A 137735-nucleotide genomic window follows, 5' to 3' on the forward strand; every position below is an offset into this window, starting at 1 on the left:
GAGATTATGAGGCGTGCACTTTTGGATTTTCCAAATTTTACTTATAATATACAGATAAACACGCAGATACTGAAAAACGTTCATGTTCATCAAACAAACATTTTCCAGTTGTAGGAATCGAACCCACGGCCACGACTCAGAAAGCAGGTTCGCCAGTCGGCCGTCAATTATGAAACGATGTAATAACATCTGTCGTCACCACGGCAGATCAGAATACAGTTTGTGCATAGAGGGTATACACATTTCTCATGTTCTGTTACGCATCATAAGTGCCATATATGGGCCTACTTGAATAAAGACATATTTGACTTTGACTTTGACTTTAGTTGAGCATAAATCATTAATTTTAGACTTCATCCTTCAGACCGTCATCCCATTTCATGAAACCTTTGGACTTCAGTAAATCGCTACCTTCAGTTTACAAGGAAAGACATTATATCAGTTATAAAAAGTCTACCCTCAAGTATTTAGAACTCATACTGGATATTTTCTCCATTTTATATCATCTGCATACTCTGTGCATACCCTCTATGCACGCCACTGACCACCAGGTGAGATCGCAATCAAGGGCTAACTTGTATTGGATTTAAAAAAAAATCGTAGTTACCGACGTTCTCATGGAATTGTTAAGATGAAGTAGCAATTTACTGCGGTCCCAAAGTTGCATCAAGTGGGCTTACGGTCAAGCCCTAAAATTAATTATTTGTGTTTAACTAAAGTCAAAGTCAAAGTCAAAAATATCTTTATTCAAATAGGCCCATAGATGGCACTTATGATGCGTAACAGAGCATGAGAAATGTGTACATGGTAGTGGGATGATGGTAATGTGAGTAGACATAAAATTAAAGCTACGAGGGTTGCAAACGCGCCCTGGTCTAAGAAAAGCCGACAACAAACTTAGCCGGGTAACTAGGCTGAATCACCCTCAAACTTTATGGGTCAGGTCATTTTATTATTATAGATACTTATTATACGGTTATAAAGCTACCTGTACTAAGAGAAGGTATTTGATGGCCGGGTCTCCATTATCGAGAGATATTGCCTCGTCAGCAACTCATGCGAAGGCTTGTAAAAGGTGAGCCATAAACGTGTCTGGGTCTTTGACCTTTCGATAACTTTGTCGAAACTATAATAGTAGGCTCGGAATTAAGATAATACAGAATCCTCCTTCAGTTATTATTTTATGCAGTGCATTGTGTCAAAAAACAATGCAAACGCCCCGCGCACGTCTCACTTTACACCCGCGCTATGTTGCTACAAACTTATTCTCATTTTCCCATTTTATGGTAAACGTTTAGAACATTAGAGGTATAATAATTGCTTTCAACTGCTAAATGGTATGAAGTGACAAACAATTTGTTCGAGAAACAACTCTAAAGTGGAGTTGTTTTTGATGCTTTAATATATTCGTGTACACGGTTCCTGTATGATCTTAATTCTGTGATAGTCAGTAGTTAATCTTAGTTTTAAATTAGTTTTTTGTTCAAAAACCACATAATAGTCTGATAAGGGGTTTATGTACCAATGCTGCACTTTTTTAAGAGGCAGATTATAGAACATATCCATACCCACCACGCTGATCCAAAGAGAGTTGTTGGGTTTATTTGTATTTTATTATGACCTAACTGATATAATTACCGGATGTGACAGCTTTTGCTTATTTGCAGGCTGGTATTGAGAAATTATGGCAGAAAACACAATACTCAACAAATTGCGAAGGCCGAAGCTGACCTATTGATGGACTTCTCAGGCATTTCGGAGAACCCTCTAAAATGTCGAATTTCCTCACGATGCTTCACTTCACCGTTAAAGCACGTTACGAGTATAGGTATATTTAATTTCTAGAAATTAAAAAATCAAAAAAGTCCCGACACAGTATCACAGTACCCATATTGGAAGTCTGATTTGTAATTTAGCATAGTGTATAGTATTCTACTAGTCAAGGTCTTTCATTTGATACTCATAGTGAAGGAGCTGTGAAAAAATATGCAATGGAATTTTGTCAAAAATAGCTAACTTTTAAACGAAGCAAAAACAAAATCAAAATCGGGAACTGCGATGACACAGACAGACACGCACACACATAATCGCCTCGTCATCTTCGTCATCTCGTCAAACTTATATCACCCCGGCGTTTTTGCTTGGACACAAACTTATGTGTGTGACATACGTTTGTGTGCCCGGGATCGAACTCTGCGCCCCATAAAGGATATCATCGCATAAAACAGCAGGCAGTGTATTTGCACTTACCTAACTCAAGATTCTCTCATCAAAAGTTTTTAATTGAATCTCCAAATACTTGGGGACGTTGAACGTGACAGCTTACAGAACACATGCGTGTTGGCGAAAAGTAATTTGTTGGGTTATAAAGAAACAAATGTCGTTCGCTCCGTGTTAAATTACTTATTTTATTACTCTTCTACTACTCTTCCTACGCATTATGAGATTGAAAAGAGAAACCACCAGTTTATTTGTGTAAAAATTGTAAGAAATTTGGAAAATCCAAAAGGACCCCATAAAGAAATATTTCAATGATTTATTTAATTAGTAATTATATTTTTATATACATTTATATTTAAATTATTTGTTTTTAAATTGCAAAATGCAATTAAATACAATATATATTAATTTGAATAAAGTAATATTATCGTAGTCTTTATTTTCTTATCTTATCTTAACAGTATATTTTAATATTTTCTCACATTATTGACGACCGAATGGCGCATTAGGCAGCGACCATGCTTTCTGAGTCCAAGGCCGTGGATTCGATTACCACAACTGGAAAATGTTTGTGTGATGAACAGGAATGTTTTTCAGTGTCTGGGTGTGTATATGTGTTTTATTAGTATTTATCATATCATCTTAGTACCCATAACACAATCTACGCTTACTTTAGAGCTGGATGGCGAGGTGTGTATTGTCGTAGTAAATTTATTTATTTATTCAAGTCCTACCTGCTTACTAATTACTTTTTAATTTTTTCTCGAAACTAAAAAACAAATTTTCAAAAAAAAACTCTTATAAAAGTTTATTATACACTTTCACTCCCTCAAACTGAATTGTTTTTCTCCAAATTTTTTAGTTCTTGTATTAGCTACTTGTGTGATCTAGTTTTTAACGATTCGAGTGTTTATAGATTGAGAGAGTATTTTTCTAACTTCTAGTAATGGCCTAACTTCTGGCCATTACCAATACCTATTAATAGGTTAAAGTTTATACGTGATACCTACCTACACTTGGAGAAAAATAAGTGTAAATTAGTAATTTAAAAAAAATTAACAATCAAAATACTAAGTTTTACAGCGCGTAAGTACCACTGCACCAAGGAGGTAGTCAAAAAAGGACAAAATTTAAACCATGTTTATTTAAAACAAAGACAACCCGCATTCGGCACCCGACTGAACCAACAAAGAAAATGAAAAAATATATTTTCATTGGGGAAATATAACAGCCTCCAGCCATTATTTCCCATCGCGGTCTATCAGAGAAACATCAAACGATCCCAGTTAAGATATCCCTTTGTAAACGTAGATAAAGTTGCTGTGATATTAAGGTTTCGCTTCTTCTACTTAAAAATCCCTTCTGTTTATTCATACATTCTATGATCCCTTATTTTAGTCACATATTCTAGACAGCAAAACGTTACCAGTGAAAAATAATATCTAAATATATTACTACGTTATTCTGGGAGAGCCTATCCCGTCAACAAACTGTTCTACAGTTTGACGGAATTTTTGTAAAATATCTTACCGTAGTAATTGTAACTGAAAATAGAAATAAAAATAATAAATAAATGCTATTATATATGTTAATTTCATTCAAAAACTAGCTCCGTCTTGAGCACAGAATCAAGAACATACAGAACCGTGTACACGACTTATATTGAAGCTTCAAAAACCTTTCCATTTTAGAATGGTTTTTCGAACAAACGGTTAGTCACTGCAAACCATTTAGCAGTTGACAGTAATTATTTTACTGCATACGGTAATGACTGAATGAGGATTCTGTAAGTTCTATGTTCAATTGTATTGAGATTGCAGCCCGCGTTAGGTTCCTAAAATTCACAAATTCCCAAATACTAGTTATATACAAATCAATCAAGTTTAGCTTTTACATTTTTGTTGTAACTAGTAGTAGTAATTTTTGTGTTTTTTTTGCCTTTTTATTACGTAACTTAAGTTATTAAGGGCCTTTTTCAACACCTTCTGGAAAGTATCGGAAGTGTCGGAAAGCCTTAACGTCAGTTTGACACTTTCTTACTTGATGTCAAAGACAAAACATGTGAATAAGCTATCCGGTGCTCTCTATCCGCTTATCAAAAGGTAGTGAAACAAAGGCTTGAACTATCGAAGTATTTCATCAATATCATCATATAAACCCAGTATCGTCTCAGTCCGGTTTGGTGGACTCCACACACCTTGGAGAATATTATGGAGAACTCTCAGTCATTAACAGATTCCCTCACGATTTTATCCTTCACCGTTGAAGCAAGCTATACTTTAACTGCTTAAAACGCACAGAACTTAGTGAGTGGTGCTTGCTGTGATTCGAACTCGGTCCCCCGAAAGTGACTTCAAAGTTCTGCCCACTGGGCTATCAACATTCGAAGTATTTATTCCGTTAATATATTAACAGCAGTGACACTCTTAATTATATCAGACGAAGTCGCAAGCATATTATACATTGATTTTATTTAGTTATGTCGTAGCATTTTGAATTATCACAATTAATATGTTTAAATATTTTTTCAAGTTATCAGTTAAACAGTTTACATTTGCACTCAACATTATCGGACGGTAAATAATAAGGATTATAAACAATACATTATTTATTTTTATAGCAAATCAAACCACATTCATGTGGCATCTCTACCTAATTTATAGCGTATTCGAAAAGGGTTCCTTTTTGCTATATCTGTAGGTATAATGGATGTATTGTTTGAACATTTCGAAGATTACCTACCGGTTTCTACGCGACATCGTATTGCTAAATCGCTTAGCGGAAGGTCTTTGTCGGTAAGGTGGGATCTAGTCACGGCTGAAGCTTCTAGCCAGATAAAGAATATGTAGTGGGCAGACTCGCTGACTGACAGGACAACGACTGGGTCCGTTGGGTGGTAGGCCGCATGGCTTTGCTTGCGCTGCAGTACTCTCAATGAGTATACAAAGTAATAGACTTACCAACTACCCATATGGTGATACTATGTAAATCTGGTAAAGAAGCTTGTAAATGGAGAAGCTCTCTTTAAAGCTCAAACTAAGCTTTTTGCAAAATCGTGCCCAGAGCCTCAAGAGTTTGATTTTTCTTTGCATAAATTCCTATCTCTTTTATGTTGTAATCAGGTGGAGACAAATCAGAATACAGTTGGCACTATCTTTATCTTCTCTTTCTTTCCCTCGACGAAAAGAAGAAAGCGACGAAGGAAGTAAGTATATAACAAAAAGAGGCCTTTAGTCTAGCAGTGTCCCGTTACAGGCTAAGATGACCATCTCTTGCAATCGAGCCAAAATATTATAGTATTCTCTGAAACCTGGATACTATCCTCATGTTAATTTAAGCTAGGCATGATCTAAATAATACTTTGAAAGGGTATTATTTTTTTTTTTTTTTTACGATAGGCCAGCTTTAGAATCATGCCCGTTAGAAAGCAATGATGCGGTCTAGGTTGGAGCACGCTTGCCTAGAAAAAGTTTATTCACTCTAGCCTTGAAGGTACAAATTATACGTGGCAGGAAACACAGTTGCCGGGAGGGCGTTCCACATCTTAGCGGCACGTATCAGAAACGTGGATAAAAAACGTTTCGTGCGTGTTGATGGAATATCAACCACATAAGGATGCCACCTTTTTTTTATTTTTATTTTTTTTTTATTTTTTTTATTTTTTTTTTTTTTATTTTTATTTTTATTTTATTTAAGGATGCCACCGCTCACGGTGTCTCGCTGTTCTGTGGTAGAACGGGGAAGGAGAAACAAGATTGTGAAGTTCCTGAGCACACTCACCGAAGTATATCCGGTAAAAAACCGAGTTAGTTAACAAAACATCGCTTTGATGAATTATTTAAGAATACTACAAAAAGTCATCGTCCCGTATAATCGATACTGATACACTGATTTAATATAGGTACGTTGTAGATGAATAGATGAATAACAATGAGCTCTATTATTTCAAATTACATCTGCGGGTATGTTGGAGGTCACATAGTAATCACTCAGGGATTATTATATAATTAAACGCTTGCACTATGTAAAAATTCACCACCTCGTATATCTATATTTTATTGAGTACATTGCAATACTTAAAACTTACTTCAGAAATCGATTTTATTTTAGTATTATATCGTAAGCATCTTGCTTATTTTGGAAAAGTTTACCTTTTGTTTAATGTAGTTAAAACCAAGAAGGCATATTATAGCATTGAATCAATGGTTATAACAAGAAAAAAATTTAATTCATTCTCTACCGGATAAAAATTTTCATGCAAATCGGCTAAAAAAGGTTTCACCGAAATCGTTTTACGTTGAATAAATGCACAGCATTGAAAATCTACGCCTTACAATAATAATACTAATGATACTAGGAGACTTCGCGCGCATATAACTTCTGATTAATTTGTCCACCGAACTTTAAAATTCATTTATTTTAAGTAGGTCTAGTTTATAAGCACTTTTCATTCTGCGACGCGTTGCTCAACTCCTTTAGGTTGTAGCGTGATGTTAAGTAGCCTATAAAATTTCATAAGAATTTGGAAAAAAGTCAAATAAAAGTCAAATCCGACTAATAATATCGGAGATTTAACGTGCAAAGACAAACTTTTTTTTGATACTTTAACTTTATTATTGGTTTATATTACATACATCATACACAATACATAAACATGATCATATTAATCCAATTTATCAGTCCACTATTTATGGGGCACGGGTCTAAAATTTCTTCAGAATTGGGAAAAAAGTGTAAATAAAAATCAAATCCGACTAATAAAATCGGAGATTTAACGTGTAACAACGAACTTTTTTAATACTTTAGCTTTATTGTAGGTATATATTACATACAACAGTAAACATTATCATAACAACCCATTACCAGTTCACTATTTGTTGGGCACGGTCTCCTCCCACAATGAGAAGGCCACCACGCAGGCCCAGTGCAAATTGACTCTGGTCCAGTTCGAATTGATATATTACATTACTGACATTTTATTGCCTTCGGTGGATTTCAGGCCTTAACAAATACACACCATTAGGTACATATTTCAAGTATCTGAACAATTTTATCAATGTTTACCACAGCTAATAAATGAGGCAGTAAACCTAACCATTTAATAGTACGTTTCTTATAGTATAACTGGAAATATGCTGTTACAAAAAAATAAATTAATATGCCTACTCCTTTGTGTACATATTGCACTAACAGCCGGAGCGAAGAAATATAAGGATTATAAGAATTTTAAATATTACGATGTAAAAGGAAGTGAGGAAGGATTGGAGAATCTCAAAAATATTCTCCAAGAAGATGGTGTAAGTATGATTAAAAAAATATATATTGCAATTTGCACGCCTAAAAGCGAAACGTTGAGTTGGGTATTACTGTCAGTTTACGCACACCGAGTGATCCTCCAACTTAAAATGTCACTTTTTTTATTCTTTATTGCTTTTATAAGTGAATATAAATAGACGACACGATAGAAATGTTGAGAAAAAACACTATTTTTAACACTGATGATATTTTTATACCGTAAAAAACACACATCGCCGTCCAGCCCAAAAGTAAGCGTAGCTTGTGTTATGGGTACTGAGATGACTGATGAATATTATTGTGAATAATATACATAAATACTTATAATATACAGATAAACACCCAGACACTGAAAAACATTCATGCTCATCACACAAACATTTTTCCAGTAGTGGGAATCGAACCCACGGCCTTGGACTCAGAAAGCAGGGTCGCTGCCCACTGCGCCAATTGGCCGTCATATTACTTCAAATTATATTATTACGTAGGTGTTTTTTACTGAAAAATTAATAGTTTTTTTTAACTTTCAGGACAAACTTTTATACGTTACGAGTAGAAGGTCAACAGAAGTGGTGGTGGCACCTGAATTAAACATGAAATTTCGAGAAATCGCCGCTTTAGAGAAATTAAACGCGACGCTTCTTTATAATGACATTTCAAAGTAAGTCTGCGTGCCCGACTATTACAGAAAGAGTTACGTGGACCTATTAAAGAAGAAAGAGTTACGTGGAATAGGTATTTGTACAATAAAAACCAAAGCATTGTTTGAATCCCTTTTTTAAAATGTTAATTTTGAAGATCGGGTTTTCAAACAGCCAATTATGTGCTAGCAAATATTTTTTGGTGCTTTCCTTCCTGAGACGCTATCAGCATTTACTACATTTACATGTGGGATCATCTCAAACTGGTTTCTTTAATATAACCTTCAGCGTTCTGCTGCAAGCTGCTGGAATAATGTAGACGACATAGTGTATGTAATCCAGCTATGGAATGAACTTACTAGGACAATGTGAACTAGGCGTTACAAAAATATCTTTATTTTTAAGGGTTATTCAATTGGAAAAGGCATCGCCTCTGCGAAAAAGCAAAAAATGCATAACTTGGGACGCGTACTATGATGTCGATGATGTGAGTAGTTTTTTAAACGATTCCGTTCATGATTACTATCTATATAATAATATGTGTATAATAGCAATAATTAGCGATTTTTTTTTTTTTTTTAATTCATAAAGAATAACAAAACAGAATCAAAAGTACTTAAACATAACACATAACATATATACAAATTTTGTTTTAATTTGCACAGATAAAAAGTGTACCTGTTCTCCGAACTAGTTGAGACTGTGTCTCCGAAAACAGGGCTAACCCGCTCGATGACATAGCTTAATACTAGAAATTAAGATCACTTGTATGCCCAAGTACTCGTGGTTGTGTTTGTACGTGTCCTAAATGTCCATGTCAGAATTATGTGTGTGTCAGTGCGTGTGTGTGTGAGTGTGTGTATTTGTGTGAGCTTGCGAGTGTATTTGTGTGTGTATGTGTACGTGTGTGCGTGTGTGTGTGTGTTTAAAATATAAATATAACCTAAAATAAACTATTTAAAACTAAATAAAATCTAAAACGTCCTCGTAATCACCGCAGCGACGTACAGTTCCTAAGATGCTGGCAGCATTGCCCCTTTGGATGGCCAAACTAATTCGTTGGCCAAGGTAACGGCCCGCTCTAGGATCACCGGTAGACTCGATAACCCTTTTCGATAATTCTTTGAAAAGGGCTCTTGCCTCCGGACCCCACTGTCCCAAAGTCTCTACTCCAAAAGGCACAAAAATTAAGCTGCTATCCAGGTTTTCATATTTATATGTGTATTGTATATATGTTTTTTTTTATACATTTTTAATAGTGTTCTATATATTTTTTAAGCATTGTTAAGAATTAAAAAAAAAAAAGAATAAATGATAATATATAATAATTGTGTATAAAATATTAGTTCGCTCTTGGCACTCAGCACTCTAGCTCAGCATGTAAGTTCTATTCACAAAGGTTGTAGCAATAAGGCCACCTTTGCATGCCTCAGTGGCGTGCAAAGAGGGTATGCACAGGGTATGCAGACGATATGAAATGAAGAAAATCTCCAGTACGAGTTATAAATACTTAAGAGCAGGCTTTTTATAACTCTTACAATGGCTATCCTTAAATATTTTAAAACTCGTACTGGAGATTTTCTTCATTTTATATTATCTGCATACCCTGTGCATACCCGTTATGCACGCCACTGGCATGCCTACAATATTCTTCTGTCTTTTATCTGTATTATTGTCTTTATTATTTTATGTTTAGTGTGCAACAAAGTACTTCTTCTTCTTCTAATGACGCCCCAAATTTTTTTATTCAAAACAAAAGCAAATCTAAATTGTTTCAACAATGTTCTACGCAATAATTACTCGTAGGTACATCATGGTTACTAAGCAATTAATAAATTTCATAATGATGACCCCCCGTGGCGCAACAGTGAGCGCTGTGAATTCAATTAGGAGGTCCCGGGTACGATTCCCGGTAAGCCAATTTTGAAATTTATTATTTCTGAATTTTCTCTGGTCTGGTCTGGTGAAAGGCTTTGGCCGTGGCTGGTTACCACCCTACAGACAAAGACGTGACGCGAAATCGCGTAGAAACCGATTAGAGGCATGACTACCGTAGTCCCTAACAGGTTAGCCCGCTAGCATCTTAGAATGCATCATCACTTACCATCAGGTGAGATTGCAGTCAAGAGCTAACTTGTAGTGGTAGAAAGAGAAAAAGTGACTTGGTTGCTCCGAGCAGTTCTCTCCCCTTTCATCTCTCAAGAGAAACAATAAATATTTTTAAATTCATAAATGTTGTGGTTGGATTAGAGTAACTGCTGCTTTTCTTGCCGGCTATTTTTTTGTTTGGAACTGCCACTCGAACTGATGGCAGAGTCACTACAAACAGATATACCTACTTGATGTTAAACATGTGCTTATGATGTGCGTACACTAACCACTGGAACTTTTGCATTAATTAAAACGATTGCATTAATTAAATTGTTTAATGTAACTAACAAAACGAGGGCCCGATAATTGCAACACAATTTTTACTAATAAATTTATCACGCTTTATTTTTATATATATACCTGAATTATATATATACTGTACTGTTATATACATATACTGTACTGAATGTATACTGTTCCAAAGAAATAATTAATGTCCGTTATAAGTAAATAAAAATATCACTTCTTCGACGGTGATGGAAACGTCGTGAGGAAACCTGCATACCTGAGAGTGCTACACAATGTTCTCTAAGGTATGTGGAGTCCACCAAACCGCACTAGGCCAGCGTGGTGGACTACGGTCTTAACTTTTCTCATTGTGGAGGAGACCCGTGCCCTATTGAGGACCGGTAACGGGTCGATATGATGATGATGGTGATATTTAGTAGTTTTTCATTACTTTTATCGGTTTTTTACCTGATATACTTCGGTGAGTGTGCTCAGGAACTTCACAATCTTGTTCCCTCTTCCCCGTTTTACCACAGAACAGCGAGACACCGAGAGCGGTGGCATCCTTATGTGGTTGATATCCCATCAACACGCACGAAACGTTTTTTATCCACGTTTCTGATACGTGCCGCTAAGATGTGGAACGCCCTCCCGGTAACTGTGTTTCCTGCCACGTATAATTTAAGTACCTTCAAGGCTAGAGTGAATAGGCTTTTTCTGGGCAAGCGTGCTCCAACCTAGACCTCATCATTGCTTTCTAACGGGCATGATTGTCGTCAAACGCTGGCCTATCGTTAATAATAAAAAAAAAAAAAAAAAAATTAATATTATAAGGTTTCTATTTTGAAAACATAATAGGCAGCAGGTTATTTTTCATGTTTCAGATTTACAGATATCTCACAAAAATGAGTAAGACATATTCCAAATTTACGGAACCGATTGTGGGCGGGAAAAGTTACGAAGGCAGACCGATTCGAGGTCTGAGAATTAACACGCCAACTCGTAACGGTGAAACCAAGCCAGTATTTTTCATCGAATCAGGTACTTGCTCCATGCTAAGCAATGTTCAATGGGATCTGTTCCATGACGGGTGGAAAGTATTGTTCCGTGAATTTTTGAGGTACTCTGAGAATATTTAATGACCTGTACTTCAATATTTGCGGAGTATCACTATAGTACACTATATTAATATCCCGTCTGTTATAATGTTTAATGTTTGACGGCCGATTTGCGCAGTGGACAGCGACCCTGCTTTCTGAGTTTAAGGCCGTGGGTTCGATTCCCACGACTGGACAATATTTGAGTGATGAACATGAAAGTTTTTCTATATATATTAAGTATTTATGTATATTATTCATCAGTTATCTTAGTACCCATAACACAAGCTACACTGACTTTGGGACTAGATGGTGATGTGTGTTTTGTCGTAGTATATTTATTATTATTATTATAATGTCATCTTCATTCATTTGTCTTTTAGTTATCCATAAATTATGTAGTTCATGCTAGTTAGGCTAAGTGGCTCTTCAGTACTAATAAGATAAAAAATAAATAAATAAATGAAACAACTAGTCCTAAAAGATAAAACATTAGATATCTGTACAATCATGTCTTATAAATGTGAGGTCAATGGTCCGATTTCCGGGCCGGAGCAGTGCAGGAAAACTTATAGGCAGTATATTGCTTATTTGTAGTGACATCAAAAAATGTAGAGATAACAAGTAGTTTAGCATTGAATTATGTAAATACATATGTATGCTATATAGTTATTTGTATAAATAGTTTTAGAATTCTTCCCATGTTTTATATTCATTTAATATTAACTAATAGTAGATAGTTTATGTGGTAATTGCCGCACCATCCCGTACTGTCGGATTTCCTATTGCCAAAAGTTGTTTAGGAGAGATCGCTTTAGCGCTAAGTCCGCCTTTGCACGCAAATTGTTTATTTTACTTTATTTTTTACTGTTATTATGTTTCTCTTTATGTGTTATTAAATATATTTGCAATAAATTTTAACAAACAAACAAGTAGATAGAGAAAATTTTGAAGTCGGCAATACAAAGTTATTTCGTCCGCCTGGTGCACTTTATAGTTTAGCAACCATTTTGTTTTTCAATGATGCAGGAGTCCACACGCAGTTACCGTTATTTATTTATCGACGACTAACAGCCCCTTTAATCTGACCGATCTACAGAAACAAAGCAATAATCAAAATAATTAAAGTTTTTATGACAAATAAAAAAAAATTAAATTTGGAAGCAACTGACCAAAATTAAATGCCTATTTGAATGTTTCGTTTCATCTGCATGAATCCTTTGCTATTGATTAAAACGCTACCGCCTCCGCTCCGCGCCGCTGACAGTTCATATAGAATGCTAAGAAGCATATACCCTAACTATTTTTTTAGGACATATTAACTGGGTCACTGTCGACAAAAAAGTCACTGTGTACAATGAGGCCATGGGTTTTAGGTATCCACGCCCGAGAGTGGATAGCGCCGGCCACAACAACGTACTTCATCAATCAATTGCTCACGAGCGCCGATCCTAATGTAACGAGATTGAGGGATCAATTCGACTGGAGGATCTTCCCAACTGTTAATCCTGATGGATACCATTACAGCCACACATTCGTGAGTGACGTCATATTAATCATATTATAGTAATACTTTTGACACGTGACTAATACATACACGTTTCGCGAGACTTTCTTTTTAACTCCCGACGGGTGTTATAAGTTTGACGTTTTTTGCGGGTATGTGTGTCTGTGTTTGAGTGGCTGTGTGTGTGTGTGTGTGTCTGTCAGACTGTGGCATCGTATTTGCCGAACAGAAGTTGTTTTAAAGGTCGAAAGTGTTCTTAATTCTTAGCTATGTTTGATGAAAATAGTTCCAAGATGGCCGCCGCCACAAAATGGCGGTTTAACTATTTTTTCACAACTCCCTCAATATGGGTCCCTCAAATTATAGTGCTCGACCTGTAGAGTAATGTACATTATATAAAAAAAATGGAGGGGTTTTAAAAAGTCTCTCTTGTTAATTTCAATGAATCTTTTAGTTTTTATTACTTTTGACTAAGCAGTGAACGTACCTTAATATTTAAAGAATAAAAAGCCTCAATAACTCCCAACAATTATTTTATCGTATAATATAACTTCCGCTTCTATGGAGCATATTTTATTACGAATTCAATAAATGTATTGCATCATTTCATTTTTTCAGGACAGGATGTGGCGCAAAACGCGTTCAATATCATCTAACGGCTGTATAGGAGCTGACCCAAATCGCAACTGGGACTATAATTGGGGAAGTGAGTAATCACTGGCATACCAAATCTCCGTGCATTGAATTTGACCGATTGTATCATTGAAGAGATAGTGTCATACAAAAAATACTAGGTCAACGGTTGTGTCCTTACTTTTATTGCTACGAAAAACGTCGGGGTGTTATATGTTTAACGTGTTTGTCCGTGGCATCTCAGCTCCTGAACGGATGTATCCATTTTTATTTTGCTTTTTTTGTTTGAAAAGTGAATTAGCCGGGAGTGTTCTTAGCTATGTTTGATGAAAATCGGTCCAAGATGGCCGTCCTTACAAAGTGGTGGATTACATATTTCGTCACAACTCATTCAATATAAATAACAATGAAGAAATCAAAAGATTGTTAAAATGATGTTAAAAAAGAGAAATCTGCTGAGTTTCCTGCCGGCTCTCCTCTGTAGAATCTGTCTTCCGGACAAGTGGTGGAGTCACAGTACAGTCAGAAGACAAACAGTATGGCTTGACGAACTAAGGCCTAGTTTATAAGTACTTTTGAAACGTCAAGCCACACTGATTGTCTACTTGAAATGAATGAATTTTGAATTTGAAGGGCTCGACTAGTAGAATACTATTCAATAGCGGAGTACACATTACTTCACTGGAAGACGGAGGAAGATGCACCTTTCACTTTTATTAAAGGAAGAACAAAAAATTGATCATCATAACTAAAATCGTAGTAGCGGTAGTAGAACTATTAGTGCAGAGGTCGTCCGGGGAAGACTATCACAATGTGTATTTCTGCCGCTTAGCAACATTGTTGCAATTCTATGTCCCGGTGTGAAGTGTAATAACAGGCATATGAGGATTAACACCTACGTGTCAGGTGAATGGACACGGGGCAGTACTTTGCAGGATTCTTTGCCCTGCAAAGCGTTGCGTTGCAAAGGTAGGCCATCTGCTTGATCCGTCCATTATTACATTTAAAAAAAATCAATGGTTAAAATAATTACTAGCGACAAAACAGCGAACAGCAGGTGACTGCAATCTATCTCGCTCGGAACTAAGTTAACCCAATCAAGCCTTTCACCCCCGAGTGTCACGGTTCAGCCCAACTAACGACAGTGTAAAATCTGTGTGCGGTGTGCAAAAAGAAGTTATCTTAAAATTAAGTTAAAATGCATATAAAAATTTTCGGAAGCGACAGGATTTGAACCTGCGACTCTCGGGCTCTCCTACCGTCGATGCCGAAATTAGTATATGCCTTTCACATCTACAGGTATAGTAGGAAACGTTGCAGTTTCGATTTACTTTTTCAAAGGTCCATATTACAATGAGACACGTTTGAAACAAGAGATGACACATTGCTTTTTATATTTTTAAAATTTTTATTAGTGTTTTTTTAGTGGTGAAAACACTAATAAAAATTATAAAAAAGAAGTTATCACTTCAAAAAAAAAGTTTTGTTTCAGAGGAATCAACGTCACATGATCCCTGCCACTACCAACTGTACTGCGGATCGCAACCATTTTCCGAAGTGGAGACGCGTACGTTGTCGTCCTACATCTCCAAGATAGACAACTTGTTGTTCTACGTATCATTCCACTCAGCTGCGGCCATACTCCTGCTGCCACTATCCGATTCAACAGAACACGTCGATAATTATGACGACCTGGTACTTATATGTTTATTACTTTGATACACACATGACAATAAAAAGGTCTACGATGGCCAAGTGACGATTGGTAGACTTCACACGCCCTCGAAAAAATTATGGAGGACTCTCGGCCATACTGGTTTCCTCACGATGTTTTCCTTCACTGTAAAAGCAAGTGATATTTAAATTGCTTAAATTAGAGTCCCCTTGAAAGAGAAGCCGTATCCTAACCACTAGGCACCACTTGATATTTATGTCGACCTGGTACTCTTAGGTTTATTACTTTGATAGATCATCAATAATAATGAGCCAAATTAATAAACGTAGTTTTAAGATTTTTGTATACTTACATTAATAACATCGATAGGTCCCATAAAACTCAAACAAATAACAATATACGTAAAGATCAGATTCTATCTAATGGTTATAATTAGACGGCCTGTGTTTGACGGATTGTTTTTACCTGGAACTAAAATTTTAATGTAAAGTAACAAACTATTATTCGATGATAGATAGATAGATAGATATTAGTAGCAAATTGCAGATTTTAGTGCCTGTGCATATACATTTATAAGGTACTAAGTTTTAGACTTATGTTATGGCCTTACATAGTAATAAATAATTTCCTGAATTATGCCATTCATGACATATGTTGTCCTTAAAATACTAAAACAACAAACAGTTTTAGATAATTAACACCTTAGGTAATCGTTGCAGATAGGCACCGAGGACAAACCTCTGCCGTTTTTTAGGTGCTTTTATACTAACCATTTTATTGTACTTGCTTTATTTGATAAATAAGAAAAAAAAAAAGATATGACTCGGTAATAGATATATATTAATATCAAATTGCAGATTTTAGTTACTGTGCAAAAACTTTTATTAGGTACTAAGTTTAAGACTTACGTTATGGCCTTACGAATACGGCTCTGACTAAGAAAAACTAAAAAAATACTGTAAAAGTGGCCTTAAATAGTAATTAGTAATTCCCAGCATATTGCCAGTCATGTCATTATTTTGTCGCTAAAATACAAAAAAAAATTACAGATTCAAATTGGCAATGCTTCTTTAGAATACGGATCTAAAGTAAACAACGTCCGATACGATAGCATTGGTACTGCTGCCGAGATATTATGTGAGTACACACCCATTACGTATCTTCATTCAGCGTCTGTCCGTTTCGTTGCGGGCCGACCAACACTGCGTTTACCGGTGCAGAGTCGCCATTCCACACCTTTGTATCCCAACGTCCATCAATTATTTTTGACCACGCACAGATGTTCCTATCGTAGCTTTCTCCATTATTGAAGAAAATTTTGAATAAATAAATATACTACGACAATACCCACATCGCCATCTAGCCCCGAAGTAAGCGTAGCTTGTGTCATGGCTACTAAAACGACTGATGAATTTTTTATGAATAATTTACATAAATACTTTTGAATAATATGCATATAAACACCTGGGCAACATTCAAGTTCATCACAGATACATTTTCCAGTTGTGGGAATCGAACCAATGGCCTTGGACTTAATAGATAGTTTTCCTAGTTTTCATTTTTTAACCTTATAACTTCTCAGATCCAGCGTCGGGAGGTAGTATGGACTGGGTGCGCCACACCTTTGAAACACCCCTCGCGTACACATACGAGCTTCGAGGCAGTTCCTTCCACTGGCCACCCCGCAGGATCCCTGAACAGGGAAATGAAGTCGTCCAGATGATACTCGGACTAGCGACGGAGGCCAAGAAATTAAAATACTACTAAGTGAAAGCTAAACCATTGTGAACTTCCGGAGGCAAAGAGCCTGGCAAACTTTTAAGCTATTTAGTTCAATAATAAATGGAGTTAGCATTCTTGGTATCTACCTATCGGTAAATTTTATTTTTAGACACTTATTTAAAGTTAGTCGTCAAAGATGGACGGTAAAATCAACAATTGTCAAAAAAAAACAAATGAAATCCGTAATTTGTTAAAGCTATAACTATGCTACACAAAAAAAAGATTTAAAAAATCAAAACTTTTAGAAACGTAAGGTATCTTAAATGAAATAGCGAATATCTTACATAACTCGCTATGAATTTTTAAAATGTCGTTTTTAATTAAAAGCGCCGTTAAATAATTTTCATTCTTCACATACCTCTATTTCTTGTGGAGTTATGGAATTGTCTATTACAATTTATTACTATAATATTGAACTGAATTTCATTTAGGTAGTGCCGTGCACAGGGTTCCGACCATTGTAGCCATTTTGTTTTTTATTATTCTACTACTATTTAATCCTTAAATGCAATCACACCTGCCGCCGCAGTGGCGGTACTACAATAGAAGCCGAAAAGCCAGACTAATATTATCTATCGAAATTTTTAATGATAATTCGCTTGTGGACCATAATCATAGAGTCTTTCAAAGAAGAGTTGATGTTCGTCATTAGGCACAAAAAGCACTGCCTTATATTGGTCATATGATGAGTCAAATTTGTCCTATATGTAACTGGGCTTGCTCTGATTGAAGACCCTAGGAACGCCAGTGCCTGCCGGTAAATGGTTAAACCCGTAGCTACGCCAAATCTAAATTGCCCCTGCCAGCAAACGAACCCGGGGCCTCAAGGAAGTATCCCCTATACTTGCTTGGTCCGTCAATTTATTACTATTTAAATAAAAAGACAAAAACAATGTTTTATGCGCGTATGAAGTGCATACCACTGCAATTATGGCATGTTAGATTAATCCCCTATTTTAAATAATATAAAAATACACTGTATTATATGGCTTAGCTTATCTAATTAGTGCTATTGTGCAAAGGCGGCCTTATCACGTGATCTTTTAAAGGCAACCTTAGCTCTTTACGTAGGTCGGACTGAAAAGTCAACCTTTAGTCGTTTGCGTCGCCGCACTAGGTTGCTGCGTTAACAAAACCTACTTGCATACAAGTAAATTTTGCTGACGTAGCTCTGCGGTCAGGCTTGCGTCGGAGCCAGAGCGATCTAGACGGAACAATCTGGTGACGTGATGACGTCATCTTAACAAAGTTATGTAGCGAACGGTTAAATTAACTTGCACTCCAACAACTCCACTATTACGAGCATGCTAATCTTTTGACTCTCCGTACACGTCAATATTGTTGACAATGTAAATATTGACAATATTTTTTCTCAATTCTTACTACTTCAATTCTTCTTTAATTAAATATTATTGACAATATTCAGATTATTGTCAATAAGGTAGACGTGTTTGCGGGCAGCCTATAAGACGACATAATCTTATTAAAAAAAATATCAAGTTTGGGGTCTCATTATAACCTGGATTATATAGAAGTCAACCTCGGAGTTAAAAGATTCAGCATTTACAGAAATAATTTCGCCGTACGAACTGACGTTGAACAACGCTCTTGTGAATAAAACTCTGAGTTTTAAGGGTACATTTTAATTTCCTACTACAGAGCATTATACAGAATAGCAAGACGACGTAATCGGTGGCATGGATTCAATCAACACGCACGAAACGTTTTTTATCACTGTTTCTAATACGTACCGCTAAGATGTGGATCACCCTCCCGGCAACTGTGTTTGCTGCCATGTATAATTTGAGTACCTTCAAGGCAAGAGTGACTAGGCATTTTTTAGGCAAGCGCGCTCCAACCTAGACCTCATCATTGCTTCCTAAGATTGATTGCCTTCAAGCGCCTCGTTAATAAGATAAAAATATATATATACCTAATTTTAATAAAAAAGGTAAACACCCAGTTATTAACAATTCAAGATTTTAACCGTTTCTTAAATCTTAGGTAAGCATTACACTTGAAACGGTTAAAATTATGATGTTTAGGTATAGGTATGGAAAATTAAAAAAAAAAATTATTATTCAAAGTTAAGTACTAGTAAAGACAATTTCTTTTGCAGGTTAGAAATAGCACAACAGAGTGGTGCGGATAGTTCTTAAAATTGTATACATATAAGAGTTAATAGTGAATATTTAATAGAATAGAAAATTGAAAAACTTTATTGCAACACAACACAATAGGGGAGAAACAAGGAAAGCAGTGATAGTACTTAGTGCTAGTAATTTTCAAATAAAGCCAAAAGGCCCCTTTTTCCCAGTTATTGACTGAGTTAGATTGGTGATAAATTTCGGAACAGATTTCAATTTAACTATTTTAGGTTCTCACAGCTATTTTATTTAATTACAAATTATTTTGTGCCACAAAGTATTAAATATGTATTATAGGTCTTAATAATTGGTGGGGAGACGATAATTAGTATGCTTATCTTATTTAGGCTTAATCCGACCCGCTGCTAGAATTACTACGTTCTTGCTTAGCCGTTGGAACATTTTTTCTTTGGGTGACACCGACGACGCCAGGCGGGTTCTGTAAAAACGTGAAATAAATAAAATTGCTATAAAAGCTATTACTTAATGAAATTAGTAATTCATTCAAGGGAAATTGTATATTATATTAAAACAATTTCCCAGATGGGCAGAACAGAGGCAGGTGTTACTTTGCGGATATCCATGATACAAAATTTATTAAACTTAATTTAGTTTAATATTCATTGTATAACAAATTACTGGATGAAATCTTTTGGTTGTATCTCAATGAACGCCTGGTGGGAGGCTTTGGCCGGGGTACTTCTGGCATAGCATTATCCATCGCCCGCTGAGGTACTGTGAGCCTTCTTATTAGGCCCATATTAAGCGACCACGTTTCAGATCCGTAAGTCATCACTGGCAACACCCACTGTTCAAAGACTTTAGTCTTCGAACTACTTATTCGATTATCCAATCAAATCCAACTCCTCGTTTTAATTCAGTTTGAACAATAAATATCCTTAGCCATACTACATACAATTTCGTTTTCGCTGGCATTTGCTGCTAAGCCGCCATCTTCGTCTAACTGCTCAGGATTTGGTTCCACTATGACCTGGGGATCGCAACCGATAGTGGGACCGCGACGCTAGAAAGAAAAAAAAATAGCTGTATTAAGTCCTACCTGGCACAGCGGGTGGCACTGTGGATAAGAGTTCAATCCAGGATCCAGGGTTCAATCCCCGGTTTGAGCGGTAAATTTAGAGAATTTGAAATTTTTGACTTTACCAATGTGAGATTGTCCATTGGTTCTCCGAGCTATGTGCCCGCCCATTGCCACTTCAGCTTCGCGACTCGTTGGGTTATATCGGTAAAGCTAGTTTTTCTACGAATCTAATCATTTCTAATTTGATCACTTAGAGATACTCCTAACGTAGCTCTTTTCCTCGCTCGCAAGTAGCTCTGCGCCTTCTTATGATATAGATAAAAATATGCACACATTAGTGTAATAAAATAACAATGAAGGACTTACAATACTCTGCTTCCGTATCTCATGCTTCAGCATATCAAGTTTCTGTTTCTCTGCCCTCTTGAAAAACCCGCCCTGAAACAACGGATGCTTAAATTCTCTTCTCACTTAGTTTCAGCAAACAACCGGCAAGACAGTCGACAGTAATTTTAAATGGAGAGTCTACGAGTTCGTTTACAATCGCAGAAAAACGCGATTGGTCGAGTAATTTTTGTACAGATCAAAATTAAGAAGTACAAAATGTATTTTGCTGATGTATGCCACGCGGTCCAAAACACGGATTTTGTGTGCCGAGGTATCATAAAGATCTTATTACCATCATTATGAAGTATCAACCTATTTACCAGGTATGTTCTCAAAATGAGAACAGTTAAAGCCTCATAGGATGTTCTCATAGGCGTGTAGAAAGAAGGATAAGGCATGAAGGTTTCTTCACTATTTATTCGTTCACCATTAAAGTGACACCGTGTGGTGACGGCAGATCAGAATACAGTTGCCACCAGCCCTCCTCTTCCCGCGGGTGTCGTACGAGGCGACTAAGGAATATTACGGAGAACGGGCTACAGCATCCTCTGTTATACTACTTCTATCTACTGCGATTACCAAACCGTGTGCCCAGCGTGGGCATAAACTTAGAACGTAAGTACCTAGTAGGTATCGGTCGCAATCAGTTATTGTATCCGAAAGCCATGGTTCATAGTAATTTAGGACTTACTGTTACTTTATTGGACGGCCGAATGGCGCAGTGGGCAGCGACCCTGCTTTCTGAATCCAAGGCGGTGGGTTCGATGCCCACAACTGGAAAACGTTTGTTTGATGAACATGAATGTTTTTCAGTGTGTGGGTGTTTATACGTGTATTATAATTATTTATGTATATTATTCATAAAATTATTCATCAGTTCTCTTAGTGCCCATAACACAAGCTACGCTTACTTTGGGGACAAGATGGCGATGTGTGTATTGTCGTAGTATATATTTATTTATTTATATTTATTATTTACTTACCCCACCTAATATAATCTGTATTAATACCAGCCGAATTAAATGTGACATTCGAATCGTTAAAGCTTTTAACTGCACTAGTGGAAATCACAAATGTAACAAATCGTTTGAACTAAGAACAATGAATAAAAAAGTTTCTAATGTCAGAGTTAGTGTCAGTGTTCAAGTCGCACGTCTGCGTTGAACTTTTTAAGACGCAACTTTCTAGAATGCATCAGCGTTAAACTGAAAACAACGCGTGAAAATGGATCTTTAAGGCGAGTTTTTAGAACCTGCTGCGCTACGTAGTCACGTAACAAAATGGTTTTTTTGTATATTTTTTTTTCGAAGTAGCTAAGCTGAAAGTTTTAAAACCCCTATAAAACTGGCTTTACAAAATGTAGCGCGCAAGAATTTAACTTACGTACTGTCCAAGTTTTGATAGGCCTATACGAGTCTCGAGAATTTTCGGTATGGTCAGCACGTTAAGCCAAAACAAGTTGCGTCAAACAAATTTTGTGAAGCAAAGAAAAGCGCTTTTAAAATATCACAAAAAAAATATTTCTACATAATTAAAAAAATTATAAACATAATTAAATTTGGAATACTAATAGACTCATTATAGGTCAGCTAAGTCACACAACATTAAAATTTGAGATTTTTGTACAATTGAATCAATTATATCACCGGAATGAGCCCGCAGACTTTGACAATTGAAATTGTACACTGTCAAACCTTATAGCTAACTTCAGTATGTCGGTTATTTGTGACAGTGTGCGCGCGCATCGTTAAAATTTAGGTACTCTCATCATTTTTCCCTAACGCGCCAAAAGAAGTAAGACTTCAAAAAATTAACTGGAGCAAAAAAAAAGGGTTATTAATCTATTGGTTAGAGCTTTAGGCTCCCTTTCGAAGGGACCGAGTTAGATCTCTGGCACACACTCCTAACTTTGTAATATGCATTTTTAATGTGAAGCATGTAAAATATCGATGAAGGAAAACATAACGAGGAACCCGCGAGCTGGATAGTGAACAATAGTGTTCTTAAAGGCGTGTGAAATCTACCAATTCACACTTGGCCAGCGTGGCGGCCGAAAGCCCTTTTAGGTAGAGTTGCAGTTAGGAACGGCAGATATAAATAAATAAATAAATATACTATGACAATACACACGTCGCCATCGAGCCCCAAAGTAAGCGTAGCTTGTGTTATGGGTACTAAGATAGCTGATGAATATTTTTTTATGAATATAATACACATAAATACTTACAATATACAGATAAACACCCAGACACTGAAAAACATTCATGCTCATCACACAAACGTTTTCCAGTAGTGGGAATCGAACTCACGGCCTTGGACTCAGAAAGCAGGGTCGCTGCAAACTGCGCCAATCGGCCGTCAAACTTACTCTAGTATTTTATTGAAAGAAAGAAACCTTACCTTAGACAGGAAGATGGCAATGATAGCCATAACGAAGATACCCACCAAAATGGATATAGCAAGAACTATGTACATATTATTTTCCAGGCCAATGGTTTTCTCGTACAAAATTTCTGTCATGTACCTGCAAGTGACCAGCGGAAACGTCATGAAGTTATATGTCTTGTCTTCGAGCTAGAATGCGTATTGTGCTGACCGACTCGATATCCTGATTGTTAGCGTGATCACGAAATTCTGGGTTCGTTTCAAAATGGATGTGTCTGTCATAAAATTCTCAGTTCCAATAAAGTATCTGTGTTATGACGACCAGCATATGTTAATTAATAGTCGTAATCTACATTGAAGAAGCACGGTAGATCTTAACTCGTCGCCAAATCTCTATCTCTCATAATATGAAAGAGGCAGCCATAATCTTTCAGATGGCAGATTGACGACCTCTCTGGCGCAGCGGTAAGCGCTGTGTTTTTAATTGGATGGTTCCAAGGTACAATTCAATTTTCTTTTTGAAGGCAATTTCCGAATTTTCTCTGGTCTGGTCTGGTTTGCGGCTTTGGCTGTGGCTAGTTACCAACTGACAAAGACTTGCCGCAAAGCGATTTAGCGTTCTGGTACGATGTCGCGTATAAATTGATTGTGGCTTAATCTAATATATAAACAGACGGCGAGTGGCGCAGTGCGCAGCGACCCTGCTTTCTAAGTCGTGGGTTCGATTCCCACAACTGGAAAATATTTGTGTGATGAACATGAATGTTTTTCAGTGTCTGGGTGTTTATCTGTATATTATAAATATTTATGTGTATTATATTCATAAAAAAAATATTCATCAGCTATCTTAGTACCCATAACACAAGCTACGCTTACTTTAGGGCTAGATGGCGATGTGTGTATTGCCGTGGTATATCTATTTATTTATTTATTTATTGATTTATATCTGCCGTTCCTAACTGGTTATCCCGTTACCGTCTTAGACTGCATCATAACTTACCAGCTGTTGAGATTTTAGTCAAGAGCTAACTTGACGGAAGTTGACTAAAAAAGAAATATTTTTTTTTTTAAATAAATTTGGAACAGGATTAACACAATGATAATCCTCTGCCATCTGATTTTGGATTAGATTAATTATAATTATTAATATAATAATATTAATATGTGGTAACGATGACAGCCCATTGGGTAAGACTTCGTCTTCACTTTCAGGGGACCGAGTACGAATCCCAGCATGCACCTCTAACTATTATAAGTTATGTGCGTTGAAAGCAATAAAAACATTACGAGTACTTGCTTATATACTGTGAAGGAAAACATCGTGAGGAAACCTGCATACCTTAGAGTTATCCATAATGTACTCAAAGGCCTGTGGAGTACACCAATCTGCACTGGGCCGGCGTGGTCCACTACGGCCTTATCGTTTAATGCGTAACAAAGCAGCCTCTCTCCTACAGCGTTTACGTAATAGCGGCAACGGCATTCTAAAGGTAATTGTTGCCAGATTCGACTGCCCTATACTGTGCCACTGTGTGAGAGTAGCAATCGGGCGAGTGCAATGTTGTTTATTTTTTATTTTTTTTTATTATTTAAACTATTCAATACTAACTTTAAAAATTGTTACTAATATACTAACAATCTATGGATGGAAACGTCTGAATTAAATGATTATTATTTTTATTAATTTTTCATCTATCATTTATTCTTTTTCATTTTTTTTTTAAATTCTTAATAATGCATAAAATACTTGGACGTTGCTCACGAGATTACCGCCATGTGGAATGTTGAGTCGAGCGTTATTGTTCCGATCGTTGTTTCAGTCAATGGTCTTCTCGCGAAAAGCTTCGACCAACATCTTAAGAAGCTTTCGCTTGGTTGTTGGATCAAGCGTTTGCGTCCTTGAAACGGCGCGTATTGTGAGGAGGTTCCTCACTGTGGAGTCCTGACCCCCGGTTGCTTGGGCATTCAAAAGCCCCGCAAGCGGAGGGTGGATGTTTTTTTTATACGTTTTTATTATTATTATTATTATTATCCCCTACGCGTTGTGGGAGGAGAACCGTGCCCTGTACTACTACGGGTAATAATTATTACCGGTAACGGTAACGGGTTGGTATGGTAATAATTATTTATTAGATAGATTTATTATAAAATGTAATGGAAACTAACAGTAAAGCCCAAAATTAAAAAATATTAGTTTTTTACTGTTAGTTTCTTCTTACATTTTAGATAATGAGATAACTCTTTCCATCTATGACCATGGTTCGAATATTTAAATTGAAATTGAATATTCATTTATTTCAGGTGGATCTACTTTATATGCTCTTTTGAAACGACAAGTCATTCTGTTAGTAGTGACTCTATAATCGAATTATCAGGCAGAATTTACCGACGAAGCCGGCAAGAATTTTTGCTCCCTTCCAACATTCATATTTTAAATATTTTTTTTTTTGTGCCCATTTTAATTAATCTGGAGCGGAGCCGATTGCTATTCGTATTTATTTTAACCTCGCTTATTTAGTTTCTTGTTTAGACTAACGCTACTTAACCCTAGCAATATAAATAAATAAATAAATATATTACGACAATACACACATCGTCATCTAGCCCAAAGAAGCGTATCTTGCTTGTGTTATGGGTACTTAGATGACTGATGAATATTTTTTTTGAATAATATTCATAAATACTTATAATATACGTATACCCAGACTCCACAGACTACTGAAAAACGTATATGTTCATCACACAAACATTTTCCAGTTGTGGGAATCGGGCCTTGGGCTCAGAAAGCCGGGTCGCTGCCCACTGCGCCAATCGGCCGTCGATGAATAAAATATAACTGTTCCTCATTACAGGTCCATGGACTTGGTCCAGGACAAAGGAAGGCACTTTGAAGAACGTCTTCCTTGCAAGCCCTGCGAATGCAGCTCTTTATTGACGATGTATTAGCCATCAGGTCAGCCATCTACTTGGTACGTGAATATAATATTATGTATATACCCCAAGTCCGTATAAATACAGGGTTAAATAAAAACTACTAAAAATTCCTCGGCCTGTAGTTGTTTACATTAAAACTAACAACTTTTGTTCTAAGACTTCTTTTAACGCGCTAATTCGTGAAATATTTAATATTTTACATAGATACTCTGCTTGTTACTACTCTGTAATGTGACATCGAAAACAGAGCGCGTACCACGACGATAGATCGTACGGTCACAGTGTACTGTCACTATACAGAAATAACGTGGCTTATTACTTTTTTTGTTTCAAATAGATTTATCAAAACATAAGCTTTAAAAATCAACTCGTACTAATTTAATTAAATAGACCCAAAAGCTGTCGTAACAAAAAGACTTACACTTAGTACTTATATTATGTCCTAAACTTAATGAATTAAAAAGCTCTTACATATTTTCCAGTGTCTTCAAACTCGGTACCATGTCCATTTTTAAGTGAGAAACTATTTTTAATGTGTCGTTTTTTAAGCTGTCCACTGAAAAATAAAAAATTATCATTGTGAAAGGTTTAGAGTCAAACTTGTTAGCAAATTCGCAGTTGTTAATTGCGTCTACATGCAAGAAGGCATTAACCTAAGATGTATATTATTGTGTATTTATATTTATTATTGTTCCTAATAGGTAATAACAATTCTAAGCGAATGACAAATGTACTGCGTGTTTGTTAGGGTAGTTCACATTAAAACGTTTAGCGACGAATGTTGCTTCAGTGAGCTGTGATAGCCAAACGGATTACTAGATGCTTTGCCGATCGATTCTACCCGAATACATTATGTTTTATTTTATTACTGCTGAAACCCCAAGCCTCGCCAAAGCTTTCAGTCGCGAGCCTTTCTCATCCAATCCGGTCCACACCTCTGATGGAAAATATCTCGCCACCTCTTTCTTTGGCGCGTATATATAAAAATGGGCATGCCAGGAATACGTCCTGTAACGTGCCGCTCTGTGCCCATCAATGTGAGGCCTAATCAGACTGTAATTACACCATGAAATGCAATCTCTGCCAGCTGTTTACTTACTAATATTGTGTTTAAACATGATTACAGTGCTCTTAACTGTCATTGTGGAATCTGGTTTAAGGTCCACGGTACAGTTATATTTAAGGTTAAGTTCGCCCTTTTGACAGTCTCCTGAGTCAACTTGTATCTGAAAATCAAAATCATGATGTGTACATGCATTTTTCAAGCAGATAAAACAGCCGATGTTAAGGGGAAAACCATCGTCTATAAACAGCAGTGGCGTGCATACAGGGTATGCACAAGGTATGCACTAAGTGCGTAGATGATATAACATTTAAAAAATTACAGTAGAAGTATGAAAAACTTTAGAATTGGCATTGTAGGAGTTCTATAAAGCCTATCCTTAAGTATTTATAACTAGTATTGAAGATTTTCTTCATTTTGTATCATCTGCATACCCTGTGCATAGCGTCTATGCACGCCACTGATAAACAGAGCAACACTTCGGAGGGCTTTGCTTCTTCTTTTCTGATCCACACCGCCTGGAATGCCCTTCCATCTTCCATCTTCCCCGATACCTATAATTTGGGTAACTTCAACCTACCAACCTACCCTGTAGGATCTCCTTATAACCCTAGTTTGCCATCAGATAGAAGATCAGTGCCTTTTGTGACAAGCTGCTGCCAAAGACCGGAATAAGGCCTGAAATTTTAAATTCTAATTTTGCTCCTGCCATGCCTTGGAATCAAACTTTGGGTATATCAATAACATAACACTGCGGATAATTGCAGACTCGCAGTTCGATGGTAACAAGGTGAACATGCTTCATATATCCTGAGCACACTATAAAGGTTTTTTTTTTTCAGTGCGGATATTTTAATGTGTCACACGTGAACCAAATTTATGAACATATATATATATTTTTTATGTTTTACTTTACGATACAGAAATTAACGGTTACAAAAGATTAGTCCCCGGAAAAGATAATTATATTTATGCAGCCTAAGTATTTAGCTATTATATATTTAGGTAGATACCTATCACGAGTAGGTATGATTTGCTTATTTTAAGCACGGAAAAAGAAAAAAAAACAAATTGTGGAAATATCTTCTATTATCGACACCGAACCACCAATAAAAAAAACCGCAGTGGTTTTAAATTATCCTGTATATCTTAGAACAACACGGGGACTTATAGGTGTTATAATTAAATGTTTATAAAGAAAAGTGTATCCAAAGAAGCTATAATAGCGCAGTGGATAGCAGCTCGACTTGATTTTCGGGAGGCCGAGTTCGAATCCCAGCCTCTAACTTTTCTATGTTATGTGCGTTTTAATGTGTGCGATTTAAAGGAAACCTGCATGCCCGAGAGTTCTATATCATGTTCTCAAAGGCATGTGAATTCCACCAATCTGCACTGGGCCAGCGTGGTGGACTACGGCCTTAACCCCTTCTCATTGTGGGAGAAGACCCATGCCCAGTAGTGGGCTGGTAATGGGTCGATATGATGATGATGAAATATGATTTAGAAGACAGAAATTGAAAACTCCTTGTTTTGAAACCGAAAATAATCACTTACTAAGAAGTCTGCGATGAAAGGTTCCGCTTCTAAATAAATATCCAGTGGTAATGAACTCCATGACATATTAGCTGTGTTTGTAATCTGAAAATTAATTATTATTGCTAATTAAACATAACTAATAATTGTCTATTTAATAAAACCCAGGAGCGGTGGTAGCTCAGTGGGTAAGATGGCGGCTTCACTTCCGGGGAGGGCCAAGTTCGGATCCCAGCACGCACCTCTAAGTTATGTAAGTTTTAAGCAATTAAAATATCACATGCTTCAAAGGTGAAAAAAAACACTCATGAGGCCTGCATGCCTGAGTGTTAGTAAGTACTCGTTTATCCCCTAGAAAAGTTTCGTTTAGAGTTGAAGATAATTTTGTGTAGATATATTTTGTTTTTTTTTGTTTTGCAATTGGCTAAAGAAAGAGACCGGTGATCATCTCTGGAGGACTACATTTCTCTAATTTAATTTTTTTCTTTTTTTTTATATTTTTCGGAGCCGGCTCAGACGATTTGGATGAAGTTTTATATTTAAACAGCTTTTTCTTTATTAAAGTATCTATATTTACATATGTATTTCTGAACAAAATTATGGTAGATAAAGGTATATAATCCACACTTCATTCAACGATATTAAAATATTAAAACAATTGTAAATTCACACACATCAGTCACGTCTAATTCACGTCTCCGATCATTCAAAATTTGCTGTTGATCCGATTGACATAGACACACACAAGTCATCGTGTGATCCGTCCGATCTGTATAAAGTCAAAGAGGAAGTCAAAGTCAAATATTTCTTTATTGAAATAGGCACGGCACATAGATGGCACTTTTGATGCGTTTATTACAAAGTGTGTAATAGTAGTGAGTGAGTTGTGGTGATAACCACATTCGTACACTTAAAACTAAAGCTACGAGGGTGCCAATCGCGCCCTAAGAATTAGAATAATTATAACCTTACCGTATACAATTCGTTGATTTCAATGTTATGGCTCGCTTCGACGTCTTCTATTTCACGGTCCGTAATAACGTGTTTGAAGTGGGTACTGCAAAAAAGAAAATATTACTAATATTCTCTTCTTAGCTAGCTCTCGGATCACACTTAGCCTAAAGCTAAGTGTGATCCGAAATATAATATAATTAAAAATTTATAGCAGTGGTATAGAGATTTTTTTTTATCTCACAATGCTATGCACCCCTTTGTTTTGAACTGCGGAATTTGAAATGTAACAAACAAATTTGCCATAAGTAAATTAGACCGAAATTCTTAATTAACCTAAAAAGGTCACATGGTAGGTACTATTGAAAAAACATTTCCGGCTATGTGTACCTACATCCAAACTGAGACTCGGTTTTGGTTAAGTTTACATTTTTGCAATCCCAGTTATTGTCAGTGGCTAAAAAAAATACATACTATCATCCTTACATCTATATATATAAAAATGTTATGTTGGTTTGTGTACGCTTCAAAAACTCAAAAAGTTCTGCACCGATCGAGCTGAAATTTTAGCATGATATATAATACGCATCAAGGATTGTTTTTATCTATTTTTCTCAACCGTTCAATTACAATGTGCCACAGCGAACCGTGGCAGGGTACAGCTAGTATATTATAAATGCGAATGTGTGTTTGTTTATTTGTAAGGAAAACGAATAAACAATTCTTTTTTTTTTCCTTTCTTTACGCTCAAACTAAGCAACAAATCAACTTTATTTAGGGCACTCTTCATCCCAAAAAACCAACCGTTCCCAAGGGATTTGTAAAATAACCTTAGTGAAACGCAAACAAAAACGCGGGCAATAGTTAGTTTTCAAAAAAAATAAAAACTTTAAAATAGCCCACAACGTAGAAATAACATTAACGACCTGATATAACCTCTGAATGTGCTGGAGGAGATTGCTGCGAATCCATCGGACGTCACACAAGACCAACGCATCGATGTTAGAAAATAGAATAGAAAAGAATTTTATTGTTCACTGTTTACAAATAAGAAAAGCAGTTGACAAGGCCTAGAAAAGCATTAAAGCAGTATACCCACAGCCGGGAGCACAATTATAATATTAAATACGTATTAAAAATCTAAGTATAATAACAATGTAAAATCAATGTGGAATATATATATTACTAGCTGTTGCCCGCGACTTCGTCTGCGTTTGATATTGTTTTTAAAGTATTCAGTATCGCTAAGCCTTAAATGAGTATAGTAGTATATATATAACATGTGACTGTCAATTTATTATAGAAAAATAATTTGCAATAAAATAAAATTGCGACTATAATTAAAGACCTAAGCTATCCTATCTCTTAAGTTGGACCAGACTGCTCACGGTGTGCAAATTTAATTTAAAATCGGTTAAGTAGTTTAGGAGTCCATCGCGGACAAACATCGTGACAGGAGATTTATATATATTAAGATATGATTATTAATAATGAAAACAAAAGACACAGCTTAAAATTAAAAGAAGGCTATCAACCACCTGTCTTCAGAGGATTCTCGAGTACTTCGGTCACATTGCCAGAAGAGATGAAAACAATCTAGTGGTCACTGGCAAAGTGAAAGGAAATAGAACTCGAGGACGTAGCCCGATGCTTTGTTTGGATCAAATCCGCAGTACTCTCGATACCAAAGTGCATATTTGCTTTACATGTTGCTAAAAGCCGAGTCAAATGGCTCGACATCGTCCGAAAGGTTGCAAGTGGAAAGGGACACGACCCTCAGCAATGAGGAACACGACGTAGTGAGATATAACCCTAGACATAAAATAAATAATAAATAAATAGATATACTACGGCAATACACACATCGCCATCTAGCCCCAAAGTAAGCGTAGCTTCTGTTATGGGTACTAAGATGACTGATGTGAATATTTTTATGAATGACACACCTGATGAATGACATAATGATACACCCAGACACTGAAAGACATTTGTGTTCATCACACAAACAGGTTACAGTTGTGGGAATCGAACCCACGGCCATGGACTCAGAAAGCAGGGTCGCTGCCCACTGCGCCAGTCGGCTGTCCAAGTTTGATGTGTCTGTTTGTGTGTGTGTGTTTGTGTGTGTGTGTGTGTGTGTGTGTGTGTGTGTCTGTGGCATCGTAGTTCCGGAAGGATAAACCGATTTTCATTTGGCTTTTCATTGGTATGAAAGGTAGTGTGAAATAGAGTGTTATTACCTATGCTTGATGAAAACCGGTCCAAGATGGCCGCCGCCCAAAAATGGCGGATTACATATTTTTTCACAACTCCCTGAATATGGGTATCTAATAAAAGGGCTTAATTAGTACAATACTCGATACTATTTACATTACGTAGTGACGGGGTTTTTTTTAATTTTGAATTCAAATAGTTATAGTTACCTGTTAAAGTGAATTTCGTCCGTAATGAACTCGTAAGCTATAGAGTTTCTGTAATGTGATGCGTTTAGGTTTGAAGTGCACGTATTGTGTAGCACTACCTTTATCAAAAGGCCTCCTTCCTTATTTGTCGGTTTGCTCATATCCAGGCGTATTGGTATTCTGAACTATAATACAATACGAGTGTTATTTTTGTATATAAAATTCTTTGTAGGGTGGTAACTAACCCTAACCACGGCGGAAGTCCAGACCAGGGAAAATTCAGGGATAATAAATTTTTTAGAGAAAGAATAATAGTGACAAAAGGCGAACTACAAGCATTGACCAGTACAGCGGACAGTTCGTAAAAATAATCTTCTATCACTAGGTACTCACCTCCGTATTTCTTTTTATATCAATTAAATCACATTTGTACCAGCCATCTTTCTCCATATCAGCCTCCAAAAATGCAATCTGCAATAATCGATACTTATATTATAAACTGGTTGTACACAGTAATCGTTCGCGTTTGTTTCCGTTTAACAAAACATGATGAATAATGTATTGATACAAATAATACTTAATAGTAGGAAAGTAGAGTTCATAATCGCGCGTGAACGTAACGTGCCGCAACAAATTAATTGCGAGAATAGGCATACTTCCAAACATTTCTAGATCCTTCCTTTTGTTTACTTGTGAACGACTTCCGAGTAAAGTAGGTTCTAAGACTCTGAAGAAATATGAAAACCGGGTGCCCGTCGCAACTGGGTTAGTCTTCTCTTCGCACTCAGCTATTCATCCCAGCTACTATTCTGGACTACTATTGACCTGCATCATCAGATCAGATGCACTTCCAATCATGCTGATTGGAAGTGCACGGTTCTCCTACCGTCGATGCCGAAATTAGTATATGCCTTTTAAATCAGTCTTATAGCGACGGTAGCTTAATTGGAGAAAGCGCCGCTCAGGCCGTGATTGCCAGAGTCGCGGGTTCAAATCCTGTCGGTTCCGAAAATTTCTACATGCATTTTAAATTTACGAAATTGTTAATTCCTCCAAGTGTAGGTAAAAAAACTAATAAAAAAAATAAAATTATAAATGAACAACACTTGGTGAAGAATGCAAAAAACACGGCCTACAATTTGCTCATGCGCCTGTAATTACACCGGCAACCACGCCCTTCAGACCGGAACACAACAGCCCTGCTTTGCGGTAGAAATATAATAAGCATGGCCCGTTCACGGACGAGCTCTGTCAAAATAAGCTCTTCTACTATAACACACATTTAACAAATTGCAGTTATAGTAAAGTACGTATAGTAAGTTTGATGAATTTCTTAACGACAAGGCAGCTTGGAACTGGAAGCAGGCCACTACGCTTTCTCCTTTCATAAGATAGAATAAAGATGTTAAACTCTAAAATGATGTTAAGCAAAAGAGCAATCTGCTGAGTTTCTCGCCGACTCTTCTCGGTAGAATCCGATCCAGTGGTTGAGTCACTATGTACAGAAATAGACTGAATTGACATTTCAAAATTGCTTATAAACTAGGCCTGCTTGAAATTAATTAACTTTGAATTTACCTGAGCACCTGTAACCTTGATGCGGGCACAAGATCCAAATGTTGCGTTGCCTTCATTGCGAATGGCTAGAGTCATGGTTTCTATATCTGACGATCCAACGGTATAGTGAGTTTCGTTGCTAAAAACATAAATTTCATAACACCAAGTCATCATCATCATCATATCAACCCTAATACTGCTGTATTGGGGCGGTAATGGGTTGATATGATCACAGGTCTTCCCTCACAATGAATTAAGGCCGTAGTCCACCACGCTGGCCCGGTGCGAACTGGTGGACTCCACACACTTCCGAGAGCATTATGGAGAACCCTCAGACATGCAGGTTTCCTCAAGATGTTTTCCGTCATTGTTAAAGCAAGTGATACTATCGTTGCTTAAAACGCACATAACTTAGAAAAGTTAGAGGTGCGTGGGATTCGAACTCGGCCCCCCGCTCGTGAAGCCCAACTCCTAACCTATCTGGCTATCTGAGCTATCGCTCTTCATACATACCTACTTTTACTATTATATTTTATTTATCCAAGGAACACAAAAATTAGTTTTAAGTTATACTTGACCAAGCAGATGACCTACCTTATAATAATAAATATATAATAGAGTACACGCTACACAATATATCGATGAGGATTAAATTATTAAAAAAAAATCTTAAAATTAGGTACCTAAATGAAAATTAAATAAACTAAAAACAAATATATAAGTATGTAAGTGAAGAACTTAATAGTAAGTAGAAAACCGTGTCCACCTATCCGCAGTAAGCCAGCGTGGTTGCGCCTAATCCCTTCTGAATGTGGGAATACCCGTGCTCCGTAGTAGATATTATGATGATGGCTAAAAATATTACCACTTCCTACCCAGTGGCGTGCATAGAGGGTATGCACAGGGTATGCAGATGAAACAAAGAAAATCTCCAGTACGAGTTATGAATATCTGTATATTATAAGTATTTATGTGTATATTCATAAAAAAAAATTCATCAGCTATCTTAGTACCCATAAAACAAGCTACGCTTACTTTGGGGCTAGATGGCGATGTGTGTATCGTCGTAGTATATTTATTTATTTATTTATGAATATTTATGGGTAGGCTTTTTATAACACTTACAATGCCTATCTTTAAGTTCTTTATAAGTCGTACTGGATATTTTCCTTATTTTATATCATCTTCATACCCTGTGCATATCCTCTATGCACGCCACTGATCATAGCGGTTATTAGTGCTGTATCACTAATCTTTTATAGGAGAGGCCTTTTGTTCACATTAAACTAATAAAACACTGCACAACACTGTTTCACACGTTTTAATTGTTGCATTATAATTCTTCTTTTAGTTTTTTTTTTTATTCTGGTGTTGCATAGATTACCCAATATCAGGTATATATATGTTTAATAAAATTTAGGGAAATTTTAAATATGAAACATCAGGAGAAGTTGACTGACGAAAAAGGCGGGAAAATTCGCATATGGCGGACGCGGCCCCCCCCATATCCCTCCTCAAATCTATAAGCCCCGAAAAGGACTGGTGACGTCTTTAATACACATACCGCAGTACCAGCGTCACTCCCACAGCAGCTAGCCGCCTATACACGCAAGTTCATCAAAATTTTATATTGTAAATTTGAAACTTTTATAAAAAAGAACCATACAAAAAGCCAACCACTATGATGATCACACAAACACTACAACATGTACAATACAAAAAACACCAATCCTCCTAAAACGAGTTCACAATAAAAGAAAAATCTGAAATAACCACGTCCGCCATGAACGAAGCCTCCCGCTTTTATCCTTTTCGTTTATTCCCCGTCTTATAGTTTTAGTAGAACAAGTCGTTAGCGCGAGACGATAGACAAGTGGTGCCATCTAGTTACCGACTTGACAAGGTTACTTTGGGGCTAGAGGACCACGTGAGCCTTGTCTTAGCATATTTATTTATGATTAATTTAAGGGGAACACCTGTAATATGATATAGCTGTGGGGATGAATATGAGCCCATATGAAAAAGGAGAAAAATGAGAGTTATCAAATACCTCACCTGCCTAACCACTCAAACTTCAGGGACAATTTGGGAATACATTCTTCCAATGTCTCCTTACACTCCCGCATCAAATTAACCGTCGCCGTCTTTGTACTACGTGGACTTATGTCCACCAATGAGAAATCAAAATCTGCAAAAAAATACATAATTTCTGTATATTATAGGTATTTTTGTATATTAATAATCATTAGCCATCTCAGTACCCATAACACAAGCTACGCTTACTACACTATGACCACCGCAAACAACAAGCCCTTTCATTTGATTCTCAATTTTGCGGTGGTAGCCATCTTAGATATGAACTTTGTCATAGTGTACTTGTACTACCACCGCCCCTTCCCCCCCCCAGGCTCTTTGGTATCCATAAGGATACCCCAAGTAAAAAGGGTTTTTTGGAACTACACGATTTGTGAAAATCTCTGCTAAGTTGAATCAAAATGATGATTTAATTGTTCTTCTTCTTCTTTTATAACAAGTTGATATGATATATCTATTATTATAATTGTTATTATGAAGAAGCTTCTTACCTGATCTTTGTAAATTGTCGGTATCGGACCGCACTGATGCCGTAAATATATACAATCCTTTTCGGTTGTGACCCTTAAATAAATGGGAGTAAAATGTCAGGAAACAGAGATGACAAACACCGTTCAAGAAAAAACTGCTTTCTAATTAATTTCTGTTAAATTCAAATCTAGATCTTTGATTTTACAATGAACAATTTATAAAAATTTAATTATTATTGTATATGTAAGTTAATATATTTATAATTTTTTAACCATTGATAACTCTGAATGGTTGAGCCAAATAATACCTTACGGTTCCCTCTTGTATGCCGCGTTACCCTATTCCACTCTTCTCTCCCAAATTTTATAGAACTAATCTCGGCCACCACTCCTTAATACCTAGGCTAAGTAGATTGTATAATGAATTTAGTGCTAAAAGTGAGTGTATTGATTTGTTAAAAGATCGACACGAAACGACATTAGGAAAATTTAAAACCAAAATTATTAAAACGTTTGGCACTTCGCTAGAAGGTGACTTGTAATCTGATAATTAGGTACCTACCCCAACTTTGTTTTCTAAGTTCCTTAAATATTAACATTGGTAATGTAAGTTTCTATTTCAAATTCAAATTCAAAATTTCTTTATTCATGTAGGCCTATCACAGGCACTTATGAAGCTTTCTGTATAAATTTTATTATTATAAATATACATATCTTTTAATAATGCTTGTCTAAAAGTGAGTTATCGTACATACTAAACAGTGCATGCTGTGATTACCTATAAGTAAAATTATGTTTCATTAGTAACCTAAGGCTAGCTTTATTCATAACTATAATTCATGTAATTTTGTTAGTAGTTCTAATAAAAATAAATAAATAAAATTTAAATAGTAGATATTATATTGTACAGTGGACATCTCCTGCTAATGTTGCAGTATCGAAACGCAACTTGCGAAGAGAGTATATTTTGGAAGATCTGTTTGTTGTGGAGTATAGTAATTGAAGAAATTATATAGTGCATCTTTCTGCATCATCGTGGATTATTTATAGCAAATTAAACTTAATGATCATTGTTCATCATCAATGCCGCAAGCACGGAATTAAGAGCATACATAAAAGCGCGTACATAACTGATATCGAAGCATCGCAAAAGTTACGCTTACCAACGAAACAAAAATGTCGGTAGTGGAAACTGCACTTGTAGCATTAAACGGTGTTAATTCGGACAGCAAAATGTCATGATCGGCACCGTTTTCTATCCACGCTGCGTCACCATCTATGCTTGTACTTAGTAAGATTTCTGTAAGCAGAAAACAATTAGTTGGAAAATCCAAAAGTGCACGCCTCATAATCTCATTCATTACAATAAAATTGAGAATATTTGTAAATAATAATTAAACTACATCTAATTATACCGTGAAAAGTAATAGGCTTCTATTCCTGAAAATACTGAAGCCTATAAAAAAAAAACAACCTCAATAAATGAAGTATTTCGCTCGTTATCGTGACCACATGATACGGGATCCGCACATACAGACACACGGACGTTCAAGACATAACTTTATAAAAAAAAACTTTTTAATTAATTTAAATAATAAAAAAAAGATTTTAAAATATCATGAATGTTAAAAATAGTATTTTTTCTCAACATTTGTCTATTTATATTATTTGGTATAACTGTTCGACCACTAACTTTTCAAGGAACGAGTATAATGTTTTCAGGTTTCAAAATCAAATTTAAAATTCAATTATTTTACGGTAAAGGTGGTTAACCTATAGAATGAGCTGCCGAGGGATATAAGACAGTCCAAATCATTAAATATCTTTAAATCGCGGTTAATAGACTATTTCCTATCTAGTATGTAGCTTAATATGCATTTTATGTGTATGTTTAAATAGTAATATGTATTTAAGTTTATATATAGATATTTATACACCTATATATACATATGTTTAACTATATATATGTAGGATTAGTATGTATAGGATATGTTATGTTTATAACTAGCACAATTTTGGTTTTGCACTATCCCGTTTTCTCTAACATGTTTCTTCAAACAAAGGTTGTCTGGAGGAGATCGCTTCAAGCGATAAGGCCACTTTTGTGCATATGTATATGATCGTTTTTTTTTTCTTAACCTGGCTTTATATTTGTATGTGCAATAAAGACTTTTTTCTTCTTTTTTTTTTTAAGTAATTATTGATGGGCCAAGCAGATGGCAGATGGATAATGTCAGTGGAAAATCCTAGCCTGAATCAGAGCAACACTTTGCGGGGCATGCAAGGAATACGTCCTGCATCGTGCCGACCTGTGTCCATCAGTCTGAGGCGTAGATGTGCTTATAATTAAGACGGCCGATTGGCGCAGTTTGTAGCGACCCTGCTTTCTGAGTCTAAGGCCGTGAGTTCGATACCCACAACTGGAAAATTATTGCGTGATGAGCATAAATGTTTTTCAGTGCTTGGGTGTTTATATGTATATTATAAGTATTTATGTTTATTATTCATAAAAATATTCATCAGTCATCTCAGTACCCATAACACAAGCTACGCTTACTTTGGGGCTAGATCGCGTTGTTGTCGTTGCCGTAGTATATAAATTATAAAAAAAAAACACCAGCAACACTTTAGACCGAAATACAGCATTGCAACAATGCTGTTTTCGGTCGGTCATGTTGGTATATACTAATATATAAAGCTGAGGAGCTTGTTTACTTGGACGCGATGATCTCAGTAACTACTGATCCGATTTGAAAAATTACTTCAGTGTTGGATAGCCTATTTATTGAGGAAGTCTATAGGTTACATTATCAAGAGCATAGCACCAATGAAGAATGTTTCAAAAACAAGTTTTTTTTTGTTTTTCCGCTGTGTGTGCTGCGTTAACAATCAACTTACCAGAAACGGACATAAATTAGTGATATCTGCATATCGTCTGCGAAAGGTGCAGAACTCCTTTGTGGGGTTGAGTATACGCTTTTACAACATGATTCCTAAGGGAATTCTTGACCTACCAATGCATACATTTAAAAAATGTGTAAAAACGAATCTAGTACAGCGAGGTTACTATACATTTGATGAATTCCTCAATGACAAGGTAGATTGGAAGCATCCAGCCTCGCTCTCATCTCCCGCAAGATAGAAAAATGATTGTAAATGTTGATGTTGGAAAAGAGCAACTACTGAGTTTCTTGCCGGCTCTTTTCGGTAGAATCTGCTTTCCGAACCGGTGGTAGAGTCACTACAAACATACATACTTGACGTTTCAAAAGTGCTTATAAAGTAGGAGTACTTGAAATAAATGAATTTGAATTTGAATTTTGAATTTGAATTTGAAACCGGTAAAGTTTCGATAAAATCATATATGAAAACGTTGTTCCCTTTCAAAAGTTTTAAATAAAAGTTGACAACATCAAATGTCTATCTTTTAAGTTTGACTTAAATCGACGCTTCTAAGCGGATAAAGTCGCGAGGGACCGACTGAAAACATCACACTCCTTTTTTGTACGGTGGTGTAATAACAATGCTTTTTAATTCAGGCCGTAATGCCCATATGACAAAAATTAAAAATACTTTGAAGATAAGCAAATACGATAATGAAACTAAAATCAAATTTAAATAATAAATAGCATGCTTTCTTCTCTTTCTTATGCCAAATAGAATATATACTAACATAGCTTATAGGTATTTTCAGGTATTTTTGAATGTATTTAGATTTCTTGATAAATATCTAGTGAACACTGGTAAATTTTAAGTTTTGGAGGTGGGCGTGATCAATTTTACTCAGTTTCATACTTTTACAGTGATCATCGTTTTATTCATTAGCGTTAAGTTATGTTATTGTTCACAAATAAATACAAAAAAAAAAGTATGTCGTGAAATTTGAAATTACTTTAATTTTAATTTAATATTTTTTTTATAAATGCATGTAATGTCTGTTAATAAAGATTATTATTATAGAGAGTTTAATGAAAGTAAATGATTTATACGTACTTCCAGTCATCACTTTAATTTCTGATGGATATGTAATTTCAATGGTCACAGACATCGTAAAATTGTTGTCCTGTTCACGCACTCTCTGAAATCGTTAATATAATATTACTATAAAAAACGTGTGTGTGTTTTTTATATAGTTTTTATTAGGCCCACCAGCAGGCTAGCATGGGCGGGCGATAAAAAATGTATCCCCCTGACAAGAGATATAATTAAAGTGCCCACCTGCTAAATCACTGGAATTCGGAACAGAAGAAGTTTACCCCCGTCTATTAATACACATATTTTATATGGATATTATTTCCACTTATGCGCCAGTGCTCTGAGAGTTGATAAAGCTGTGGGAGAAGACACATTTATGTCCTTTCCCCGGGGAGATAAATGTCTCTTGCCCATGCTAGCTGTGCTATTGGTTGCCTGGATTTGAAAACAACGCTCACAAAAAAGGCATTAATTCGCAGGGCATGCAAGGAACATGTCTTCCCCATCGTGTCGCTTTATGTCCATCGATCTAGGTAGGTGTAGGGAAGGTGTTAAGCCTATTGAGCCAGTAATTGCACCGACAACCACGCCCAACAGACTGGAACACAGCATTGCAACAATGCTTCTTAGCGTCAGAAATAAGCATCGAATGCCGAGTTCGAATCCCAGCACCCACCTCTAACTTTTCCACGTTATGTGCTTGTTAAGAAATTAAAATATCAACGAAAACATCTTGAGGAAACCTGCATGCCTGAGAGTTCTACGTAAAGTTCTCGATATGTTGTCCACCAATCCCCCCTTCTCATTGCGGGAGGAGGTAATGGGTTAATATGAGGATGATGATGATATTTCATCACATAATGTGTAATGAGTAAAAAACAATCCAATTCTTCATTGACTTTTGTACTAGTATAAACTGTGTTTCACTATATTCTATGGATCCCGTTTCGAAGGCTCTGGCAAGTGAAAAATTTAATATTGTTCCTATCCCTACTAATATTATAAATGTGAATGTAAGTTTGTTTGTTACGCTTTCACGCAAAAACTACTAAACCGATCATCACGAAACTTTATACACATATTCCTGAAGGTTTTAGAAGTAATATAGGATGCTTTTTATCCCTAAATTAAGCTCAGTTCTTTTGGGAGAGGGGACGAAAGTGTTTGAAGAATTTACACAATAACGCCGTCAAATGATAACCTATTTAAATAATTACTCCTCAGTGGACGGCAGCAAACCCGTCATTTAAGGCTTAGCTATCCTAAATACATAATGTGCTGCCACATTTATGACATGTCTTTCGAAAAACAAAAACAAACGCAGACGAAGTCGCGGGCAACAGCTAGTTATTAATATTAGCATATTTTTTTTCGGATGCGGGATGTTTCTTAATTCATATCATATTGGTTGCCTGGAAGAAATTGCTTTGTAGTGTAAACTCGTTATTCAAACTTTTTCCTGTATTTTTATGTGATGTGCAATAAAAGTGTATTCATTAATTTGTTCGTTCACATTAAAAGTTAGAGGATTTTAACTTACCGTACCCTTAAGACTTGCTTTAACTTCCACTGTAATAACAGGTATACTTCGATATAATGCCACTTTGCCGCTCAAAAGTGTACCAATAGCCAAAACTGAAAGAAAAATTATGTACTCCAAATGTAAGAGGATCAGTTTGGTGTGGAGTATACGGATTGAAGTAATTATAAATTACACCATACAGATTCTCCTGCTGTTCGCGGAGTATAGCAAATTAAGCTCAATTCTCACAATAAATTTTTTTGAGTATCAAATGAAAGAGCGTAAATAATGGATGCTATATAGAAAGTGAATGAGGAACATAAAATAATAACACTTTAAAATATTTTTTTCATTTGATCAATGTCCTCGATTTATTAGGAAAGGGGAGTGATGGGTCAACCTAACGAATTATTTTTTATTTAGCTTTTAGTACATCATGGCAGTGGCGCGCATACAGTTTATGACCAGGGTAAGCATAAGGCAAGAAGATTCCACACGTGCAACGGAAGGTTTCAGACCAACCAAGTGCGGAAACAGCCCAGTAACAAAAGAAGAAGAAGAAGGTAGGAAGATGGTATAAAATGGAAAAATCCTCAAAAACTCTACTATAAAATTTCCGTCAAGAAATGAGTGTAAGCAGTGCTTTTACGAGTGCATGAAGTGCACGCCACTGTGTGTCGGGGTGTAGTCTCAATATTATTACAAACTTACAGTACTGTCCGTATTCATCAAACTGCGGCACCGGTAAAGGTTGGAGGCTATAACCCAAGCTCTGTAAATTTGAATTTTGTATTTTCTGCGTGTAGACTAACTCCGTTAAATGGACCTCCGTCTCACCATTTTTTAGTAGGTTATGAACTGTGTGTCCAGAAATAATGTAAACAGTGCCTTTGCCGTTGTCTTCGAAAGGAGCGCTTACAAAAATTTCTGAAAATAATATTAAGTTAGGGCGATCGCGAAGGCGTGAACGTAGTGTGTGTGTGTCGTAGAACACCTAGCCGTATTGTTATGGCTAAAAGGGCAATGTCTCAGCCACAGAATTAAGAAAAGATGCCTCATTCAGTCATTATTGTATGCAGTGGATTGTATCCAAAAACAGTGAAAACGCCCCGCGCACGTCTCTCTTATAACCCGCGGAATGATGCTATCTCACATATTTTTCGCATTTTCCCCATTTTATGGTAAACGTTTTGACTAACCTGCCTGCTGCCAGCCTGTTCGAGAGACACTACTAAAGTGGAGTGGTTTTTGATTTTTCAATATTAGTCGTGTACACGGTTTCTGTATGTTCCTTATTATGTGGTCTCAGCTGCTGAAGATCTGGAGTAGTAGAGATATATCTATGCGTACAAAACCTGACGACATCGGTGGTACAGTGGTGAGCGCTGCGGTTTCTCGTAGGAGGTCCAGGGTTCGACCCCTGGGCAGTTTGGGAATTTATTATTTCTGAATTTTCCCTGGTCTGATCTGGAGGAAGGCCTTGGTTTAGCTACCACCTTATCGACAAAGACGTCCCGCTAAGCAATTTAGCGTTACGGTACGATGTCGCTTAGATACCAATTAGGTGTATGGGTTAAATATAACAGCCTAACAGGATAGCCCACTCCTATCTTAGACTGCATCATTGCTTACCACTGGGAGATAAGCGGAGATAGCCCCGTGGGTAGGACTGGACTTCACTTTCGGGGGGCCGAGTTCGAATCCCAGCTCGCACTTCTAACTTTTATAAGTTATGTTCGTTTAATCAATTCAAATATCACTTGCTTCGTTTAAGCTGTTTAAGCCCGCCAACCAACACAGAATGCGTGGAGCAGCGTAGAGACTATAAGCTGAGACCTTAGTACAAAATTAGCTCACTTGCAATCGAAGAGTCGTATTCGAGTATAAAACACCGTATCGTCAAAGTAAAATGGACCTAATTGAACTCGCTTTAGAGTCGCAAACCCCGTACTTCTGATTATTGTTTTTCAAATTTTCTGTGAAATACCGTAACTATTGAGTTATAGGCAAATTTGAACTATAACTCAATACAAATAAGATCCATTTTACTCCCATGTTCGAATGTTTTAATACTCGATAAGATTTGTCAATGCTGTTAGGCATAGAATATGATTGATAACCTGGATAGCTGTCCCCATCGAGATCGGTCGTTGCAATGCTTGTTCCAAATCTCGAGCCGTCCTTGGTACTGTATATGCATAGTTTAGTCAAAATTAAATGACTTTTAACATGCTGAAATAAAATTGTTTTTGAAATTATACTTTTACCGGCGTTTGAAAAATCATGGGAGTGATATTAACGATGTAACGAAATGCGCGCGCACATGGGTTTTTAAGAGGATGAAGGAAACCGAGTCAGAGGGAAAACATCGTCCGCCGGCTCACTTTTTGCGATGCGCGCGCACACCGTCACAAAGTACGGACACCCTGAAGTCGACATTTTAGTTTTTCAAAATAAGGTTTGACAGTGTACATTTTTAAAGTCAAAGTCTGTGGGCTCATTCCGGAGGTTTAATTGATTCAATTTCAAAAACAAAAATCTCAAATTTTAATGTTTAGTGACACTTGGTGGTCCGATAATGAGATAACTAGATAATGCGTTATAATGAAACTTTCAATGTATTAAATACATTTTTTCTATTGTTAGTGTCGTTTTCTCTACAAACGTAGAAGATTTATTTGTTACGCCAAAGAAGTATAACTTCTAACGCGTGTACATAAGTACACAAACGTTTTTTTTTTAATTAGACGATAGCTATAAAAGCTTATTGGTTAGAGCTTCGAACTCCGTTGCGGGCTCCTTTTCGGAGACGTGTTTCTGGCATGCCCTGCGAAGTGTTGCTTTGTAGGCGATGGTTTCTCACTAACCAATGGATAAATAAATAAAATAAATAAATATACTACGACAATACACACACCGCCATCTAGTCCCAAAGTAAGCGTAGCTTGTGATATGGGTACTAAGATAACTGATGAATATTTTTATGAATACTATAAATACTTATAATATAGATATAAACACCCAGACACTAAAAAACATTCATGTTCTTCACACAAACATTTTCCAGTTGTGGGAATCGAACCCACGGCCTTGAACTCAGAAAGCAGGGTCGATGCCCACTGCGCCAATCGGCCGTCAATGGATAGGCTATCTGCCGTCGATTATTAGATATAATTAAAAAAAAATGGACCGTATTTAAGTTGTCTGTTGATTACACACAATAGGTAGGCCTTAATCATGATTGTATATACAAATTTGTGTTTACATTTCACTCGGTTACCGTAATTTTTTTCATAATGAATTTTTTATTTTTTTATTATGACAATGCACATACGCCATCTAGCACCAAAATAAGCGTAGCTTATGCTATCGCTATGCACTTGATGAATAATATACGTGTATACTTATAGTTTACAGATACTCACCCAGCACTGGAAAAAATAAAAATAAAATTATATAAGAAAGCGCTGCTAATACATGCTGCAAGGAAGCCGTTTGACTATTAATTTGTTACACGTAATAATAATAAACGTTTATTTTACATTATTAACTATTGTCATAAAATTAATAAACACACATAATTAACTAGTGATAAGAATTATCATTACTTACTGTCTCCCCGCCTAAATAAATGTATATGGCACCGTTTTCATAGCCTCCTGTATTATTAACATGCGCAGGCGCTCCCACAAGTAAATCCGTGTAATTATCAGCATTGACGTTCGCGCTGTGAAGCGATGAACCGAACATGGCATCTACTTTATCGTGTAATATCAACGCAATATCACGTTGGTCACTTTTCAACAACTCTAGTTTCTTGGCAGCAACGTTATACCAGAGAAACGCAATCTGTTGATTAAACATAACTTTTTTTAGTGAAAACACAGCACTTTTTGGGTTAACAAAAATCATGGAACTCGCGTCATTGTTACCGAAAGCTTTTCATGGGCTACATTAATTTTACTGTGCATATATGTATAGCTACTTTTCGGGTGACATTAAGCTTGAAACTCGCTTCATGGTCACCGTACGCTTCCCAGGTATGTTTATTGTTTATATATACATACATTTAGTTTTCTCTTCTAACATCACTGTTTTTTTAAATTCCAATAAAATTAAAACGGCCGATTGGCGCAGTGGCCAGCGACCCTGCTTTGTAAATCCAAGGCCGTGGGTTCGATTCCCACAACTGAAAAATGTTTGTGTGATGAACATGAATGGTTTTTCAGTGTATGGGAGTTAATCTGTTCATTATAATCAGTATTTATGTATATTATACATAAAAATATTCATCCGTTGTCTTAGTACCCATAACATAAGCAACGTTTACTTTGGGGCTAGATGGCGATGTGTGTACTGTCGTAGTATATTTATTTATTTAACACAGGCCTTGATTGAAATCTCCATTGGTGGTACGTGAAAATGCTATTGGGATGGTAGCATCCATGTACCATTTCATATTTACCTTTTCTTTATTTGTGTTAACCTGTAAACACAAATAAAGAAAAGGTAATAAATAAATAAATATACTACGACAATAGGTACACACATCGCCATCTAGCCCCAAAGTAAGCGTAACTTGTGTTATGGGTACTGAGATAGCTGAGCTGAATATTTTTTTATGAATATAATACACATAAATACTTATAATATACAGATAAATACCCAGACACTGAAAAACATTCATGTTCATCACACAAACAATTTCCAGTTGTGGGAATCGAACCCACGACCTTGGACTCAGAAAGCAGGGTCGCTGCCCACTGCGCCACTCGGCCGTCAAATAAAGATAAAGAAAAGGTAATAAATAAACAAATACCATCCGCTATTGCCGCCTACTGTAATCAAATCCAAAGTCTTGAACTTACTATGAGTATACTTACCAAACCCTGATAATTCTTTGTCTCCGCGGCGCTAAATGCATATAGTTTTGGGTAACCCTTTATGAAGTTACCCGCAGCGAACGCAGTACCTAAAAAAAATATTTATTTAATGGAAAAGAAACTTCCAACGTTTTATATAGTTTACATTGTTCTACTAGTCAAGCCCTTTCATTTGACAACCATATTGACGGAGTTACAAAAAAAAACTGTAATCCGCCATTTTGGGGTGGCGGCCATGTTGGTGTTAAAATTTGTCACAGTGAATTAAAGTATACTACTAGTCAAGCTCTTTCATTATATGCATATTATTATTTTTATTTACTAGATGTTGCCGGCGACTTCGTCTGCGTTTGATTTTATTTTTTATGTGGCATTAAATTTAATTGTAGATCTAAAACAATTTAAAGTATGTAGTATCGCTAAACCTTAAATAAGGGGTTTGCTGCTGTCCGCTGTGGAGTTTTGTCCTCTATCTCCAACCACAGTTTGGGCAAAATTAAACACATATTATAACCTCTATAGTACAAAAATAATTATTAAAGTCGGTCAAACTCATCCCCTCTCCCAAAGGAACCGAGCTTAATGTCGGGATAAAAAGTATCCTATGTTACTTCTAACACTTCCAAGAATATGTGTACAAAGTTTCATCAAACAAAAAAAAACCGTACATCGCTTTTAGCGCTATGATGATACTATAGACAGAAACTCACACACACAAAGACACATAAAAACTTTGTTATTAGTTTGATGTGTCTCGCCGTTTTTGCATCAAGGGCTAAAAATTATTGAAAAGGTTTTTTTTCAAATTACCTTTATTAATAAATGAATTATATTGCTTTCTGTTGTCGCTGGTAGTTGTCTCTTGTACGATTTTTACCCCTTCTGATGGTTTGTCCATGAAAATATAGTGTATATCACTAAGCGGTCCGTTTTGCTTAGCTATAAGAATCAATCTGTTGTCGACATCAGCCAACGTTCTCCAGCCAACAGTTCCGTTTAATAGCCCTAAACATTTCCATGAATAAAGTATTTTACAAGTCAGAAAATTTAAGTCTGGTTATTAATACCAACTAAAAATTCAGTTAATTTTTGTAATTTAACTAAAGCAATTTAAATATCACTTGCTCTAAACGGTGAGGGAAAACATCGTGAGGAAACTTGCATGCCTGAGAGTTCTCCATAATGTTCTTAACGGCGTGTGAAGCCTACCAATCCACACTAGGCCGGCGTGGTAGACTCAAATTCGAATTCAAAATTCATTAATTTCAAGTAGGTCCAGTTTATAAGAACTTTTGAAACATTAAGCCAGTCGGTTTGTAGTGGCTCTACCTCCGGTTCAGAAGGATTCAGGTTCAGGTTCAGAAGGAAGATTCCACTGTGAAAAGCTGTAAATAGAGGACGACAATAATAGAGGACGAACCTCCTAAATCCTTCTTATTCTGAGAGAAGACCCGTGCCCTGTAGTGGGCCGGTAATGGTTTGATGATGTTGATGACCTATGATTAGATGAATACTAATGAAAAAAGTAAAAGAACTGACTTTTATCGCTAGAATAGCGGCTTGTGGATGTGCCGTTAAATATGAAACACGTCCCAAACGGCTCAAATAGTGGACCGTCCTCTGTTTTAATTTCTTGAGTGAGCAACGGAGCGCAGGTCTGAAAATTAAAAAAATAAATTTATAATTGTGATAGAGTACTTTATTCTATTATTCATTTGATACCTCAATATGTGAGGGAGTTGTGACCAAAAAAAATGTAGTTGAAATCTTGGATTTGAAATTTGTCGTAATGCATAGTAATCTACAAAACAAGCCCTTTCATTTCATATCCATATTGAGTGAGTTGTGACATAATATGTAATCCTTAATTTTGTGCCGGCGGCCATCTTGGACCGATTGACTTCAAACATATCTAAGAACACACACTTGCCGAGTGCGTCCCAAAAAGCGGCAGCAGCTGCCGAATCTGCTCAAATGCTTAAGCACCGTAAATAATCCGTTATTTGTAATGACTACGTTATTGCGGCGCTTGCGTTTGAGACACTGGGGCCATGGTCTTCAGACACGAAAACGAGACGGCTTATATTTATTGTAAATATTAATTTTAGTTTGTAATTATTATTTCCCTACAAAAATATTTTTTTCGTTGGTTTAAAGATCACACCGGACACACCTTTCAAACGAAAATAACAAAATCAAAATCGTTTTATCCGTTCGGGAAATAATATAACACTCCGTTGTCTTTTAAGTCAGATAAAAAAAAGCTTTAGATTATTTTACTTGTACTAAATAAGTAGTACAACAAGTCTGTAAACTACTAAACCACATTGACGTGACCTTGTCCCTTTGGGAAATTACAGCACTACTTTAAACCTGCCCATTTAGTTTTTTGACCTGTTTAACCATTGCCTGTAAACAGAGAAACAATTCGCAGGGCATGCAAAGAACTCATATTACACAGCTCACCCTGTGTCCATCAACTGAAAGCATAGGTGTTAGCCTCATGCGCCTGTAATTACACCGACAATCACGCCCGGAACACAGCAATGATGCTTAACGAAAGAAAAAAATCCCAGTAATACTTCCCCTGACAAACTCTGTCTCAATACTAAAAGCTATTTAGTTAACTAAATAGCGAGTGTTTTCAATAGAATAGGAGTAGATAAAGTACAATACAAAAGAATAAGAGCGTCGAAAGCCTGGTTAGGACTTCAGCCTTCAGACTTCAGCCAAAAATGAATAACAAAATTTAGGAGTTTTGTGTGTTTTAAGCAAATGTATAATTAGCTCAAAGGGTGAAGAAATATCTCTTGAGAAACCCGTAGGCTAGAGAGTTCTCAACATCATCTGGACATCTGACTGTCTGTCTGAAATATAGCAAATACAAAACTACATTTACTGTGTTTCTGTCTGTCTGTTTTAATTTTTGATGTTTTAATTTCGAGTGTCATTGATTCATAAATCATAAATTAACCCGAAAAATCAAAATACCTTTTCGTGACACTTGGATTTACAAACTTATGGGAGAGAAACGGGCAAACGAAATTTGCCTTAAAGATGACAGATATGTATTAGATTATATTATTAGAGTTCTAGAGAAAAATTGTAGATCTAGAGCTTTAATTGTAAAAAAAAGTCAGCTACGAGGCAGCATGTCTGACTTTTTATTTTTAACTAGCTGACCCGCGCAACTTCGTCTGCATCAAATCGGTTACATACACACATCCATCCATCCATACATCCTTACTCACAAACTTTCGCATTTATAATATAAGTAGGATGGTACGCATGCATACGATCGCTGCCCCATATGCTTTGCGACTCGCTGTTACCTGTGAATAGTTATGTACTTTATCTCCGACAATATTGATCCGATCTTCATTAAAATTACACAATACATGCTTGATAGTATACACTTTCAAATAAAAAAAGAAATAATAAAATCGGTTCAAATTTAACGGAGCTATGAAGTAAAATTGATAAAAAATTTCATGTCATTTCTTGGGAGGAGCTTATTGTTTATCGGGATAAAAAGTAGACCCGGAATATCAGCTACCACTATACCAAGTTTTATTTGAATCCGTTCAGTAGTTCACGAGATGCCCGGACAGACAGACAGACGGACAAAAATTAAATAAAAATCTATTTTGGACTCAGTATCGATTATAAAGCATACCCCGGTCAAAATATTCAAAATATATTAAATGTACAGAAATCTTCCAGTTACAGTTTTATTATAAGTATAGATAGAAGTTTATAAATTAAAAACAAAATCATAGCCAGTCATGCAAAGCCTTTAGTTTTTCATAAAAATATAAAACTTACAAAGATATAATCTGGAGTTACAGCTATAGATGCTCCGAGACCATAGCTCTGCTCATGACGTTGTGCTAAAATAATAAAGTTTATACAAAGCTCGGGGATACTAAGATAACACCAAAAATATCACTAATACTCGATTCTCACTAATATTATAAATACGAAATTGTGTTTTTTTGTCGTTACTTTAAGCTCTAACTAAACAACATTTGACTTGATTGTTGGCATATAGTTATATATACTTTGCTTACTTTACGCACATAGGAATTTCAGTTTATTCGGGGTAATCCCGTGGGAACACTTGTTTTATTTTGGATAAAATGTAGCATTTGTTACCTAGTCTCTTTAGTGAACTAACTGTTTGCCAAAAATCTAGTTAATTGGTTGCCCAGTTAGGGTGCGAAGAAGTAAAAACAAACAAACACCCTTTCGCACTTATTATTATTTTTTTTATTTAGAAGACACCAAACAGATTGTACTGCTTTTCGCGGAGTATAGCATATTAAGCTTCATTTTCATAATATATCATGTAATTCCGCAAAGTAAAGCCTGCTTCTATCCAATAACCATGGGTTAAGGAGACCATGAGAAGGTTCAGGGTCACTCAGCAGGCAATCAATGGATAGCTCTCTAGTGGCGTGCACAGGGTTTTTGACCAGGGTATGCATAAAGCAGGTAGATGGCATAAAATGGAAAAAATTCCCCTCCAATAAGAGTTATATAAAATAATTTGCATATGCAGTGCTTTTGTGCATGAACAGGTCCGGAAAATAAGTGATTAGGGATATGACTACCATACTCCCTAACAGGATAGCCCGCTACCATCGTAGACTGCATTATCACTTACCACCAGGTGAGAGATTGCAGTCAAGGCCTAACTTGTAGTGGAATAAAAAAAAAATCCTGGAATGGCGACCTCGCACCAGTAAACGCAGCGTTTGTTGGCAATACGAGGTGAACAATAAAAAATTGTGAAAGTAATGGTTACGTACAAAAAAATCTTTCCTCTTTATAACCTTACATATACACTAGTATAGATGTTTCTTACATCTGCTATGGTCTGGAACCTCCTTATCAATGTCTATAGGAATTTGCGTGCACATTGCTTTTCTGTTTTTCAATACTTCGTCATTTATCGGGCATGTATAGACTTTACCGTTTCGATCGCTGTAGGGTGCACCGACAACTAGAACAAATAACATTTATAGATTTGGTTTAATATAGTTGTAGTAGAGGTTTTTGTGACAGAGCTCGTCTAGGGAAGTACTACAACCAAGCTTATGATTACCGCGAAGCAGCATTGTGAAGGGCGCGGTTGCCGGTGTATTTACAGCCAATGAGGATTCACATGCATTTCATCATCAATTCTTGTATGCCCTGCGAAATGTTGCTCTGTTTTCAAAGTCAAAGTCAAAAATATCTTTATTCAAGTAGGCCCGGCCACAGGTGGCACTTTTGATGCGTACATAAGAACCACACGGTAGTGAGATGATGGCGATAACGACATTCGTAAACTTAAAACTAAAGCTACGAGGGTTCCAAACGCGTCCTGGTCTAAGAAGAAGACCTTGCATCCGGTCGACAATTTACTCGGTCCGTCAATTCCGTCCGTAAAGTTGATTATTACTACTCTTATATCGTTTGACGGCCGATTGGCGCAGTTTGCAGCGACCCTGCTTTCTGAGTCCAAGGCCGTGGGTTCGATTCCTACTACTGGAAAATGTTTGTGTGATGAGCATGAATGCTTTCAGTGTCTGGGTGTTTATATGTATATTCTAAGTATGATATTCATAAAAATATTCATCAGTCATCTTAGTACCCAAAACACAAGCTACGCTTGCTTTGGGGTGTGTGTATGGTCGTAGTATATTTATTTTTTTATTATAATAATATTTAGTATATAAAAAATATATATTGACTGAAAAAGTTATAAAATATATAAATTGTTATAAAATAATAAACGCAGTCACACCAACACAAAGATATATAAACACGCATGCAAAAACATATGTACAAGTACAATCTTAAATTGTATTAACACATTCAAGTTTTGGTCTTGACGCCATCATTTTGGGTACCATGCCCATAAGTGAACAGTTAGACGGCTGATATTTTTTGTAAATATTAATGTTAGTTTGTTATTATTATTGTATTTAACCTCAATATAAAACTACCAAACCAAAAAAAAATCTTATACGTATAAATTTATTACAATATATCAATTTATAAATATTTCCTCACCTAAACTCTGATTAGAATGATAAGCCATAGTTAAACCAAAATCTTTGGCCTCGTCCGGTGGTGCTATTTCTAGATAGGACGATGTATGGAAATAGATTGCTGCATTCAACTTAACCAATAATATGAATTGGAACCGAAGCAGTACATTTGCTGAAAATAATGTTATGGTTAATTAGAGAACTGGCGTCGAATCAATTTAGTGTTTCGTTTTTGCGGCGCTTGAGTTTGACTCAGTGTCCCACTGGACCCATGATCTTCGGACACGAAAAATTGTGTCCCAAAAATTGTGTCCACGAAAAATTGTGGTCCTTACGTCTGGTGACCCAAGAGCTGGCGCTTATTTAGCCCAACGGCTAAGTCTAGCAATTCAAAGGGGCAATAGCGCTTTTGGGCAACATGCCCATAAGTGAACAGTTAGACGGCTTATATTTTTTGTAAATATTAATTTTAGTTTGTGTAATTATTATTTCCGTAGAAAAATATATTTTTCGTTGGTTTATTTATAAATAAAAACTGTTCATTAGAGTTAATGAATTCGATATGCCTCGTTTGTCGTTTGTTAAACATTGCTTAACATTTCACTAACAAGGCAGTCGACGATGATGACTTTTATATTGCCCACATTATAGATGGAAGTGGGATGAGAAAAAAGGTAGAGAATCTAATCACCATAATGGGACCAAAGAAGAAGTGGGAGGTTTTACAAATGAATATGGAAGTAATAAGGAAAGACATAAAGGTAAAGTAGACAACGGCATTGGTGGAATACCAAAAGGCAGTTTTTTAAGATGGTACCTAACGGGCTAACCTGTTAGGGGTCATCATCATCAAATTAACCGATTGACGCCCACTGTTGGACATAGGTTTTTGTAAGGCGTTCCAAACTCCACGATTCTGGCCGCTTGTATCCAGCGGCTCCCCGCGACTTATTTGTCCTTTGTCCACCTGGTTGGGGGTCGACCAACGCTGCGTTTACCGGTGCGGGGTTGCCACTCCAACACCAACGGTTCTCCGAGCTATGTGCCTCACCCCTTGCCACTTTAGCTTAGCGACTCGATGAGCTACGTCGGTAACTTTAGATCTTCTATGGATCTCCTCTTTCCATCGCTCGCTAAGTCTTCTTATGAGCCTTCTGTTAGGGGTATGGCAATTATATTAAACCCATTCCCCTAATCGTCAATCAAGCGCACACCACTGAGCCAGGAATGGGTTGTTTTAGCCAGTAGAAGGTCTGTTCTATCGAGTCCATGAGTATTTATCCCTCCTAATTTTAAAACACTAGCTGTCGCCCGCGTTCTTCGTCTGCACTTTTTACGGTTTTTAACGAATCTCGTTGGAACCAAAAGAATAAAAAGTAGCTTTTGTTACTTTCCGTTCTTTCAACTAACACTTAGTTGCTTAGTTAGGTTGTAAAGGAAGGACAAACAAACAACTTTCGCATTTATAATATTAGGATGGACGACACACGGACACTTTTGGCGTCGGGGGTTAAAAAATACCACTTACCTGTCATTTTGGTGAGCCAGTATAACAAACGCTTAAAATAACCATAAATATATTGAAACAGGAAAACGCGTAAATGTGTGAAGTTATAACTTATCGGCATGAGGGCTTAAAATAAACTGTATGAGGTAAATGGCGTAATCCCGACTACCGCGATGTGGTAGGCATGGTGAAGCGCTATTAAACATTTTGACTAACGGTTTTTACTACGCAGATGAAACTGAGTATGTTTCATCAACGTCTCTAAGAAATATAAACTGTATGAGCTAAATGGCGTAATCCCAACGTGGTCAAAACGATGAAACGCTATTAAACATTTTGAATAACGGTTTTTACTACGCAGATGAAACTGAGGACGTTTCATCCACGTTTCAAACCAATAAACTGTACGAGGTAAATGGCGTTTTCCCGACTACCAATATGTGGTAAGCACGGTAATGCGCTATTAAACATTTTGAATACCGGTTTTTACTACGAAGATGAAACTGATGGTGTTTCATCCACGTTTCACAGAAATAAGGTATAACTTTAGCTCTTGCATGGGGCTACGCTAGCTATAACTTCATTTGTTTTTATCTCTCAGGAACAGTACTTTTTTTGCGATGAAATGTTACCCATTCCATTGTCCTACCCCCTTTTCGTACACCTGAGAACGTATTTGCAGTATTTCATCTCACATTCGCATTTGTTACGTTAACCAGATGTTGCCGGCGACTTTGTCCGCGTTTGCTTCAATGTTTAAAAACACTATCAAAATTGTTTTATTTTCCAGGATCCAAATCTGTCACTTTATGCAAAATATCTTCAAGTAAGCTGTTGATCCATATATAGGCAATAAAAATTTTTTAAACCATCTCTTGGGCGTTTTTCTGTAGGTACTAAAAGGATTGGTGCAATGGAAGATCCTAGCATCGGTAAAAAACAACCAAACAGATACACTTTCGTATTTATAATATAACGGTCCCCTTCGACTTCATTGGCGTACAATTTCTTGTAAGTTTTCCATACAAACTTCCTTTCGACATACTACACAATATACTTCGACCTACGGCGTCTACCCAATCGCCTGCGCCATTACTTTTGTTTGTCTTCCGAGAATTGTAACGTGATTTTAAATACCTTTTAACCGTCCTCAAGAATTGGGCTACCAAATCAACTTTCATTCTGTCTTTAAAAATGTCGGACTTTCATACAAGCTTTCATCCCTTTGGGGATGAAATTAAAAAAAATTAAGCCTTCCCCAGGATACACCCTACTCCTTGCTAAAATGCAACAAACAAACAGAGTTTCTTTCGTAAAAATAATGTATAATATGAATTAGAATAAAACCATCCTCAATAAACGCTGAGGAAAACTAATTACAAAATAGTTTTGTTACGATAATTTAGCGGTAAATCATTTAATTAGAATATTCAAGTCATCCAGTCGTAGTTTTAATTTAGGTCATCGTTTTTATTTCCCCGTGTCAGTGTTCCTTTTCTTATAATTTCATTATGTTAATGAATGGTAAGTTATTTTTTATTTCCGCAAGATTAAGAAATGTAACTTATTTATTGGACATATGCCTCCCATTTCATAGGAGGGAGTGGTTAATACGGTTGCAATAATTTAGCAGTGTTCGATAACTGGTTGATTTTGGTCCTTTTTTAAGTTTACTTCCAGCTCGGTTTTGACTTTCTATTACCCCTTTTAAAGATTTAGAACTTGAATTATAACTTGCTTTGTTTTTAAATCTTCCATATTTAGGACATGTTGTTAGGAATCGTTTCCTTCAAGATCAGCCCGATCCTAAATGAAACAATTCCATGCAACAACCTGTTTATTTAAAATATTTTTTAATTATTTAATGCTTAGTATTCCAAAATATGTACTACTTTTATTAAATGAAGTTATTCACATTGAAAAATACATTATAATCTTGACCATATTTTTGACTGTAGTTATCCGTTGTACACGATGAAATAATATTTTCTAGGCAGAAAAGAAAGACAAAAATACTGCTAACGCAAAATTGCAGTTAGGTTTACTTAGTTGTTATAAACTAACGTTCAACGTTTTGTGTCCCAAAATGTATTCTTTATTCACCTTTTTGACAACATATGGCTGCATAAATTACTGCTTAATTTACGCTGCAAAGTTAATCGTTCTTGGAGATTTATTGAGTTGTCACGTACCCGTACGACACTTATGTTGATAAACACGAATCGATTGATACCCATTTTGTCAATGTAGGGTACAGAAAAAATGCACGGACTTAAAATATAACCGTTACATAGAGTGTTAAAAATAAACGTTTAATAGATCTTTCGAGTGCCTTGTTCCTACATTTTAAAACTCTTATCACCAAACTAGTAAAGCAGGCTTATACTTATCTCAAACTTTACTCCCAGGGCCTTAATAATAAAGGTGTCGACCTTTATTGTTCCGATCTTCGTTTCAGTCAATGGTATTCTCGTGAAAAGCTTCGACCAACATCTTAAGAAGCTTTCTCTTGGTTGCAGGATCAAAGGCAATACAGAAGGCATTAATTTATTTAAAAAAAAGGTTTTTTTTTTAATAAATTTTTAATAGTTTTTTTCATTATTGTCAAGAATTTAAAAAAAATGAATATGAGAAAAGGTAAAAGGTGGTATAAAAAAGCGTGAATAGAACTCCAACGCGCTCTGTATTTATAGAGCTTTTTTCTATTATAAAAACTAATTGCAGCAACTTAATTTTATAATTACAATATGCTGAAATATGCATTAATAAACGCACTTTTATTGCACATCAAAGAAAATAGCACGAAATGTGAAAACAGTACAGTAAGTTAGATAGTGGATATGATTTTGTTAAGGAACCCTAATAGATGCTCTGAATATACCTTTATACGTATTTCCCTAAAAAGTGACGTAAATGTAAAAATAATAAAGTAGCCAAAAGTTTCTGATTTTGAACCTTATGACAACTGACATAAAAAAAAGTGTGTGCGTGTAACCTTTTTATTGAAGTAAAACTTTTATTATAATTTATTGATGAAAGAGTTGAAAGATAAAATGTTCCTGGGACTCCGCCATTTCATTTAATATTCACTATTTTATTTTATATTCTGTTTAAAATTCATTAATATCACTTTCACATTTTATAAATATTTTAATTTGTGTCAATATAACTTTGTCATTGAATATTATGGAATATCACAATCGTCTTTAAAATTATTAATTATTTATTTATTCCAAAAGTAGAGTAGAATAGAAAAACTTTATTGCAACACAACACACTAGGAAAAATACAAGGAAAACAGTAATAGTACTTAGTGCTAGGGTGCAAAGGCGGCCTTATCACTAAAAGTGATATTATAAAAGCAACCTGAGCGTACGAAGCCGATAAAAAAGTGGAAAGTGGATGGTGCATAAAGTATGTTACAAAAAAATTAAATAAACTTACATGAACATACATACTACATTTACATATTAACTACACAAATACCGATATAAATTTATATATACTATAATAGATATATATGATATATATTTATGCTATTATAAACTAACATAATACCCAATTACATAGAAAAGTAATAATTTTTAATAGAAAGTAATAAATAAACAAATATATTTAGAGATTTTCAAAAAGATTTAACTGCAATTTAAAATATTTTTTTAAAACTAAACGTTACTTCCGTCAGAAAAACGATCCGAGTTACTCCATAGTCGAGCCTAAAGAAGTTTTTCTTCAAAAATTACAGTTTTAGTATAAATATAGATAACTGCGTAAAATACCAACTCGAGTAGGACGTCGTCGGCGTAGTGTACTGTCTCAGTTGACCCAAATCACTAATGTAAGCCTTTTTATTGTTTCAGCAACCACCAGATGTTTGTGTATTTTAAAAATGCTGCTACTTACTCACGCTTTCATTAATGAAAAATCAAAAAAGATTTTCCGAAAACCACCTGAGTTAGACGTTGATGCACTATTTGGTTTCAGCGTCGCTTATTATACGGGAAATTCAGGGTACCAACCTATTATATTTTATCTTACTCCATAATAGTACGAATGATTTAACGACCTTTTAGAGGTAAGCGCTGTAGTCTTATAAGAGGAAGGTACCTGGTTCGATTCCCAGCGGGGCCAAATTGGGAATATATAACTTCTGTATTGTCTGGCCCGCTGCCATCATAGCCTGCATCATTGCTTACCACCACGTAAGATTGCAGTCAAGGGCTAAGTTATAGGTAACCAAAACTTTCAATATTGTCAAGCCATTTATATTGAGAGAGTTGTGAATAAATATGTAATCCGCCATTTTGTAGCGACGGCCATCTTGGACTGATTTTGATCAACTACAACATCCGGTCGTTTTGCCTCGGGGAAAAAAATAAAAGAAGAGGTTCATTGTCAGATTGAGTGTCATATAACTGTAAAATATTCTTCTTTAATAGCGACGGGAAACATCGTAAGAAAACCTACATGGGAGTAATGTGCTCAAAGATGTGAAAGACACCAATCCACACAAGACACTTTAGAAAGCGTGGTCTATAGATATTGGCCGCGGTCTACGCCATTATATTTGAGTAGTAGTATAGCTTTTTGTGACAGTGCTCGTCCGGAAAAGTAGTATCGCAATGCTGATTTCTGCCGCTAAGCAGCATTGTTGCAATGCTGCGTTCCCGGTCTGAAGAGCGTGGTTTCCGGTGTAATTACAGGCACATGAGGTTTAACTGACGTCTCAAATTGATGGAGATAGGGCGGCATGTTGCAGGACGTGCTCCGTGTGCCGTATGAAGTGTTGCTCTGTTTAAAGGAGATAGTTCTCCACTCGCCGATCTTGGTCGATCATTAATATTTAAAAAAAAGATTACGGCCTGAACTCTTTAAATTCTGAGGGGAGACCCGTGCCCTGTAGTAGACCGGTATTGAGTTGATAATAATGATCCTTGCTCATCAGCAGCTTGCTAGTTGGAGCGCCGCAAAGCAACCGTTACGGTAAAATTTACGCCATAGACGTGGACAGTGGAAACTTTACCGATGAAAGCGCAGGTTTTGAAAATAAATTAAAAGGTATTTATTATAACGCATTAATTTATACAAATAAATGATATATATCGGTAATTGCTATAAATTACCGCCAACTTAGTGTAACCGGAAGTACACAAATTGTACAGGGGAAGGTTTTTTTAAATAACATGAACAAAAAGAACACCCTTCTAATCCGACATCTTGGATAAGTCTCTTAAAAAGTTCAAAGTTTGTATTAAACGTATGTTTATAGAAAAGTCCTATTATAGAATAAATGACTACATAATCGATAAAAAAGCATTGGTGTATTATTGCTCTCCTAATAATTTAAAATAACAATGTGAGATGGTGATAACAAAAACTAACTAACGCGTTTGGGACCCTAGTGGCTTAAGTTTTAGTTTACCAATACGGTAATCGCCATCATTTCATTACCAGGTACACATTTCTCATTTAATGAACTTTAACTTTGGCTTGAAATTGGTTGAGGGTTTTTCCTTAGACGAGGGCGCATTTGGAACCCTGCTAGCTTTACTTTTAAATACCCAAACCCCCTCCCCCCACTGGTTAGCCCGCATCATAATGTAAAGGGAAAAAAGGAACACTTCAAGTTTGTACTTTGTATAGATGCCAAACTGTGATTTAACTGTAGTAAAGTATAAGAACGCATGTATAATTTATTCCCTTTTCTTTTTAGGAATAAATTTGGATTATGATATCTGGTTGGGTGCGGCCATAGCAGTTGGCCCTAACTTTTATGTGGTAAGTAAGTAAGTGCGGACTAAATTCGTAAAGATTAGTATGGAAGTATCTATAGACTATACTTCCATACTAATCTTTACAGTTTGAATTGTTTGTTACTCAATCACTTCACAAGAGACGTTCACAGCGATATATTACAGCGATAGATAATGGATAGATTAGGTATAATCTGGAAAAGCACAGGCTAGTTTTTATCCCGGAAAATGTAAAATTCCCGTGGGATATAATTGTTTCTGTGTCACTTCGAAAATTGAAACCAAACAAGCGAATCGAATTAATTTCTTCATTACACTCACTTATTTTGACGAAAAAAAAACAGATGAAAACTAACTGGAAACAATATTTTACTAATTGTTTTTTTTTAATGTATCCCATTTAATGTCAGAAACCCAGCCAGATAAAAATAGTAAGTATTAATAGATTTTTTTACGAGTTTATGAAAACTAGATTCAAACTTTTTACTAACATTTTAAATTAACATTTCACTGCGTGCTACTTATCTATTTTTTATATTTTAGGCGTGTACTCCCCGATTTAATGCAAAGATGAAAATTATTGTGGAAGGTGTGTATAAAGGGTAAATGAGGTAAATGGATTTTATAATATATAAAATCTTACAATCTGTCTGGGAGGCCTTGGCCGTGGCCGTAGTTAGCACCCTACCGACAAAGACGTGCCGCTAAGCGTTTAGTGTTCCGGTGCGATGTCGCATAGAAACCGATTAGGGGTATGACTACCATAATCCCTAACAGGTTAGCCCGCTACCATCTTAGCCTGCATCATCACTTACCACCGCAGATTGCAGTCAAGGGCTAACTTGTACAGGAATTAAAAAAAAAAATCTGGAATTGCAACAATTTACTACGAATGTCATAAACCTCGAAATAAAGATTAGTAAAAAATGATTTACAATGTCTGAATTATCTTGTCTGATGAAAGGCTTCACCGACAAAGATGTGCTGATAAGAGATTAAACTTTCCGGTTTGATGGATAAACCGATTAGGGGTATCAGTTTAATATAACTGTCGGTCCGCTAACAGGCATCCCGTTACCGTCTTAGACTGCATCATCACTTAGGGGAGCTTATTTTGAAAAGGGGAAAAAAAAAAAAATTTAAAAAAAGAATACCGAATACTTAGAATGTCGTTTGAAAATTACATCGTAACTTTTAAACATTTATAGCCAGTGTCACTCGGATTGACGTGAAAATTCTAACCACATAGATGCAAATTTGTAAATGCATTGTTTAGAAGTTATGGCGGAAGATGGAAACTTCCCTAATTTCATTCATACCTATATACATATAGTTAGAAGGCCGTTTGGCGCTGTGGCCAGCGACCCTGCTTTCTGAGTCCAAGGCCGGGGGTTCGATTCCCACAACTGGAAAATCTTTGTGGTTTGAACATTAATGTTTTTCAGTGTATGGGTGTTTATCTGTATATTATAAGCATTTATGTATATTATTCATAAAAAATATTCAACAGTCATCTTAGTACCCATAACACAAGGCTACCCTTACTTTGGGGCTAGATGGCGATGTGTGCAATGTCGGAGTTTATTTATTATTATTTATTTATACCTATATAAACCTATACATTAGCCCTGAAAACATTAATCTTCTGTTTTGGCTTTGCTGCAGTAAAATACAGTTTCAGTTATTTTCTAGGTTATCTAAACGCTGAACTAATTCTATTGAAATGTCAAAATAAGAATTATTGTTCGAAATCTACGAACGTCGGCCTCAAAATAATGAAACAATTTTATGTACCTAAGGCTTCAGGTTTCAATATACCGAACGCGTCGGTTTAGAGTTTAATTTATTAATTTAATTTTTTTTTTCCAGGAGCACAAAAAAAAGAGGGTAAGTTGTTAGACGCAAATGTATCTATATATAAATATATAAATCAGAAAGAGTTCTCTTTCTTTGGTTGGCCCCTTATGACTGAGGATCGTCATCACAGCTATGGCGAGTAATTTCGTGATATATGATGTCTTTCCATCGGGGCATGTTTTTTTGTATTGCCTTGTAAAAGGTACCGGTATCTCAACAGAATTAAGAACAGACACACAGCGTGTAGAAGACTAATATTGAAGCATGAAAACTCCTACACTTGAGTAGTGTTTCCCGATCAGGCGGTTTATTATTTTACCTCCAATGTTCTAAATTTCATGAACATTGGTTTTTAATCAAATTTGTAAAAATCCTAATTAATTTAAAAAAATATCTGGCAAATATGAATTTATAGTTATCTTAGAAAAAAATATTTTTGTAAGGAAATTTAACAAACTAAAATTAATATTTACTCTCTCGTCTCTTCACTTATGGGCATGGTGCCCAAAATGCTGACGCTATTGCCCCTTTGAATAGCTAAACTTAGGCGTTGGGTTAAATAAGCGCCAGCTCTTGGGTCACCAGAATAACATTTTTCGTGACCGAAGACCATGGCACCAGAGTCTCAAACGCAAGCGCCGCAAAAACGTAGTCATTACAAATAACGGAGTATTTACGGCGCTTAAGCATTTGAGCAGATTCGGCAGCTGCTGCCGCTTTTTGGGACGTACTCGGCAAGTGAGAAGCTGCAAACGTATCAACGCAGGTCGCATCCCACACCAGCGCACGCCCCATCGACCACGGTACTATAGTCATACCGTCTGGTCTCTTGCCATCATCCCTGAACAAACCGGGAGGTTCCAATTGTGCAGGAATAGACGCAGAGGCCAGAGCGCGACGGACTATATCATTGATAGCGCCGTGACGATACAAACGGCCATTAAAACTAAGCCCATGATTCGGGATACGCCTATAGAAAACCCGCGCTCAAATTTGCTCAATGTCATTGTTGAAATCCCAAGCATTCAGAGGCGACAACTGATAAGTTATGATAACTATACATAATTGACACTATACCCCAGCATTTTTGTTTTTTTTCTCAGTTAAGGTACCCGCTAATCTTGGAGTTTGCTTTATAAAACAGAAGGAAGTGGAAATACTTAAATACATAACAAAGGAAGATAGAAATACCAATACTACTGATTATAGTAAGTAAGAAAGAAATAAGGTATATTTTATTCTACACCAAGAAACACATACAAAAACATGTTAACAAAAACACAAGTTACATTATAGTTGAAGTATTGTTTCAATATTGAGAGTACATTGCCGAAGATCTGTTTGGTGTGGAGTGTAAAGATTGAAGAAATTATAAATTATAATTTTATTACAAGTTAGCCCTGCAATCTCACCTGGTGATAAGCGATGATGATAAGTCTGGTTACAGCAGTGATGGTAGCGGGCTTACCTTTTACTCAGTATGTTAGACATTAATCGTTTTATACGCGACATCGAACCGGAACAGTAAATCGCTCAGCGGCACGTCTTTGTCGGTAGGGTAACTAGTTACGGCCGACGCCTCCCGCCAGACTATACCAGAGAAAATACAGAAATTATTAATACCCAACTTGCCCCTGTCAGGAATCGAACTCATTTACATTGTATTTTCATCTAATGATTCCATAGGAAATTAAAAAAATAATCATCCTATAACATAAAGCGTATGCCGCGCACTGCGGTAATGCAAACAATACCGATCATTTAATGCAGTAGAAAAACTATACTAATACATTCAATGATGTCTTCTTCTTCTTTGAGTCCTTCAACACCTGGTACCGAGACCTTTTTTCCGTCCAGACCTATCCCGACCTGCAGACTTAATGGCGGTCCAAGATAAGTTAGAAGCCTTCATTTCCGCTTCCAGACACCGCTTCCATGTTGCCTTTGGCCTTCCACGCCTTCGTTTGCCTCCCCAAGGCTGCCATTGAAATGCTTCTTGTTGGACACCGGATGTTCGGCGTAAAATGTGACCTATCCAGTTCCATTTTCCGTATTTGGTCAAAGATAGGGTTTATAAAAGGGCCCAAAGATCTGAAATGGTTTTTTTTTCAGGCCAAAAGATACCAAAAATTTTACGCAGGCACTTGTTAATAAAGACTCGCAACTTATTGACCAGTTTGGCAAAGTGCTTCCAAGTTTCGCAGCCATAGGACACTCTAACGTTAAAATTTAATATCTTTAATTTATAATATCATCAATGATGAAGTGAATTTCAATTATTTTGAATATTGTTGGATTACTGTAGATCTGATTGATTTTAAGTGTTTGTATATATATAAGATAATTTTATTTATTTAGAATACTTAATTGCACAAACTTAGAAACAATACAAAAAACACACAAGAAAACAAAAAAAATAAGTCAATTTAAAAACAATAAAAAAAAAAAATAATAAAAAAGTTAAATACAGTTGTGTGCAAAGGTGGCCTTATTGCAAAAGCAATCTTTTACAGACAACCCTTGGTGAAAGTAATAATAGAAAACAAAGGGACAGTGCAAACAATAATAAAACATAAAATTACTTTTGTACCAGTGACATCAAACCGCATAGAGAAAATAAGAACTAGCCTCATCAAAGACCTCCCGTTCTTACAATCGGGGACAAGTCCGAATGAGATGTACAGTTGTTTTTTCAACACGTTTCAACGTCTATTTAATTCTATATTCACTAGTAAGTCGGTTGTGGTGACTGATGCTTTAGTTTTTAGTGAGTGGGCATCAATTGAACTGCATAAGAGTAGGCAAAAAATGTACGAACTTTATGCAGAACGTCAATACAATACTGATGCTGAGTTAAGAGATTGTGTTAAATTGTGTTCCAGTAGTTTTAAACGCGATTGCTTCTTGGAAAAGTCCCGATACATACAGAATAAAATAAAAAATAGCAATAACATAATCAAAACTACTTGGAAAATAATTAATGAGGAGACGGGAAGAGTACCACCGCGGCATAATAACTTTAAAGTTAATGTAGATAATAAAGACTTAACCCCTGATTTCGAGGTGGCTACTGCTTTTGAAATCTTTTTTACTAACATTCCTATCTCCACCACTAAATCATTGAACTCTTCACCAGATATTGCTCTCTCTCTATTGAAGAATAACGTGCCCGAGTGTAAAAACGCTTTTAAATTCAGCCATGTTAGTGGCTCTGACGTTATTAAAGCCTTTAAATTATTAAATAATAAAAAAATAAGTGACTTGTGGGGCATTTCCGTTGAAGTTCTCAAATCACTAATTGATATCGTTGCACCCGATTTAGCATTAATATTTAATAACTGTATAGATTGTGGTGTGTTTCCTGACATAATGAAACATAGTAAAATAGTTCCTTTGTTTAAATCGGGTAGTACTTCTGACCCCACTAACTTCAGACTGCCCACTTTCAGTAAAATTTTTGAAAAACTTATTAAATCAGTTACTTTCCTATTTTCATAAGTATGATTTACTCCACGTTAAACAATTTGGTTTTACACGGGGTCGCTCAACTATCGACGCTGGTGTTGAGCTAATACATAATATATTTGAAGCTTGGGAGGAGTCACATGATGCACTTGGTGTGTTCTGTGATTTGTCTAAGGCGTTTGATTGTGTTGTACATGAAACGTTAGTCAGAAAACTACACCACTATGGAATTCAGGGTGTAGCTCTCAACTTGATTAGTTACTACTTGCGTGATAGGGTGCAAATGGTAGACGTTAATGGAAAGCGGTCTAATGGGTCATTTGTGAAAATTGGTGTTCCACCGGGTTCTATATTAGGACCTTTTCTATTCCTTATTTACATTAATGACCTGCCTTACCTTGTTAAGGACAATCACGGGATAGTATTGTTTGCTGATGATACATCACTTATGTTCAAAATTAAGAGACGTGAATTAGCTTTAGACGATGTAAACAACTATCTCGCTAAAGTAGTACAATGGTTTGAAGCTAATAATTTGGTTTTAAATGAAAATAAAACTAAGTGCATAAAATTCACATTACCAAATGTTAAACATGTAAAAACCACTATACTACTTAATAATGAGGAATTGAATCCGGCGGATACAACAGTATTTCTAGGAATAACGTTAGATGCTAAACTTCAATGGGGCCCTCATGTAAATAATTTATCGAACAGGCTTAGTTCTGCTGCCTATGCAGTAAAGAAGATACGCCACCTGACAGACATAGAAACTGCTAGGCTAGTCTATTTTAGTTACTTTCACAGCATTATGTCATATGGAATTTTACTATGGGGTAATGCTGCTGATATTGGCACTATTTTCGTGCTGCAGAAGAAGGCTGTTCGTGCGATCTATAAAATGGGTCCGAGAGAGTCATTGAAAGATAAATTTAAAGATGTTAAAATAGTGACACTCTATAGCCAATACATATTTGAAAATTTAATGTATGTTCACAAAAATATATCAAAATTTAAAAGAAAATGTGACTGCAATAATTTAAACGTTAGAAGCAAAAATAAACTTGCAGTGCAGTACACTAGACTACACAAAATAAGCAATTCATTTTAAGGAAATTGTATACAATTTTACAATAAATTACCGGTTGATATCTTGGGGATGTCACTAAAGAAGTTCAAAGTTTGTATTAAGCGAAAGCTTATAGAAAAGTCCTATTATAGTATAAAGGATTACGTAAACGATAAAAAAGCTTGGGTGTAAACAATTGCTCTAACCAGGTTGCTTCTTAAATTTTTTCTAATGACAATGTGAGATGGTGATAACAAAAAGAACACCCGGCTAAGTTTGTTGTGGGCTTCTTCTTAGACCAGGGCGCGATTGGAACCCTCGTAGCTTTAGTTTTAAGTTTACGATTGTAGTTATCACCATCACTACTCACTGCTATGTACACATTTTGTATACAATAGCGCATCAAAAGTGCCATCTATGTGCCTATTTGAATAAAGGAATATTTGACTGATTTGACTTAATAAAACATACACCGGCAAGAAAATATATATATATATATAACTGCATATATATAATACATACTATATAACATACAGAATTAATAAAATAAACATATTTATGTACCTAATGCAAGTGGAAATAAGTGAAAGTATTTTTACAGTGCAGAGAATGGACTCGCTCGGTTGGGCAATCAACGTGGCTCCTAATCAAAAAGATGTTCTTGTTGGTGGAGCGGCTATGCATAGAGGTATGGCCAAAATTCAAAATTCAAAAATGTTTTATTCATCATCATTCACCTTATCACAGGCACTAATGAATCGTTCATATATTTAACGTGTCACACTAATGTTAGTGATGGTGATAACTACATTCGTTCACTTAAAACAAAAGCTAGGGGGGTTCCAAATGCGGTCTAAGAAGAGCATACAACAAACTTAGCCAGTTTTTTTTTGTTATCACCATCTCACATATGAGGGGATTCTACCGATTTAAAACTTTATGAGACCTGTTTTCGCGCGTAGAACAAGCTGTACAAGAGCGTTATACAACAATCACATTAAGCCTGCCGGATCTCCACAAACTAAGACAAGCATTTTTGTTATTACAAAAGCTCTGAAGCATATTTTTTAGAAGCAGAAATAAAGTGGGCCGATTGGCGCAATGGGCAGCGATCCTGTTGACTGAGTACAAGGCCGTGGGTTCGATTCCCGCAACTGGGTGATGAACATGAATGTTTTTCAGTGTCTGGGTGTTTATCTGTATACTATAAGTAATTTGTTTATATTATTCATTCATCAGTCATCTTAGTACCCATTACACAAGCAATGCTTACTTTGGGGCTAGATGGCGATGTGTGTGTTGTCGTAGTATATTAAAAAAAAAAAAAGTTACTTTGTAATAGTACCCAGTGTTTGCTTTGCGCACAAATTAAACTTCTTTTACGTTTTATTTATTTCAGGGCGGGTTATTTTTTATCAGGACGTAAAGAATGCGAGTGTGCCAGAATTAATTATCCGAACAAGTGCCGACCAGCCTTTCAAATATAATTTCGGTAAGTTATTTAAGATCTCTATTCATCGTAAGAATGAATGAATGAATATATACTTTTATAGCACACCACAAAAACTACATAAAAAAAAGAGTGTGTGTACTTATGTACACGCGTTAGAAGTTATACTTCTTAACCGGTAAATATGGTTAACCGTAAGAGATTGCTTACAGCAATAAGGCCTCCTTTTCATGTCTAAATTGTGTACTATATACTCCTTAATAATTATTTCCTGTATGTTATACGTGAAATAAAGTGTTTCTTCTTCTTCTTCTTCTATACGAAGTTGCTTGAATGAATTAATACACCACATAAACATAACAAATTATAAGTAAAAATTTAACAGTACCTGAATTTTGATTTAAAATTCTACTTTTACGTAGATAAGATATAGTGTAATGAATTAACATAGGTCTGTAACTATTATTTAAATTTCACTTTATATACGTGATCTTATTACGTAGCACAAACACTTGTTTTACTCACTGTGCTGATTGTGGCTGTACTTCACTAGCTTAAAGGGTTTCTTTTACTTTTACTTAATTTTTAAACCGTGTATGTGTCTGACTGTGTGTGTGTGTGTGTGTGCGTGTGTATGTTTGTGTGTGTGTTTGTATGTGTGTGTATGTGTGTGTGTGCGTGCGTTCATGCGTACTAAAACTTATTTGGCGGCTAACCCAATTTTTGCACAACTCCCTCCATATGAAAGGGCTTGACTAGTAGAATACTATACACTGACAAATTACAAATCCAAGAATAATGTATGAAGTCGGGATTTTGTATGTTACTTATAGTCATTAGCTTAACCACCTCTTTAGTTGACATAAACCAATAACAATTTGTTGCTTATATCACTTTTATTAATTTCAGGCTTTGGTATAGCGAGTGGTAATTTCTTTTCTGACCAAACCACATACGCAATAAGCACGACCTATGGCGATAGAGGTTTCGGAAAGGTAATCTTGTCCTGCCTTGTTATTCAAATACTTTTTTCCTTTAGGTGTATAACTTATTCAACGCTCCGGTGGTATATACACGTGGTGATCCGAAGCATTGTATTTAAAAGGCTATATAATACTTTGCAAGCGTTTTGTTTTTGACGGCCGATTGGCGCAGTGGGCAGCGACCCTGCTTTTTGAGTTCAAGGCTTTGGATTCGATTGCCAAAACTGGAAAATGTTTGTGTGATGAACATAAATGTTTTCAGTGTCTGTATCTGTATCAATGTTATAAGTATTCATTTAAATTATTCGTAAAAATATTCGTCAGCCATATAAGTATCAATAACACAAGCTACGTTTACTTTTTAGGGCGATTGTGAATCGTCGCAGTTATATTTTAAAACAGTTTGTGCTCTTCATCCCCACATGGATGTATGCATGCAATAAGAGTTTCTAAAAACACACACTTTTTTATAAATCAAGTAAGTACAAGTTCCGTACCATTTCCAGGTGTATTTCTTCGACGCCAGCTTCAATCATAAGGATACAATCACAGATGACAATCTATCGTCGATGTTTGGTGCGGTGCTGTGCACAGTTACGCTGCGTGGCCCCGCTTTGCTCGTAGGAGCACCAGCATATGCCGAAGACGATTACACCCACGATGTGGGTGCAGTACACATCTACGCTGCCCAAACAGATGAATCAAATGTATGTATTTTATGAAATATAAAAGTCCACTGCTGGACTAAAGGTACCACCCAACGGGTTGGTGATCGCGGCAGATGGTAGTAGTACCACAGAGGATGCTGCTGTCCGTTGTCCACTATATTCCCTTAGTCGCCTCGTACGACACCCTCGGGAAGAAGAAGGGGTTGTGACAACTGTATTCTGATCTGCCATCACCACACTGCACCACTCCATTACAATGATGATCATCATTACATCGACCCATTACCGGTCCACAGACCACGGGTCTCCGCCCACAATGACAAACCGTAGTCGACCCTATCGTAACCGTAACCGTAATCGGCCTAGTGCGGATTGGTGGACACACCTTTGATAACATTATGCAGAACGCTCAACATTCAGGTTTCCGCACGACGTTTACCTTTACGGTCGAAGCAAGTGATATTTTAATTACATAAGACGCACATATCTTAGAAAAGTTATGCTGGGATTTGAACTCTGTCCCCCGAAAGAGAAGTTGCGCTATCACCGCTTCAATTTCTAGACTAGAATTATCTTTTGCTAGAACTAAATAATTACAACTTAATCATTTACATAATTAAGCGTATTGCCAACAAAACTCAGCGCTGTTTTTCAGTGTGATTCAGTTTTATACAGAAAAAGCCAATATTTTTTTTTGAAATAATATTTAAAATCTGAATTAATTCTACAGCGCATGGAATTGCAGAGAACAATAAAAGGCACAAAAAGTGGTGGATTTTTTGGCCACAGTATCATCAACCTGGGAGACATGGATGATGATGGCAACGACGGTAAGTACAAAACTAAAATCTTTACTAGTAATAAAACTGAAGAGTTGTGTTTGTTTGAACGCGCTAAACTCTAGAACCAGCCAGCAAATCCACCAGTTGGATTTGAAATTTCTTATTTGTGTGATGGCCCATTTCCGAAAAACAAAATAAATAACTTGAACGTTGGTAACGAAAGCTCTTCGTTTTTAGTTTTTCTAGAATAAAACTATCATTGTTCTAAATTGTCGTTGTCTAACTCCCTGGTGGAGTACATGAAGTTAAGAAGAAGGGTTAGGGTCTCAACAAATAATACCTACATAGTAATAATAAACTAAAATTACAAAAGTAAATAAATAATAATAATAAATGAAATAATATAAACCGACCTCATATACGAATAATATAAAAAAATATAATAGAATATTTATATACAATAAATATAATATAATATATACCTATAAAGAAGCCAGAAAGGAAAATCAGAATAAAAATAAATAAAAGGGACTGTTAAAAACAAGCTTAAGAAGTTCTGAGCTATCAAACATTAAAAAAAATATATAAAATATACAACTGAATTGAGAACCTCCTCCTCTTTTGTAAGACGATTAAAAAAGGAACAGCTGAAAAAAACAAAAAAAAAAATATTTTCCATGAGAACTGCCTCTCTTACTACTGGAGACCATAAAATGTTATTGATGGCACTTACCGCTGATAAAATTATATTTTCAGAAATAGCAATAGCTGCTCCGTACGAAGATGACGGCAAAGGTGCAGTGTACATTTACTCTGGCGTTGGTATATTTGATGGTAAATTTTCGAAAAGAATTCAACCTGAAAATGCTAAATCTTTCGGATACAGCTTAGCAGTTATTCCTAGCGACAAGGACATTAATGGTTAGTAGACTTTCTATATAGTGTACATTATTCTACTAGTCGAGCCTTTTTATTTGATAACTTAATTGAAGGAATTGTGAAAATTTAAGTTGATTTGCTACTTACGTGGCGGTGCAACTAGGGATTGCAAAGAAGTGCAACTACAACTTTTGGGCATGCATATTTTCTTTCGATGTTTTCCTTCACCGTTATGGCAAGTGATATTTGAAAGCTTAAAACGCACATAACTCCGAAAAGTTAGAGCTGCGTGCCGGGGATCGTGCGGATTAGTAATACACACTTGGCCAGCGTAGTGAACTAAGGCTGATAATGATGATTGAGATGATAAATTAAAAGTAACTAGAAGTTTCCTGCGGTCTTCGTCCGCGTTTATTACATTTTTTTACAAATCCCTCGGGAACCGTGTATTTACCTGGGAGAAAAGTAGCCTATGTTACACTCCGTCCTTTCAAATAACTCCAATCAAGTTGATTTGTTTCTTTGTTAAGTAAAGAAAGGACAAACACACAAACACACTTTCACATTTATAATATTAAATAAATTAATAAATAAATAAATAAATATACTACGACAATACACACATCGCCATCTAGCCCCAAAGTAAGCGTAGCTTGTGTTATGGGTACTTAGATAACTGATGAATATTTTTTTTGCGAATAATATACATAAATACTTAGATTATACATATAAACACCCAGATACTGAAAAACATTCATGCTCATAACACAAACATTTACCAGTACTGTGAATCGAACCCACGGCCTTGGACTCAGAAAGCAGGTCGCTGCCCACTGCGCCAGTCGGCCATTAAGTTTTTTTAACGAAAGCTTTTTGTACAGGATTGGCAGTCGGAGCAATCGGAAGTAACAGTGTCTTTGTATATAAAGGAATAGCTTCTATCGTTGTAAATGTAACTGGCTCCATTGAAAACCTCAAGGTAAACTGTTTTTAAACAAATATTATAGAACTAGCGGACCCGCGCGACTTTGTCCGCGTGTGAGTAGACTTAAAAAAATAGTCATATGTTGTCGCAGACTGTTTTATAGAACTTTAAAGCAACAACAATTCCGACAATTCCGATATACTTACTACATATTTCTGTCGTTTGGCGTAACGTTTACCATTCACGCATCGCACGCATCGGAACCTCACAAAAAGATAATTTTTTGCAGTTTTTTGCAATGGCAATACACGCTACGACAAAAGGCCATACCCATTTGTCGTAGCGTGTATTGCCATTTGATATAGCCATAATTGTTACTACCAAGTTGCGCGGATTTTTAACGATGAATGCGGATAAAATAGCGATGCTATCCTGTAGAAGCTGTTTGCTTTTCCGGGATAAAAAGAAGCCTATAAGCTATTCCAGACTATATTGTAGGTATCTCTGCCAAATTTTAGCCAAATCGGTTCATTCGTTGTGCCGTTAAAGCGTAACAAACATCCATCCATCTATCCATCCATAAATACACCCACCCATCCATACATCTATTCTCACAAACTTTCTCAGTATCGTTTTAGCCAAATCGGTTCATTGGTTGTGGCGTTAAAGCGTAACAAACATCCATCCATCTATCCATCCATAAATACACCCACCCATCCATACATCTATTCTCACAAACTTTCTCAGTATCGTTTATAAAGCATCCCCCGGTCAAAATTTTCAAAATATATTAAATGTTCAGAAATTTCCAGTTACTGTTTTATTATAAGTATAGATTAAAGAGGATATATCTCTCTACTCGCTAAGACCAAGCTAAGGAATCATAAAAACAACTAGCTAAAGGCTACTACAGAAAACCTGGGCTTTTTAGAGCACATAATTCTACTTAACCCTTTCATCTTATACCCCCTTTAAGAATGTTATCGCTCGTGGTGTAGAAAACACAATAAGAACACTATATAGATAGTTAATTATTTTACTGGGAAAGTATTAAGTACATAACATGGTTGCAATAATGACAAGTAGACAGTAGCATGAACAAGCAAAAGAGAGGCAGATTACGGAAGGAAGAATTGATTGTGTATAGTAACACAGTTGTCTGTGCCGTAGACAAGGCACCATAGATGGATAACGTTCAATTACAACAGTCTCTTACTTCTTCTTGTACTTAGTTGATTGATTCTTCGTAAATAGGTCTTATGGGATAAATAAAGCTTCTGTATAATATATATCTAATGACAGGTGTCATATCGTCCTGTTTCTTTCTTCTCTCTTTTTCCAACAAACTTAATCCACTTAACATCATTGAATACTTAATTAAATATTTTGGTTTTGCAGACAGGACATCAAACGGAACTTGAAATAAAAGCGTGTGTCGATATTAAATATCCTAAAAAACCGGTTAAATTTAATGCAGGTGAGTCCGTAAAAGAATTTGGAATATTGAATTGCATATCGTCTTCTAGGTCTTCTAAATCTTTTGTATCTCAGCGAGATACATCAGTCGGCATTTAACACCTCATATATATATGCCTTAATTTTTTTTCCGTTGGGAAATCCTCGTATACCCTCGCACCGAGGAGAGGCACAGTGGTTATGTCAGACTCTTACTGACTAGAACTTTTACTGAAGATCGGAAACCCGCAGAGACCTACCTCGTCGGAACATTAGACATCAGCTATTGTTAGCCTCATAAGTGAAATTGTTAACCGATGTTACCAGCCCGATGCCTATATAATTTATCATTTGGCGTAATCTGAGAAAACTTTGATGTTAGTTGTTACATAACAATTATGCACTACATAAAGTTAAAGTTCTCACCTACCTACCTACAAAAAACCGCAAAGAAATATATCTAATTCTCATAGTTTGTGACGCTTAAAAAAAAACTTTGATTACAGATTTACAAATAATAATCAAGGTAACAGATCTTTTATGTAAATTACACGAGGATAATGCTCCACCACTAAAAATAACAGAGAAAACTAATACACAGTTATGTCGAAAAAATGTTAAAGCAAGTTGTCCGGCCGATGTAAGTATCGATAATTGAATAAATGGAATTTCAATAAAGTTAATATATTTAAAGCGACTAAACCACCTCGTAAATTTGTTGAAGTAAAAACTTAATTCTTTGTAGTAATTGACAGACAACATGATGCTAAGTAAAAAAATTTTGCCTGACAGAGCAAAACTTTGCAGGGCATGCAAGAAACATTGGAGAGCTACCGACATACATTTATTAAGTTCGCAATTTATCAGTGAGAGTGTTAATAGCCCAGTGGGTAGTATTTGGACCTAACTTTATTTATTTTATTTCTTATACTCTTTATTTGCACACTACAAGTTAAAAAAAAAAAACAGAAGAAGGATAAAAAAAACACAGATAGAAGCAATATACAAACTTTTTAAATTTTAAGAAATTAATGTATAATTCTTTCAGAGAGATTGGAATTTCGTTATATCGTACGATTTAACTGCAGAACTGTTAGAAAAAGATAATCCTTCGCATGACCCTTTCGAGGTGTTCCTTAGTGAACGCAGTATTCTGAGGCACCGAGCTCAAGAGAACTGGCCTTGCGAAGAACCCGATGTAAAGCTTTGTAACCCGGAGCTCAAAGTGGAAATTCATTCTTCTATAGCGTAAGCAGATAACATAATTTAATTATTGTAGTAGGGGGTAGACGGAAAACAGCGAGTGTCAAAGGAAACACTTTATCCAGGGGGTAATAAATAATTAAACAAATATACTACGACAATACACACTCGCCATCTAGCCCCAAAGTAAGCGTAGCTTGTGTTATGGGTACTAAGATGCCTGATGAATATTTTCCTTTGTACACTTCATGTATCTTATGTTCACAATCACAATTTATGGTACATAAATAATAAATAAAAATAAATAAATAAACATTTTCTAGTAGTGGGAATCGAACCCACGGCCTTGGGCTCAGAAAGCAGTTTGCAGTGACCCACTGCAAACTGCGCCAATCGGCCGTCTAAAATATACAGTGTATTAGAGTTATATTATATATATTCTATTGTATTTTTGGTTCTTTATTTCAATGCGTAAAATAAAGTTGGTGATTAAAGCTGTAGAAGTTTATTAACTTATAACGTGCGTTACCTACGCAGACCTAGCCTGACCAGAAAATTAAAATAACCCTCCGCTATATTGCGCTCAAAAAATTTTTTTTTATGCACTTTCCCTGTCAAATGTATTGTCATGTAATTTTTTTTTAAAAGCTTACCCGTCATGAAGCATGCTTTTATAATTTTTCTTTTGTCACCAGACGTCAAGACCGATATGATATATTTTATGAAACTCTCCAGAGTTCTGGGGCTTCTGTCCTATTTACGTAAAAAAAGGACTAGTAATGGGACGCGCCTTGTTTTACAGGCGTGGCTTTATATAACTTGTTGAGATGACAATTCAAGACGTAATATATAATTATCATTTAATATTATATATTACGTCTAAACTCTAAATTGCTAAGAAAAAAGTATTACTTAAGTAAACTTCGTTTATTTTTCACTAGGCAACCATATGTCGTTGGTTCTTCAATAAATGAGAAGGTTTCGCTCAGCGTGCTCAACTCGGGTGCCAGAGCGTATGGATCGTGCGTCGAAGTAGAAGTTCGAGGTGCTGCGGTCTCACGATTACCCCGAGAGTGTAATATACGAGCTGGTACCGAAACAGTTCTATGCAAACATCAACAGTTTATTCAAAAGGGTGAAAAGTGGGTGAGTATTATAGTTTTATGCTACCCGGACGCAAAAACGGCGGGTGTAAAAAGTTTGACACGTCTGTATGTGTGTCTGTCTGTGGCATCGTAGTTTTCGAACAGATCGAACCGAATTTAATTTGGCTTATTTTTGTTGATGAAACCAAAACATGACGGTTACCAAAATTAAACATGTATTCATGACTTTTTAACCAATGTTCAGTTATACATAAAATATTTATATTAAACTGATTTAAAAACAATTCAATTCATCAAATTCATAAAAAAATTACGGGAAAAATAGAGGTACAGAAGGGTAGAGACAGAAGCGTCAAGGGAAGGTTGAAGAATCTCTTTGTAGTTAATTAACAGTGACATATAACTGCATATAAGTTCTTATAATAACCATTAAACGTTGTCAACGCCAATGACAGCAGCAAGATCAAGCTGATAGTGTGGACTAACTATGTTTATTTATTTATTTATTTAAGAGCACTAACAACATGCATATTATACGTTTTTTAAACATAGCACACACACGAACACATGGACTGATATGCACGTCAATGACAAGTGCACATAGCATTGACAAAGCGTCATATAAACTTAATTTGCAAAAAAAAAATTTTAACACTAAATTTAACTCACCGAAGATATCGATGACTAGATAGTGTGAAAAGTGCGATTCCATATTTCCGTGCTTTAGCAGGTGGAAACGTTAATTATATTCCTTGTCAGGGGATATAATCAGGGGATATAATTTTTATCTCCTGCCCGTACTAGCCCTGCTGCCGGGAATCTAACCCGGGACCTATTTAAATTCACAGCGCTTACCGCTGCGCCAGTGAGGTAATCAGAATTAATTTATTTCAAGTTGGCCCAGTTTACGTCAGGTCAGTCTGTTTGTAGTGACTCTACCACCGGTTCGAAACGAGATTCCACCGAGAAGAGCCGGCAGGGAACTCAGCAGATTGCTCATTTTCAACATCAGTTTACAATCTTTTAAATTCTAACTTGTAAGAGCAGTGGCGTGCATAGAGTCTCTGCACAGTGTATGCAGATGATATAAAATGAAGAATATCTACAGTACGAGTTTTAAATACTATAATTCTCTTACAATGCCTATCCTTAAGTAGTCTTATATACTCGTGCTAACCATTGTTAGTACGAGTATATAAGACAATTTTAAAACGCTGTTATAATGCCACTTTATACTACATTGATTATATTAAGTACTTACGTTTAATATATTCAAATAAAAATAATGTGTATACATTTCTTTTCCAGGTTATAGGTGACTTAATATTGCAACCACGCACAGAAATAGCAATCATGAAAGAATTTTATATGACAGTCAAATGCATTCCATACAATGACTGTAAAAAACCAAATGCTAATATTACGTTCGAGGAAAAATATATATTAAAAGGCGATACTGATAATATTAATATCGAAGGGTTAGTAACACCGGGTTCTGCATATTCCACCTTCTTCTTAAATAGTTTTAGCAAATAGCAAATCTGGTATATTTAGCAGGGCCACGATGGCCACCCGTGGTTTAGGATTTACTCAAGATCGATATAACTTAGTTATGGAAAGCTTAGCCTTACTATTATTTATCAGAAATGGAACCTAGTTATTGAAGTTATCGTGAGGAGGTCAGTGCTGGTCCACCAATCTTTAGCCAATAGACTTAAGAGTCAATCTGTGGATTTATAAGCTTTAAGTTTATTCACTGAAGAGCACCAGTGAAACATATCTCGGAAATTTCATTTTAAAACATTTTTGTCTCAATTAGTATTTGTATTCAATTTTAAGTATTGATGAATATAGCGTACTAAACGAGGCCGGTGAGCACTGATAGCTCAGTGGGTAGGACTTTGACTTCACTTTCGGGGGGCTGAGTTCGAATCCCAGAACGCACCTCTAACTTTTCTGAGTTAAACAATTCAAAATACCACGACACGTACCACGACAATATTATGGCTTAGTTGCCGAGATCAATACATATATATTAATATTGTGTAGTGCGAATATTCGCTCTCTTTTTGAGGTACCCGGGTTGTAATAATCAGGTAACCTACACTTTGTTACCTTTATATGTATATACGAGTATAAGTAGTTACATCATACGAATAATTTGACAATACATTATTATTTTTACAGGCAAACAAATCCTGAAGGTGACGTGGATGTGAATGCCTTTATACTTCTCACTGAGGGAAAATCTTTTGAACATTTATACATCGTAAGTACGCACTGAAGTATTGTATAGCCAACAGGGTATCTGCTCCTAATAAAACGATTCCTTTATTTTATTTTACTTCATCAGTTTAGAACTTAACAATTTAGCGGTACGAAATCGCGTTGAAACTGATAAGGGCTTTTTGTTTTTTTATTTATTTTATAAACTTAACCTAAGTTGCCATCGAAAATAATAAAGAACTTGCCCGTAAGTTCTTCGTCGTTTGGTTACATTATTTTATTATTTTGAAAGCCAATTTTAAATTGAGTAATCTTTATCCTTTTTTTAAATAAAGTTTTCAAACTGTATCGCTAAAAATAACTGTTTTGTTCAGACGTAGTCCTTACAACTTAAACTCGCGATACTCCTACATTAAATGTCCGAATGGAATAAATTAAAAAAAAATTACTGCTATATCAATTACCCTCGACGATAAAATAATTTAAGTATTTGGTGTTATTTTGTACCATACATAATTTTTATTTATCAACAATAGTTTTCTCAGCGCACGCCTTTCCTCATGGAGAAGCACTTTTTTTTTAGTAAACTTTTTAGGCAACATTTTGTTTCTTTGTTACATTATAGAAGTTTTTTTAAGGATCTCTAATTTTTACAAATGAATTTATATCCTACTAGCTGTTGCCCGCGTCTTCGTCTGCGTTTGATTTTGTTTTTAAAGTATTCAGTATCGCTAAGCCTTTAATGACTACAGTAGTAAGTATATATATATAACACGTGACTGTCAATTAATTATAGACAAATAATTTGCAATAAAATAAAATTGCGACTATAATTAAAGATCTAAGCTAACCTATCTCTTAAGTTGGACCAGACTACTCACGGTGTGCCAATTTAATTTAAAATCGGTTAAGTAGTTTAAGAGTCCATCGCGGACAAACATCGTGACAGGAGATTTATATATATTAAGATGTTACTTTGTGATAATTTAGCTTTCTTTTGGCGTAGAAATTGTAAAAATCGATCCAGAAGTTTCGGAGCATATTGGAAACAAGCAAGCAAGCAAAAAAATATATTATATTTAGTACAGACAAAAAACTTTTCTTCTACAGATAGGAAACAATGGATCAACGAATTGGAACAGTATGGAAATTGAGATCACTCTAGAGAACGCACCTTACATCCGATACCCAGATGTGCCTATCAAAGTGAGTCAGAATTTATAGTTACTACAATAAAAATCTTTTAGGTTATCTAGGACTTGAACTATGTTATTTCCACTTTACCTAACTAGATGGCACCACAAAGATCCTGCATCGCGCTAGCGAAGTTTTCACGATATATACAACTTCCAAAGATGAACTGTCGGACCTTGATCCTCGAGCACGTACACCCGCTCGGAAGAATATCTTCCTATTAGTACGGTAGTTAGTAGTTACCTAGTTTGTATCACCATAGCTACCGTACGACTGCAAATCACATCGAATACTTAAAATATATACTGATATTGACGGCCGACTGGCGCAGTGGGCAGCGACACTGCTTTCTGAGTCCTTGGCCGTGGGTTCGATTCCCACAACTGGAAAATGTTTGTGTGATGTACACGATTGTTTTTCAGTGTCTGAGTGTTTATCTGTATGTTATAAGTATTTATGTGTATTATATTCATTAAAATATTCAACAGCTATTTTAGGGGCCATAACACAAGCTACGCTTACTTTGGGGCTAGATAGCGATGTGTGTATTGTCGTAGTATATTTATTTATGTAACATAAAATCTTACCCGCGATTTCAAGGCGAGTTTATAATTTCTGTATTTCCACTCATCTGGTCTGGTCTGGCTTCAGCCGTAGCTTGTTGCCACCCTACCAACAAATACGTGCCGCTAAGCGCTTTATATAGGCTCCCCTCTGGAGGTGCTGGAATGGTGCACACACGGGCTATAGGAGGGCCACACCCAGAGCCTGGTTTGTTGGGCCGGTATAGTTTAGGATTTAAGTTGTCTAACATAGGATAGTGGTTTTGTATTGTTACTAACATTATATTTATTTATTTTAATATTTGTTTCGTGTTTAAGTATTTTATTAATTTTAATTATTTTTATTATTATTATTATTATTATTGTTAATTTAATTTGTGCTTCATTTTATGTTATTTTTAAAAACTGTTAAGTGCACACTATATGGGCTATGCCTGAAATAAAATTTTATTATTATTATTTATCGTTCCGGTACGATGTTGCAAAGAAACCGATCAGGGGTACGGGTTCAATATAACTGCTATACCCTCTAACAGGTTGGCACGATACCATGATAGACTGCATCATAACTTTCTGCATTAGCAGGTAAGATTGCAGTCAAGGGCTAACTTGTAAAGGAATATTTTTTTTTAAAATAGTTTAATTAATACGGGGTGGATGCTGCAGTTTGCTTGTAAGGCTGCTTCCAATGCAGAATTAAAAAAAACCAATTTCTTTCTCTCAAATTTACGTTTGGACCCGGATATTGAATTTGGGAACTTGTGATCGGTATTCGAAGATCCTAACCACTGGTCCAACAAGGCTGTTAATACTTAATTGGACAGCCGAATGGCGTAGTGGGCAGCGACCCTCCTTTCTGAGTCCAAGTCCGTGGGTTCGATTCCCACAACTAGAGAATATTTGTGTGATGAACATTAACGGTTTTCAGTGTCTGGGTGCTTATCTGTAAATAAGTAGTATTTTATGTATATTATTCATCTAGGTACATAGAACAAGCTACGCTTACTTTATGCTAGTCGCAAATAAAAATGGCAATGTGTGTATTGTCGTAGTATATTTATTTATTTATTTAATTATCGAGTTTACTCATTTATTCTCATTATCAGATCTACCAAGACTCATCCTACATAGTTTGTCCCATTGAAGACAAAAAGATAATCAACAATACAATCCAGGTGATTTGTAACATTGGTGATCTACTGAAATTGACAGAAACTACAGTCATCATTTCAATGGAAATCCCACCGAATACCTTAGGTTTGTCAACTAATCATAATCATTAAAAGTATTTTTTAAATAATACAGGGTAAAATAAATAATACCAGAAACCTCTCGGCCTTTAGGTGTTAACATTAAAACAAACAACTTTTGTATTAAATCTTTTTTTTAAACGGGATAGTTTGTGAAATATTACAAAGATACTCTACTTGATACGTATTTTACAAAGATACGATACGACTTGTTACTACTCTGTAATGTTACAATTGCAATAGCGCGCGATCCACGTCTCTATCGTGGAGAGACAGATCCAAAGGCGCGACGTTATCGAATAACATGTATTTGGTTTCACGCTGGTAACTCTGAATTTTCACTTTACAGAAATAACATATTTTACTAATATTTTTGTATGAATTAAATGAAAATACTGAATTTCGAAAATTCATCGAAAAATGTTGTCGGTTTTTACGATAGGAACCACAAGGTAGATGCTTTCTTATATTTTTTATTTAGTCCTGTATAATTTTCAATAAATATTTGTACCCAAAAGGATAAATTTTATGATTATTATTATTATTACGATAAGATATAAGTAATATAAGATATATTGATGTGCACTTTTTATGTGAATTAAAAATAATATCTATATTTATTTTCTTCGGTATTGAAGTATTCCAGTTGTGAATTTGGCAGCAGGCATAATCTTCATCATCATATCAACCCATTACCGGCCCACTACAGAGAAGGGGTCTCCTCCAACTGTGGGACGGGTTTAGGCCAGCCCAGTGCGGTTTGGTGGACTCCACAAACCTTTGAGAACATTATGGAGAAATCGCAGGCATGCAGGTTTCCTCACGATGTTTTCCTTCACCAAGTGATATTTGAATTGTTTAAAATGCACCGCTTTCACCGGCTTTCACCGCTTCCTTTTTTTCCTAAAGCGTTCCCCAAACAGAACAGCCGGTGGTCTCGGTAGCTCTCAGATGTGACAAAGGATCGTATACGGAGGATTTCAAAACCGCGCGGACTAAAACAAACCTCGACATGGTTAGCATAGTAGGGGACAAAAATTATATCCCACTAATATATCCCCTGCACGGCTACTATAGGCAGGGGACAATTATATCCTCGGGGAAAGGATATAAATTTATCTTCTCCCACAGCTTTATAAACTCTCAGAGCACTGGCGCACAAGTGGAAATAATATCCAAATAATATATGTGTAATAATAAACGGGGATAAACCTCTTCTATTCCATGTTCCCGTGCTTTAGCAGGTGGAAAAGTTAATTATATCCCGTGTCAGGGGATATAATGAGGGGATATAATTTTTGACTCCTGCCTGTGCTAGCCCTGCTGACAATAGAAAAAATAATTATATTCTAATCTAATACTAACGAGTACATATTTTATTTTCTAAACTCAGAACTGGACGAGAATCATCCAAACGTCACCGTCACTACCACCATCAACGTTATGGGTATGAACAAATCTTTAAGGTAAGTCACTTATAGTTCGAAAGGGAAGCCACATAGGCGCCACTATTTAAAAAAGTTTCAATACTCACATTATGTGGCGCTTCTCGATAAGGAAGATATGCCGCACAGAATTAGGAGGATGGGCTTAATAATACTACCATACCCCTAACAGGTTCGCCCCTACCATCTTAGACTGCATCACCAATAAAGATCAGGTGAGATTGATCAACTAACTAAATTATAGTAGATAAAAAATCTTGTGTAAATTACACAAAAGTAGTGAATGCAGCCTACGAGAGATTGATGGAGAGTTTCGGGAGATAAACCTTTATCAGGAACATCATGTCAACCCACATGTTACCGGTCTACTACAGACGCGTCTCCTCCCAATACGACAAGAAGAAGAAGAAGAAACACTTTATTGCACGTATAACATACATATAGGAAAAGAAACATTAATGAAACAGTAAACAATGTTGACATGCAAAGGCGGCCTTATTGCTGCAAGCAATCTAAGGGTTTAAAGTAGTCCACCACTTTGACCCAGTGTGAATTGGTGGACTTCGCATACCTTTGAGAACATTGTGGAAAACTATCAGGCATGCAGGTTTCCTCACGATGTTACTATAGTTAAAACAAAATGTATATTGTAGGTATTCTATCTCATTCCCTCGCCGACATAATCCTATACATTTATGTTTGTTTTTTCTTTTCAGTGAACGAACATTAGTGAAATTAGAAGAAGCGAGTGTTCCTGCATGGGTAATCGCCACAGCTTCCATTATTGCGTTGGTGCTTATATTGATCATCGCATTTGCTCTTTATGAGGTATGTAAAAAATAAATGAGTTCCAATTGAATTTATGAAGTTCCACATAGCGAAAAAAGATATTATGTTATCCGTAACCATATTTCTGACCATATGTTTGTCCATCAACCCGCACTGGGCCAGGTCCACCAATCCACCGCACATGACTAGCAAAGTCAAAATCAAAGTCAAAAATATCTTCATTCAAGTAGGCCCATAGGTGGCACTTTCGATGCGTACATTACATGAGATTTACACGGTAGCGAGATGATGGACGATAACCATATTCGTAAACTTAAAACTAAAGCTACGAGGGTTCCAAACGCGCCCTGGTCTAAGAAGCACACAACAAACTTAGCCGGGTGTTTTTAGCGTGGTGGACAACGGCCCACACCGGTCTCATTGTGGGAGGAGACCCGGGCCCGGGCAGGTAAAGGATTGAAATGATGATAATGATGATGACTATCCTATGTACAAGATAAAGTAAATTTTAAGCATAAGCATTTAGGGGTTATATTAGATTAAAAATTCCAGGCAGAGACCTGAATCACATAAGTAATGTTACACACATACATCTTGGAGTTTCGAGAGTCATCATGATTCTGTTATCAAGATAATCGCGAAAGAATTCCAAATCAGTTCTACGGACCAAAGCAAATGCCGTGTTTTTCCCGGCCTCTCGTTGGAATCCGACTTCCTAACAGATGGTAGAGGATAGAAACAGGCGTTACTTTACGGAATTCCCTCAAAGTGTTGAGGGTACATGGCCGAAGATCTGTTTGGTGTGGAGTATAAAGATTGAAGAAATTATAAGAAACACCATACAGATTCTCCTGCTTTTCGCGCAGTATAGCAATTTAAGCTTAATTTAAATAATATACAAAGTCATTACAAACAGCCGACTTGACATTTTAAGAGTGCTTATCGAACAAGCCTGAATGAAATAAATTAATTTTGAATTGGAATATTTTGAATAATTGGAATATATTGGAACCTTTGCCCCGTCCCCACTTCTCTCCTTCTCTCTAACTTTAGGTTACTACAAAAAAGTGTAATTTTATATTTCAGTTTGGATTCTACAAAAGGAAGACCAAAAATAAACTAGTGGCACTAAAAGCAGAGGTCTATCGTCAAAGTATTGTAAGTAAATATATCATCCAAACAATACAAAAAGTACGATTTAGTAAAATATTTCTGTAATATATTGAAGTGAAACTTCTTTGGCGATTCAAAACAATTTTGGGCGATAATTAAGAATTTAGTTTCAAGGCGGTATCATGCGCACAAGGTCCTGGGTGTAAATCCTGAAAAATCGGGTTTTTCTGTTATAGAATTTTCACCTCGTGCCTCGGTAAGCACATTAAGCCGCCAGCCTCGGGTATTTAACTTTCTTATGATATAAGTTTTTAAAGCCCACCAACCCGCATTGGAGCCGCGTGGGTGGGTCAACGCTCTAAAACCGTATCTCCTGACAACCGGAAAATAATAGGCTGCGGATGATAACTTCTAACACACTAAATTTTCTAAGAGAGTACTACTATGTGTTCATGACCATCCATGATAGGTATCTGGAATATATGCGTTTCATTTTGATCTCAAGCTTAACTAATTATAAACCTATAACTTGTTTTTGTCTCTTCATGTACATTTTTAAATGGCTTTTGAAGTCAGGTATTTTAAGACCTTTTATAATTTTTGTCTTCCTCAGCGCCGTTCGATGATTCGAGAAAGCATGAGGGCTACTGCTAGGAGAAAAAGCTCTGAAGACATTCCGTTCCTCCCAGAAGATGACGACCGTCGTTCAGACACGAAAATGACTATTGATGAAAAGTTACAACATCAAATATAGACGCTTTATGTGAACAATAAAATTTATTAATGAAAGAGTCTTTTATTTCCCCAACATATTATTTTTAAATGCAGAAAACATACTCTTTTAAAAGTTATAGATCACTTCTTGCATTCAGCAAGAAATTAACATAAAAAGACAGATGACATCAAACGAGTTGCGGGGAGCCGCTGGATACAAGCGACCCAGAATCGTGGAGTTTAGAACGCCCTACAAATGCTGCCCTACAATGATGACTCAGCAATGATGATTCCGCAAGAAGCAATCTATAGCATATTGCCGTGTGGTAACGGCAGAGCACAATATAGATGTCACCACCCCTCCCCTTCCCGCTATTGATTGAACGAATTATAAAGACCATATAAATGCTCCAAATCGCGACCAATGTATAAAACGTGCCGAATGTTTGAAGTAGTAGACGCCCACTTATCGGCATGAGGGCCGCTTCCTAATCCCGGAAACTGTCAGAGAACGAAATTTGTATTTTGACCTTGAAATTGAACTCCCAATTCTCGTCCAATGAATCATCGAATCTCTGCTTAAAAACTAAATCTGGTGTGTAAAACACAAGATCCCCGGCACGTAAAATCCCAGATAAACATACTATATGATATGATTTAGCAATTAGAAACGTATATACATTTAAACTTACTGAGATATTATTTTATATCACTTTATATATTAACTTGCTTATCTAACTCATATAAGTTACTTGAACGATGTGTTTATTAACTCTGTTCACTCAGGACGTTAAACAAACCAATACCCTTCTATTGTTGTATTAATATTATTAAACCAATTTAGGTCTTTAAATATCATAATGACAACAATTCAAATTTTTTCAAGTGATTTAAAGTGGTGCATATTTTTTTTCTTTACAATTTCAATGCGTAAGTTTTGTTTTATATGCCTTTTATTTTGCCTTTAATATACATTGGAGATCAATTAATTATGATTTGATTGGCATTTTTATTATCTTTATTTTTTAAATACGTTCCGCCATGCGATTTAGCGTTCCATCACAGTGAAATCCATCCACGATTTGACTTTTCTTCTCTAAATATACCGAAGGAATGGAACCAAGTTGGCAATAAAAACTTTGTCACCGTTATAATCAGATTATTTACATATTTCTATTATTATATAATTTTATTTATTTCCCTACATTTTTATGAGAAAAGTCTATTCAGCGCCGGCGGAATGCCTTGCCTCAGACTTCAAACAATACTCGCACAACAATTGCTCACTTTTCCGGCCTCTACAATAAACAATGTGTTCTTAAACGTTTTGTAATCTTATCTATAAATAGTTATTATATTATAGATGCATAATATGTTTGTTAATGATAAAAGGTTAGCGCTTGACCACGATCTCGGTTGAGTGACGTCTTAAATAAATCGCATTGACGCCGGTGAATAAGTGGCGCAGGCGCATGTACTTATTAACTTGCCCTGAGATGAAGTGTACAACTGGAAACTTCACACGAGGAATTTCATTTTTTCAACGAATCTTATCCCTCTTGAGGAACTCCCTGGCACAGTGGTAAGCGCTATGATTCGAGGTCCAGGGTTCGATACCCGGCGGGGGCAAATCGGGAATTTATAATTTCTGAATTTTCTCTGATCTAGTTAGCCCGTTACCATCTAGCTTAGGCTTTTTTAAAAGCCGGCAACGCATCGGTGGCTCCTCTGGTGCTGCAGATTTTTATGGGCGGCGGTGATCACTTATCAGCAGGTGACCCACTTGCTCGTTTGCCCGCTATTAATATAAAAAAAAAACAAAAAAAAAGACTTCATCATCACTCTTCTACATTTATAACAAGTTAAAAAAGCATTGTTTAAATTTTTTATAAACGCGCCTTTTGTATTTTTGTGTTTGTTTTGTTTTTGTATCACACTAAACTAAATAGTATATTACCACTTCTTTATGTTAATTTTTAATTTCTCATTAAGTGAAACTGTTTCTTTTGAGAATAAATGTCTTTGAACCTATCACTTACGATTATTTGTTATTGCACACAAGGGCTAACTTGTAGAGGACTAAAAATTGAAAAAAAAACTTGAAAAGGAATCAGTTAAATTCATATAAACATCATAAAGACACTAACTGCAATATCGAAACAAATACCAAATATTATTTCCAAAATCAAAAACATCCATTGTCGGTCTTTGTTATATTATTAACTATTCAACACTTACGTTCTTCTAGTATAATTTTTATTTATCCGATTAATAACTTTTTATTATGAATGAATACACTTTTATTGTACACCAAAGAAAAAAAGTAGTTACAGAGACATAAATACATATCAAGAGAGTACAATTTGGTGGCCTTATCGCGACATAGCGATTTCTTCCAGGCAACCAATGGCGTAAAAGGAAAAAAACATAGAAAAGAGGTAGGTGGTGCAATAAATAATATTTAAAATTAAACAAATATATAAATAAAATATATATATATATAAATATATTACATATAAATACAAATAAAATATATAACATAAATACCTATATAAATAGATAACAAATAACATCCTCAATTTATATGAAATACATAAATAATTAAAATTACACACATATAATTTTTTAAACGTTCAATTATCAATATTGTTCTGAAAGTTGTAGCCGAATTAAATGGAAATATGTAGTGATAACGCTCAACATCACCAACATACCAACCGATAGACGTCCTGACTGCTGGACATAGGTCTTTTGTAGGAAGTTCTAAATTCCACTGTTTTTTTACCGCTTGCGTCCAGCGGCTTCCTGCGACACTTGATGTCGTCTGTCCACCTCGTTGGGACTCGACACACGCTGCGCTCACCAGTGCGGAGCTGCCATTTCAGCACCTTGAGACCCAAGCGTCCATTATTTCTCCGAGTATTTTTCCCCCTCAGCTTCGCGACTCGAAAAGTTGATGTGGAGGCTAATAATTTTGAAATCCACCTTTCAGTTCCAACTTCAAATTCAAAACAGTATAGAAAAGATTACGTATATAATAGAAAAAGTGATGCATTCTACAAATTTCACATGGAGGCTGTGCTATTCGCTCGGACTGAGGAAATCTGTGCCCTAGAAGGAGCAACACTCATGGTGCCCAGGTCTGATGAAGACATATCACAGGTGCACGGCATGTTCAAACAATACCCTGATATTGGCGACTTGGCTTGGATAGGTAACGATGGGAACAAGCACGATTCGATTGAAGAAATTCCCCTCATAAACTGTAAGTAATCGGACGATTTATTTCGTTTTTGCCAAGGAACTTTATAATTCATAGGAAAGCATTGCGAAACGTCTCTTATAAACATATATGCATAATCAGAGACTAAAAAACATTTAAATAGAACATCTGTGAAAATTGTAAGTGTCTGCCACGGTTAAAAATTCACTAATTTCACGTAGGCCTTATATAAGCACTTTTGAAACGTCAAGTCTGTCTATTTGCAGCAACTTTAGCTCCGGTTCGGAAAGCTGATTCTACCGAGAAGCAGCTGGCAAGAAACTCAGCAATTGTTTTTTTCCAACATTAACTATTTAAATTTTACATTTTAACATTCAATTGTCTATCTTTTGAGAGATGAAAGGGGAGCCGGATGCTTCCAAGGAACTTTGTCAATGAAAAATACATCAATTATATAGTAACCTCATTGTAATAAAATTACCGGTCCAAAATTACCTTGAGATCATATTATAAAAGCGTTAATCTCACAAATGGCTTCTGTATCTTTCGCAGATGACAATAATTTATGACCATTTCGTGTAAGTTAACCGTTAATATCCACTTTTTGTTTATAAAGATTAATATGTTGTCATCATTATAAATATATTGTGAAACTACGGTAAGAATACCTATTTATGTTGATCGCACAGTTCTTTTCTTCGTTTTAAATATAGTTTCAATATCAGCAGCTTTGCCCCATAACAAAATCCCGTAGGACATCACACTATGAAAGTATGCAAAATAAACAAGCCTAGCTATTTCCTCGTCAGTAATCTGCCTAATTTCCCAGACTACGAAGGCAGCCGAGCGTAGTTTATCTGCTAGTATATCTATATGGACATCCCACTGTAGCTTATTATCTAAGGTAATTCCCAGAAAAACTTTGGTTCATAAGATACAGCCCGGTGACACGCGGACACCCTTATTAATAGGGTCCCTTTTAACTATTGTGTACGGAATCCTAAAAAGATTTTTGTAATTATATTATTTACAGTAGATGAAAACGTACGCACAGACATCCCGATTCGAGGAACCCTGTGGGCTGAATGCGATGTGATTGAGCGGACGGGTGAAACACGACGCCACATCTGCTACCGACAACTGCCTTTTATATGCAAGGTGGACACAAAGGATGCGATTGAAGATAAGCAATGCAAAGTTTTTGGCAAAGGTATTTCTTTAACAAACATCGCCTATGTACAACACTTCGGAGGGCATGCAAGGAATACGTCCTGCATCATGCCGCCCTGTGTAGGTCAACCTGAGGCGTGCGTGTTAATACACGCCTGTAATAACTCCAGCACCAAAGCTCTTCAGACCGGAACACAGTATTACAACAATGCTGCTTTCCATTTGCTGCATTTCCAAAAAAGATCCATTTTATCATTTTTATTACTTAGTTTGTTGAATGATACGCTAAGATCTAAGCATATAAGAATTACTCCGGGATTTCGTGTGAAAAGGTGTCCACAAAATTGAATGGGATCGAGCAGATCGAGGATGGTTATTCGCAAGTGGTATTTCCCGGCTAAGTTTGCTGTGGTCTCTTCTTAGACCAGGGCGCGTTTGGAATCCTCCTTGCTTTAGGTTTAAGTTGGCGAACGAAGTTATCACCATCCCCGTACAATTATGTAAACATATATGTATGAACGCTTCATAAGTGCCTGTGAAAGGCCTACATGAATAAAGAAATTTTGAATTTTGCAACTTATAGTGGTATGAAATGGTATGTGCAATCTTCACAGGTTACAGATATTACGAAAACGTGGGTAGTTGTTACAAGATCCCAGAATTAGCGCTGGAATGGAACGAAGCTTACGCCGAGTGTCACGCTGAAGGCTCTCACCTAGTAGTCCTCAACTCCGAACTCGAACACCAGGTCATATACAACATTACAAACCAATACCACCCTGTAAAGAACGCTTGGACATCCTGGTCCTTCTACGCTGGCGTGAGAGCAGAGAAAAAAAGAGATAACTCGCCAATTGTGTTTAAAACAATTTTTAGTAAGAGACAATTCAATTACTAAGTTATTTAGGTATTTCTTTCTACCAAGCAGATGGCCTACATAATTCTAAGTAGAACTATCCATCACCGTCATCATCAACCCATTGCGGCCCACTACATTGGTCTCCTCTTAGAATGAGAAGAGTTTAGTGCAGATTGGTAGACTGCCGTTAAGAACATTATGGAGAACTCTAGGGCATGCAGGTTTCCTCACGATGCTTACCGCGTCTTTGTTTGTCCTTACTCTATGCTCTAAGTAAGCAACCAATCGACTTTTTGCCCAAGAGTTAGTTTAAAGGACGGAGAGTAACATCCACACGGGTCAACAGTAGTAGTACTTTTTAGGCAGCGACCCTACTTTCTGATTCCAAGGCCGTGGGTTCGATTCCCATAACTGTAAAATGTTTGTGCTGTATAATATAAATATACTACGACAAAACACACATCGCCATCTAGCCCCAAAGTAAGCATAGCTTGTGTTATGGGTACTAAGATGACTGGTGAATAATTATATGAATAATATACTTAAATAGTTATAATATATAGATGAACACACAGACACTAAAAAACATTCATGTTCATCACACAAACATTGTCCAGTTGTGGAAATCGAGCCCACGGCCTTGGCTCAGAAAGCAGGGTGGCTGCCCACTGCGCCAATCGACCGTTGAACGATAGGATTCTCAGAACCTCGTGCCTGTAACTACACCGGCAACCACGTCCTTTAATCGTCCTTTAATCGTCATAAAAACCTCTCTCATACTAGGTACTATAAAATGTTAACGTTGTTGTCCAGATCAAACTTTAGAGGAGGCTGGCTACAGCCAGTGGAGTGAAAATGAGCCCAATAACGATCAGGGCCACGAGTACTGTGTCACGATATTCAAGAACGACGGCAAGTACAACGACATCTACTGCAAGGACAAATACGCGTTCATTTGTGAGAATGAAGTGCAAAAAACTTCATAATTTTAACTGCGAAAATAAATTAAAAATTATAATGTAGTTTTTTATTTGAAAAAGCAAAATTACGAGTTTATTTTGTAGGAAAATAAGAACCTGCCCCTAGGTTTGTTAAGGAAATTTAATGTCGTTTGGAAATTCGTTTTTTTTTCATTACTGTTAAGTTTTGTTTTTAATCCTGTTACTACTGATGGTAAAAAAACTTAAACCAGTATTATTTTTGTATTTTGTAGTTTTCTTAAGAGAATTATAATTTTTATTTTAGGACGCGTATTATGTCAATAAATCATAAAACGTCCTTTATCTGAGATTTTAACTTGCCGATTTAAGCGATGGTTATAAGGCCACTGATCTTTTAGGACTGTCGCACGGTAATGCTGCGTTTGTATACTCATACGTTTTCCTAAACGAAAAATAAATACACTTGGCGTTAGTTTAGGTTTGAATTGTATTTATTTTGTTGGTAAACCGTAGATTTAATTTACTATCTTCAAACCGACCAAATATTAAAACCATAGTTAGTTAAATTTATTAAAATTCAAAATTCTGCATCCTCATTATCAAGTCATTAATTTATTAATCTAGAATTGCTGTGGTCTTCGCTGGGATCAACGTTGGGCTCAACATAAGGCTCTATATGTGGCTCTACGGCAACGATAATATTAACGTCCTCTGGCAGCTCATTTTCGTTGCCATCTACGCCATCATTTACCTCGCCTGCGTCGATCTATAAATATATAATAAAAAAATAATAAATAACAGTGCGGCCGCTGTTATTTATTAAGATTAAGGGCAGATTAAGACCATGAACCCACCACACTCCTCTAATGCAGGTTGGCGGACTTTAGCAATTATTATCGCACGTTTTTTATTTATATCTAGCTGCGAGTATAATGGTTTGAATCAACCAAGCCATTTTCACATAAACTTTTAAGGTTAAAAAATTAAGTTTTTTGAGGAAATTGCACAATATACATATGTTAAATCATAAAAAAAGTATGTCACACGTACAGAATTAAGCACATACAGAATCCGTGTACACCACCAGCATTGAAGCATCAAAAACCACTCCACTTTAATAGAGTTTCTCGAACAGTCGCTTAGACACTTTTTATTGAGCAGTTTACAGTAATTATTTTAACTCTATTATTCTAAACGTTTACCATAAAATGAGAAAAATGGGAATAGTTTGTGAGCTAGCAACACTACGAGGGTGTGAAGTGAGACGTGCTCGGAACGTCTTCTCTGTTTTTGGACGCAACGCACTGCATGCAATAATGGCTAAAAGAGGATTCTGTATGTTCTCAAATCTGTGCTCAGACGCCATGACTGCCATTCCTAAAAAAATAGTTACGTATAACGCGATTGTGAAATATCAACAATATCGACTTACCAATAGTCTAATATTTAACTGACATTGTAAAAAGGAAATGAGTTGAATAGTACTTACGGGCTGTGTTTTTAATCCTTCCAACTTTTTCTTGCTCTTTCTCTCGAAACAGTTGCACTAAAAGATAGCAAGAAAATATATTTATATATATATTTTTTAATGTTTATATACGAGCGCTTGACTGCAATCACACCTGATGGTTAGCGATGATGCAGCCTAAGGTGGAGCGCGCTTGCCTAGAAGATGCCTATTCACTCTTGATTTGAAGGTACTCATATTGTAGGAACCGGGGAAAATAGAAGCCGGAAGGGCATTCCAGATCCTAGCGGTGTGGATCAGAAACGAAGATGCGAAGCGCTTTGTACACGTCGTTATTAAAGTATTTATTTTATTTAAGTATTACGATATTTAAGTATTACTTTGAAATTTAAATAAGTTTTTTTTATTTGTGGTGTACATATAAAGTGTATAAATAAAATAAATAAATACCCACCTTATAAAGGATGAATACGATCAGCAAGAGTATCAAGATGCCAAATAACACAGATATTATGATCACCCAGGCTGGCACCGATCTTGTATTGATGACCAACGTAGTTGTAATACTGAAATTGAGTAAATAAGGATAAAATTAGACAAGGCACTATATCGCTTTTAGTGATGTCGTATATATGAGCCGAATTAGCGTATCCAACAAAACAAAAATTTTAGAAAAGAAGTTTTATTTGTATATGTAAATAAAGCTTCATTTGGAATAATGAACACAGTCTCAACTAGTTCGGAGAACAGGTACACCTTTTATCTGTGCAAAATAAAACAAAATTTGTATATATTTCATGTGTTTTGTTTAAGTACTTTTGATTCTGTTTTGTTTTTCTTTATGACAATAAAGCATTTTTTAAATTTAATTTTTAATTATTTTGTGAGAGTTACTCTATTTCGGCGGTAAAGGCTCGATATTTTGAAGCAAATTAAATAAAATGTTTAATTAATTCATATTCTTTTTTCCACTACAAGTTAAGGCTTAACTGCAATCCCACTGTATAGCTGTAATGATTGCTCTTACCGGAGTTCCAACCCGGAGCGTTCCAATCATAAGGCTATGGAGCCCTCGACTGCGTCAAGAATGTAAAAAGAACAACTCATCATCATTCATCAATCATCGTTCATTGCTGATTTATTCATAATATTATTATGGCATTTACAGTCAACATAACCGATGTTTTGGTTGTCATTGCGTAATTTTTTAAGAAAACTTTGTTATTTCTCTGAAAGTATTAATCCAAGGAAAAATTTTTGAAAATGTTGAAAAAAATAGGTTACCCGTTTTACCCTATCGACATCACCCATACCAAAACTACCAACTACCATGTATTTAAAACTCTACTTACTTTTTACTTACTGGCTCCTCGTCTAATAATGTAAGTGATAGTTGTGAAGATATAGACACCCTTTCCTTTCCTGTAATACGAATACAATTTTGCATAAAATCATCTCACAAAACTGTACAAATATGTGAATGTACAGTTTTTGTGCTCGCATGAATTTGAAGAATTGTTTTCGAGTACAGAAACGCTATGACTTCGGAATAGAATGAACCTTATGTAACTGATTTCAAAGACCTTTATTTTTCAATGATTCTAATTTCAAAATCAATCCGCTAGGAGCGTTGGCTGTATAAATCTTTACGATCTCGAACTTTAGGCCGTTGTCAATTAGGTTTATTTTACTTTGACTCAATAATAAATAAAACCATATCGACATATACCATAATACTCGAGTGTGGGGTTTACGACAGTTGCAAAAATAACTTTTAGTACCGCGAATGCTTTACTGTCATCATACTTAGCATATTAATTACCTGATCTCAGTTATTATCACGAACTTTGGATCAACGGATTAAGGGTCCGTTCACACAGACCGGCTCGGAGAGCATCGGCCTGCTTTTTTCTTTTCACACAGACCGGGTCGTATACGCTTGGAATTGGCCGGAGCGGAGCCGCCAACTATTTCACATCGACCGGCTGGAAGAGATCTGAAAGCGGGTGCGGCTGCGCGAGCGAGAAAGAGCACGCAAGCGGAGCCGGTCGGCTCCTTTTATTACTTCACACGAAGCGCGTTCAGGCATTTTTAATGACAAAAAAGGTGCAAATGCAAAAATAAACTTTACTACAATCACTCAAAACACTGTTTCCAACGTGATAAAAATCTGCTCTCCTCTCCGAGCCGGTCTGTGTGAACGGACCCTTACTCGCCCTCCGAGGCAGACAGCAATAATTTGTTACCTACGGGCTGATACATTTCTGATTGACTGTTTAGGGGGGCAATGTGTTGGTGAGTTATGATCTTCCGATGATGTTTAGTTTTGCTTTAAATGTTAAACACACTTGTAGTTCAGAATCACTTTACTACGATATTTACAATATTGTTTAGAGCCGATAAGAAATGCAATAACATTCGTTTTACATTGAGCGACACGACTGGTGCACGAATTCAATAGCGAACTGCCGGCAGGCGGTTACTGTACCGACTATCTACCTGCGAACGACGACGTCATAAAACCAGTCGGGAGTTTGTGCGTTTCAACTGCGAGATCGGTATGGACTATGGTTGAATTACACCGGTAGGTACGATCGTAAATGTAAGTTTGTGAATGTTGATATGTATGCTTGTGTGAACGTTTGTATGTTCAAATTGTTATTAGTAAATTGGAATAAGGTGTTAAGTTATATATGTATTTAAAGTATTTGGGTTAATTATTATTATAATATAAGTATTTTGTTTATATATTGTTATCAGACCCTACAACTGTAAATTGCATCGCGGGAAAAACTCAACACCAACCGTTTTAAGGCTTAGCTGGAGATCTACTCCAGGACCTCATGGTCCTATGTAGAACATGCTAATCATAAGAGACAATCAGGTAATTATAGGATTCGCAGATGCTTATGTAAACATTTAAACTTACCCAAAAAGTGTGGTAAGACCTCGACATCTATAAACACGTCTATAATATTATTTATGTACAAATCACCAATACTGCATGCTACGGTAAAAGATCCGTTTACTGCTTTTTTTCCATTCAGGGAACATTCGGTCGTGTTGGGACCTCTTCGTATCTAAAATATAAGCAGCATCAACTGTAATATTATTAACGGCAGGTGTTGTGTCATTTTTTGGACGACCGAGTGGCGCAGTGGGCAGTGGCAACCTGCTTTCTGAGTCCAAAGCCGTGGGTTCGATTCCCACAACTGGAAAATGTTTGTGTGAGGAACATGAACGTTTTTCTCTGTCTTGATGTTTATTTGTATATTATAAGTATTTATGTATATTATTCATAAAACTATTCAACAGTCATCTTAGTACTCATAACACAAGCTACGCTTCCTTTGGGACTAGATGGCGAAATATGCATTTTCGTAATATATTTATTTATTTATTATTCATCGGCAGCACTGTGGCCCAAAAGTTTTACCAGCCCACTACAGGTAGTGGCGTGCACTTCATAAATGCAAAAAAGCATTGCCTACCCAAAAATTTATATATATCTCGTATAAGATCAGAATTTTTGCCGTTTCATGCAATTTTCCTGCTGTATGCATACCCTGGCAAGAAACCTTAAGGGTTTAGGCTGTAATCCACCACGCTGGCCAAGTGCGCAGACTTCAAAAGCGTTGTATTTATTTACTAGCTGTTGCACGCGACATCGTCTGCGTTTGATTTTGTTTTTTGATGTGGCATTCAATTTAGTTGTAGTTCTAAAAAAATTGAAGTATTCAGTATCGCTAAGCCTTAAATGAGGGGTTTGCTGCTGTCCGCTGAGGAGTTCGGTCCTCTATCTCCAACCACATTCAAATCGTCACAAAGTTTGGGCAAAATTAAACACACATTATAACCTCTATAGTACAAAAATAATTATTAAAATCGGTTAAAATTTGTTGGAGTTATGGTGTAAAATCTTCAAACACTTTCATCCCCTCTCCCAAAGGAACAGAGCTTAATGTCGGGATAAAAAGTATCCTATATTACTTCTAACACTTCCAAGAATATGTGTACAAAGTTTCATGAGGATCGGTTAAGTAGTTTTCACGTGAAAGCGTAACAAACAAACTTACATTGACACTTATAATATTAGTAGAGATAGGGATAGGGATTATTAACCTTTTCAACAATCTTATCTTACTGAGTGTTTAATCAAAACTTTCGGTTTCGCTTGATAGATCTTTTTAGCATAACCTCTTCTTTCGTTTTTTATTGTGTTTTTTTTTAATAGTCATAATATAATTGACGGGCCAGTTAGAACCGTAGATGTACCATGACCTGCGTTGGGCAGGCAAGGTACACGTCCAGTAACTTGCCGCTCTAACATTTATAAATAGAGAAAAAGTAATTCTATTTCAATTTTGTGGCATAATGGCATAAAAGAGGGTCATACTGCTTGCCATGACGGCATATGTATCAATTTCACTACAAAGGTGTGCTTATATATATATATATATAAATAAATAAATATGCTACGAAAATACACACATCGCCATCTAGCCCCAAAGTAAGCGTAGCTTGTGTTATGGGTACTAAGATGACTGATGAATATTATTATGAATAATATACATAAACACTTAGAATATACATATAAGCAACCAGACACTGAAAAACATTCATGCTCATCACACAAACATTTTCCAGTAGTGGGAATCGAACCCACGGCCTTGGATTCAGAAAGCGGGGTCGCTGCAAACTGCGCCAATCGGCTATAATACTTATCAGAATTTGTTATCACTAAATATAATTTATTTAAACAATATACTGACTGTAATATTTTGTGAATATTGAAGATAGTTTCTGGTATGTAACAAAATATAGCATTTTGCATCCTTCCAGTTAATTTTACCATTGTTCACTATCTGAAACAAAAAGAAAAGACGCAATAAATCCGTGTAACCGAATTAAGAAATACTGTTGAACATAAGGATATTTAGAAAGGTAGAATATTAAATCAAAAGAAGCGTAGTTCAAAACATTCTATGACAACATTACTGATTATAGACCGACTCGCGCTACGCGTAACTAATAAAGTGACAGGTATAGCCGCCGCAAGCCGCTGCAAAGAAACTTATTAATTTTAAATCTGAACTTATTTTGTAACGTAAAACCTCATTTAATCAAGCCAAATGGTTTGATGTTGGCTTTGGTAATGTTATTTAAATAACTATTACACTTTGTGAGATAGTTCTACGCTGTAACAACAGATGGCAATATCAGCGATAAAATGAATGAATTTTATGTATGATTGCCATTCAGATCTAACCTAAATTTTATCATCATTTTACCATTAATAAAATATTATTAATGATTTTTAATGTAATTTAATTGCCAATAACTTACTTTTAATAAATAAGTAAGATTATAATTTTGGAAGAACTTGTAGCTTCGTTTCAAAAGATGGCGGCGCTAGTTGTGAAATGTTAATAACTCCATATAAAGATTTTGCTGTTTGACTGCCAGCTAAATCTGTGATAAATACTTTTTAATTTAAAATGATGTTTCGATGTAATTTGTAATTAGTTTAATTTTAGAATAAGTAAGTTTCAAAAATGATTGTTCCCACTGATTGAACGGGTACGACCAATAGGAGTCGATCACGTCGTCGCGAGTTTTGCAGAAGACGTGGTGCGCAGTGGCGGACCCGGTCACGGTGAACATTATTATTGAAGAAATTGACGATATAGCTCGCAAGCGTGATAGACGCAATAAAAGATAATAATAATTCTAAGAAACAAATAAGTTAAATTTTGGTTTACAATTTAGGATTAATTATAATCCATTTGCATTTAATCTTGTTTGCTTTGAACTGAATTTTAATTTCAACGAACATTGTAACCGGCAGAACCGGTGACCCAAGTTAGGTCAGCGGTTCAGCATCTTTTTTTAAACGACGGCGAGATGCCTTCTCCGATATATATTTTTCAATAAATAAATAAATAAAGAATAAACTATGGCAGTGGTTTACTCAAAAACTGGTGATGAGAGGTTACTTATTGAAATTTGATTCTTTGAGTAAAAGTTTACCACCTACTAGCTTGGTCTGCATGCGTAAATGAAAAACAAATGCCCACGTCCTATAAAGTGCCACCTTATGGGTATCAATCTGAGGCGTGGATCAAACTGAAACCCAGCTTGGCGGTGGAAATAAGCATGACGCTAGTCATTATCGTTATATCAACCCATTACCGACCCACTACGGCTCTCCTCCCACAATGAGAAAGGCCTTACTCCTCCACCCTTGCTGATGGAGGCGACCTGTGCTCTGCAGTGGCCCGGTAATGGGTTTATGTGATGATGATGATCTATCCATCTATCTAACTGCCTCTAACTTTACCCCTAAAATTCCGTCAGGTTTGTTTTATTTTTTTACAAAAATCCTGTGGAAGCTCGTTGTTATACAGGATATAAAAAGGCTCTCCAGGATGCAAGCTTAAATATCATTGCTCGATATCGCTAAGAGAGGTCGATTGGTTGGTCGCTTTTAAAATTTAAAAAATAACTTTTCTCAATTCCACACGCGTTGGCGACGGTGTTCTTCTGTGTAAAAAAATTCTCTATCTCTATGAATGTGCTAAAACATAGTTTTGTATCAGCCTTTTTTAACATTTATAAGATAAATTTTGCCATCATGTCGTGCATAAAACAAATCAACAAACCATGAGACACTTTCGCTTATTACACCAATGAATATAATTAAGGTGTCTTTTGTAATAACGAAACAACGCCACCGGCTAGGAATTTTGAGTGTTGAGTGAATTTTTCAGTGCGGATTGGTGGACTCCACACACCTTTGAGAACGTCATGGAGAACTCTCAGGCATGCAGGTATCTGGTTGCAAGGATGTTCCGTCACTGTTAAAGCAAGTTTTATTTCAATTGCTTAAACTCAAATAACCTGGAAAAGTTAGAGATTCGAACTCGGCCCCCCGAAAGTGTAGTCGAAGTCCTACATACTGGGCTATCATAGCTTCTGGAGACTGATAACCTACCGTGTCCCAAAATCAGGGGTTTTTTAAAATTATATTAACATTTACCGTATAATGGTGCTGCAATCGTGTGACGTTTTTGAGATCACTCCTCGTTATTTCGACGGGCTCACTGGGTACAGAAATTCTGAAAAAAACGGATCAAAAATTAATGAATTACCATCATCATTCGAGCCAAATCAATGTCGACATAGCTGGACATAGCTCCTCTGACATAGCAGAGACAATTTAAGACCATGCACCAACCACAATGCGTGGACATGAGGCAAATTGCGTCACACGACGTCTGTGGTATATTCGTATATATTTATACATTTGATTCAGTCACTAGACGATATGCCTTAACCCAGAACGTTCAGTGAAAATGACGGATTAACGTGCACTGTGAGAAAGGATAAAATAAAGGATCTTTTAGATATTATCTCGATGATTCAATCAATATTTGGGAAGGCACTGGCACCTAAGATACGGGATTTCCTAGGTCAGGTTTCCAAAGATTTGTTGTAGTGAGTTTTTCTAATAAATATTTTCTTTCTTTCTTTCATCATTACTAAACATTACCGACCTACTACAGGGCACGGGTTTTTCCACAAATCCAAAAACTTGATTTGCCACGATCCACCACGCTGGTCAAAAACACACGCCTTTGGGAACATAATGGAGATTTTTCAGCAATGGTACGATGATTTTCTAAACCGTTAAAGGAAGATATTTTACTTATTTAAATTCCATAAACTTACCCGAATAAGTGTACACCATTGTCGTAACGTAACGTAAAAGACTTGTTGGCAGAGTTTCTATCAGTTTTATTGTTGCAGTCATTGTAGATTTCGTACACGATAGTTATATTATTCCTACCCTTCTTTTTGGTAGTTAGGGTATCCATCCCTAACTCGATGTTGGTAATGTTCTAAAATTCAAAACAGTTACTGTAACAGATTACGGAAATTATTTCATATTTATTCATTCAATAATACAACTTACATTTTTCCACTTAACACTAAGTAAGCTTATGAAAGGGTCCCAATTATTACAATTGCAATTTCTATATCAGCAGGTAATATAATATAAACCCGGATCTCTTCAATTTCTACCCAGCATCGTACCTGTACGCTAAATTGCTGAGCGGCACGTCTTTGTCGCGACGTAACTAACCACGGCACAGGTATCCCACCAGACCAGAGAAATTAATTGTCTTTGAACACCTTATTGATTCCCATAGGTTGATGCGCGTATTACATTTTTTTCAAAATTATTTATTAACTCATCACACATAATATACATCACAGGTCTTAATTTAACGGTGTAAGCATAAACTCAAAAGAATTTTGCCGTACACTCAGCCGTTTGGCGGCAGAAATATACATGTTTGAACATGATAAATAAAAAAGCGGACGTTTACGAACATGAGTAATCCTTACCCAATCTCTGTTAGTACTCAACGGGTGTGAGAGTGCGCATACTAGGCCATTGTTTTCGATAATACAATCTGATGGAGCGCGCAATAAGAGCACTTCTTGGACGTTCACAATAGCGCAAGGTGTATAGGCCGTCTCTCCTGAGTTATGGATGGTCAGCGAGAAATACTCCTTGTCAGACGAACCCACTGAATACGGGTCACTGTAATATAAGTCAAAGACAAATATTTTAATATTTCTTTATTCGTAAATTTTAATTTTTAATTTATCGTAAAATCGTAATAATACTTCTGAGGCTTTACAGGGACATTATTTACTATCTCTGAGACTTATCCGTAAAACCGAAAAGATACTAAAATAAATCAGATGCAGCCCTAACATCACATGCCAAAGTAAAATCAACTGACTCCTGTCACAATATTAGGTGCGCGTCGCGTAGCGTAGGTACAATGCACGTGTCGGGCTTTAATCTACAATATGGTTGTCATAAATAAACACTTAGAATGTTTTGATTTCTTTGTATGGAAAAATAAATATGATTCTTTTAATTTAATATTTTTACAGGGTGATTCCTTATGAAATATACTTATACACCCTTCAATAGTATTTCGTAATTCCGTTCACGTTGTGTATATAAATGTAAAATTGGTATAAGACTCACTTAATCTTGGTATTAATGTCCACAGTCAAATTTGGTACGCAAACTGCTGCGCGGCAATTCGACACCCACAGTTTGTCCCCCTTCGACATAACGCTTCTTTCGCTTCGTATCACGCGGCCTTCGTACTTGTCATCTTTGTCAAATAAATCCACGGCTAACTCGTATGTTATTGGAGAGCCGTAATTGCCTTCCTATTAGAAGTTAAATAAAGTTTACACAGTTTCTTAAAAATGTCTTAACATAAACCACTGATTAGCTCGGTGACATGAACTTATTTTTTTAATAATTTGACTTTTCAAAATCTATGACGAACAACAAACAAAAATTTTTTTACCCGCGTTAAAATTTTAATTTGTTTTTTTATTTGCAAACTACTTCGAAATTTAAATGAAACCTTGATAAGTTACCTCCTTAGTTGCCATGTTTCGGAGACAAACATAGTTTCATTTTTTAGCACGCATAATTTTGAAGCACGTTTTAATAAATACTAGATCAACTTTTGAACATGAAGTATCATTCCAGGACACTGCCTCATTGGTCCATTGGTTTTATATAATAAACAAGTTCTCGATTCCAGCCCATTGTTTGGAAATCGACCTTATTCATCCATCCATTTCGTATGGTCATATCAGGAATGAGGAGATCCTTAGTAGTACCCGACATAGCTAAGCGAGTCGCGAAGCTGAAGTGGTAATAACGGGGCACATAGTTCGGAGTTCCGATAGACGTTGGGGTCCCAAGGTGCTGGAATGGCGACCCTGCATTGGCAACGAGATGGACAGACGACTTTAAACGAGTCTCTGGGAGCCGCGGCCGAGGACCGTGGATTTTAGAACTCCCTACATAAGACCTATGACCAGCAGTGGACATCAATCGGTTGAAGTGATGATTATGATGATGATTTTTTGGCAGCTTAACCCGGTTATTATTATTAATATATGATACTATTCCTTAAGTACCACAAACCGCATTGCAACAGCGTAGTTGACGAAGAACCTAAAAGCAGTAGTAGCAATAGAGCTTTTTGTGACAGACCTTATCCGGAGAAGGACTATTGTTCTGCTTATTTCTGCTGCTAAGCAGCACTGTTGAGTTCCGCTCTAAAGGGTGTGGTGGCCGGTGTGATAACAGACACATGAAACTTAACACCCACTTACGCTTAGAATTAGGACGTATTGTTATGTTTCTCTGTTCCCATAATGTTTCTCTGTTATATGCAATGGCTTTCCCCTCATCATCAGTTGGGCCATCTTGCCTGGTCCATCAATAATTACATAATATTAAACAAATTATGGAGTTTCAATTAAAAACTTACATTAGGTGTAAAAATTCTAAAAGTTTGTGTTAAATTATTAACAGTTACATCTAATGGTATCTTGTAATTTAAAATCCCGTCGCTTGTTGCGTTCTCCAATTTTGCATGTGGATGCTCTATTCGCAGTTTGACATCGAGCTCTGAAAATAAAATAATATAAACCTTAACATTGACTGCTTTAAGTGATGTCTCTTAAAGTGTTTCTCATTTCTGGTTTTTTTTGGGAGATTTTCTATCGGATCCATTATAAAAATTAAGCTTAAATTGCTATACTCCGCGAAAAGCAGGAGAATCTGTATGGTGTAATTTATCATTTCTTCAATCCTTATACTCCACACCAAACAGATCTTCGGCAATGCACCCTCTACGCACGTTTCGCTCCGAAACCGGAGCATCCTCAGGAGATTTTGACTTTACAATGAATAATTGTTAAATAAGTGTTAGACTTTACTATGAATAATTGTTTTAAGTGTTCATTGTAAAGTCAACATCTCCTGAGAAGATCTATTTGGTGTGGAGTATCGAAGAAAATAAATTACAGCATACAGATTCTCCTGCTTTTCGTTAAATATAGCAAATGCTTAATCTTATATCTTTGATCGATTAATTCTTGTATATATATAATTGGAATCTCGGAATCGGCTCCAACGATTTTCATGAAATTTAGTAGACAGGCGGTTTTGGGGGCCATAAATCGATCTAGCTATGATTGATTTTTAGAAAATGTCATTTTATTTGTGTTATCCGGTAATAACCGATTTGGTGCAACGAAGTTGCACGGGTCAGCCAGTTTTTATAATATATTATGGATTTCCGCAAAGTAACGCCTGCTTCTATCCAATTTCTATCAAAGCCATATAAGTCGGAGTTAACTTTGACGCTTTCGAATAAGATAATGTAGGTAGAAAATATCACATTAGACACTCTGATTAAAAAATCCTTGTTACATCTTATAGTCTTAAAGTTTTTTATACTAGGTGTAAGACTGTTGTTTATGATCTAGTGCATCAAATTGTTAACATAAAAACCTTTTTGTCGCAGCGGTACGCGCTGTGGTTTTAAGTTTGAGGACCCGGGTTTGATTTGAGAATTTATTATAGACCAGAGAAGATTCGGAAATTGTAAGTAGGCCCCTGCCGGGGATCGAACCTAGGTTATCCCAATTAAACCACAGGTCACACTGCTACGCTAGACAGGTCGTCAGAATTCTAACACGTATTTGGTAAGGTCTAGCTCCTACCGTACTACTATTTTTCTATATCTAACCAATTCTCTGGGTTCTTAGATGTGATACGTTAAAGAAGGATCGATAAAACAACAATAACATTGCTATTTTTAAATACCTGTTGCCCGCGTTTTTGTCCTTTCCACTAACTATGTCTTTTCCACACACACACACCACACACGCACACCACACGCACCCACACTCATACACACACGCTTATACACAAGCGCGCAAGCACAGGTATAATAAGAAAGGTAAATAAATTGATCTATCTAGGGTCACCTAAATAATGCAGCAGAGACCGACCATATTTTTTGTTTGTGAAATCTTAATGTAATCATGTTGTCAACAAACAAACACCCTTTCGCATTTATAATATTAGTATGGATTATTTTTTAATCTGGAACGACGAATACTTTAATTAGATATAAATACTTACTTGTACTGATGTTTTCAGTCATATTTGGATACGTGATGATTAAAGCTGTTGTAATGGTAATATAAGGTTGATCATCTTGGCTGATCTGAAACATTTCATACGTCTTTAACACTTGCCAAACCTTCCTTCACAACCTACCTACCTACAAAAACTAAATTATTAACCCGTTCCGCTGTTCGCAAGACAATCAGCTTCGGGTACAATTTGATTGTTTCTAAAACTTTTTTAAAGCTTTCCACTTCCACGGTTTGGCAAATGAAGTGCATTCCGACTTCTTCTCCGACCGCATCGTTTGCACTGTAATTTAGTGCTAGCGTTTTGAAACGTAAACTGAATTTAAAATAATCAAAAACAAACATTAATTATATATAATTCTTATTACAATCATAAAAAAATGTCATCTGCGAATGGACTGCGTAGACAATGTTATTAAAAATTATCGAGCATCGAGTCCATCCAGAAGACTCAAAAAGACTAGGCCTTTTGAGCTAGTATGATGTACTGTAGTGCTAGTCTTAACGCATGATTGTCATTTTAATAAAGTCTTACGCGTGCATGGAACTTTATGGAAGAAAATCATACATATAATAATAAAAAAAATCGGAGAATTATCGAAGAAGCGGTGATAGCTCAGTGGGTAAAAGCTCGACTAACATTTTCGGGTGACGAGTTTGAATCCCAGCACGCACCTCTAACTTTTCTAAGTTAAGTGTGTTTTAAGTAATTAAAATATCACTTGCTTCATCCGTGAAGGAAAAATCGTGAGGAAACCTGCATGCCCGAGAGTTCGCCATAATGTCTTCATAGGCGTGTGGAGTCCACCAATCCGCACTGGACCACAACCTTTACCCCTTCTCATTGTGGTAGGAGACCCGTGCCCTGTAGTCGGCTTGTAATGGGGTGATTTAATGATGATGATGATGATACAAAATATCAAATTAAATTATTGAATGAATGAATACACTTTTATTGTACACCACATTACATTACAAAGTATACAATTTGGCGGCCTTATCGCTACATAGCGATTTCTTCCAGGCAAGCAAAGGCGTAAAACACAGCTCAAGAAGAGATGGAGGTGGTAACTTTTATCAAAAACAATCGCGTAAAATGGAATATATTTTATACCCCGCGGAATGCGCAAGCGCCGACGATGGAGCTATTTTAGCACCGACGTCACTCGAAGCTATTACCGGCTGCCTACTTTGTCTCGAGGGTAAATTCGAAACGAAAAACGAAAAACTTTTTTAGTTAGAGAATATGATAACGCGACAGCCGCCTTTTATAAATTTTATTCTTTAATGCGAGGTTTTTATTTATTAATAATTTAAAGTTCTTAATACCCGCGGGTTTGATAGTACATCCACTTCCACCGTAATCGAAGGGATCGGTTTAATCACGTAAACCATGTTCTCTAGTGGTGCGCCTACAGATAGTCCTGTAACAAACAGAATTTACAACAAATATCATAGGCAAAACTAAAACTCACATTATCATTTATTATAGAAAGTAGAGGGAGCCTTTTGGAATAATTTTAAGTAGCAATAGAGTTTTGCGACAGAGCTCGTCCGGGGAAGTACTACCAAGTACTATCATATTATGTCTATAGATGAGCGCTTGATTGCTATCACACTTGATGGTAAGCGATGATGCAGCCTAAGGTGGAACGCGCTTGCCTAGAAGATGCCTATTCACTCTTGATTTGAAGGTACTCATATTGTAGGAACTGAGGAAAATGGAAGCTGGAAGAGCATTTCAGATCCTAGCGGTGCGGATCAGAAACGAAGATGCGAAAAAAATGTAGTTTACTAACGAATAGTTTGTTTTCCTATGTATTATGAAAGTCAAGCTTAATTTGCTATACTCCGCGAACAGCAGGAGAATCTGTTTGGTGTAATTTATAATTTCTTCAATCCTTATACTCCACACCAAACAGATCTTCGGCAATGTACCCTCTACGCAAGTTTCGCTCCGAAACCGGAGCATCCTCAGGAGATGTTGACTTTACAATGAATAATTTTTAAGCCAAAAAATATAATAATATAAATGTTTTATAAAAAAAAGTGTATTTTTAATAAAGGGTATTTATAAATGAAAAGTGGTGTTGAAAAATAAAGTGTGTCGAAACGTGCGTACATTACAGAGTGTACATTACCGAAGATCTGTTTCGTCTGGAGTATAAGGATTGAAGAAATTATAAATTACACCATACAGATTATCCTGTTGTTTGCGGAGTATAGTAAATTAAGCTTAATTTTCATAATATATTATGGATTTCCGCAAAGTAAAGCCTGCTTCTACCCAATGTTTTCCTATGAAAACAAACTTATGTTATTCTCCATCATTTTAGTCAACTCTTGGGTAAAAATCTAGTAGCTAGATCGGTTGCTTAGTTAGGGCGTTAACGAAGGACAAACAAACAAACACACTTTCTCATTTATAATATTAGTAAGGATTGACGTAGTTTGTCTTTTTTATTGTAATTTAATTAATGTATCTTAATTGTCTAATAAAAAAAATCCTGTGCAATTTTTTCACACCCGAGAGCAGTGTAACTTCTGAAAAGTATGCAATTTATTCACACACGGCAGAAGTGTAACTTCTGAAAAGTAACCAACGAGAGATTGAGGTGGATGTAGAGTATCACAACTAATAGGATAATTTGTAAGATTTATTATTTAGTTTCCATTGTAACTAGAATAGGTAAAAAAAAATATAATGTTTTCTATCTCACTCTGTCCTATACATTTATGTGTTTGTTTCTTTATCTAGATATTGTTCGGTTTCCTTGGTAACTTAAATAGGAAACAAAATGTGTAATGTATTCTAAATCATTTCCTCGCCAGCTGAATCCTATCTATTTAATCTGTTTTTGTCTCTATGGACTAGTTTTTTCGTTTCACCGAGTTTGAAATCACAACGATTCTAAAGAAGTTTAACTTCAATAAACAAATAATAATAATCGCTAGCATAGTATTGATACATTACCATTTAATGCATTATTGGTGTAATTAGGCATAGGTTGCAGGCTGAACCCAAATGCCTTGGACTCTCTCGAAATCCTCTGTATAGCCTCGCCGCTACCCAGCAAACCAGCACCGGAGTATATGTATACCGCTCCTTTGCCTTCATCTTCAAAGGGAGCACTGATCGCGACTTCTAAAACATTAAACAAAAGGTTACAAAAATCAATATAGACATATTTTTTACAATTACCCGCGGCAAGTTGGTCGCCATCTAGCTCCAAAGTATCATATATCACAATCTTAGTACACATTACACTAGCTAGCTGCTGGAACGGTGAAGGAAACATAATGAGGAATTATGCATGCCTGAGAGTTCTGTTCTTAAATTTTATTTATTAAATTTTGCTTGAACATGGTACAAAAAAAATAGATGTTATGCTTAATTCAACATCTTCATATTCAGCCGAAATTGGCGTGCAAAAATCATTAACATCATTTTAAAACTAATAATAATTATAACATTACGATGATAACGCAATTAATTTCAAATTTGGTTCCCAAAGTTATAACTAAATTTAATATCATAATATTAAATCCAAAAGGTGTGTGGAGTACACCAATCCGCGCTGGGCCAGCGTGGTGGACAACGGCCTTTACGCCTTCTGATTGTGGAACGAGACAGTTTAGTGACCGGGTAATAGGTTGATATGATGATGATGATAATAGGACTAAAAGATATCAAATCTCTATTAAGGGAGAACGAACGAATATTTTACGGAGTGGAGAAAAATTCCACCTCCATTAATTCCTTCTCTTATCTTCTCCTTTTGGCACTTGGTTGAAAGTCGCATGAGTGAATCGAAGAACATGCGATAATGATAAATAAAAAAATCAACAATAACACTTCCGTAGTCGGTAAAATGTGATGAAAATGTAATAAATCATACCGTCTCTCTGATCGCCATCCATATCCCCTAGACTAGCTATGGCGTGACCAAAGTGACCTCCATCTTTTGTGCCTACTATTTTCCTCTTAAAGATTAAAGTCTGAAACATTAGAAATATTGCAATGCAAAATATCTCAATATCGGGTTACTCCAGATTACAAAGGAGTCAATTTTTACACAATTTTCAGGTTATTTCTGCCTTGCTTATTTCTGCTATGAAACAATGTTGCAATGCTGTGGTTCGGTCTGAAGGGTTTGGTTGCTGGATGGTGTTATTACAGGGCACATGAAGTTTAACATGATGTTAAACTTCATGTGTAAGGATTACTCGCCCGTAATACTACCGTCTCATAAAAAGGCTCAAAGTCACTCAGCGGGCGATGGAAAGCGCTATGTTAGGAGAATGCGGAGATTCGTAGAAGAACCAAAGTTACCGACATAGCTCAACGAATCCCGTAGCTGAAGTGGTGGCGGGGCACATGTCTCGGAGAACCGATAGACGATGGGATCCCAGGGTGATGGAATGGTGACTCCGCACTGGTAAACGCAGCGTTGGTCAACCCCCAAGGAGGTGGACAGACGACATCAAACGAGTCGCGGGTAGCCGCTTGAATCCAGCGGCCCAGGATCGTGGATTTGACACGCCCTATACAAGACTTATGTCCAGCAGTGGAAGTGACGATGATAAGACTTAACACCTACGCCTCCGGTAGACAGACACATGGCGGCATGTTCTATCACGTTTTCCTTGCATGTCCTGCTGAATTTTGATCTGATTACATGCGATAGTTCATGAACAGAGATAGAAGTTAGTCATCTTGGCCCGTCAATTATTACTGTAATAAAAGTAAAGCCTATCGAGACATAAATGCGAAACTGTGTTTACTTACTTTTAAACTTGATTATTTGCATATAGTCAAAAGAACGGAGAGTAACATAGGTTATTTTTATCGCCGGAAAACAAACGGTTCCACGAATTTTGTAATAAATGCGGTCGAAACCACGGGCATCAGCTAAATTATGGCTAAGCTATTACTGGTTACCTTATCGTATTTGTGTGGTACATATATAAAAACAGCTCCCCTGTCATAGTCAGTGCGCCCCGTCATCAATGTTGGTGCTCCGACCAACAGCGAGGCGCGCTCGTCCCCAAAATAAGCTTTACACAATGCGGCCCCGTACGCTGATCCCACGGATGAATCTTCGTCGGACAGTTCCAACCTTTTACTTAGATTTTCAAATAGGATCACCTAAAATAAAACACTAAGGTTAGTTTAGCTTTTTGGTGTTATAAGTTGTGCGTGTGTTTGCATGTGTCTGTGTGGACGAAGAACGAAGGCTACGACTATAATCGATATAATCAACATTACAAATCTCTTAGTGAAAATATGTAAAATTGTTTTATCTTTTGTATTGTATCCTATTCTTTTTCTTTTTTATTGTTGTATTGATATTCTGTGTGTTAGCAAATCTGCCTTTTTATGTACATTTGATTACAGATAAAAAGGTATTTTCTTTCGGAATTGTCAAAGTTATGCATTATCGGTCGGTATAAGTTGGAGTAGGAATTCAAAATGACAGGAACCCAGATCAAAAAGGAAGGTCATATAAAATGGCGGGTAAAACAGAGGTACAGAAGAATACCAACAGTAGTCTCAATCTCATTAGAGTTAATTCAAAGTGTGCAATAAGTTCAGATAGCTTGATGTTTGAGTTTATAATGTGCTATGTTGTAATCCAAAATTAAAAAAAATGACGGCCTTCACAGGCACTTATGAAGCGTTCATACATATATTTTTCAATAATTGTAAGGGGATGGTGATAACTTCGTTCGCCAACTTAAACCTAAAGCTACGAGGGTTCCAAACGCGCCCTGGTCTTAGAAGAGCCCACAACAAACTTAGCCGGCTATTTTTTTTTTTCGTTATCACCTCACAGTAAATTAATATTAAGCCATTCACACCCAAGCTTTTTTATCGTTTAAGTAATTCTTAACATTATAATAGGATTTTTAAGTAAGCTTACGTTTTATATAAACTTTGAACTTACTGACAGACATCAAGATTTTATTCGGTAATCTATATATATATATAAAAGAGAAAGTGTGTGGGTATGGACCGATTTCAATGAAACTTTCAGGGAATCTCCGGGTTGACCTGGCGAGTAATCCTGTAAAGTTTGGTGACGATCGGAGCACTCCTATTTTTGAACTGTCAAATACAGCTTTTATTTACTATGATGATATTCTATTGTTCGGTGTACATGGGTGTGGATAATGATCTTCACCCGCTCGAGAAGAGAATAGAAGAGAATGAATACGGAGAGAAATAAATGATTTAATATATTATGAGACTTAAATTAAAAATTTAATGATGTAAGTTTATTGTTTAAATAAAATAAAGCAAAATCTAGACCGTCGAAGCGGGCTGGGTACGCTAGTTTGTTATAAAATAATATACAATTGCCCTTGAATGAATTAGCAATTTCATGTAGCCTAGTAAACTGCACAGCAAATTTATTTTTGCTTCTAATATTTATATTGTTACAGTCCGTTTTCTTTTTAAATTTTGTTATATTTTTATGGACATAAATGAAATTCTTAAATGCGATTAAACGTTGATAATATATCAACATGGGGTTTCTTTTATGTGTAACCTTTTCGATCCAAAAAAATATTAATATTATTAAGATCCTTTAACGTATTGCACATGTCATTGGTGCAAGCGACAGGCACATATACTATTTGCACAATTTTCTGTGATGTCACGTCTCGATGCAAAGCAAAAAAAACCTTAAAAAACCTCCCAATTGCGAATCGGATCTATAAAAATATGCCTTTTTTATGGGAGCCACTTTAATTATTTAGTTTATTCTGGTTTTAAGTATTTGATGTTATACTGAAAACAGAAATACATTGTCAATGAAAATTTCAACTGTCCAACTATCAAGGTGCATGAGATACAGCCTGGTGACAAACGGATTCTTTTTCAGTTTTCCGGTCCCGTTTACCCCCGGTACGGAGAAAGAATATGGCGGTGACACACATTTTTAATCGTTTAAAAATCAAATATCTGACAACAGATACCTTTCCTTTCCCGTAATCGCCGTATAAATTACTAACAGCATGGTCATTTCCTTCAACTGACAAAAAGTTGCCGCTAAGAATACTGTATCCTGAAACAAGTGCATGATTAAATAATTAAAAAAATACAACTGTTTGTCACCGCACGAATTTTCAAATTAAAAACGAATGAATCCGTGTGTAGCTCACGCATTCATTCTTTTTTTATGTAAAGTATCTATGTAGGTAAACCTGATTGTTGACGTGGCGATTCAGGCCGTGGTGGCCAAGCTATATGTTACATGTCACGATTTAAAATATTTTTTTTAATCTAGATTTCTTGTATTTAATAACAATGCATAGGCGCGGCAAGACTTTGTCGGTAGGGTGTTACCCAGCCATGGACGCAGCCTCCAACCACCCCAGACAAGAAAAAAATCAGAAATTTTAAGTGCCCAAACTGCCCCTGCGTGTATCAAACCCGGGACTTAACACACAGCGCTCAACTATGCGCTTTGGAGGTTATGAAAATTGAACTTAATTTGCTATACTCCGCGAAACGCAAACGAAACTCTGTGTGGTGTAATTTATAATTTCTTCAATCCTTATACTTCACAACAAACAGATCTTCGGCAATGTACCCTCTACGCACGTTTTGCTCCGAAACCGGAGCATCCTCAGGATATGTCGACTTTACAATGAATTATTGTTAAGTCCACAATAATAAGGTTAACTTCTCCAGCTTTTTGCGGAGTATAGCAAATTTAGCTTAACTTTCATAATAAGCATTGAATTCCGCAAAATAACGCCTGCTTCTATTCAATGCTTTGGAGACTGTCAAACCTCTCTGGAGATTGACCACCAAAGCATTTAGTCCAGTTTTCGCAGATGACAGCAAATTAAACATAAGCTTGAATGATTAACTTTTAATATCTTGATTACGACGGGATTACGATCATGCAGAACCCTCATTCAGACATAATTGCATGCAGTACATTGTGTCCAAAAACAGAGCAAGCGCCCCGAGCACGTCTCACTTCACACCTGCGGAATGTTGCTGGCTCAAAAACTTTTCCCATTTTCCCCGTAATATGGTTAACGTAACGTTAATGTTCTAAAACATTAGAAGTAAAATTATTACTGTCAAGTGCTAAATGAATAACGTGACTGGCCGCCTGTTCGAGAAACACGACTAAAGTGGAGTAGTTTTAGATGTTTTAATATTAGCCGTGTACACGGTTTCTGTATGTTCTTAATTCTATGCGTTTTACTTACCAAAATTGTACAGTTTCGATGGGTCGAATGCAAGGAACTTTGTTGATTTTAAATAATAGGTAGATTCGTCGTAGATCTTTATGGTATCTATAATAAGAAGCAGAATGTTACTTCGACACAGAATAATAAAAAATAAACCCCCGCTTTCCATATCGTGTACAGTATTCTATTAGTCAAGCCCTTACACTTGATACCAATATTGAGGGAGTTGACAATTCGCCTTTGTGTGGTGGCGGCCATCTTGGATTTGAAATTCAAGTCGTAGTATTCTACAATTTTTTTTTGCTTTATGTTTAAGGTTGTCTCTACTAAGTGCTTTTTTGACAGTCTTTTGAGAAATAAAGATCTTAAACCATAGTCAAGCCCTTCTTTTTGATATAAATATAGAGGGAGTTGTGAAAATAATATTGAAACCGCCATTTTGTAGTGCCGGCCATCTTGACTGATTTTCATGAAACATAGCTAAGAACACTCACAAATGAAAAATAATGAATTGCATAAAGATTCCCTAAATCTCATACAATTAGATAAGAAACAATAGCATGTATACAAGTAGTGCTGTCTTTTTCAGAATATTCCTCGAAGAAAAGGATAGCATAATTTTTGGACTAAAAAAAATAACCAAATATTTTTAAACAAGATCTTCAATGTTTAGTGGTTAATCAACATTTCTTACGAGACGTCGTGCACGATCCATATTACTGGGTCGAAATGCCGGTTAAATTCAATATATTATCGTGGCATGTCCGACTCTAATAATAATTTATATCAGTATTAAGATGTATATGCTTAATTTACATAACCAATATATTCTTACTGTTGTGTATAGCAGGGCTGGCGATCCAAAGTGCACGATTGTCATCAACGTCAACACTCCAACCGAATGAGTCCATTTGATAATCTGCAAACAATGCGTTAAAGTAAGGATTAAGTATTTATCAAAATAACATATGGACTTATTTTTTCATTCATTCCACAACAATTAGTTAGCCCTGGCATGCAATCTAACGGTGGTAAGTGACGATGCAGTTTAAGATAACGGGCTAACCTGTAAGCGGTATAGAACATGTAATAATACTGTACTCTTATCTGGTCGGTTTTCCGCGGCATCGTGCCAAAACGATGAAACGCTTGGCGGCTAGAACGATGAACGAGTTGATGTTGGGTCGCGTTAAAAATTGACCGCTAATAATATACGGGATAAAAAAAATAATAAGAAAACTTAGCAAAGTGGCTGTAACAAAACCATTAGGAGGCTAAAATGGGGATGGGCAGCTTGTACACCACTGGGAATGGAAATGGAAAATAGACAAGGTATGTTACAGAGGTGGCGAGACAAATGTGGCGCAGAACAGCACGGGAGAAGGCAGTGTGCATGTCTCTGGAGGCTTAAGGTTATATTTTTTAAAGTCAAAGTCAAAGTCAAAAATATCTTTATTCAAGTAGGCCCACAGGTGGCACTTTTGATGCGTACATAAGAACCACACGGTAGTGAGATGATGGCGATAACCACATTCGTAAACTTAAAACTAAAGCTACGAGGGTTCCAAACGCGTCCTGGTCTAAGAAGAAGCCCGCAACAAACTTAGCCGGGTGTTTTTTTTTTTTTTTTTGTTATCACCATCTCACAATGTCATTTTAAATTATTAGAAGGGCAACCTGGTTAGAGCAATAATTTACACCCAAGCTTTTTTATCGTTTACGTAGTCCTTTAGCACTAAGTACTATTACTGTTTTCCTTGTATTTTCCTTTTTTTTGTTGTGTTGCAATAAAGTTTTTCTATTCTATTCTATTCTATTCTATTCCTTTATACTATAATAGGACTTTTCTATAAGCTTACGTTTAATACAAACTTTGAACTTTTAAAGAGACATCTCCTTTCCTCATTTTATTAATTCAAAATGCATATAAAATTTTTCGGAACCGACAGGATTTGAACCTGCGACTCTCTGGCAACCGCGGTCTGAGCGCTTTCCCAATTATGCTACCGCGGCTCTCCTACCTTCGATGCCGAAATTAGTATATGCCTTATACACCAGTCTTAAAGCGACTGTGGCGCCATCTAGTAGGGAAAATGGCAGTATCGATCTACTTTTTCAAAGGTCCATATTACAATGAGACACGTTTGAAACACGTTTAGATTTTTAAAACTGGATAATTTCCCCAAGGGAAGGTTAAAACACATTATAAAGGTTATAATTATGTTTAAAAAACAGGATTTATATTAAAGTCTGCGAGAAGTGGCCACGGCAATCATGGTAAAGATTAGGCGGGGAACACCCGCACATCATGCACGTTATATTACGGTCGATTAGCGCTGTAGGTAGCGACCCTGCTTTCGGATTCCAAGGCTGTGGGTTCGATTCAGACATCTGGAAAATGTTTGTGTGATTAATATTAATGTTTTTCAGTTTCTGGGTGTTTATCTGTACATTACCACCCAGCAAAGCTGCTTGACCGCAGAAATAAACACGTAGGACTTCCTCAGACAAGCTCTGTCACAAAAAGCTTCGTACTAAAATATGGGATAAGTGTGCACCCTAATTATCCCAACGTTACATCGCTTACGTCGCGTAGGTACGTGAGACCAGCCTGTCTCTAGCTTTAATCCCTCTTAGCTTGATGTTGCCAAAATAGATCTGTTGATTTTTGTTGGAACTGTCATGACAACCTGTCGCGGACATTATTCTACTACAGATGTACTTACTAAAATTACTGCGCTCATCTTGTCGAATATCTGGCAATAGTAGCCAATTTTCAGAGCGTATGTAACATTGTCCCCGTGTAGTCGTCATATTTCCTGTGAATTAATAAACCACTATGATATACACACATAAAAGCACCATTTTATACAAAATGTTTTGTTCAAAACAAAAAGCTTAAGTAATGATATGTTACAGCTTAACTGAGTTCCAACTAGAAACCGTCAGCAAACTCGAAAAATTTGGCAGCGTATACTAAGCCGAAGGTTTGTGCTGCTCACTATTTAGCACTATTGAAACTGGTAAAGACCTCTTATGCTATTACTTCCATATACTGCAATCACCCGTCTGCCCAGCGTGGTGATTTTGGGCAAAGCCTCCCATTTGAAGAGATCGTGAGTCCAGCAATCGACTGTGATAGGCTATTTGTAGCTACTAAAAACGCCATTTTATGAATTTTAAAAGCTATATTATAGCAGCTTAAGAGTTGCCTGACTCTCCGATGTCTAACGTCACCTGGTATCCCCGATTTCTTACGTCACCACGGCCACGGAATGGATACGGACTATTCACCGTCCGATCAGTCCACCAATTCTAACGTCCGCCTAAGCCGAGGTCCAAGTCTCACAGCCCCTAGGAGGACGTCCGCCCGATATTCCTCGAGCCTTGGGGCTCAAAACCCTTTATCAGGCGCGATACGCGCTCGCCCCGACCCCTGGTGTACAAACCAATAAGGTTACCAGCTGCTAACATTCCGAATCCACACACAACATGAAGTTCAGACTTATTTATATATAATAGCTTAGTAAGTAATTATTACTTATAAATTGGTTCGAGAAAAGATGTATTTTCCGCGGCGCACATATCTGCAACAAAGAGGGAATCTTTTTACAAAACTTGCATAAAAATCATCATTATCCTAAGAAGCAGTGGGACAGCTGCTGGAATATCCTTCTGCTGGGCTCATGCCTTCACTTTCGTTCCAAATGGGATTTTAAAGCATCGACCTACCACAATTTTCTGAAGTAGCCTTTTGTGATCAAGCTCGTACAACTAAGTACCGCCAAACTTATTTCTCCCGCCAAACAGCATGGCTGCGGTCATGTAGCGTTGATCTAAAGAACGTGGTTGCCGGTATTGGATTTAAGCAGGCGTTACTTAGCGGAAATCCGTGATATATTATGAAAATGAAGCTTAATTTGCTTCATATACAAGTTCTTCTATCACTCCACACCAAACAGATCTTCGACAATGTACCCTCTACGCACGTTTCGCTCCGAAAACGGAGAATCCTCAGGAGATGACTTACAATGAGTAATTGTTAAGTGAAATTTTTTTTCGATTTTTTTCGATTTTCGGATTAACACTTGCCGCTAATCACCTGAGGGGTTGCTACGACGTCACCGGGGGAGTGGGGCGAGCGCGAAAGCTCGCCATGAGAAGAGCCCCAGGGCTCGACGACATCGGGGGGGAAATGAAAAAATTGCCAAATGTGTCGCGTTTTATACCTTTTTTCCCCCACCTTATCTATCTAAGCTCCTCCCACCTCATTAGTGCCTCTGAATATGTTCAATAGAGATGAAGTTGATATGTTTATTTGTTCTTTTACTAATTCGAACCTCCCATTCCTATGTTTAATAATTTCCAATTGTTCCCTCAAATCAAGTCACAACCCTTTGTCGCAAGTATGTAATATTTCGTATGAATGTTTACTGGTTCCGTTATGTCCACTGTCTAAAAGATGTTTTGCAAAATTAGATTTTTAAGGATGGTTATGATTGAAGGCCTGCCATATGCTCTTTGTAACGCGTTTCAAATTTACGTCCGGTATGACCTACATTGGACTCAGAACGTGGCTGCCGGTGTATTTACAGGAACATGAGGCTGGGATCCCACACAATTAAAACCATACAGAAATCGTGTACAAGATTAATATCAACTTGCGTCAACAAGCAACTCTACTTTAGAATGGATTCTCGAACAGACGATTAGTAACTTGCAGTGGCGTGCACTTGATAGATGCACAAAAGCACTGCCTACCCTAAAATTTATATATATCTCGTATCGGAGGACGATTTCTGCCATTCTATGCAATTTTCCTGCTGAATGCATACCCTGGTACCACTGGTCACTTGATACCATTGAGTTAGATGACAGTAATTATTTTACCTCTAAAGTTCTAAGCGTTCTTCATAAAATGTGAAAAGAGAAAAGTTTGTTATTTAGCACCATTCCGAGAGTGTAAATTGAGATTTGATGCAGTGCATACAATAATGGCTGAATGAGGATTCTATATATTATATTATATCATATTATATTATATATGTAATGTTTTACCAACGACCAAGCATATACCTACATTTTTGTAGAAATCGAGCTTGAATACTATGTGCTGCAAATAGCTTCCGGTCGCCAAAAAAATTAGCCACTCCTACTTACTTTATGAAAAATATCTTTAACCCTTTCGAGTGTATGGCGTGATGTTATATTGTGTGATTGCGTAAACAAACGTTAGCAGCAATCGCGGTTGAAATGTAGTAATTTTTTTAAGAGTTCCGTTGTCTGCTTCCGGTACTCTTCAACAGATCTATATGAAAAAATGGGATCATTTCGCAATAAACCCCCTTCAAACAAAAAACAATTGCAAAACTGTCTATATATGAGGGGGTTATGTCCAAACATACATTAAAAAAACATCCGATTTGGAGGAAGTCCAAACTGCTCAAGCCCGCTACTCAAATGCGGGATGGTGGGCTTTGCGGACAAGACACACATAGTGTGTAGCAGCAGCAACTTAGCAACGGAAAACGCAACGTTAGTCGGAACCCAACGGGATAGACAGATGTCATCAAACGAGTCGCTGGAAATAAGCGGCCCAAGACCGTTGATTTTGGAACTCCCTACAAAAGACCTATATCCAGCAGTGGACGTCAATCTATTGAAGTGATCATTATGGTGGAGCCAGTTTTGAACTTTTTTTTCATACCCCATTTCCGCAAATATCTAGAAATTTATACCACAGATTGTATGTACATACCACGTAGCTCTGGTGCTCGTACTTTTTGATCGAAGCTCCGAACCAGTCGTATTTAGCTTCCGTGTAATTTTCTGAAATAGAGATATTAAAGAAATGTTATATAATGAATATTTGATATAAGTCGGTGTATTTTATATAATATTCTGTTTTTTTAAGTAAAAATATGTAAATAACAAACACCACACGCCACAATCACAGAAGAGTTAAATTATTTGAGTTGCCTAGTTATTCGTGTAAGGTTTTGTCTAGGTATAGGCATACCTAGACAAAATCTAGGCGTCTCTATTCTATGACTAGGCGTTATATATTTAGCTAATTAAGTAATAACTTAAGACAGAACTTCCCTTAAGCAGGGACTTTAAAATAATCGACTTGGTTTTACATGGTGTTCGCTCCGCGTACATATTCAACTTTTAAAAATCATTCAAATTAAGTTTACTCTATTTGTATAATATCGTTCTTATTCGCAATCTGGTCTAGCCAATGGCAGAGCTCGCTTCCCGAGCCTACGGTTGTACACGAATGCTCATTGGCCCCAGCCGAAAAAGTTGCTTCAAAGTTGCTATTGACGCGAACGTAGAAAAACCACGCTGCTGATTCGAAAATGACTAGAATTTGATCTTCTGTTATTCCCGCTATCGTAGTAGACAACATAATTCAAGTTAATTCGCCCCTGTGAAGTTATTGTGCAGTGTGTGAGTGGAGTGTGGATCCAAATCATCAGATTCTCCAGGCAGCATTGCCACGTGCTGTCTTGTCTCCCATACAATCGAAATACTACCAAACAGATCTCGGTCTGGATCGCCTCGGTACGACCGGTAAGTATCTGCTTGTTGCTTAGACCTGTGCCTAACATTTGAAGAGTAGAACCTGCCCGTTTTACATCGGTGGAACATCCAATCGAAATTCGCCAAAGTGACGTCACCGGATCTCCACGGCAAGATTCGTGTCGTCACACATGGATTTTACAACTTTTTACAGTAGAAGAACAGAGTTGCGACACCTGGTTTGATTTTATTTCATTCATTCTTTCCTTCCTTTCACAATCTGGCCACTAAGTAGATCGTAAAAACAGCTTCAACTGCATGTTCCTTACACATAATATAAAAGTATTATTTGTGGTGACGTCACCACCTCGCATACATCCACAAGAATAAACACGTAAACCACAAAAAAAAACAACGCTAACCAAAAGAACACCAGCAAAACCCTTTAAACCTTATTTACACCTTTTTATCGGCTTCGCACGCGAGTTGGCCTTTAAAAGATCAGTTTTGGTGATAAGGCCGCCTTTGTACCCTAGCACTAAGTTCTATTTCTTTGAGTTTTATTGCAATTAAGTTTTTCTATTCTATTCTAAGGGTGTCTAAGTCTAAGGGTGGTATAACTTTTAACATTAAAAAAAATGTGTTTTACCTTTTCTCAGCGGAGAAATAATTTCTTCATATGCGACATCCTTCGATAGACTGACTTTGAAAACCTTTCCGTATTCATCGGCTGCCGGTGCACCTATCACGAGTCTGAAAGAATAATACAGATAACCATTACATTATATGTCTTTTTCAACGTCGAGCGTTTGCCAACCAATATCTGTAGGCCAACGGCTCAGTACAGATAAGTAAAAATATTAAAATAATAGCCGTTCTTTGACCGCTTTTATAACGGTTTTTTACAAATCCCGTAGTAACCGTTAGTTTTTCTGGGATAAAAAGCCTATATGTCTCCGCCCTTTTATCTAACTCAATGCCAAAGATCAAATTGATAGATTGAGTAGCTTAGGTTATGCGTAGAGGAAGGACAAACAAACAAACATACTGTTGCATTTATCAGGATTACGCGTCTGTTAGCGTTCGCAGTTTCTGCTGAAGCTTGATAATGTCTATCTTGTAGCAAAAGGATGATTGTTAGCCATAAATTAATGAAATAATTGAATAATTATTTAACTATTAACTGCAAGTTTTTAATTTAACTGGCCGATTTTGTTATTAGATAAATAACCTAGCTGAGGAATTTGCATAATTTATATAGGTTGTTTTATTTCTTACATAATCCCGAGTTAGTTTGTATAAATGTTTTGAAAAAAAAAACAATATGGCGGCTATATTTTGCCATCTTTAAATGAGTATTTTCGGGCTGAATTCAACTGTTGCTTTTCTTAATGTGTTTAATTACTTTGGTACAATTGTCTTGGAATTTTCATCATAATGAAGCCTTGAATGAAAACGACATGCATATCTACTTAAAAGTAATAAAGTATTAGGAGCTCACGTTTTTTCGTCATATGCCATGCTAAAACCAAAAAAGGAATCTTGGTTTAACCCTGGCCTGGTCACGGAAATCGTTGACGGCTCATGGAAAAAGCCGAAAATTGGTGAAATTGCTGCTTGCAGAAAACAAATTACCGTGTAACCTAGAAAAAATGCTTTATTTTTCATAACTTACTTCAGGTACTGCCTTTTAAACAAAATCAACTACCTTTACTGGCAGAAATAAAAGCGTATAATACAAACATAGAATAGGTAAAAACGCCATAACAAGAGCTGAAAAAAACACCTAGGTTTCCAAAAACACCAAGAAAGGTTACAGGTATTTTTACAATCAAATGTTTTAGTTTATTAACCTAATAAACAAGAACATTTAATTAAACATTTAATTATTTGAATTAAATATAATTTCATTATTTGAATTAAATATAATTTAATTGAACATTTAGACGGCCGATTGACATAGTAGGCAGCGACCCTGCTTTCTGAGCCCAAGGCAGTGATTCCCACAACTGGAAAAATTCTGTGTGGTGAACATGACTTTTCAGTGAATATGTAATAATGTATATAAATAAGTATTTATGTATATTATTCATAAAAATATTCATTAGTCAGCTTTGTACCCATAATACAAGCTACACTTAGTTTGGAGCTAGATGGCGATATGTGTATTGTCGTAGTACATTTATTAATACACCACCTTTAAAAAGAAGCAATGGAAATCTTAAAGACCACTCCGCTTAGGTTGTTTCAAAAGGCGTTATGAACTTTGTTGTTTTGGATATAGCTTATCAATTAATAGATACGAGACGAGAAATATGTACCTACCTACATGTACGTCATTGTACCTACTCAAACCAATTTATCAAAAGTTTAAACTACTACGATAAGCTTGAATAAAGAAAGTTATGACACTAACGATTTGAGAATACATTGTTAAATTTTTTCGAGCTATCTTAGTGATTTTATTTGCAACTGTGTTAAGTACTTAGGTTACTAAAAGGAAGGTATACAAAGAATAATGTACGGAGATCTTAATCCTACTTAGCTACATAAATTAAACTTACTTGGCATCGTCCTTAAATAATAATGAACATAAAACTTTCAAAACACACTTAATTCAATACAACAAGTCACGTCCATTCTAATGATAAGCTGCTTTTTATGTGGGCTAATACTAATGACTCAGTGGTCAGTTAGGTATTGTATGACATAAATAGTTTTTCCCTTAATAGTTAATGAGGACAAAATAAACTTCTCATATAATATCAATACTAACTGACCCGTGCAACATCGTCTGCACCCAAATCGGCTATTACCGGAAAACACGAATAAAATGATATTTTCTGTATACTAAATTTCATGAAAACCGTTGGAGCCGATTCCGAGCTTCCAATTATATATATACAAGAATAGCTCGTTTAAAGATATAAGATATATATAGATAAAATTCAAAGGACGATAGTCAGGACGACTAACTGATAATCAACTCATAGCCTAAACCGCTGGGGTTAGAAACTTGGAATTTTTACAGTAGGTTTCTAGCAAGATGAAATATGATTGAAGAATCAACGCACAGCGTAAACCGCTGGTTCTATAGATATGAATTTTGGAAGGTGTATTCTTTATAAAGTGTGGGTAACCACGAAGAAAGGAAAACACCACCAATTGAAATTCCACCATTCCATTCCAGAGTAAAATGGGGGGTTGAAAACCTACGCCTAATAGCCTACCCTTAAGTATTTATAACTCGTACTGGAGATTTTCTTCATTTTATATTTATATCATCTGCATACCCTGTGCATACCCTCTATGCACGCCACTTTTTGTCTGTTATCTATGTTTGGCTCAACCTTCGCCGATCTTGATGAAACTTGGCTTGAATGATGGCAAGTAAGCTTGCTTGATAGATTGCTTGGACTTGGGATACTTTTTTACTGAAAATGCAGAGGGGTACAGTTTCCGCACAGTAAAAAAAAGTTACCTTTATACGGCTACAGATCTAAAAATAAAGAAGTAGTAGTTTTAAAAGTTTTTATAAACTGGGCCTACTACTTAAATAAATGAAGTCAAGTGAATTTCATACAGAAAGTCCTATGATTTAGAAATTAGGTACGTGGAAATCGGCATTTAGGTTACCAGCTTTAAATAACAAAAAACTGTGTAAATTAAAATGGAAAATCTCCCATTGAAGGTGGTTAAATAGGGAATGAAAATTTTTGCTAATAAAAAATTAGCAATCTCACGTGGGGTCGAGGCGGGGTTTACCTATAACCAGCCAACTATAGAGAAGTCTTGTCTTAGAATCAGGAGAATTTAGGCCGTGGTTTACCATACCGATAAATTCCGGATTGTTAGATTTCACATGACTTTCAAAACATTGTGGGGAACTGCAGACGTGACGTGATGTGGGGACGTGCAGGTTTTCTCGCGATCTTTTTGGTCAACGTTAAATTTCTAAAAGATGCGCGGTGGGGTTGTTTGTTCTTCCGTAATTTACAACATACTAATGAAAACCGAAATAAAACATCACAGGGTACATATGTACTGTCTCTGAGACTTATCTGTGAAACCAAAATTCTAATAGTTTGCCATGGTTTTTTTGAAAGAAATCGGATACAGCCCTAACATCACATCCAAAATTAAATCATATGACTACTACCACTTTATTAGGTACGCGTCGCGTAGCGTAAGCACTATGCACGTGTCGGTCTTTTATCTTCAATAGGGTTGTCATAAGTTACAACTTAGGGCGTTTTGAAGTCATTTGCATGGACACATAAATATGCTACTTTTGATTAAATATTTTTACAGGGTGATTCCTTATGAAATATACCTACCTATGCATCCTTCAATATTATTTCGTTATTCTGTACACGTTGTATATACTTACCTATTAGATATTAAATGCGGGAGGCCCAAGTTTATGCACCACGATGCAACCGAAAAATTATTGGTCGCTTATTAAATACGGCGAATGTCCTTCATTATACCATGTTGACAGAATGAATGCATGGAACCTTTATTTAACCAAAAACACTTCTACGACACATGCCGATAGGTACCTTATAACTTATGGCAGATTTTAGAGAGATGTACCTACGCTATTAATGTGCATATGTCACGACATCTGCAGAGCGGTGACACAATAAATTACATATGTGTATATGAGTCTAGCAAGGTGTCTAAGTTGCTAGGCCGGCTGGCGTAGTGGTCAGCAAACTTGCTTTCTGAGTCCAAGGCCGTGGGTTCGATTCCCACAACTGGAAAATGTTTGTGTGATGAGCATGAATGTTTTTCAGTGTCTGGGTGTTTATATGTATATTATAAGTGTTTATGTATTATATTCATAAAAATATTCAACAGCAATCTTAGTACCCATAACACAAGCTACGCTTACTATGGGGCTAGGTGGCGATGTGTGTATTGTCGTAGTATATTTATTTATTTATAACAAGGAAATACGTTCTCCTTCACGTTTTAATAAATAGCCTATAACAGTTTGCTGGACCAAAGGCCTGTCCTAACAGGAGGGTTTGCCTTTAATCGCCACGCTGCGCAGACGGGTTAATGATCGCAGAAGCTGGTACTATTAGCATATATGCTACTACTACCATCTACTGCGTCGGACACTCCTGTGCGTTCTCCGTTATATTACCTTAGTCGCTCTGTACGATACCCGTAGGAAAAGAACGGTGATACCTGTGTATTGCTGTCGCCACACGGCTTTCACTTGTCAGGATAAGAGGAAAGGGAAAATATAATCACCATATACATTGACCACAGAATTCAGAACACACAGAAACCGTATACACAACTAATACTGAAGCATCAAAAACCACTCCACTATAGTAGTGTTCCGCGAACAGACTGCGAGTCACTCCATTCCATTTAGCAGTTGACAGTAATTATTTTACCTCTCATTGGTATATAGTCACCTATAGTAAATGTATATGTTGAAACTATAACAATACTAGCTCTTGCCCGCGACTTCGTCTGCGTTTGATTTTGTTTTTTGATGTGGCATTCAATTTAATCGTAGTTCTAAAAAAAGTTAAAGTATTCAATATCGCTAAAGCCTAAATGAGGGGTTTGCTGCTGTCCGCTGAGGAGTTCTGTCCTCCATCTCCAACCACATATTATAACCTCTATAGTACAAAAATAAATATTTAAAACGGTTACTATTTGTCGGAGTTATGGTGTAAAAACGTCAAACACTTCAATCCCCTCTCCCAAAGGAACCGAGCTTAATGTCGGGATAAAAAGTATCCTATGTTACTTATAACACTTTCAAGAATATGTGTACAAGGTTTCATGAGGATTGGTAAAGTAGTTTTTGCGTGAAAGCGTAACAAACAAACTTACATCGACATTTATAATATTAGTAGGGATAGGAATAGGGAAGTAGGGATGTAATGAAATAAAACTTCACAAGTTATAATTATGCAGTAGTTTTATTGTTAAAGTGTCGAGCCCGGATGGTACAGCTCTAAGCCGGGGCCGCTACACTATCGACTACACAGATAACTACAAACCGTCTCAACGACACACAGAGTCGCAGTCTATCGCAGGATAAGTCAAATCATATGCAATTAGGGGCCTATTAATAATCGTCGCGCAACGTCGGAATACGGCGTTTTTTTAAGTGACTGCTCGTTTTAAATGTCCAGAGCGTAAAAAAACACTGCATATTTTTCCGACTTTATGCCACGTTTAATAATAAGGTACATAAAAATAAACTCTTACTTAGAGAATCGTTATAACATATTTACAGGTACGAATAAATGAATATGACCGTCCGTAATGTTTTTCTTATTCCTCTTAGCCCTAGACTGCAATCCCACTTGATGGTAAGTTATGATACACTCTAAGATGGTAACGGGCTAACCTGTTAAAGGTATGGCAGGTATATTAAAACCACACTCCATAATACAGGAACGCTAAATCTCTAGGCGGCATGACGTCAGAAGTCCACCAGACCAGGCCAGAGAAAATTCCGAAATTAATAATTTCCAGATTCCCAAATTCCGGGGATCGGACCCGGTACTACCTAAAGGACCACAGCACCCAATACTAAGGCAGGCAGATTGAAAAAAAAAATTAAATCCAAACTTTGTAAATCAAAATTTGTAAGACAGATACTAAATAAAGGTCCGGACACGGGATTTTGGTTTGCTTCGTCATCGATTCAACCGATACCTTTATTAAAAGAACACCGTCTGAAATTATAAATTCAGATTCAACGAAGACGCGTTGTCGAAGGGTCGGCCTCAAGTCGTTCAATACTGTATATCCCATAACACAAAGGTCACTTTTCAATGGTACAATTTAAGTGGAGTAAGTGAATGCGCATGCGTTTTCATAAAACCAAAAGTTGCAATCCAGTCGAATTATTGAGAGATGATGATATTTAGATCAAAATTATTTTTAAATTAAATTATATTACCACCCCGAGAACACTCCGTTATCTTAATTTGTAACTCAATCAAGACTGTCCCATCTTAGGCTACAATTAAAATTTACATCAGGTGAATTTTTGGCCTATAAAGTTTCAAAAAAGCAGTAACGCACTGATTATGCATCGTCATACATGTTGGTTGAAATCTCGTTAATTTAAATATCAATTCCAATTAAATATCCTTATCTTTCTAAACCGCTTTAGATACAATAAAACCATTTGGACGGCCATCCTGCTATAAAATTAAAGATAAAAAAATATTTATATCCCACATTAAACTGTGACCCTCAAGTCGAAATCCAGAATTCTAAACAATTATACAAACAGCTATTCTAGATTACTATACAATTACATCATGTCAATCTTTTATATTTACAATTCCATCCAAAATTTTCAAATACCTTCTACTTGACCGAATACGACTGCCGTTTTGTTGGCTTGAGTCAGAAAGTTAATATTTATAAATATAACATTGAAATAAACTTAACTGCAGTTAAAATAAGCCTCAGATAGTAGCATGTTTAAGCAATGTGCTTATTTAACCGATTGGGAGTTTCTAGCGACAGTTTGCTCTTGTCTCCAGTCTTCTGTCTCCATAGATTTTCTATTTAGCTTTCAGATACTTATCAAATGTAAATGAAGGCATGTCAAGGAATCGGCTCATCGAATAGAATCGATTTTCGATGTGAAGTTCCAACACAAAATTCTGTGAAATTTCTGTTAAAATATATTCTTCAGACTTAAGAATTTCCCTTGAAACTCACACTTGAATAAGTTGAATTAGTGAATATGTTGTTTTTCAACTATCAAGGTAACGCCTTAGGTACAATAATTCCTGAAGGGCACCTTACTCGCAAGTCACCTTAATTTTATTCTTCATGCCCTCACCCTACTTTATTTGGAACAGACACGAAATATCTTCTTCAAACTTGAATACAGATTTCGTTTTAGCTATAGCATATTTTTTACGACCGACCGCCTTTCTGACGTCAACTTATCTTGAGAATGTTTTTGTTTTATCACGTAATCTTACAGCATTAAAACGATAGCCTTTATTGAGTAGCCAGATAAGATCTACCACTGAGGCTTCAACATTTCGGTCTAGTAAAAAGCATTTCCTACTGACAGATTGCATATTATCCGTGTGGTCGCGGTGACGCTACAAAATTATTACATTAGTTTTGGCAGTTCGCAACAATGGTAAAATGCAACTAACTCCGTACAAGACAGAAACACGTATCAAATATATTTACAATCACCCGTTTCTGTTAACGGTTACAGTTTACGAAAACCCAAAATCCAAAAAAAAAAAAGTATATCCTGACAAAACAATTAAAACTATACACAATAATAGGCCTGAAACACGGTTACTGACTGGCAAGGAACTGCTCTCGAAATGCAATTTTTTTTGTCAGAAGGCAACCGTATAACAAAGCCGTAAATGCCGAGAACACATTTGAAACACCTTGATGACAATAAATTTGTTAGGATCGTATACTAGCCGGTCTTAATAACTGCTGTCTTTTGTTAACAATTATTATCAGGTACCAGTAATAATGCTCGAGGGCATCACGTGCTCCGAGGAATGTTCCAGAAAGTCGGGAATCTTTTAAAGAGCTCTGCCCAAATTTAAACGGTGACGTTGGGGTTTCTAATGTGTCCGTGCAGCAAAAGTCAAGTATGCCTCCCTACAATCGTTAGTCTTATAGTGAACATGTTTTGGGCGTTACAAAAATCAATACAGCCATTGGATTTTAATACCTAAGTTAGTTAATAGTAACTTAAACACGACTATCAGTGCACAAAATAACTACTATTTACAATACGACTGGTAAATAAGAATTAAAGTAAATTGTCTTAAGTCTTACAAGAGAACGTCTTAATTTTCATATTTCGTTTTTTTTTTTGCATTTTGTTTATAAGTAAATATTGGTAAATATAGAACACAAATAATGGGACAGAGGCTTAAAGTTTAAATGATTAAATCTTATCAAATTCTTCTAATATTTACAGAATCAATCAAAAACTTAAGGGCACGCGCAAGTTTCTGACTATCGGATCCGATTATTACTAACAAAAGTACCTATTAGTCAACTGTTAAAATGAATACTCGACATATGTGTCAAGTCATTTCGTTTTCGAGTTACCAAACGTGACGCTAGAGTTCATGTAAAGCTGTAAACCAAAAATGTTTCGTGACATTTATTATGTCTTCTCTATTAATAAAATTCTTGTGTTGATGTAGTTTGTTGCTATTCGCCAAATGGTGCAAGCAGCAACTTAGGCGTATCAGCCCTTACTATATACTTCAGTATCGATATCTTATGGGGGCGAATTTAGTGCGTTACATTTTCGATATTGAGATAAAGTCAACAATTAGGTGTAAAACAACGGAATAACTATTTTGCATTTAATTTAAAAATTTCTTTTCAGCGCAACACTATCATGAAGTATCTTGTTAAAGTGTTTGCACTGGCATTCCTTAGCGGTATGTATCTTCGATAGAAATAATCGTATCTGTTAATAGTCAATATTATTTTCCAGACTTCTAAAGCTAAGTGCCTCCGAAGATAATTGAGCGTGCTATTACACCTAGAAGCCCTAAACTGACCTTAAATTTAAAAGGAAATCAAATTCAAAAAGTTTAGAGATGTCACCTTAACAACTAAAGATCACTTGTGTGCTAAATCAATAATCGTGTAAGTAAACCTTAAAATATACGAGATCTCTGAAAGTCTGGAAACGCAATACGTACAATTACATAAAGTAAGAAGCGTGAACATCGCGGGGCAGTATATGAGACGATAGACGCTACATAATAATTATGTACAATGGACAAACAATCTTATTTGTCTTTTTATTTATATTCCCACGTATATAATAAATCGTCTAGACTGCAAAGCTTTTTGTATAATTAAAAGTTATTTAATCGAAGCGCTCGTTTAGTACAAAACTTCCAAGTACTTGGTCAGTACTTGGCCGTTATTCTCTAAGGCATTTTAATCGTAACCACCCGTGTGACGTCAAAACTCGATAGTTTCACATGGAGGTAATTGTGACGTCACAACGTGCTAATGTATAAAGCTATGTATAATCAGGATCCTTATTTCATAGGACATTTGCTTAACGCTCATAAACTACGTATACAACTAATAGGAGTCAACAAAAACTGACCAGTGACTACCTTACTCGCATGCCCCAGATTTTTTCTCACTGATAGTTACGTAAATATCATCCTTGTATAAATTCAAATTTCAAATACAGTTAAATGGAAAATAATAATTTAAAATCTTTTGTTACATCCATATTATAATGGTGAAAAGTACAATGGCAACAAGTATTGCATCAATCGAAAGTAATTGGCTACTTTCTGTATGTAAAAAACTTTCATTCCGTTTCGTTCTCAAACTTCGACGATCGTCAAAGTTTAATGAAGATCAACGAATAACTGTAATTAGGACTTGTAAATAAGTGTTGTAGGAAGTAAAAGTAGCATGACCAAAAAAAATAGGAGTTCAATCCTCTGTATCCAAAGATCTTCAGCTGATTGTTATAAAATTATAATTGGACCAATTAGCAGGTTAAATTATTGTCAAATAAGGTTCTCTTTTGTCCTTGGATTCATTAATCGCCTTCTGTATTTGGAACTTGGCAATCTAATGACCATTCTCTAGATTAATTGATTGATTCTTTGCTCCAGATTAATTGAACTTATTCAATTGAAATTAAAATCATTATTATTTTTGCGAAAAGTTCTCGAGCATGCGAGAGTAGCAAACCGCTCGATTTGCACTGACCCTAAGGGATTATGCACAATGTCACAAGAGGGAGGGGGTGCGATTGAGTCCAATAATATTTAATTACGCCTAACGGATCACAGTGTCAGTTTTCTGAGTTAAGGCAAGGTGGGTAAATAAGCGTGTCTAAACACATTTCATACAAAATACGTAGTAATTTTCAAAATAGTCATTTTAGATAAACCACCTACAGATATATATTACAAAATTGCGAAAATGAATATTTTTTAGCCAAAAATCATATATAAAAAAACAGCTACAACATGAGTTATTTTGTCCATTCGATTCATAAATCGATCTAAATAAATGAGCCGAAAGCGGAATGTTTAGTACATTGATTTATACAGTTGCATAGAAAAAATAATGCTGTTTATTCACAGACTATATTATTCAATTTGGTAATAATTGAACATACTACGTATTTTGGTAAGAAATGCTTTCAGATCCGCTTCCTTTTGTACCATAAAACGTATTCGACTGTACCATTCCATGGTCATATGGTTGAGGTGTAGAGTAATATAAACGGCGACTCTCCTACAAACTGTATATTAAATTTCCCCTGTCACGGTACATCGAACTCGCAATTCTAATCGTGCGGATATTCCAACGGCTTACATACCAAGTTACATTAGAGTCTAACTAAAGCTACGCCCTTATTTATTTACATTTTTTATTATTTTATATAGCTTTGAACTAGTTTTAAGGCTACGTCTCTTGACACGCACACAAAGTTTCACCTAAACTAATACACATGAGCAGCGTGAATACTTTAGATATTTAGATATTTAGATTCCTACGTAAACAAATTGAAACATCAATTTCTTAAACAAAAGATTATATTTCGAACAAGAATGAACACAAGAAAAATACTTTAATCGTTGGATACGGCCTTAATTTCACAGAAACGAATAGTGCACACGTGATTCTTAATAGGACCTTTAGGTTATTTGCTTTGATAGTGTCATAAGGGAAATACTATTGTTTGTGAAACATTGGGTACATAAGAGAATCAATTGCATTTTATGTATATATAGAGAAAGTGAAGATGAGCCGTTTTCAATGGTAAAACATCACTGCCTCTGGAATTAAAAAAACTGAGTACAAAATGTGAGTTATTTTTAATGTGAATTGAAAGTAAATATCCAATGAGCTGCCGCGTTGAGCGATTTTGGTAGGGGAGAACTTATGGGGTCACAGATGACCTCGACATGCTCGTGACATGTTGCGCTAGACTGGCGCGAGAGTGTAGCTGTCTGTTTACATGTCTACGGTTACTAATACATTGTATATATTCGACTGTATCATTTAGTTGGTCGACTATTAGGATGCGTAAAATCTTGTGTTTTCACGTTACCGACACACTGCTATAGCATAATAAGTGAAGATATGTTGATCACTTGAAAAGTTTATTTTGTTATGAGGTTTTATTACAATTTTGATAATTATTGTTAAAATTGTTTACTTCACTTTTCCGTACAATAGTTATTATTAAATACACTTGTATTGCTAGATAAAATAATGAAAAAAACAAAATATTTAAATTGGAGACATAATATTCCATTTGTTGAGTTTTCGATTCTATCGGTAGTCTTTATGACAGACTGCCATTTGTTTTTTTTAATGCGCCACTATCAAAGAAATGCGGTTTATTACTAAAAACGCGGTCTTTTAAGGTTCATCGAATATGCAGAATAAATATGACAAGTACCTACTCATAGTTATTCGCAGGGCATATCATACGATGTAAATATTTTCTTGAACGATATAACTTCTCGATACTCTCTTAATGCATGCACACTTTTGTCTTTTTTCAACTCGCTTTTTACAGTTTCTAATATTTATGTACTCAACACGTGAATTAGCAAGCTTCTTACCAAATAACAATTAAATTATATTATTTGTTAACTGAAAAAAATAGTCCGGGGACATTCGATGATTTATAAAACGATAGTATATTTTTATTATTAAAACGTTTGCAAAACGATTAGATTAATTTAATAGTTGTTCGGTGAAACGCTTGTCATTTCATGTATTTGCAGTTTGCACAAAATATCAGATGTCATTAAGGACTCTTTAATGTAAAAGATAATAACAGACCGCTATATTATGTATATCCTCTAGAATATACCTACTATAAATGCTTGAATTCAATATGTAAACATTTAAAATTTACCTCACTATACATAATATACACTACGTTGCGTATAGTACTTTTTGCTCACTATTTCCCGTGTACGTAATAAATTCTAATCTATCCTAACTACGTAAAAATGTTCAGTCGATGTTACATACAATGGTGTTTAGAGTAAGCCTAAATATATTACATGATAAAGCAGCGCACAGACGCTCGGATGTTCTCGTGTTTGCGGTACAACTGTCGTCTACTTGTTGGATACGAATCCTACGTCTGCACGCGGCGTTATGAAAGAAAGAACACAAAAGTTACAATAACTAAATTAATTCTACTTATAAGGGGCTTAGTGCACTAAGACGTATCGCGACCTTAACAGCAATGATCAACTGGCCGCAAAACGTGTTGTCCGACTAGCACGTAAATTTAGCGGATTGATGAAGCCAAACATTATATTATACATTACGATGAACGTCCAGGAACGCTCGGCTTGCGCTTGTATTCGATTAAGTCAAGGTAACTGTTTTTCTGTTAAAGCACGCTTATGCAGCGAGCTTTTTTTTCAGCGATTTTGCGACCAGGACTTGTCGGAATCATGGTCGCATAGTGCGTAAGTTCCCTAGGCAATGCCAAGATGTGATTTATTGGTTTGTATCGCTAACTTGTCATGATTGCTGACGTCACACAGACCACTTAGATAATTGCACTTTTACAATTAGCTAACAGGCTCAAAATCACCCAATAACATCAATTGCGATAATCACAAGTCAATTTGCTATAACCACGGACTGTTACGGTTATGCAGAGTCAACAACAGACCTCTAACATACGTGTAATAACAACGTAAACTTACTTTGCATACTCATTGAGAGTTACGGTGCGCAAGCAAAGCCGAGCCGGCTTACCGCAGGTACTCCGTGTGTATGTATTCAAGTTAAAAAACATAACGCCGAAGTTAATACGTCAAATTTGTATGCAGAAGATCCAAAATAAGGTAGCATAAACGGTAGGTGACTTAGCTTTTCACACGACAGCATTAAATCGACAGAACATCAGATGTTATTGTTTTAGTTGATTTCTTTACCAAATAAATGAATAATAAGATAATTCTTCATCAATAATAATTACAAACCATTAAAATCCGATTGTCTGTTGATTGGAAAAGTTACCTTGAAAAGTAAACCTACCCAATTTGACTGTACTAATATTTAATTAAAGTAATAAACTTCCAATACACCGAAAACACAAATGTTCAATTAAAAAGCGATAACAAGTACGATTAAGCAAAGTAGGTACAATTATTATTTATATTGCAACATTTATTGCTTGCAATTTCCATACGATCAGGCGCACACAGAAACCTACTCACACACGCGTAAACCTACTATATAGAATCGCAAATATATACACTCCATTTTTATTACATGTCTTATAATGTAAACAATCTTTCAAATACTTATTACCGTGAGGATCGTTTTGAAAATATCAAAACCAATAAAAGCATAAATTCACAAAGAATATCTCCTATCGTTTTATTTATTTCAACAGATTTGTTTTCTTCCATTTTTAAAACAAACTACATTAAAAAGTATGAAAAGGTTGTCTACATAATGAGACAAGTTAAAAACAATAGAGTACATTATGAATATTACTTTGCCTAAGAAGCTTTCACATCACATTTAAATGATACGTCCATTCATTTGTTGCGACCTGTCTCGTTAAATGTACAGTATACACGCAAAAGAGTCGTTTTCCAGTATCGAATTCCTTGAACATCAGAGTAAACTAGATCTTATTCGTACGCTGGTAAAACTCAGTTTTGCCTACAACTCTTCAGCACGGGGTTTTCGCAGAACGTTTGTAAAATAAAAATCACATGTACAAAATTTGCGACAGTCTCAGCCTTTTAATAGTTAACTATCAGAAATCGTAAGTTAACTAACTTATATCAAGAAAATGTCCTAAACAGACCTGTCGCGAACACAGCCTATGTGACTAGCCAGTCCTGTAGACCTTACGTTGTTTGCACAAACGTATTTGTTCAAATTTGGTTAACATAAATAAAGTAAGTGTAAGCAAATCTCAAACTTTTTTTTATAGTTTTTATGCTACGTACCAAACATGAAAAAGCTTTCTAGGAGAAATATTGATTTTGCACAAGTACTAACCTGCGCAACTATAATCGATTTAGATTTGCTACATTATGATCTAAATGACAAATCTTCGAACACAGAAAGTTTTCATTTAAGACGATTACAAATATTATTTTGTTCACGTTGAAACAAACATGTCTGGGCAAAAATGTAGTACACTTGTACTGCGCCACGCGAGTTGAGTCACATATAGTAGTATTTTGACTGACTCAACATGCGTAAGATGGGGTGTTTCAATGATCGATGTGATCGCTATGGAGCTAACACACATACGTCGCTAGAACAAATGAGTGGAACAATCTGTATGATTTATAAGAAGGTATCTGATATTATATTAAATTATATTATATTAAATAATTTATATGAATTCATTAACTACATTTGCGATTCCTTTCGTTGTATTCCTAATGCGTATATGGTACAGCTTTATGTATGATGGTCGACACCGATGTTTAATACGTAATGAATGATCTGCGAAATCACCGATTAATGCGATGCAAACTAACGACCGCGATTTATAATAATCAATCTAGTCCAAATTCTTCAGAAGGCGGATTGACTTTAGTAGTGCTATCCTTTCCCTACTCCTCCTTATATACAAGGATAGGATAAACGAAAGCGCGCTATCCTAGATATAATACTGCAGATTTACGCCCGGGGCGGAGCGCAGGGGGCGGAGTTTGGACAGAAAGAGGTAGATGCATCAATTTAAATATGCACTAGGGGCCTTTGCGATTACACAAATGGATATTATGTATGCGATTGCTTAAAATACTATAAAAAATTCATAGTACGAAACCATCAAGGCGCTCGGATTTAGAGGAGGATTCGATGAAGAAACGGAACTTTTATAATATGACTCGTGTGTGTGTCTGTCCGTTGGTCTGCCAACGCCTGATTATCAAGCAGGTGTTTGATTAAGGATTTGAATCTCAATACCAAAATCGTGAGGCGGTATATATTAGCTACATACCCGGCCGCAAAAAACCGTGTACAGTACTCAAAACATTAAATACCCTTTGCAAAGTGCTCAGCGTCTGTGCGGAGCGCTCAATAACTGTGTTTAGTACTCAACATACGTGCCGAACGCTCACGCCGCTTAACATCGATGCTGTCCATTATACCTATTTTTTTACTATAAACCTTTTAAAGTCTCAAATTGAAATAAAAACTTAATTATTCATTATATTATTAATTGAAAAAAAAAATGATTTTCATTTAGAGACTGACCATTTACTAGACGAGGTTTAAAATGTCTTGTTCTACCACGTTGCCATCATTTACTACCGCCTATCTCCATTTTCATCTTACTTTATATACAAAATCACTAACATACTAACCTAACCTATTTAGACTAATTAAAAATAACGTTTGAAACACTATAATATTTGGCAGCCATTGTTTAAGGCCCTTTGAAAGGTCACACTTAAGACCTTTGAATAATAAAAAATTAAACAGGAATCACGTACATATTATGTATGACAAGTTATTATTAAAGCAAAATATATCCGTTTGGAATGTTTATAGCTCCAAGAACCTCTGTGGCCTCACTGCGTGCACTATATATGCACAGTGGTGACCACTTTTGGTGACCTGAATATAAGGCTTGTGTTCTTGGGTTCTATAAACATTCATTCTTCATTTCTGTAAAAGTTAAATAGTATAAATATCGAGTAATATTTTCATATACATCTCACAGTAACATTTTCTTATGGAGCAAGATTAAATTACATTAAGTATTAAGTATATAATTTATAATGCTATGTATATAATATATATTTGTGTTCATTAATAACTTCCAAACAACATTTAATGCACGTAAAATCTCGTCATTCACACGGGTAGTAAAGTAGCGTTGAGTTAAAGAAAGTACAAATTTTTTACTATAGTGACCCGATAATTACTCTCATCAACCATTTTTTTTAAAAACCGTGTAAACGAAGACTTTTGTGTTACAAGATAAAAATCCAAATATTAATCTTTCATAACGTGACCTCACATTTTTTGAACTGCAATAATATAAAAAAGGCAGTAAAATAATATATCAGCAACATTGTACATAATAATCAGCTTTATAAAACAATTTTATTTGGGTTCATTTGCTAACTTCTTAATTAAATTTAACTAAACACTTTCAATTGCGCACAGTTTTCATACTCACATACAAACAAAAGCTTTATACCTCAATGCGTATTATATCTTTTTAATTAAATTTGCGAGTATTCTATGTGCATACTAATTTTACTAAAAATCCTTTCTCAATTTTACATACGTTATTATTTATAATACACCTACAATTCTGTTTCTTACAATCCACTCAAGAATTAAAATCACTAATTCAGTGATTCGGGCCGTCAAGTTATTAGGTTTCAATATCTCTTGATTGTTTTCATTTGACAATTTGGGTTCAGCCCGGTATCAATATCTTCAAGATAAAAAGCCAAAATATCTTCATTTCATTCTTTCCTTGATGAAATTATGGTGCAGAAATGAGCTCTAATCGCTTTCTCGATAAGGTCTGTTATCGTAAACCGATTAAGACGCGATTTCTGTCAAAACCACCCTTGGTTTACAATCATTTCGACACATATTACTCTTCTACGTTATGTAAACTAATTAAGGCAGATTAAATGAGGTCTTATCACCTAGGTGATAAATTGGATTATTGCGTATTAGTCAGCGTTCATGATGACGCTGTCAATACTACGCTTAGTTGAGCGTCTTTACCACTCTCTTAGCAGCCGAAGACATTAATCTTCTTTGTCTAGTAAACTAATTAAGGCAGATTAAATGAGGTCTTATCACTTAGGTGATAAAGTAGGCATTCGCGTTTCGGGGTAGACAGCGCGTCGTTTCTCGAAACCGTACTTGGTTTATTGTTATACCCACAGGCGATTTTGGCCACTATATCTATAGCAGAAGACATTAACCTTCTTTGTTTCGTAAACTAATTAAGGCAGATTAAATGAGGTCTCATCGCGTTAGGTATAATGTAGGTTTTCGCGTTTCGGCGTAGAAGGCGCGATGCTTGTCGAAACCAATCTTGGCTTAGTGTCATACCCACAGGCGATTCTAGCCACTGTATCTATATCATTAGACATTTTTCTTCTTCATTTCGTAAACTAATTAAGGCAGATTAAATGAGGTCTAATCGCGTTAGGTATAAGGTAGGTTATCGCGTTTCCGTAGAGAAGGCGCGACGCTTGTCGAACCGTACTTGGTTTA

The 137735-nt window shown here is 36.1% G+C and overlaps 5 protein-coding genes across 5 annotated transcripts; 3 read left to right on the forward strand and 2 right to left on the reverse strand.

Annotated features, from left to right (window-relative positions):
• The first annotated feature begins 7338 nt into the window (after positions 1-7338).
• Positions 7339-17312, forward strand: LOC120624490 (zinc carboxypeptidase-like). The gene is made up of 9 exons (XM_039891064.1): positions 7339-7517; positions 8046-8176; positions 8562-8643; positions 11420-11576; positions 13009-13169; positions 13758-13845; positions 15265-15467; positions 16497-16584; positions 17030-17312. The coding sequence occupies exons 1-9, from the start codon at positions 7353-7355 to the stop codon at positions 17212-17214; spliced, it is 1260 nt and encodes a 419-aa protein (XP_039746998.1). The 5' UTR covers positions 7339-7352; the 3' UTR covers positions 17215-17312.
• Positions 17313-19465: 2153 nt separating this feature from the next.
• LOC120624497 (integrin alpha-9-like) lies at positions 19466-54222 on the reverse strand. Its single transcript, XM_039891080.1, has 26 exons — positions 54141-54222; positions 52635-52784; positions 51442-51579; positions 50400-50464; positions 48114-48231; positions 47385-47579; positions 46575-46663; positions 45304-45540; positions 43812-43923; positions 42403-42618; positions 41710-41804; positions 40188-40272; positions 37358-37494; positions 36216-36288; positions 35686-35818; positions 33652-33769; positions 32467-32544; positions 32095-32258; positions 29693-29777; positions 28742-28825; positions 27224-27350; positions 26596-26680; positions 23206-23329; positions 20785-20856; positions 20293-20400; positions 19466-19815 (listed from the first exon to the last, which is right to left on the reverse strand). Exons 1-26 carry the CDS (start codon positions 54145-54147, stop codon positions 19726-19728), a joined length of 2985 nt encoding a protein of 994 aa, XP_039747014.1. The 5' UTR covers positions 54148-54222; the 3' UTR covers positions 19466-19725.
• Positions 54223-57999: 3777 nt separating this feature from the next.
• On the forward strand, positions 58000-85048 carry LOC120624265 (integrin alpha-4-like). Its single transcript, XM_039890714.1, has 25 exons — positions 58000-58130; positions 59065-59177; positions 59833-59897; positions 60416-60461; positions 61742-61759; positions 62833-62937; positions 66865-66951; positions 67663-67755; positions 68623-68708; positions 69203-69403; positions 70095-70194; positions 70903-71067; positions 71907-72004; positions 73349-73427; positions 73912-74045; positions 74454-74653; positions 75550-75754; positions 77023-77192; positions 77902-77983; positions 79051-79146; positions 80804-80954; positions 82341-82413; positions 83109-83220; positions 84268-84339; positions 84908-85048. The coding sequence occupies exons 1-25, from the start codon at positions 58009-58011 to the stop codon at positions 85046-85048; spliced, it is 2814 nt and encodes a 937-aa protein (XP_039746648.1). The 5' UTR covers positions 58000-58008.
• A 765-nt stretch (positions 85049-85813) lies between these two features.
• On the forward strand, positions 85814-91278 carry LOC120624791 (lymphocyte antigen 75). Its single transcript, XM_039891526.1, has 5 exons — positions 85814-85938; positions 88001-88273; positions 89265-89441; positions 90016-90276; positions 91074-91278. The coding sequence occupies exons 1-5, from the start codon at positions 85869-85871 to the stop codon at positions 91244-91246; spliced, it is 954 nt and encodes a 317-aa protein (XP_039747460.1). The 5' UTR covers positions 85814-85868; the 3' UTR covers positions 91247-91278.
• Positions 91279-91715: 437 nt separating this feature from the next.
• Positions 91716-122166, reverse strand: LOC120624710 (integrin alpha-V-like). Its single transcript, XM_039891390.1, has 25 exons — positions 122039-122166; positions 120976-121117; positions 120124-120227; positions 118708-118778; positions 116491-116536; positions 115676-115768; positions 113785-113868; positions 112968-113054; positions 111717-111805; positions 109675-109881; positions 108632-108731; positions 107707-107877; positions 106062-106156; positions 104719-104803; positions 103055-103194; positions 101740-101930; positions 101082-101280; positions 100401-100570; positions 99709-99787; positions 97442-97534; positions 95599-95749; positions 94022-94091; positions 93124-93235; positions 92691-92747; positions 91716-91967 (listed from the first exon to the last, which is right to left on the reverse strand). Exons 1-25 carry the CDS (start codon positions 122043-122045, stop codon positions 91809-91811), a joined length of 2802 nt encoding a protein of 933 aa, XP_039747324.1. The 5' UTR covers positions 122046-122166; the 3' UTR covers positions 91716-91808.
• Positions 122167-137735: the final 15569 nt, after the last annotated feature.

Source organism: Pararge aegeria, chromosome 6 (genome assembly GCF_905163445.1).
Source record: "Pararge aegeria chromosome 6, ilParAegt1.1, whole genome shotgun sequence".
Classification (NCBI taxonomy): Eukaryota; Metazoa; Arthropoda; class Insecta; order Lepidoptera; family Nymphalidae; genus Pararge; species Pararge aegeria.

Coding starts and splice junctions, on each gene's coding strand:
- LOC120624490 (XM_039891064.1), top strand. CDS start 7,353: ATGCTGTTACAAAAAAATAAATTAATATGCCTACTCCTTTGTGTACAT. Junction 8,177..8,561: donor CTTTATAATGACATTTCAAA/GTAAGTCTGCGT, acceptor TTTATTTTTAAG/GGTTATTCAATTGGAAAAGG. Junction 16,585..17,029: donor TACTGCTGCCGAGATATTAT/GTGAGTACACAC, acceptor ATAACTTCTCAG/ATCCAGCGTCGGGAGGTAGT.
- LOC120624497 (XM_039891080.1), bottom strand. Junction 32,545..33,651: donor TCAAGGTTACAGGTGCTCAG/GTAAATTCAAAG, acceptor CGATTATTGCAG/ATTGCATTTTTGGAGGCTGA. Junction 19,816..20,292: donor ATGCCAGCGAAAACGAAATT/GTATGTAGTATG, acceptor ACGTTTTTACAG/AACCCGCCTGGCGTCGTCGG.
- LOC120624265 (XM_039890714.1), top strand. CDS start 58,009: ATGCTGCTACTTACTCACGCTTTCATTAATGAAAAATCAAAAAAGATT. Junction 79,147..80,803: donor ACCCAGATGTGCCTATCAAA/GTGAGTCAGAAT, acceptor TCTCATTATCAG/ATCTACCAAGACTCATCCTA. Junction 82,414..83,108: donor GGTATGAACAAATCTTTAAG/GTAAGTCACTTA, acceptor TTTTCTTTTCAG/TGAACGAACATTAGTGAAAT.
- LOC120624791 (XM_039891526.1), top strand. CDS start 85,869: ATGACAACAATTCAAATTTTTTCAAGTGATTTAAAGTGGTGCATATTT. Junction 85,939..88,000: donor TTTCTTTACAATTTCAATGC/GTAAGTTTTGTT, acceptor TCCACCTTTCAG/TTCCAACTTCAAATTCAAAA. Junction 88,274..89,264: donor AGAAATTCCCCTCATAAACT/GTAAGTAATCGG, acceptor TATTATTTACAG/TAGATGAAAACGTACGCACA.
- LOC120624710 (XM_039891390.1), bottom strand. Junction 109,882..111,716: donor GCGATTACGGGAAAGGAAAG/GTATCTGTTGTC, acceptor GTTTTATTTTAG/GTGATCCTATTTGAAAATCT. Junction 97,535..99,708: donor GATTGCAGCACCATTATACG/GTAAATGTTAAT, acceptor TTTTTGTTTCAG/ATAGTGAACAATGGTAAAAT.